Genomic DNA, 144,179 nt, shown 5'->3' with positions numbered 1-144,179 from the left:
GAGAGAGAGAGAGAGAGAGAGAGAGAGAGAGAGAGAGAGAGAGAGAGAGAGAGAGTTTAATGATGTTTTCACCCACTGTGTACATTTAGTTGAGGACATTGTCATCCCTTTGAACAACTCTTCATCTCTCCTTCATGATGTCTGTCATCGGCTCTTGCTCTGTCAGGCTCTCTCTTACCATTAAGGGCTGGAGAAACACCATCATACCTGTGAGTCTTTCTATGAGATCTTCTTCACCATAATATCATACTGTAGAATCCATTTGAGAGAACAAACCATCCATTTTATGGTTATGTGAATAATCAATTTTCTCCATGTTCATTATGTTGGCTTGAAAATGCCAATGTATTTTCTTCTGAGACTAAAATCTCCTATAAATCCTTCTTTATTATATACTTTTATACATAAATCTAAGACCTTTAAATTATAAGCAAGATCAAAACAACTTTTGTACACAATCTTCTACATGCCATGCTTTTTTTTTTTTTTTTTTCTTCCCAAAAATCTATGTTATCCAAAACATGATTCATCAGGCTTTTGTGGAACATTTATTTGTTCATCTCTCAGTCATCATTATATTTCAAAGCAATATATGTTTTCAAATACTAAGCTTTGATCATAAAACTAAGCATTAAAATATTAACCAACATAGACATTATTATGAGATACAGAAAAAAAAAAAAAAATATATATATATATATATATATATATATATATATATATATTGTGACGAGTCAGCTGCCTCCTCCCTGATTGTCACCGGCAACCCCGTCCTAAATAGCCGCCCTTCACCAGGCTCCCGACTGGAGTGGGTGTGTGAGAGGAGGGGCACTTTACGAGTCAGGGCTTGCGGCGTGTGATGGGGAGCCTCATCACCGCCACTGTTTAAAAGCCCAACGCGCCTCTCCTTGAGAGACCAGTCTCTTCCCCATGCATGCAAGCTGGTGTCCTCGTGGGTCCAGGAAGGGTGTTTGAGGGACCCCCGGCCAGTAACCAGTGCTGTGCGAGATGGGAGAGGTTGGCCGCTTGAGCTCGGGCTGGCTGCCGTGGATCGAAAACCCAATCATTGAAGAGCTGGGCAGCGCTGATTGATGAGAGCCCCATCCAGCCCTCTGTGTCTGTCTTGTGCTCCCTCCGTGCCAGTGGTGGAGAATGCGGGCAAGGCGGAGCCTAGACAGCACAGTTGGGAAACGTCTGGTGACGTTACTCCCTCTCGCTTGCAAACATTCGCGAGAACCCGGACTGGGACGAAGGAAAACCGGGGGCAGCCTCCCAGCCACAAAAGGGGTAAGTGACTTCTCTGTTATTGTCATTTTACCCTGTGGTTGGTTGAGGCTGTCACTAAAACCTGGTTTCTCTGTCCCTGTTCCGGCGTGCTGCGAGAGGGACGACCGCCCGGAGAGGAATCCCCACCCACACCGCCTGTTTGGAGCCTGGTTGAAGATGGTAGTCCCGTGTGGGCGGCGCCCTGATGAGGGGGATGTTAGTTGGGAGGGGGAATGTGACGAGTCAGCTGCCTCCTCCCTGATTGTCACCGGCACCCCGTCCTAAATCACCGCCTTTCACCAGGCTCCCGAATGGAGTGGGTGTGTGAGAGGAGGGGCGCTTGAGTCAGGGCTGGTGGCGTGTGATGGGGCACACCTGAAGGAAATGGAGCCTCATCACCACTGCTGTTTAAAAGCCCAATGCGCCTCTCCTCGAGAGACTGGTCTCTTCCCCGTGTATGCACGCTGGTGTCCTCATGGGTCCAGGAAGGGTGCGTTAAGGGACTCCCGCGCCACTGGAGACGAGATCTGCCGGACCCGCGATCCAGATGGGAACTGCACCCGTTTATACGGCCGACGGGCCAGGATGCCGGGCCATCCATCCCCTGCCAGAGTGATGCAGCCGCTAGAGGAAGCTGCCGCCCCTCTCGCCCTGGACAGAAGAGGGGAGCGCGTGCGGCCACCGGGCTCCGCCCCTTACCTGAACCCTTCCTCCATGAACACTGCCCGACCCACACGAACCCTGCAGCACGACGAGGACACCAGATTCCCTGTTATTTTTGGACACTCTTTGTCACGTTCGGTGATACAAGAAACATGGAGAGATCCAAGTGCAGGTAAGATATTTATTAAGGGGCAATCCAAAAGGGTAAACAGTCCAAGCAGGGTCAAAACCAGAGAATCCACATAAACAAGAACAGACAAAACACAAGGCAGGATCAAGAGTACGGAATGACAAGACATTAGACAAGGACTCCGTGACACATACTCAGAAGGTAATGAGGGAACTGGAGACAGGTGGGGAATAATCAATTAACCCAAACAAGGAGGAAAGTGGCCAAATAAGGGAACATACAGTTCATAAAGTGACAGACACCGTGGGAAAGGAGGACACCTAGTGGAAACCCAGGGAACACAACCCAGACACTGTGACACTCTTCCCCTTTGGCCACCTTTTATCCCGTTTTATTTGATTTCTGTTAATAAAAGCCTCTCCACGGCCTGATGCCACGCCCACTGTGTCTGTCTTGTGCTCCTCCTTTGACAATATTTATAGAATTTGCTGTTGGTACGTAGTCTGCTATATTGTTATAAAGATATAATTGATTTACATTTTACAAGCTATCAGACTTTCATCATACTTACGGGCCATATAAACTGTGAGATCAATATTCTCACTATATCATAACACAGCATATGGGCCACAAAATCTTGATTTATCAAATGTTACGCATAAATTATATATATATATATATAACCTTGTGGTGACTATTGAATGACTGATCCCATGAGGACCAAACAGCTTATAAATCATACAAAATTATACTTTTTGAATATGCAGAAAGTTTTGTGAGGGGTAGGTTTGGAGATAATGTTAGGGTAAGAGTAAATACAGTAAAGCACACTGAAGTGAAATTAATGAAAATTAATGAAAAGTGTTTATTTGCAGCATTACATTAGATTTGATTCTGCACACAATGTGTCAGGTTACTTTTCTCTTTTTTCTTACATCATGAACAAGAAAGTGCTATAATAATGTACATAAGATATTAATTTAGCAGCTTTAGTAATATAATGAGAGCCCCCGTTATATGTTCCAATAATGATTCATGTCGTTTCAAACAATACAAGTATTGTATTTTAACATGTCCTTACTACCGACAGAAAGCTCTCAGATTCCATCAACAATATCTTAATTTGTAGACTTGTAGAAATAACCCTTTAATTATCATTATAACAATACCAAGAGCAACAACTTATTTTTTGTCATAATATTGCAGCCTTATTCTCTAATGAGTTTCTTTTTTCCCCCTGTTTTATTGTATAATTTGCATACAATTTAAAACTGATATTCTGACTGACATAAGTAATTGGTTAAATTTAAGTATTTGACATAGGAGAGTCCCACAAGGCTCAATTATTGTACCACTCTTGTTTAGCTAGTATATATGATGCAACCAAATCAACCAGTAGATAACTCAGCATACTATAATCTAAAAAAAAAAAAAAAAAACATTGCAAGGATTAGATGTTTTGTTTCTAGTCAACACTTGGAGAAACTTGTTCAAACTTCTTCAAGAAGAGATCAGATGTGTTAAAACATTTAAATGCAGACTCAAAACTCATTTGTTTAGCAGCACATTTACTGAATAAAAATTGCGCAATGTCCGAACTGATTACCCTATATTTTATGTATAATAATTTTCTATTCTTAACTGTTTAAATTCATTTTTAAACCCTTTAAATTCATTTTTTAATAATTATCTTAACATCAGTTTTTAAATTCCTAGTTTTATTGTTGTGATTTATATTATTATTATTATTATTATTATTATTATTATTATTATTATTATTATTATTATTATTATTATTATTTTCTTTTATGTAAAGCACTTTGAATTACCATTGTGTATGAAATGTGCTTTATAAATAAACTTGCCTTGCCTTCAGCACAGAAAGGGAAAAAAATAAAATAAGTGTTTTAAAGATGTCATTACACTTTAGTTTCTTAGAGATTTTTTAAATGAAAAATAATAATAATAAAATAATTTTACACTTAAATCTATTAAAAGCCTCTCAATACCTAGAAGAAACTAAATGTGTTGCCTATCAATATTATATAATCAATGTCTAGTAGCCTCTAGTCCCGCGCATGTAGCCTGACCTTTTACCAAAAAGGACAAAAGTTCTGGTCCACATTTAACATTATTCAGAACCACAGCAGAGCCATTAAATTCAACAAAAACTATTTGTGTGTGGGTCAAAGTATGCATGCGATATAGCCACTAAGCTCACTTTGCATCAATGATTCCCTTGTGATTTTTCTCAATGGAATAAATAAATAAATAATAAATAAATAAATAAATAAATAAATAAATTGCATTTTTGCGAGGTCCTACGACAGCTAACTAAATAAATAGCATTACAGATATAGACAGTGAACACCACACACAATTCTCAGTCATACAGAAAACATCAGAAAAAGTTTGTCTATACACACAGATACAACTGATAAAATAGAATATACAGTGCTTATGTACGCATGTCTACTTCTCAGACTGTTTCTCGGTACCTTTCAATGTTTTGAATTAACTGAACATTCTTTTGGTAAGACTAAAAGCCTCCATCCCACATCTTCTGATCAGTACATGGAAATACAGTTTATTTATTTGTTTTCACACCTGGACTCTCAAAAATTAAATGCATGAAGTAAAATGGAACTAATTGCAACCAGTGAAAAAGTAAAATGTTACAAATTAATTTGATTCACACCACTTGACAGATTCCTGCTAAGCACATAAGTAAATGGTACTTTGGCATGCATTGCATTTAATCTTTCCTAGCTGGCACACATGTATGGTCCATTCCATCAATCAGTACTTACAGTCACCTGTTGTTTTATTCTCACCATGCTGAACTAATCAACGACATTAATTAAAAGTGCCAGCAAGTGTCAGTGGGTATTATAAGGTGCTCCTATGTGATGTATAATTTTAATATATCATCATTTATTATAATGATGTGATGATGTATTTTAAGTACATTTGTATCTTCACACTATAAAATTATCAATTCTGCCAGCTTGGTTTCAATAAAACCTGTTTTGGACAATCAAAGAAGTTTTGAGTTCAGAATTTAACTGTATTTTTTATAGTGCAATGAACTGTCAATGGATCAAGGCAGATTAGATTTCTAAAAAACATGAGATATAAAAGGCGTTCAAATTGCATATTGGTTGATTTTAAATATAAAGTTGTTTTTTATTTGCAAAAATAATAATTTACCCTTTTAAGAACTAGGCAGGTAAACGTTTTGCCACAAATATTGAGAAATTTAGTATGCAGTGGCTAGATTCCTAACAAAATGTGCACTATGTTAAAAGTTATCTACTAATAGATAAACTGTTTATGAACTCAAATGGCAGACTTCCTGCATTCTGATGTCTTTAAGGCCTTGCAAAGTTTATATTAGATTTGCAGCAATTCATGAACTTGATTTTAATACACCTCCATGCTTGATCAGACTAAATGCAGAAATAATGTGATGCAATTTTGATAGATTTTATCACCCATATTCAGAGCAGATTGTGATCTTGGGACAAGAATATTGGAATTCTGTTGATAATCTGTTTGTGAGTTTCTTAAACAGTATATTTATTAGATGTCCAGATCTTGGATGATATTTAATTTTTATTTTTTTTTATTTTACATAGATGTCACAAAAAAAGATGAATATACTGTACATGTGAGCAATAATTTGAGCAACAATATAATGTTTCAAAGTTTCATTCTTTGAAAGCGCCCAAGTGCCCAGGGGAATTTTGGCACAGGGACAGTGAGTCACTCAGTTTTTAAAAGAGTAAATCACAAACGATTCGCGTCTTTTTCAAGATGCCATTTCGTCCGTGTCCTTCTGGATGTGGTCATTTCCTGTCTTCAGATGATGGTCACAAGTGTTGTCTGCAGTGTCTGGGCATCCAACATGCTGAGGCTGCACTCGTGGATGATTCAGGCATCTATTGTGGGCGTATGAACATGGCAACACTGTGATCATGTCTCTCACTCCTCAAGGGAAGTGCAGCAGACCCCTCTGTTGCCACTCGTCCCGGTCTCTCTAGCTCAAGCAGGGGACCACCGGCTGGCGCTCTGGGAGATCTGAGGATTACAATGAGAGCTTCTCCACCAGGCCACGCCCCACAGACCTCTCACTCCTCCCGCGGCGAATGGCCCGTGCAGCTGCCTATTGATCCTGCTGTCCCCCGTGTCTTCACGAAGGTTGCAGAAGTTGGCATCTGGATCCTCAACTATCTCGACGACTGGCTCATTATGGCCTGGTCCCGAGAGGAGTTGTGCGATCACAGGGACATGGTGCTCCGGCACCTCAGTCAGTTGGGGCTTCAGGTCAACCCGAGAGAAGAGCAAGCTCTACCCTGTGCAGAGAATGTCTTATCTCGGTATGGAGTTAGACTCTGTGAATATGATGGCACGGATCACCAGCGAGCGTGCCCAGTCAGTGCTGAACTGCCTGAGTTCCTTCAGAGGTAGGACAGTGTTATCACGGAAACACTTTCAGAGGCTCCTGGAGCATATGGCATCCGCAGCCGCAGTCACGCCGCTCGGGTTGCTCCATATGAGGCCACTTCAGCACTGGTTGCCCTCCCGAGTCCCGACATTGGAATGGCGCCGCGGTAAACATCGTGTCAACCTTCACACCAATGTGTCACCACCAATTCAGCCCCTGGTCAGACCATGCCTTTCTATGGGTCGGCGTGCCCTTAGAACAAGTGTCCCGGCATGTTGTTGTCAAAACAGATGCCTCCAACATAGGCTGGGGTGTGACTTACAATGGGCAGGCAGCTTCAGGGTCCTGGACAGGACATCGACTGCTTAAGCACATCAACCCTCGTCTTATGTATCAACTCACCTGCCATCTCATCCTCTGGAGTCAGACTCGGCTCAAGTCGCTGCACGCTATCCACATCCCGGGGAAGCTCAATCATGCAGCCAACGCGCTCTCACGACAGCTCAACTTTCCCAGGGAATCACTCAGGCTAGAGCCCCCTCTTTGAGGCAGGTGTATGCTCTGAAGTGGAGTCTGTTCAAGAATAGGTGTTCTTCTCAACGAGAAGACCCCTGGAGATGCCTGGTCAGAGTCATGCTTTCTTTCATGGAAGAAAGGTTGGAGCGTTGGCTGTCACCCTCCACCCTGAAAGTGTATGTGGGTGCAAATGCAGCCCATCATGATGCAGTGGATGGCCATTCCGTGGGGAGGCATGACCTGATCATTAGGACCCTGAGGGGTGCCAGAAGGTTAAATCCTCCTAGGACACCCCCGATTCCCTCCTGGGACCTCTTTATTGTTCTGGCAGGACTTCAGAGGGGTCCCTTTGAGCCGCTGGATTCAGTCGAGCTTAAGTTCCTGTCTTTCTTGACAGCGTTCCTGGTCACGCTGACTTCCATCAAGAGGGTTTGGGACCTCCAAGCATTTTCGGTAAGTGAAGAGTGCCTTGTTTTGGGCTGGTCTACTCTCATGTTGTCCTGAGACCCCAAGTGCCCAAGCTTCCCACCACTCCCTTCCGAGACCACAAGTGCTGCCCCTGAAGGAGGCAGATCCAGCCTTGGCGTTGCTGTGTCCCGTAAGAGTGCTTCGCATATACGTGGACCACAGACAGAGCTTCAGAAGCTCTGAGCAGCTCCTGGTCTGCTTTGGAGGTCAGGAGAAGGGGAAGGCTGTGTCCAGGCAGAGGTTGGCCCACTGGATAGTGGATGCCATCGCCTTGGCATACCATTCCCAAGGAGTGCGGCCTCTTCCTATGTGCTGGCGCATGGCGCCTCTCTGGCAGACATCTGTATTTGCGCTGGGGCTTCGGGAAGATTACGACCTTAAGCATAGCTTTTGTGGCACGCCATATCTTGTCGACAATTGTAGCGCCACATGGTTGTGATGGTGTTCAGGTTGTGGCGTTTTCTATAGGACCCCATATATCGTTCGACATTATTCGTAGTGACCAACAGATAGGGAACGTCTCGGTTACGTACATAACCCTTGTTCCCTGATGGAAGGAATGTGTATATGGAATATACATATAAATATACATAGAAAAGAATATGTCGTTCGACATAACATCTCCGTTCCCTCCATCAGGTAACAAGGGTTACGTACGTAACCGAGACATTAGCATTAATGGACCATTCTTTATGTATTATTATTATTTTTGCTTGTTTTATGTATTATGTTTGTAGCACCGTGAATATAAGAAAGACACCCCACCCAGCTTTTTTATGTGATGTCTGTGTACTAAGTAATGAAACACAGGCACTCTACTTTAAAGGAAGTACTGCATAGTCCTTAGTATAGTATTAATGTTTATACATGGCTCTGGATACAGATTCACAAGACCAAACATTCTGCAATGATACATTTGACAAAGTGTAATCAGTAAAGTGTGACCTCTGCCGATCACTATTCATCAGAACTGTCCCTACTGTGCTGATTGACTATGATTTATAAGCCTGTGCCAAGGATGCCAGGCTTTAGCCGGACACCACCCTGATCAAATATTCATCCCACTGCTGAGGAGACCGCCCAAGGTCCCTGTATCTGTCCCTCCAGTCCAGATTTTCTGTTTCTTATTTACCATAAATGTTTCATGCCCAAATAAAAAATACAGATCTTGATTTGGTCCAGCAACAGCAGTGGCCCAGAGTGACTGTGGCTTAGCTGGAAGATTGCCATACCCGAGGGGCTGCTAACACAATGTAATTATGTGTGTAAATCGGACTGCATAAGGTGAGGGGAGAAATTCTTGCTTTTAATTGTGCGTGGCGAAGAAAAAAGAAGAGCCCACAGCTATAAATGCTTATGTCACTTGCTTGTGTCAGGGCTATAAATGCTTGTGTCAAAGAAAAGAGTCTGTGAAGAAAAGTTAGGCTTGAAAGGGCTTGTAAGTATTAGACCTGACATCAAAAGCCTCAAAAGTTTGTAAAGATCTGGATGCTGTCCACTGAGTGAGTGATATACACATTACAATGAATGTTGCATTGCTATGTTTGCGCATTGATTGTTTCAAATCAATACAAAATTGACACCTAAACCGGCCCCACATACTTTCCTATATTTGTTCGCTGTGAGTTTCTTGTATTTACACTCTAGTAATTAGGAATTAGAGTGTCACATCTTTCATCAGTCAGATTAATTGTCTTGTCTTGAGTAAATAATTTAATTGGCTGTCTTGAAGCGCAAGAAAGGAAAAAGTCAGAAAATGGAAAAGAGACACAACATTAATTATTGTGCAGCCAGCACAGCCGCTACACTTTGTTTTAATCATTAGGCTAAATTGATGACTTTTAAAGCTGTGCAAAGGAATCAGAAGATTGGGCAAATCATTTATTATGCATCTGTGGGATTATATGGTGATTATGTTGCACATACTTTTAGACATAAATGCACTAATAAATGCTTTAATCAACTTTGTTTGATTGCTGAACTGAAAATCTTGAATTTATACCTGAAAGCAAACTAATATAAATAAATCCTTTAAAATTGTAAAATGATATAATACAGTTAAGAAATTTTTTTAGAAAATTTGTATTATTATAATTGTTGTTGTTGTTGTTAAAACAAAAAGAAAACCTCCAGTACCTGAAATTAAATATATATTTAACTTAAATGAAATAGCATAAATATTATAAAATAAAATGAATAAAAATAAACATTTTAAAATAAACTAAAGTAAATGACAAAATATAATAATTAAAATGATATTAAAACGGAACTAAATGAGAAAGACTAAATCCAGAAGAACTGTGGCAATGTTTCCAAAACACTTAAAGAAACCTGCAAAAACAGTGCTGTGCAAAGATTAAGGCACTTGTGTAAAAATGCTGTAAAGTGAGGATGCAGTCAAAATAATGCTAAAATAATAAATAGATTACATTCATTAACTTCTATTAACTTAACTAAATTAAATCAACATTTGGTGTAACCACTCTATGCATTAAAAAAAAAAGCTTTTGTCCTAAGTGTACTTGGCACTGTTTTTTCAGGTAGCTTTGCAGGTAGGTTTCTTGAAGTGTCTATGAGGCATTGTCTCAGTTTGTTCTGTTTCTTCATGTTATTACAGACAGATTGGATGATGATGAGATCAGATCTCTGAGTAGTGGCTGTTGTCAGACTCCTTCTGCAAACAAAAATCTCACTGGAGTATTACAATTAATGGCAAAAAATATGTTAAGGAATGTAAACTGATATTTACTACTGACACACTACAAGCAAAATATTTTTTGGTGGTGAATATATTAGTATCCTAAGACTTTTGCACAGTACTGTATATATATATATATATATATATATATATATATATATATATATATATAGAGAGAGAGAGAGAGAGAGAGAGAGAGAGAGAGAGAGAGAGAGAGACGCACACACACACACACACACACACACACACACACACACACACACACACACACATATATATATGTACAGTATACACACACACAAAGAAAATATTTAGATAGAATAGAAAAAGAACATAACTCAGATGCTCGGATTGAGTTGAGCAGGTCATTCCACCAGGAGGAAACATTTAATGTAAAAGTCTGTGAAGTGATTCTGAGCCTCTTTGGGATGGCACAATAAGTGCCGTTCATTTGCAGAATGAAAGCTTCTAGGGGGCACATAAGTTTGAAGTAATGCATTTAGGTAAAGGGGTGCAGAGCCAGTGGTGGTTTTGTAGGCAAACATCAATGCCTTGAATTTATGTAATGAACAGAGGTGTGACATGCATTCATTTCAGCTCACTGAGGATTAAACTTGCTGCCGTGTTCAGGATTAATTGTAAAGGTTTGATAGAAGTGACTGGGAGACCTGCCAAGAGAGCATTGCAAAAGTCCAGACCAGACAGAACAAGAGCTTGAACAAGGAGTTGTGAAGCATGTTCTGTAAAATAGGGCCTGACCTTCTTGATCTTTTAGAAAGTAAATCTGCAGGACCGGACAGTTTTAGCAATGTGGTCTGAGAAACTCAGCTGATCATCAATCACAACTTCTGGCTGTTTTTGAATGAGTTATGGATGGTGACATTGTGATAGTGAAGTGATTGGTTTGTAGAAACCACAAGAAGTTCTGGCTTGGCAAGGTTGAGTTGAAGGCGATGGTCCTTCATCCAGCAAGAAATGTCTTACAGCCAATTGTACAATTCATAGCAAGTTATTTTTTCATATATTTATTTATTTATTTATTTATTTATTTATTACTGTACTCTACAAATTTTAACCACATTGGTGCTTGGCAAGTGTTAATTTTTAAAAGGGATTACAATTCTCAGACATAATCTTAGACAAAGGAAGCTGGTTTTCTGAAAATAATGAATGCTACATTTAAAGATTGCTATTTCCACACAACCACAAATGCAATATAAATGTCCCTTTTTTGTCAACCATCATCTTCTTTCATTTACCTCATCACAAGATTTCCTGCTGCCATTAATGACATGTATAAGATTACACAATCACAGCAGCACAGAGTCTAGTGAGGTAGGACAGGCAGCGCTAATAGCATTTGAGAGGCAGCACTGAAGGATAAGAGGAGAGGATGGTGATTAATATGCTTCTAACTGGGACTCACAAGGAAGGGCTGTTGGCTGGGACTTGGTGAAAAAATCTTATGCAATATGCAAGAAGACAACAACATACCATCAATTCATCATCAATCTCCTGCTACATGTGTATTTGTGCTCTGTGATCTGGCCTACTGGGAAAGGAGATTAGGAGCATGTATGCATGAGTAAAGAGTATCTGTCTGTCAGAGTTGTGGGAATTTACACAGCAGAGAGATGGGCCAGTCTGATAACCACTCAGCATAAAGATATATGCACGCACACATATACTTGACAGCCAGTTAAGTGTTACTGCCAATAAGTAGAACATTTGTAAAGTTGTTAGCATCCCTGACCGATCATTATGATCTAATGCAACTGTTGTCCTCCTCATTCTGGTGCCCAGTGGAACATTTTTGTTTTTTGTTTTTTAATGATTTAACTAATAAAAACATTTGAAAAATGTGCCCATCATGTGACTGTGTAAATATTTTTATTGAGTAATGACACATTGAGTTGATCAAAAGTGAGAGTATATACATTTATTAAATTGTTTTAATATTCTTTAACCCTCTGGGGTCAAGAAACATGGATACACGTTTTGTGGCATCTTCTCCTGATAACACCGAAAATAACTTAAATTAAAGTTTCAGATTTGATTGTACAGCTGACAGCAATATATAAATCAATAAATCTGTATGGTCTACTTTTATTTGTATATACACATAATAACAACAAAACTTTGCGTTTGTAAAATAAAGGAAACAAACAGGGTGTGCTGTCTGCCGCCTTGTTCTGCGTGACCTTCATTTAGAAACACATTATTAAAATGAACTGTAACTCAGAAAATACTCAACAAAGAGACATGAGAGATCTATAGAAAACAAATATTTTTTTATATATTCTTCTTCTTCTTCTTCTTCTTATTATTATTATTATTATTATTATTGTTGTTGTTGTTGTTGTTGTTATTATTCAGAATTGCTGATAATAATAATACAAAGAAAAAAAAAATCCTTAGCAGCAAATCAGTAGATTAGAATGATTTCTGATGGATCATGTGACACTGAAGACTGGAGTAATGCTGCTGAAAAAAAAAAAAACAGCTTTGCATCACAGGAATAAAGCACATTTTGAAATGGAAAAATAGTTAGTTCAAATATTAATAATATCCAACATTTGTGTACTAAGTGCAAAGTTAGTTAATCTCATTGTGCAAACGTCTCTTTGTAAAGATTAATTAAAAGCCATACTAAAATATCTGGGCATGCTGTGCATTTCTCAATATTTTACCTCTCCCATCGCTTGCTTCCCTTTGATTTCAATCCCACAATCCACCATGCATCAGAAAACTTGACTTTGAGCATGTCTGTAGCAATACCACAGAATACATCATAAAATGATCCATTGTGTAGTAGATTTTTTCCCACCATGCCACTCTATCAACTCACTATTCCGTAGTACAAATGCATTCAATTTAAACTGAAACAAAAATTACCTGCAAGGCAAGTTGCCATTCTGGAAGAAGAAAAATCGCTGCACTTTAACTAAAATGAAATAAAAAGTTACAAATAAAATGTAACAATGCAACATAAATTTATAATTTTTTTAGGAGTAACAATGCAATGCACTACTTTTAAGTTCCCCAATACTTCCCTGGGGGTACATGAAATTATGTGCGTATCATAGATAGTTTTTTTTTTTTTTTTTTTTTTTTAAGTTCTGTAAAACAGCTCTTTCCTCACATTTATCAGGTAGCTCACCACAAAGGTCAGTCTAATTAGAGTGTAGCACTAGTTCAAAAGAGCAGTTCAATTGCTCAATTAAGCCTGAATGCAATGTGAAGAAACAGAATTTAGCCTTTGTACTGGCCATAGACAATATAAAGTTTTTTTTTTTTTTTTTTTTTCTTAGCCTAAATTGATTCTCGTAGAATCTCTTGAAGTCTTCAAAGTTATGATCAGGGTTGGATATGCTAGTGCATGATCAGCATAAAAAGGGTATTTAGGGAATTTCTCATTCAGAGTGAAATTCTGTAAAAATAGATCATAGGCTAGAGGTAATGGGAGAGTTATGTAACAGTGTTGGCATCATGGTATGCAATGGCTAATGACTTTGTATGATTACTTCACACTAGACTTTAGTGTTAGATTCATGCTAATATATGAAGGCTACATTGTCAACCATCTTGCGATTATCTGTTATCTGGGGCAAGAATTGGCAGAATATATACAACATTGATATCATTTATTAATAAATGAATAACTTTTTAATCAATAATTACAATGAAAAATACTTATAAAATATTTAATAGCATTAAATATGCATTTTGGCAGTTTAGTTGTATAATTGACTAATGATTGACAAATCAAATGACAGACTCCCAAACAAAGTACAGACTGAAAGGGTTATTCTATGTATTATTTAAAGGGTAATTATGATGCATGGAAGAATTATTGTGCACATGTATATATATTGTGATGAGTTGGTTGCCTCCTCCCTAATTTTCATCGTCACCCCATCCCTTAACTGCCAGAGACGTGAGCTGCCGGAATCACACCCGTTACATAGCATTCGGGCCGGGATGCCGGGCCGTCTAGTCCTTTCAAGCGGTGTGGCCAGCGAGATGGATGCAGCTTCTGGGAGAAGCTACCGCCCCTCATGCCCCGGACTGAAGAGGGGAGCGCGTGCGGCCATTGGTCTCCGTCCCTTACCTGGACCCTTCCTTCCTGAACTACCTGGCCTGCACATACCCTGCAGCATGATGAGGGCAAAAGATTCCCTGTTATTTTGTACACTCTTCCCCTTTTGGACATTTATTTCCCAGTGCTTCCTTATTTTTCTGTTAATAAAAGCCTCTCCAAGACCTGACACCACCTCAACTGTTTCTGTCATTTGCTCCTCCCGCCAATATAGATATATATATGTGTGTGTGTGTGTGTGTGTGTGTGTGTGTGTGTGCACGCACATCTCAAAAAATTAGAATATCATGGAAAAGTTCTTTATTTTGTTTTGTAATTAAAAAAATAATAAAATCTAACTTTCTTATACTCTAGATTCATTGCACACAAACTGGAACATTTCAAGAGTTTTTTGTTTTTTGTTTGTTTTAATTCTGATGGTTATGACTTAGGTAAATAAAAAATTCATTATCTCAAAAAAAAAAAAAAATATTTGATCAGAGATCAATCAAAAAAAGATTTACAAAATAGAACTTTGGACTTGATAAAACACAATGGAGCAACACCAGCAGATGTCATGGCACCTCAAGTCATCACTGACTTCGGAAACTTCACACTGGACTTTGGATTCTGTGCTTCTCCAGTCTTCCTCCAGACTCCAGACCTTGATTTCCAAATGAAATGCTAAATTTACTTTCATTTGAAAAGAGGACTGTGGACCACTGAGCAACAGTCCAGTTATTTTTCTCCTTACTCCAAGCGAAATTCTACTGACATTTTTTTTTTTTTTTTTTTTTCTGGTTCAGGAGTGGCTTTGTTCTAGGAATGTGACAGCTGTAGCCCTTTTCTTGAAAACATGTGAGTGTGGTGACTCTTGATGCACTGACTCCGGCTTCAGTCCACTCCTTGTGAAGCTCTCCCAAGTTCTTGAATCAGATTTTCCTGACAATCTCCCCAAGGCTTCTTCTACCACACTTTTCCTACCACACTTGTTCCTTCCAGTCAACTTTCTGTGAATATATTTTGATACAGCACTCTGTGAACAGCCAGCCCTTTCAGCAATGACCTTCTGTGGCTTACCCTCATTGTGGAGGGTGTTGATGATTGTCTTCTGAGCAACTGTCAAGTCAGTAGTCTTCCCCATAATTGTTGTTGCATGTTCTAAACTAGCCCAGGATGTAATTTTAAGTATTTAAACTCAAAATTTTAAGTATTTAGCCCAGGATGTAATTTTAAGTATTTAAACTCAAAATGTATTAAATGAATCAAGCTCAAAATGGAATATTCAAATTTGATTTTTTTTTTTTTTTGTATTCCTAAGCTGTAAATTGTAACCATCAGAATGAAAAAAAATAAATAAAATAAATAAAATAAATAAATCTTGAAATATATATATATATTATATTATATATATATATATATATATATATATATATATAATATATCACAACATTTTACATGTTTTCAAAACTTTATATGTTTTACATTTATTACTTTTATTTTAGCCTGTTAGATATGTAGCCACAGCAGACCTGTACTTTTGCTGCATGAGTAATAAATGATCCCTAATTAGGATCCTACACAAAGTAATAGGAATTCTGTAGTGTGTTATCGTTCATGAGTTTATGAATATACCCATAAGAAGACCCCGACTGACATACTGTATTAGTGCAAATGCAACATTATTTGAAAACAGAATGCATTCACAAATCAACACAATGCTGTAACAGTAGAATTAATAATAATATGTAGTGGAAGAACCTCATCATCAGTTTAACCTTTGCAGAGAGGACAGCATCATTTGGAAGCCATTTTCCCCTTTATTAGAGTCATTTTGAACTCATAATAAGCACTCTGGCTTTTTGCATGAGCCCAGACATGCATGATTCTCCTTGGCCTCAGTGGTGAAGGAGAGTATTTCTTCTGTTTCTGCACTTTGCTGATTAGTTAACCTAACCCAGTACAGTATGTCGGTGTGTGTTTAATTTAGGGTCAGTATGCAGCTTCTGTTGCTTTTCTTCTTTTGTAACTAAACACCTGGAAGACCATCAATGATTTTACCCAGATTATAAAACATTGCTCATATTTACACTCTGAAAACTAAAGTAGGGAATATTTCAATATAATAAAAGTGAATGGCACCATATGAAGAAAAATTTGCCAATATAATTTATATAATAATCCAAGTTTTCTAAAACAAAAAAATATTTATTTATTTATTTATTTATTTATTTATTTATTTATTTATTTATTTTTTACAAAAAGTCTTGACTTCCACTTTATATCTCCTCTACATGTTCATGAGAGCTGTAGCAACACTGGGTTTGAATCACATGAGTTGGATGACCTTACCAATGAGCTTTTGTGATTTAGCAGGATCCATTCAGGTGTGTTCCTACACATATAATGTTTGATATGTTTTTTTTTTGTTTGTTTGTTTTTTTTTTTTTTTTTTTTTTTTTTTTGAGTGAAACATTCCTCATTACATAAGTTTTTTACACTGTTAAAGAGTTGGATTCCCATGCTAAACATGGACAAAGTTTCAAAAATTAAGTTGTACGTTTGAAGGAGTATTTCTGTTCCAAAAATACTCCTTCCGGTTTGTCACAAGTTTCGGAACGTTTTTTTTTCGAGTATGGCTCTGTGTGACGTTAGATGGAGGGGAATTTCCTTATATGGGTCCTGAGGGCACGTCTGCCGGAAGAGCGCGCGCTCCCGTATAGCAGAGCAATGAGAGCCTGAGCACATTCATTCACTGATCAGAGCGAGAGCATCGCGAAATGTCACAAAAGGAGTGTGTTTTTGGTTGCCAGGGCAAGACAACCCTGCACAGATTACCAAAGAAAAAACAGCATTAAGGGACCAGTGGATGGAGTTTATTTTTACAGAGCATCAACGGAGTTGTGCAAGTTTTTTGTGTTTGTTCCCTGCATTTCGAAAATGCTTGTTTTACAAACAAGGCCCAGTTTGACGACGGATTTGCGTATCGTTTATTTCTTTAAGGATGATGCAATCCCAACGAAAAAGGGTCACGATTGTGTGTTGGAACCACAGGCGGTGAGTAAAACTGCTTAAAATATCTCTGCCTCCTTGTTAGTGCGTCCGCCTCCCATCGGAGACCCGGGTTCGAGCCCCCCTCGGAGCGAGTCGTTGCTGCTGCTGCTCTCGTTCAGTTTCAGCCTCGGGATCTGATTCTGGAACATAAATAAACGGCTGAATCTGACTGTTAGCCATGGTTTGTTTTGGATGATGGTTTCTTCCTCACGGTAATGTCACAGCTTCCAAAAGCTCTCAACGCAAAAGCTTACTGGCGCTCGTGATTCTTTAGCTCCGCCCACACGTCACGCCTCCAGTCGGTCGTGTGTTTCCGGGAAAAATCGGTACAGACTATCCTTCTCTTGATGAATCTCTTATGAATATAATAAAACTAAAGACTTTTTGGAGTTATGAAGGATGCAGTACTACTCTTTAGGTACTCAAGATTAACAGGATATTGAGTGAAAATGAGCATTTCACCCCCCCCCCCCCCCTTAACTAATGCATACCAATAAATGGATGTTGATCATTCCACCACAAACCACTAGGAAAAATGAGAAGCATTTTCTTTAAGAAGAATGAGATTCTACATAAACAGCTCATTCTACTACATATTTAAAGCATAACATCTCTCATTTTGAAATCTTTGCATATGCAACAACACAAGGCCTCATTTAATTTTGGGACTTTCAAATTAAATTAAAATCTTGATGGAGTACTGCTGGTGGATTACATCACTTATATCCGGGCTCATGTATTCTCTGTCATCAAATATCTAAGCAGTATTTTATTAACTATTCATGGGAAGATCTTTAAATTGCTCTGAAATAAAATTTTCTGCTTCACTTACTGCCAGCCAGCCAAGACTGTGGCCACATGAAGATTCACCAGCAAGACTTTACAAAATCTGTTGTGCCGATGGTAATTTTTCCATCAAGGTGGGCGGTAGGGTAGATGGATGGATGAAAAAACCAGCAAGAGAGAACATGAATGAATTAAAGTGTAAGCTGTAAGTGAACCTACCAACCATTAATGTGATGACAATCTGCATCATGAAGGTGAATTATGAATAAGCTAATTTATGTAAATGTGTTCATTGGTCTAAGTACCGGAGCAGTGATGTATGTAATGTCTGCTGTGACTTAATAACATGTTGACAGAAGTAGAGCATGTCAGCACTTGGGGAGTTAATCCTGAATTTTTCAGCTTTATCTCTTTCTGTGAATGCTAATGATTTGTGTTGCTTTCCCTCAACTAGTCCCCCGAGGCTTCTCATACAGATAAATGAACATACGCACACACACGCAAACTAACACACTATTGTTCGCATGAGACTTCAGTCTACACTCAACCACAGAAGCTTATATTGACAGCTAAAGATGTGTGTGATGGCAGTCATCAAACATTAGCTGTCTGCTAAGTAAATATACACTCTTCAGAGAGTCCCATCAATCATGTCTTAAGGTGTTGCTTTTGCATTACAGTTTCTCTTTGTGTGTGGGTTTATGTGTGTGTGTTCTGAGGCATCACAAATAACAGCTTGGACTGTGCAGATCGCTTGCTTTAAAGGCCAACTCTCAGTAGGCATTCTGAGTTTAACACCAACTCAACCATCACTACCTCGTTTGCTCAGTGACTTCTGGAGATTACTTTATGCATCTATACACACCTGATTTGGTTTGCTGCATGTGGTTATTATTACATAATTGTCACAATGCTCTACAGGTGTCCTTAAAACCCCATAACATCTGAATCTGTAGCATGTATTCCAGTGTATATCCAGGTGCACCTAAAAAAATAGAATATCATGGAAAAAGGCCTTTATTTTTTGTATTTTGATTTTAAAAAAGCGCTAATGTTCTTACCTATCTAACCTTAATGTTCTTGCACATGAACTTAAATATTTAAAGAAATCCAAAGTCCAGTGTGAAATTTCCAAAGTCAGTGATGATTTGGGATGCCGTGACATCTGCTGGTTTTGCTATTGTGTGTTATCAAGTCGAAAGTCAATGCAGCCATCTAACAGGAGATTTTGGAGCACTTTATGCTTCAATCTGCTGACAAGCTTCATGGACATGTGGATTTCCTTTTCCAGCAGGATTTTAGCATCTGCTCACAGTGCCAAAACCACTTACAAGAGGTTTGCTGACCATGATATTACTTTACTTGATTGGCCTGCCTCATCTGACCTGAACCTCACAGAGAATCATCTTAGTTTACGAATGTAACCATAGTTCCCTGAGTAGGGAACAAGACCTCTAAGGGTCGCTATGGGGAACACCTGACCGAGACCCATGTCTAAAGCATACTTTGAAAAAAAAACACCAACAAGTTGGCCGACGACAGCTTCTGACATCACTACCGGTGTGACTATAAAATTACATTCGTAACCTGAGACGTTCCGTTTCAAGGGAACTTTGTACTGCATCCTCTAGGGGTTGCTTTGGGGAACAGTATCAAGGAGGCTCCTGCAGAAATCTCTGATCTCGGCTGCCTAATACCAGAGCATGAAGCAGGACCACTGGTGTTGACGAGTGTTTAGTAAACGCCGTAACTGAGCACTGCAAAGGAAACTCACAAAGTTTATTAGTAAATACATAAGCACCAGCAATATAATACACATAAATATACAGAAAGGGTTACATACTCACCCACCCTCCTGCACTGGAGCCCTGCTCAAGGGGCGCCTCCTTTTAGTTTGCTATGAACGTAGAACCAGCCAAAAACATAATAGGTCCAGCATAGGAGACTGTTATGAGAAAAGTTTCCACCTAACCTCGATCAGTTGGAGAGCTGGTGGTTACAGGGGAATTAGGAAGGGGAGGATAAAAGCAAAAGTTAAAAACCACCTAAGGGAATGAGTAGATACATAGGTATTGCTCCAATTCAGACGTCTGGATCACATCCCTCAGGTCATGTTTACCACCTCATGCCCACGATTCCTCTTACCCCTGCCCACAGGCGGGGGAGGAGTGCAAGCCGCGATACTAGCCTTCTGTGTCCTTCTTTGATCCTCAGATTGAGAAGGGCCAGGACCCCTATGTTGTTTTGGCTCACACCAGGACCTTCGTGGAATGAAGGATTTGAAGACAGCTGAGCACACCCTCACTTCCCTGAACTTCTTGACTACTGTCTCAACGGAGGTACCGAAAAGTTCAGAAGGCGAGACCGGAACATCGAGAAGAAAGCCCCTTTCTTTCTTCCCGATGTCTGCCAGGTTCACCCACAGATGTCTCTCCATTACCACCATGGCCACCACAGACCTGCCCATGGCGGCCACCATAGACATGCCTCATGGCCTGCTTGGTAGCACAAAGAGAGAGAGGGCTGTGGTGCGGTGCAGCTTGGTTACCTGGTCAGCTGAAAGACCCTCACCTTTATCCAGGTCCTTCAGCAGATCAGCCTGATAAGCCTGAAGCACTGCCATCGTGTGCAACGAAGCCACAGCCTGACCGACTGCTGCATATGCTGTGCCATTTAAGCGGGATGTATCCTGGAGGGGCTTAGATGGCAAAGAGGGTGATTTAGGAGAGGATGTTTCCCCCACATAGATTTAGCTAGCCAGCGTCTCTTCTACAGGGTGCATCCTCTCATAGCCGCTTTCGCGCATCGCCTTGATGTTGGCATAATTTGTATGCTGAAACCAATGGATACGAGAAGAAAACGGACTCTTCCATTATTTTTCGACTTATGCATGTAAATCAGGAAAAATGGAAGGCTCACCTGAGCTGGAGGGCTATGGTCAGACAAATAATGTTCGTCAAGGCAACCTAGCCCCATCACTTTGCTGGCACGCTTCCATGGCAAGTCCAACTTTGCCCTGGCTTGATCCATAACCTCCAACAGCTCCACATACACAGGGAAGGAGGATTTAGAAGGCTCAGCCTAAGCCTCTTCGCCACCCTCAGACATCTCCTGCTCTTCCTAGGCAGAACCCAGCAGAGCACTAACTTCAGTATCAGAAAGTGTATATGACAACACATCTACCTCCTGAAGTTCACTCTTGTTTGCCCACTGAAGAGCGCAAAAGGGAAATTCCCTCTCTAAACTCCTCATCAGCGGTGGGTCCTGAACTGTGGGAAGCAGATTGCTGTCCCTATTTCCTCGAAAAGAGAGACAGATGAGAGCGGGGCTTTTTCAAAAATGCTTACAATGCACCAGAGATGTATAGTAACGAAGTAGAACTACTTCACTACTGTACTTAAGTACTAAAAGGCGGTATCTGTACTTTACTAGAGTATTATTTTTTTCTCCTACTTCCACTTTTACTTCGGTACATATTTTCGCTGAGTTTAATACTTTTACTCCGATATTTTTTTTTATGTGCTGCATCGTTACTCGTTACAATTATAATAATGTTACGAATCATTCCATTACAAACCACTGCTAGAACTGTAGATGAGAGGTTTGATGACGCTGGCACATCATTGAGCGAATCAATGCGAGTCAGTGTACTGTTTGAGTCAATGAATTACTCCGGGATATTGGTTTGTTTTAACTCAGAGGGAGTGTCAGACACATTAAACAAGTTAACAGCTTAATTCATCTGTGGATTAATGCGTATTGGAGACGCGAACCGTTTAAAATGATTCAGTTCGATTTGGTGGACTGTTTCAAATATATCCAGTTATATCGAACGATTCGTTCGCGAACCAGATATCACAAACTGCTTTGTTTTTAACTGTCTTACAACAGACACGGAAGAGAAGACAATGCTGAATAAAGTCGTAGTTTTTGCTCAAGTATGGTTCTCTAGTACTTTATACATCTCTGCAATGCACACAGCTTGCCCCCTCAAGGACATTGCTTGCGTGCTCTTCGCCCAAACAAAAGACGCAAAGACTGTGTGTCATCAGGTGTCAAATAACGCTGACACGGATGTACACTCTATCTAAATGCCTTGCTAGTGGATGCCATGATAAAGAGAGAAATATCGCTCTTACCATGGTCATTTCTCAGATGCATGCTTCAAACAAAACAGTCAATGAATACGAAGAAGAGAATGACATGTTCTCCTGGCGCTTATTTATAGTCGCGCCATGACGAGGTGTCATGACGAGGTGTTCCCCATAGCGACCCCTAGAGGACACAGTTTGAAGTTCCCTTGAAAGGGAACAATGGGGTATTGTGAAGAGGAAGATAAGTAACATTTGACAAACGATACAGAGGATCTGTTTTGCCGCTATCAAAGCAACCTGGGGTTCAATAACTCTGCAGTGCCACAGTCTGATTGCCTCCATGCCAAGCCTCACTGAAGCTATTCTTCATACAAAAGGAGGCGCAACTGAGTATTGAGTGCATAATTAAACCTGCCTTGGAGATCTTGAACATTTCTGTATTTTTTTTTTTTTTTTTTTTTTTGATTGATCTTTGACAAAACATATAAAAAAATTGAGATACAGATTTTTATTGTACTAACATGAAAGTCATAACCATCAGAATAAAAAAAAAAACTCTTTAAATATTTCAGTTTGTGTGTAATGAATCTAAAATATAAGAAAGTTTGTATTTTTGAATTTAAATTAAAAAAAAGAATGTTTCTATGATATTCTATTTTTTTTTTTAGATGCACCTATACTTATCACACCCCATGGAGGTTTTTGTTGTGTTTTCATCACTCATGTGCTCCGTGACCTAGATTTTCCTCATGTTTGAATGTGTCATTTGGTTCAGGTGTGTCTTGTTAATTGTTCTCGTCATCCCATGTATTAAAGCCTTCTGTCTGTATTTGTCCGGTCTACTACATTCTTACGTGTGCTCTTGCCTGTTCTGTCCTGGATTTAACCTTGTGTTGATTTATTAAATACTATTTGCATTTATCTTCATCTTCTTCATATTTTTCTCACCATAGTGTGACAATACTAGTTTGATCCTAACCATTTATATATATACAGGTGCTTCTCAATAAATTAGAATTTTGTGGAAAAGTTAATTTATTTCAGCAATTCAACTTTTTTCAAAACTTGTGTATTAAATAAATTCAATGCACACTGACTGAAGTAATTTAGATATTTGGTTCTTTTAATTTTTATGATTTTGGCTCACATTTAACAAAACACCTCCACCTCAAGGTTTCCTGATCCTTCATAATGGTCACTCAGTTTGGTTCACTAGGCTACACATGTCACAGTGTCTGGTTTGTGTTCCCTGGGTAACCACTAGATGTCCTCATTCCCCACTATCCCTGTCTCCTTATTGCTCTCAGCTGTCCCTGTTCATTAATCACACAGCCAATTCCCCATTAGCATCTTAATTTCCCTATGTATATATATACTGTCTGTTTTAGTATTTGTTACAGAGTCCTTGTAGTTATCACGCCACTTCTAAGTCCTGTTCTTGCCCATTTGTTTTGTGTCTGTTTATGTTTGATTTGCCACTTTGGTTTTGACACCTGCCTGGACTGGATTACGATTTGGATTACCCTAATAAAAACTTACTGCATTTGGATCTACCTGTCCTCTGTTCTTGTGTGGGGATTGTGACAACACAATCATGGGGAAGACTGCTGATCTGACAGTTGTCCAGAAGACAATCACTGACACCCTTTAGAAGGAGGGTAAGCCACAAACATTAATTGCCAAAGAAGCTGCCTCTTCACAAGAGTGCTGTATCCAAGCATGTTAACAGAAAGTTGAGAGGAAGGAAAAAGTGTGGAAGATAAAGGTGCACAACAACTGAGAGAACTGCAAACCTTTGAGGATTTTCAAGCAAAATTGATTTCAGAATTTGAGTGAACTTCAAAACAAATGGACTGAGGCTGGGGCCAAGGCATTAAGAGCCACCACACAACTGGCTAAAGATGTTGTATTCCTCTTGTTAAGCCACTCCTGAATCACAGACTACGTCAAAGGTGTCTTACCTGGGCTAAGGAGAAGAATAACAGGACTGTTGCCCAATGGTCCAAAGTCCTCTTTTCAGATGAGAGCAAGTTTTGTATTTCACTTGAAAACCAAGATCTTAGAGTCTGGAGGAAGGGTGGAGAAGCTCATAGCCCAAGTTGCTTAAAGTCCAGTGTTAAGTTTCCACAGTCTGTGATGATTTGGGTGCAATGTCATCTGCTGGTGAAATTTTAGAGCACTTAATGCTTCCTTCTGCTGACCAGCTTTTGAAGATGCTGATTTAATTTGCCAGCAGGATTTGGCAAGTGCCCACCTGTCACGGTTGTTAAACCGTGATCTCGGGGTGTTTGCACTTTGTGGTGAAATCTGTGTTTCGCGTCTGCACTGATTAGCTTGTGGGCATCTCCGTTAATTGTCATCAACAACAGCTGTCACTCATTACTCATCCACTATATATTGGCTTGTCTCACGTCTTGTGTTTGTGAGATCGTTGTTTCATGTCGGTTACCCTGTTTGTTGGCTTTAGTGTTGTCTGCGTTGGATGTCTGTGTTTTCCCCAGAACCTCATCCACTCTCCGTACATCCACTCAGCCTTGGACACTTACCTTCGGCTCTATTCCCTGCAGTTCCTGTGCCAACCTCTCCTGCTGCCTACTCACCGCCATCATCCGGATTCCTCACCTCCTCACCACCACCACGGAGGGTTGTCTTCTCAGCCTCATTGTTTATTTGTGTCTCGCATCTGTTTCCTGACTGTCCTTCAATCCACTGTCACAGAACAAGCTCACCATCATGAAAGCAGCGAGCACCAATACCCTCATGGACTTCATGCACCACAGCGTCAAACGAATGGATCAGCAGATTCCTCAGATTCCTGCATAAGTTATCTGACCGTGTTCAGCAAGAGATCTACCTCCTCAAGCTGCCCCCACTCTTAACGGACTCATTGAGTTGGCTCTACGGGTTGACGCACAGATTAATCGTTTGGGTCGCCAACCCAGTCCTTCGAGTTCTACCATCTCCCCTACTAGGGGGCGCTTGAGTCTAGAGAAAACGGTCGGTTCTGTCGACGACCACGAGCCCATGCAGGTGGGTAGAGCTCGGGTCTCCCAGAGGGAGAGGGAACGGTGGAGGTCCCAAGGACTGTGTTTGTACTGTGGAGGCTCTAATCATAACACCTACTCATGCCCCGTAAAAGAGCCAGCCCGATAGTAAACTTGAGGCTACTATCGGGTGGGATCTCCGCTGAGAAGTCCTCATCTAAATCATTGACCCTCCTTCCGGTGAAACTGCAGTGGAAGAATCAATATCACGAATGTCACGCCCTTCTGGACTCCGGAGCCGAAGGTAATTTCATTGATTCTTCACTTGCACATCACTTGAACATTCCTGTCCTTCCTGTGTCTCTCCCCATCCATGTCACCGCACTCAACGGCCAGCAACTGCCTCACGTCACACACCATACTGAACCCATCACACTGCTCACGTCTGGAAACCATCACGAAACCATATCCTTTTTTCTCATTGACTCCCCTGTTGCTCCCATTGTTTTAGGTCACCCCTGGTTAACCAAGCATAATCCACGAGTGTAATTGGGTTCTAACACTGTCACATTGTGGAGTGAAAGATGTTATGAGTCTTGTCTGGTTTCTGCTTGCCCTTTTGTCCCTGTTTCTGTCTTTCAGTGCCCGTTGAGTATCTGGACCTGAAGGAAATGTTCAGTAAGTCCCGTGCTGCTTCTCTCCCTCCGCATCGTCCCTACGACTGTGCCATAGACTTAGTGTCAGGTAAGTCTCCGCCTAAGGGCAAGTTATACTCTCTTTCTATTCTGGAGAGGGAGGCCATGGAGATATACATTTCTGATTCTTTAGCCTCTGGGTTCATCCATCCTTCCTCTTCTCCAGTGGGGGTGGGATTCTTTTTTGTGGGTAAGAAGGATGGTTCTCTGCCACCTTGAATTGATTACCGAGAGCTGAACAACATCATGATAAAGAATACCTATCCTTTACCACTCATGTCTTCAGCTTCCTAGAGGTTGCAGGGAGCATCCATATTCACAAAACTGAATTTACACAATGCTTATCATTTGGTCCGCATCAGGAAGGGGGATGAATGGAAAACCGCTTTTAATACCCCCTAGAGGGCACTTTGAATACTAGGTGATGCCGTTTGGCCTCTCCAACTCGCCCGGGGTTTTCCAAGCACTCGTGAATGACGTGTTGAGAGATATGGTAGATCAGTTTATATATGTTTACCTGGATGACATACTGATTTTTTCTTCATCTCTCCAGGAACACGTTCAACATGTCAGACGAGTGCTCCAGAGGTTACTTGAGAATGGGCTTTTTGTCAAGGCGGAGAAATGCGTATTCCATGCACAGTCTGTTCCTTTCCTAGGGTATATCGTTAAGGCTGTGGTAGATTGGCCATCTCCAGACTCCCGTAAGGCCCTACAGCGGTTTCTGGGGTTCGCCAATTTCTATCTGCATTTCATACGTAATTTCAGCCAACTAGCTTCACCTCTGACAGCCTTGACCTCTCCCAGTACTCTGTTCAGGTGGTCGGACGCAGCTGAGGCTGCATTCACTAACCTCAAAAACCGCTTCGTTTTGGCTCCCATCCTTGTGGCCCCTGATCCCACACGGCAGTTCGTGGTGGAGGTCAACGCGTCAGAGGTGGGGGTAGGAGCAGTGTTGTCCCAACGTGCTGCTTCGGACGATAAGGTACATCCTTGCACGTTTTTCTCACATCAACTATCTCCTGCCGAACGCAATTATGACATTGGCAATAGAGAGTTGTTGGATGTCAAATTAGCATTAGAGGAATGGCGTCACTGGTTGGAGGGTTCAGGGATTCCCTTTATTGTTTGGACCAATCATAAGAATTTAGAGTACATCAGAACTGCCAAAAGACTCAATTCCAGGCAGGCTCAGTGGGCACTTTTTTGCGAACCGTTTATTTGTGCCGGAGGAGTTAAGGTCCGAAGTTGTCCAGTGGGGTCATTGTTTTAATGTGGCTTGTCACCCAGGGATAAGTAGAACTAATGGGTTGGTTAGACTACAATTCTGGTCGCCACGTATGGCTTACGACGTCCTCGACTTTGTTTTGGCTTGCTCAGTTTGTGCCAGTGGTAAGTCATCTAACCGACCTGCTGATGGGCTTCTTCAACCGCTGTCTGTCCCTTCGAGACCCTGGTCCCACATCGCATGATGGTCGTTTTGACCGAAGTGGACCGGTTCTCGAAGGCGGCACATTTCACTCCCCTGCCCAAATTACCGACAGCCAAGGAGACAGCGGTCACTGTCCTAGATCACGTCTTTCAGCTTCATGGCCTCCCGGTAGATGTGGTTTTGGACAGGGGATCTCAGTTCATATCTAAATTTTGGAAAGAGTTTTGCAAATTATTAGGAGCATCTGTTAGCTTGTCTTCAGGTTATCATCCCCAAAGCAACGGACAATCTGAGCGAGCCAACCAAGATTTAGAGAGGACGTTGCGATGTTTGGTCTCCAAGAATCCTTCTTCCTGGAGTCAACAACTCTCTATGGTGGAGTACGCCCACAATTCGTTGCCAGTGTCAGCTACAAGCCTCTCTCCGTTTCAGTGTAGTGTAGGGTACCAACCACCAGTCTTTCCCAGTCTGGAATCTGAAGTTGCGGTCCCCTCGGCCCACGCATTTGTCCTGGGGTGCCACCGCACCTGGACCAGAGCCCGCGAGACTCTGTTCCGGGTGAGGGAGCGCACTAAGGCCAAGGCCAATCGCCACCAGTCAAAGCCTCACGTTTACATCGTGGGTCAAAAGGTGTGGCTTTCTACTAGTAACATTCCTCTGCGTTCCATTTCTAATAAATTAGCTCCCAAATTTATCGGCCCGTTCACTATCACCAAGATGATTATTCCGGTGACAGTAGGATGGAAGGGACGAGGATTCCAGTATCTGGTGGACTGGAAAGGTTACGGTCCGGAGGAGAGGAGTTGGGCATCTGCTAGGGACATATTGGATCACTCTCTTATTGATGACTACAATCAGCAGGTAGGCCCTTCTGGGAACTCCAAAAGGAATTCTTGGGTGGGGAGGGTTGGGGTACTGTCACGGTTGGTAAACCATGATCTCGGGGTGTTTGCACTTTGTGGTGAAATCTGTGTGTTTCGCGTCTGCACTGATTAGCTTGTGGGCGTCTCCGTTAATTGTCATCAGCAACAGCTGTCACTCATTATTCATCCACTATATATTGGCTTGTCTCACGTCTTGTGTTTGTGAGATCGTTGTTTCATGTCGGTTACCCTGTTTTTTGGCTTTATTGTTGTCTGCGTTGGATGTCTGTGTTTTCCCCAGAACCTCATCCACTCTCCGCACATCCAGTCAGCCACGGACACTTACCTTCTGTTCTATTCCCCCCAGTTCCTGTGCCATCCTCTCCTGCTGCCTACTCACCATCATCATCCGGACTACTCACCTTCTCTCTGACCTTCATCCGGATTTCTCACCTCCTCACCACCACCACGGAGGGTCGTCTTCTTACCCTTATTGTTTATTTGTGTCTTTATATTCATCTCACCTCATTAAAACTGTTAACTCGCATCTGTTTCCTGACTTTCCTTCAATTCACCGTCATACCACCCTGCCAAAATGAATAATGGTGTTGGTGTGCTTGGCTGGCCAGCAAACTCACCAGACCTGAACCCCATAGAGAATCCATGGTGTTTTGTCAAGAGTAAAATGAGAAACAACAGACCAAAAAATGCAGATGAGCTGAAAGTCACTGTCAAAGATACCTGGGCTTCCATACCACCTCAGCAGTTCCACAAACGGATCACCTCCATGTCATACTGAATTGAGGCAGTAATTAAAGCAATATGAGCTCCTACCAAGTATTGAGTACATGTACAGTAAATATAAATACTTTCCAGAAAGCCAACAATTCACAATTTTTTTATTATTATTATTATTTTTTTATTGTTATTATTATTGGTCTTATAAATTGTTCGAATTTGTTGAGATAGTGAATTGGTGGGTTTTTGTTAAATGTGAGCCAAAATCATCACAATTAAAAGAACCATAGACTTAAACTACTTTAGTCTGTGTGCAATGAATTTATTTAATAAACGAGTTTCACAATTTGAGTTGAATTACTGAAATTAACTTTTCCATGACATTCTTATGAATTGAGATGCACCTGTATATTTAAAATGTGTTGTCTTTGTTCTGGACGAACTGACAAAAAATATTTATCACTCATGTTGGACTTCACAGGTTTTTATCCAATCAAATGCAAGTAGCATGTAATGGCCTATTGATGATCAAAAACATGTCCTGTGATGTTCCTGTTGTGATTTTCCGGCCGAAAGTTTATATGCCAATTACAAAAGTGTAAACACAAGATAAATGAAACTTAATTATATTAAGTGTAACCCACTTCTGAGGATGTACACCCTAGGTTCGTAGGAGCTGAGAAGTACAGTAATAACCAAGCAACACCAGTTTAACGTTTTGATATGTGTAACACTTTAGTTTAACAAATATAGCAAACACTTCACAACAATTGTGTACACAACACCTATGGGCCCAAAATAAATTTTGAATAAAATAAAATGTCCTTCTTGAAAATGTTCCTTGGAAGTCGTCCTTAGGAATTCCAGAGTTCAAGTCAGTAAAAAAAAAAAAGAATAGTCAAAGTCAAGGGTAAATACTTCAAAAAAAGGAAAACCTTGTTGATGCCGGTTCGGTGAACTGACACAATCCTACCACAGCTTCCAGAATCCTGTGGTAAAAAGTCACGGCTCATTGGGAAGGCTCGCCATCTATGGATCAATGGTTCACTTGATGTGATTCAAGGACTGGAGCTTCTGGATCTTCTGCTCCCCTCATAAAAAAAAACCTGACCTGTATATAGAACAGGTTCAGTCCAAAATCAATGATATCAACTGGTTCTTGAAGTGTTGTACAACATTATATCACTGTTCAGAAAATATCATAGCATAGTTCACATGAAGAAACAATAGCTATTTTAACTATCAAAGTCAGAATATACCATTTTAACCTTATGTCATTACAATGAAATGTAATTATAGGAATACATTGCACTAATGAACTTTTTCTCTCTGCTTTTAATCCCTTTTCACATAGAATTTTTTAGATGTTGGATCAAAATAAATGAATTACAGTTTTAAATTCAAAAACATTTATATGAATTGCAGCATTTGCGGATTTAACCACTTTGAATAACTTAAAATGATATTTTACATTATCCTGTATGCAACTTTAACCTTTTGTCACATATATACCACAATGTAAAAATATTACAAAAGCATATTTTCGTAATACATGCCAATTTAGTTTACATCTCTCCTTAAACCATGAAATAAATGTCTTTTATCATGTTACATTCCTTCAAAACAACAGATAATATTGAATAATCACTAATTGGAGCTAGCATGACCACCTCATGGTTTTTTTCCACTGACACAATCATTGAACACTTTAGCTTACCAAGAGAGGATTTCCAATAGAAGCCAGGACAGATAAAAACGATTTCTGGATGGCTCTCGAACTTCTAAAACAAATATACAGGCGTTTACATAACGAACTAAATCATATTTAACTGTCAGGAAAACAGACAGGTTTTTATACCTTTTCTTCACTTTTTTCTCAACTCGTGGAAGAAACCATATCAGAGCTCCATCTGATTTTGGCGGTGTTATGCGAACGGAACTATTTTAGTTCGCTACTTCCGGGTTCCCACAAAGTAAAAAGTATTTTCAAAATAAAAGCCCCATTACTCATAACGTAAAGTATGAGTAAATAATGATAATAATTAAATACAATTAATGGTTAACCCGTTTTTTAGGTGGGTTACACCCTCCCCCTCTTAATTAACATGAGTCCCTTCATGTTATTGCAAGGACAGGAGCACCTTCAAATGTTTCAACCAAAACTTTGTTAAACCCATCTAATATAGTTTGTGCGAATGAAATCAAAGGTTTACCAAGCTGTGGATAAGTAAACTTAACAGTTGGCTTTCTCAACCGTTCAGATCTGCGTATTTGGTCAGCAGTCTGGTTGTTTGGAGCATCTGAGTCTGCTAGCTCAAAAGAACTGACATCTTGTTCTGCATTGTCCATTTCAGGAGATTGTCTCTGTTCAATATTTTTGGACTGTTCGACTTTCTCAGGAGTTTCGGTATGAGAGTAATTGTCCAGTAGGTCATGTTCCATTTCGGTGAGTCCACTTTCTTGTTCATCTCCAGGTTTCAGTTCATTTTGTGTCACTTCCACTAAGTTTCCATTTTGGTTTGTCCATGGTTTTTCCACAGGTTGATCCAGGATTTCGGAAGGTAAGTCCATAGGTAAGTTTTCAGATTCCTCAACATTGGAGAGATTCTCCTGGGTATCATGCGTGTTAGAGTTCACATTGTTTGGTTGAATAACCCTTGTGGTTGTCCTGATTGTTGTGGGGTAATAGCTCTGAATGTAGTCATCATCACTGTCAAAATCAAGGGTATCTTCCTCTGGAGAGACGGAAATTTGTCTTGTTTTGGGTTTTGAGGCTTGCTTTGGCTTTGCCATTTTCTCATCCTCTTCAGATAGAAATCCGCAAGGGAGCAGTAAATCGCGGTGAAGTGTGCGCAAGGGTCCCTCCTGACCCTCAGGACAGACTACATACACAGGTATATCTCCAGCTTTCTTTTGTACAACATAAATAGTGGACTCCCACCGATCGGCGAGTTTATGTTTACCACGAAAACGGAGATTTCGCACTAGAACTCTATCACCTGTGTCAAGTGTTGACTCCCTTACTCGCATGTCAAATCTGCGTTTGTTTTTGTCAGCAATTTTCTTTGCATTAGCGGATGCTAACTGATAACTTTCTTTCAAGTATGTTTTAAGGTTTTTCACATACTGTGAGTGAGACATGCCCGGATTGTTCTTAACTGGTAACCCGAACGCAATGTCTATGGGCAGTCTAGGTTGGCGCCCGAACATTAACTCATAGGGTGAAAACCCGGTGACGTCACTCCTTGTGCAATTGTATGCATGAGTAAGGGGTCGGACGTACTCGCGCCACCTAGTTTTCTCTTTGTCCTTGAGCGTACCCAACATGCTGAGCAACGTGCGGTTATACCGCTCGACGGGGTTTCCCCGAGGATGGTAGGGGCTCGTTCTCACTTTCTTAGTACCGACCAAAACACACAACTCTTTGACGACCTGTGATTCGAAATCGCGGCCTTGGTCGCTGTGAAGACGTTCAGGGAACCCGTAATGGACAAAGAATTGTTCCCAAAGGCATTTGGCTACCGTTAGGGCTTTTTGGTCTCGAGTTGGGATAGCAGTTGCATATTTTGTATAGTGGTCAGTTATGACCAGAATGTCCTTGTAATTATGACTGTCAGGTTCAATGGACAAAAAATCCATACAGACCAGTTCCATCGGCCGACTTGCCTGTATATTGACTAAAGGTGCGGCTTTGTCGGGTTGGCTCTTCCTTTTAACGCACCTTGGACAGCTTTTAATCTTAGATTCAACATCGAAAGACATTTTTGGCCAATAAAACCGAGATCTAGTTAGCTCAAGAGTTCTTTCGGCTCCTAAATGGCCCATTTCATCATGTAAGCTGTAGAGCACGGGGGTTCTCAATGTTTTGGGTAAAACAAGCTGGTAGATGGTTTTGTTGTCACACTGTCTCTTCCGATACAACAGACTGTCTCTTATTTCAAATCGACTCATTTCTTTGAGCATGAGCTGGAGTTCAGGACAGTTATTACCATCAGGGACAGGTTCTGCTGACTCACATGACTTTATGATTACACTGATTACCGGATCAGCTCGTTGCAACTCAGCTATCTCAGCCTCATTGTACTTAGGGATGGTTGAAAGACCACTAAGATTTTCATCATCAGAAAATGCTGAGGGAATAGCATCTGGATGCACGGCAAGTGACTCAATGTAACATGGAGACAGTTCAGGATCATTTTGAAAAATTGTGTGGAGTTGACATGTGGCTTGGACAACGTTCACAGGTGCAAGATGGTATGAGGTAAAGTCATGTATTCTTTGACTCTCTTCTTGAGATGCACTGTCACTGATTAGTTCACCATGTGGCCTCCTTGACAGGCCATCGGCGTCTTGATTTTGCTTGCCGGCGCGATATTTGATGTCAAAAGTAAACGTAGACAAGGCTGCTAACCATCGATAACTAGTAGCATCTAGTTTGGCTTTAGTTAGAACATACTGCAAAGGGTTGTTATCAGTAATGACTGTGAACACGTTGCCATATAAATAGTCATGGAATTTTTCGGTAATGGCCCACTTTAAAGCTAAAAATTCCAGCTTGTGGGCTGGATAGCGGGCTTCACACTGCGAGAGACCCCGACTCGCATACGCAATGACGCGGGTCTGGCCATCCTGTTCTTGATATAATGCTGCGCCCAGACCTGTTGTGCTCGCGTCAGTATGAACAACATAAGGTAATCTCGGATTTGCATAACCCAAGACAGGCGCGGATGTTAACTTTTCAATGATCTGATCAAAAGCGTCTTGGCAAGATTGGGTCCACCTTTCTCCAAAAGGTTCTTTGGGATTATGGTACTTGGTGGCTACGTTGGTTATCTTGGCGCCTTTACGCACGGGAGGGTAGCCAACTGTGAGGTTGGTTAAGGGCTTCACTAATTTAGAATACCCCTCCACGAACCTTCTATAGTACCCGGAGAACCCAAGAAAGGACCTAAGGTCTTTTAAAGTCTGAGGTCTTGGCCAGGTCTTAAGTGCTTCTGTCTTTTGAGGGTCGGTTTCAACTCCTTCGCGTGATACTATATGGCCTAAGTAACGAACCGAAGTTTGAAAGAAACGGCACTTTTCAGGAGATAACTTTAAACCGTTCTCTCGCAAGCGGGACAGGACGTTCGTGAGACGGGTTTCATGCTCCTCTAGCGTTTTGGAAAAGACAATAATATCATCTAAGAACACGAGCACCTCACGCAAATTGATGTCCCCCATGCACTTTTCCATTAAACGCTGAAAAGTGCTGGGCGCATTTGTGATCCCCTGTGGCATGCGATTCCACTCCCAAAACCCTAGAGGGCACACGAACGCTGTCTTGTCTTTGTCACTCTCAGTCATCTCAATCTGGTAATAGCCGCTTTTCAGGTCCATTACTGAAAACCACTGAGATCCGCTCAGGGCTGAGAAGGATTCCTCAAGATTCGGTAATGCATACGCATCTTTGATTGTTTGCATATTTAATTGTCGGTAGTCTACACACAATCTGACATCACCGTTCTTCTTTTTGACTACGACTATTGGAGATGCAAAAGGAGACTGTGATTCGCGAATGATCCCTGCTTCAAGGAGAGACTGCAGGTGACGCTTCACTGCGTCAAAATCCTGAGGATGAATAGGACGTGGGCGTTGCTTGAAAGGTGTCTCATCCTTGAGTTTAATTGAATGTTTCACTTTTGTTGCATGTCCGTAGTCGAGATCGTGATGAGAGAAAATGTCTGAGAATGTGTTCAACTTGTTTGTCATTCGAGCTTTCCACTCCTCGGGAAGTGATTCTCCAAAGTCGAAGGTTAGGTTTGAACTTGGCTGCTTGTTTGTTTGGCTAGTGGAATGCTGGTGGCTACTACAACTAGTGGTGTTCTGAGTCGTAACAATCTCCTTAACAGCACTAAGTTCACCAATTATACACCTAACAGGAAGGCAAATGTTTCGATCAGTTTCATTCCTTACCACTACAGGTATTTTGTATGGGGTGTCTCTTGGGACATTAAGGAGACAACATTCAACAAAAATTCCCCCAGGTAAGGATGACACGGTAGGTTGCTCAAGTAAGACACATCTTTCATTGTTTACATTGTGAATATTTGCATATCCCTCTAGCACTATCTTTTCACCAGCATAGATTACACTTGGCTCGTTATTTCTCAAGCTGACGAGACCTAATCTGCCATTTAAACTATGCTTGTGTCTAATTTGTAAAGTTCTCAGGACCTGGTGGTAGCCACAGTAAGCACTCTTTCGAAATGTATTATCATCACAAAACTGCTCGTACAGGGGATCGAGAGTGTTAGTTCCAATTAACAACGGGGTGAGACTGTTGGACCTAACATCTGGCACTACGAGAGCAAGTGTCTCTAATTCAGGCTGACTAGCAATGAACTCTTTGGGAAACTGGAGTGTAACTTTAACATACCCCAGGTAGGGCACTGACTGACCGTTCGCCCCTTCAATCTCTAGTAAGTCAGCTACTGGGTGCATGGTCTGATCAGAAAGGTAACGGTTGTAAAACGACACTGACATAGTTGTTACCTGAGACCCAGTATCAAGTAGTGAATTGCACTCAAGCCCATTAACTTTAACGTTAGCGGTGCTCTTGCTACCAACTAGCCCTTTTGGTAAGGTCCTGGTTTCTGTCACTTTGTGCTCTTTTAACTTAACTTCCGATTTGGTTTTTGATTCAATTATGGGACTTTCAGGTTGATTTGTTTCCATTTGTCCCTCAATAGAAACACTGTTCAGTTTAAATGTTTATCAGGGATTGGATGATCTTTTTCCCAAGCTTGTTGTTTCTCTTTTAACAGAGTTCTTTTTGCAGACACTAAAGTGGGGTTGGGAGGATCATCACAGTTTGTGGCAATATGCCCATCCTCGCCACAACTGAAACAGTACCATGGCCTTGGCTTTGATCTAACTGTTGTGGATGTGGCTTCTGAAGTCAGTTTTGATGTTGATGTCTTTTTATTAACAGGTTTCTCTTGTCGTTTCTCCTTTTCCTTTTTCTTTACAGATTTGTTTGTAGGTGACGTCTGTAGTTTGGAACTTGATAAAGCAGCAATTTGAGCCTGCAGTTCGACAATTTGTTTTTGAAGTCTTTTCATAGCTGGTTGTTCGGAAGAGAAAGACTGAGGCGGATCGTATGTATCTCCCATATATGCCTCATGCACTTGCACTGCAACTTGAGCTTTTGGTTTTTGAAATCCCAGATGTTGCTTCATCCTGTTTGCTTTTGCAGTTTGTTTGTCCTCTTCTGTGCGTAAAAGGAGTAAAAACTCTGGAAAAGTGGGCGGATTCTTTTTGCGTTGCTCAAGCTGAAGGTTATTAATCAGCACATTGCTCCAGCAGCCCCTACAGAACTGCTTTAAGAGCTGCTTGTCTGAATCTTGAGGCAAAATGGTTTTCATTTTCACAATTCTATTCAAAAGGGTCTGCAATCTCTGGAGATAGTTTGAAGGTTTTTCGCCTGAGTTCTGGTTAACATTTAAAAACTGTGCGAAAAGTTCGTCCCCATCTTCCACTGTAGCATAAGCTGAGTCAAGCAGATCAAGGAAAGCTTTTGGATTTGCTTGGTAACCAAGCGACTTGACAACCGAAACGGCAGGAGGAAGCAAACTATCAACAATGCGTCTTACTAGCTGTGCACTGGAAACAGTAGGATCAGCCAAGTGACATTCAATACTGTTCCTCCAAGTCTCATAATCGACTTCAAAGTTCGGGCAAGGAACCTTGCCGGAAAAAGGTCTAACTTTTACTGATGCGTGTATTTGCGAAGAGAGGTCAGAACTTTTGACGATGTGTTCAACCACTACACGCTGCACCTCAGGTGGAGTAAATTGTTCAGCAGTTTGCAAGAGGGAAGATACTGGCAATTGAATGGGCATAGCATTTGCCATAGGTCTGAAAGGAGGGCTAAGGGGGTCAAGAGGACGTTGCTCATCATTGACTGAATCCATTTGAGTGTCATCAGGGGAAACGGAATCTGTGGCTGTTTCAGCAGGTGCCACGACTGTACCCTGAGGTCTGCCAGACTCATCTCGCTCTTTCAGTAATCCAGTAATTCGTGCTAACTCGTCATGTAGCAGATTTTCAAAAGATTTTCCACTTAGTTTTGCAATATTTTGGAGGTCAGACAGAAATGTTTTGGTAAGATCGGTACCTTTTTCACTTGAGTATACACTGGATAAAGCTTCAACGTGGAAGACAACATTGTCATCTGTATCACTGGTTCTATCAAGAGGTAAATCCTTCTCAAGTGTCTCCACAGCAGCACCAGATGCATATTCTACAAAGGCTTTACCATAGAACTCAGAGGTTTTGTCTAAAACCTTGACAATTCTGTTAACAGACCCAAATTGCTTTAAATCTTCATAAATCTCTTCGTCTAAATCAGTATTTGTCAGACCTGATACAATGACGGCATTGGGGACCTTAATACCTTCATTCTTAATCACATCCATTTTCGAAAAACAAAAAAAATAATATTTACACCTGGTTATTACTTACTCAAAGCTCCTGGCTGCTGGCTCGCCAAGTTTTACCGTGTAACCCACTTCTGAGGATGTACACCCTAGGTTCGTAGGAGCTGAGAAGTACAGTAATAACCAAGCAACACCAGTTTAACGTTTTGATATGTGTAACACTTTAGTTTAACAAATATAGCAAACACTTCACAACAATTGTGTACACAACACCTATGGGCCCAAAATAAATTTTGAATAAAATAAAATGTCCTTCTTGAAAATGTTCCTTGGAAGTCGTCCTTAGGAATTCCAGAGTTCAAGTCAGTAAAAAAAAAAAAGAATAGTCAAAGTCAAGGGTAAATACTTCAAAAAAAGGAAAACCTTGTTGATGCCGGTTCGGTGAACTGACACAATCCTACCACAGCTTCCAGAATCCTGTGGTAAAAAGTCACGGCTCATTGGGAAGGCTCGCCATCTATGGATCAATGGTTCACTTGATGTGATTCAAGGACTGGAGCTTCTGGATCTTCTGCTCCCCTCATAAAAAAAAACCTGACCTGTATATAGAACAGGTTCAGTCCAAAATCAATGATATCAACTGGTTCTTGAAGTGTTGTACAACATTATATCACTGTTCAGAAAATATCATAGCATAGTTCACATGAAGAAACAATAGCTATTTTAACTATCAAAGTCAGAATATACCATTTTAACCTTATGTCATTACAATGAAATGTAATTATAGGAATACATTGCACTAATGAACTTTTTCTCTCTGCTTTTAATCCCTTTTCACATAGAATTTTTTAGATGTTGGATCAAAATAAATGAATTACAGTTTTAAATTCAAAAACATTTATATGAATTGCAGCATTTGCGGATTTAACCACTTTGAATAACTTAAAATGATATTTTACATTATCCTGTATGCAACTTTAACCTTTTGTCACATATATACCACAATGTAAAAATATTACAAAAGCATATTTTCGTAATACATGCCAATTTAGTTTACATCTCTCCTTAAACCATGAAATAAATGTCTTTTATCATGTTACATTCCTTCAAAACAACAGATAATATTGAATAATCACTAATTGGAGCTAGCATGACCACCTCGTGGTTTTTTTCCACTGACACAATCATTGAACACTTTAGCTTACCAAGAGAGGATTTCCAATAGAAGCCAGGACAGATAAAAACGATTTCTGGATGGCTCTCGAACTTCTAAAACAAATATACAGGCGTTTACATAACGAACTAAATCATATTTAACTGTCAGGAAAACAGACAGGTTTTTATACCTTTTCTTCACTTTTTTCTCAACTCGTGGAAGAAACCATATCAGAGCTCCATCTGATTTTGGCGGTGTTATGCGAACGGAACTATTTTAGTTCGCTACTTCCGGGTTCCCACAAAGTAAAAAGTATTTTCAAAATAAAAGCCCCATTACTCATAACGTAAAGTATGAGTAAATAATGATAATAATTAAATACAATTAATGGTTAACCCGTTTTTTAGGTGGGTTACACCAGCACTCACATATGTTCCTTAAAAGGGATGGTTCACCCAAAAACTAAAATTGTCATCACCCATTTGCTCACCCTCATGTCTTGTCCAAGCCCATTTTCCATTGTTCATCTTCAAAACACAAATTAAGATAATGAAACTTGAGAGATTTCTAATAGAAAGTTCCTAGTTTTATAAAGGGACAAATCACACGATATAGGGTTTTTGTTGTTGTTGTTGTTGTTGTTTTACATCATCAGTAATAGTAAGGTCAAACATACTTGGTTGATTAGGTTCTGTTGACCATTTGTGATATGCCCGATCAATGTTTATTTTGCAAATACAAGCTCTAGGTTCTACCACCTTTAATAACAACATCTTATGTAATTGATATTTGTCAGCAGAAGTTGAAAAAAATGTACAATTATTTTTAAGTGGTAATATGTCAAAGGAAACATTAAAATATTCAACAAATATTTGTTATATTATAAAAATAATAATAATAAAAAATCCAAGGCTTTTTATGAATGGCTTTGAGTCATCGCTCTCCCTCCAAAGCATGACACTAGTAACTAAAGTCCTGTGACTCCAATTTGTACAAAACTAGTCCAGATGGTCAGAGAGACTGAGGACCACAGTTTGGAGAAAGTTGAACCAGTAGCCTAATGGAAAAAGGCAGAAGCAATCACCAGAACTGACAAACAAGTACTCTTAGCAGCACCTCTATATATAATGTTCAGAGGAGACCAACCAAACTAAAAACAGGGTCTCTGAAAAGAAAGAGTGCGGTGTAAATGGAAAAAGTTTAAAGGTCGATAGCACAGCATAAAATCGCTCCTTGTAAATGCTGGCAGCGGTGGACAGGATGGGTGCTGATGTGCAGATATATTTGAGAGTGTGTGTGTGTGTGTGCACATATTCGTTTGAGTCCATTGCTGGTCATAATAAAGGTCCCAACATGGACAGCATCCAGAATCACGCACACACACACACACACACACACACACAATGATGGGTAGTGCTTCACTGAGATTGGCCATCAGGGCAGTGGGAGAAAGCCAACTCACTTACTGAGGACTCAAGAGAGAAGTGATTTTATCGACCACAATCACCATACCACTCTTTCTTTTCTTTCTCTTTTTCAGGTCAAATTGTGACTGCTTTGTGTGTGTGAGAAAGAGGGGAGAGAGACAAAGAGAGACTGAAATAAAGGAATGAGAGAAAAGAAACAAGCTCAGCCAAAGCTTTATTAAAATTTAAACAAAATATCCGGGGTCGTCACCAAGACAGTAAAAATTACTGATGAATCCTTATGTGTCAGTGGACTTGACATAAATTGAATGGACTTAATTGATATGAGCAAGCACTTGATATGGATAATTTGCCCGCGATTCATCTCCAAAGTTGTACTAATACGACCGACTCACAACTTTACATGAGATCTGCTACCCGCTGGAAGAGGCTAGATATTCAACAAGAACCAAAGCATCCACGAACAACTGGTAACTTCACCTTTCACCTGCACCCCCCATTATGGGACTCTACCTAACTTATAAATGTTATAAACAGTTTCCTACTTCCAGTGTGTTACAAAAATAATTTGGGTGTCTTTGGAAAGAAGACCCTTTGGGCTTTACTTTTTATCAACCAGATTTGATAATGCTCAAAAATATTAAAAGTTATAGACACTGAAGTGCATTGATTTTTTTTTTACCACACTTAAATATTTTTAGATATATATATATATATATATATATATATGTATATATATATAAAAATATATGAAATGAGTCCTGGAGTAATCTAGAAAAGTAATGGGCTAAAAGCCTCATGTCTCATGAGTTTCTATTTCAAATCTGAATAAGATATCATGAAAAATGAGACTCCTGCAAATATTGTTATGTCTAGACCCCCCACCCCCCAAATATACAAAAATATATTTCCCAATAATATTGAAGGCTTCTACAAACTATTTAGTCAGTAAACATACCACTGCATAGTTTTTTTTTTTTTTTTTTCAATTATAAAACACTAGACAGAAACTTAGACATTGTATAAGTGCTTTATTTGAGCACTAGAAAAATACAATAAGAATAATTTGAATAATAAGAATAATAAGAAAAAGAAAAAAAGATTTTACTTTGTTTGCCAATTACAGAAAATCCTGAGATTGCTAGAAATGCAGCATTTACAATGAATTGCGATGCAAATAAGTGCTGATGTGCTGATGGCCACTTATACAGATGGTAATAACACAAATGCGCCATAAACAAAATAATCCACACTCTCTTTTCATATATACACATTCACTTTGATAGCCGTGATCATGCAGTAATAGCGAGCTGATTTGCATTCAAACAGATGGTAATCATGCAGATACATTCACATTCAAAATAAAACTCACTCTCACATACATAAAAACTGTTGAAAAATAAAATAAACAAAGAAAAAGGCAATCGCTATAAGTTCCACCTCCATCAGCTGACAAGTGCATCAGATCTTTCATTCATTCTTTTTCGGGTGGATCGTCTCATTCTGTTTGTGACACTATACACTGCAAAACCATGCCGTTTTTTACTACAAAGACGCAGTTTCTGACCGTGAGTTATTCCATAAGAGTGTTTATGACTCGTTATTACGACGGATCTGGTATGTAGAGCATTGCCATTGCTCATGTTTTTATGTGTACTGCTTACACAAATGTAGCAAATACAGTCTTTATAAGCTTTCCATTGAAAAACAGTGATCTGTAGTCGATGCTTGAGGTTTATATAATATATTAATGATACATAGATTGTCAAGATTAAATTTGTCCTGTTCCATTTAATCTATTCATAAACACTGACACGTGCAAGTTGAGGGGCGTTCAGGACAAGGGCGTTGGGGTGCTAGCTAACAGGTTAATTAATCTCTGGTTGTCTTCACAAAGCTATGAAAAGCTCTTTCATTTTATTGCCTAGTGCTATTTTGGTGAACATGCTTCAGACATTGCTTATTGTACAAATCTAATTGTTCAGTTATGTTGCGAGGCATTCTATCATATTACCACACCGGTAACATTACCAGTTAAATATATCCATGAGCCCCGTTAATCTGTGGTCAAGGCTGTTGACATTAACGGGCTGCTGCTTCAGGCTCATCTATTGGGGAAGCTTTCATTAAACTCTTCCGACTACTCCAACACACTGGGTTAAATCAGTGATGTGCTGTTGCTCAAACTGTTGTGTGCACCAGATCAAACGGTTAAGGCTTATACTCTTCACATTCGCCATCGTACAGGGTCATACGGGTGCTTGAAATCGTTGAAAATGCTGGAAATTTAATGCAGTGTTTTCAAGGTTAATTAAAATACGGTTGCATTTAGATAAGTGCTTGGAAATGCATGCATTGGGTTAATATTTGCTTCTTCACTGGATGGTTAGCCATGGTTTCATTGTATAAGCAGCTCTGCTTGATTATTATTGGCATTATAATAAGTCACACATGCCGTTGAAAGCTACAGTTGTGTTCAGATCATGCGTTCACTGGACTGGACTCTCTCAGTCATAAACAGCGAAACAACGTAAACAATAATTCATTTTTGGGCATAATCTGCAAGATGCATTGGAATCATCAGTCATTAATCAGTAATGTTTGTTGCACGGTCTGTACGCTAAAGCCCGAATGGATTAACCATCTTGTTTATGCTACTTAAATCACAAATTGAAGGATGTATGAATATGATGTGTCATTCCCCCACAAAACATTAATCCTCATTGTGACAAATCTAAGGACATCAAATAAATGTAAGGACATTCATATACACCGTTGTACCAGTCCAAATGCGTCACCTGTTGGCAATTTGATGATTTTGTTTAGAACAATGAAAATTGTTAATGCACCTCAAAATCCAAACGTAAAGGTGTCCATGGGGTATCTGTGCGTATGCTTAACTAAGATAAGAGTATGTATGCCAAAAGGTAATTTACCCAGTCGTAAATGCTGGAAATTGAAATGTCTTTGGAAGTGTTTAGATTTTACTTGAAGGCGTAAGAACCCTGGTATACCATTCTCTGAACAACAGGGGGCGACGAGGACTAACCATCCTCTAAAACCATCGGGAATCACTAGTGGGAAGTACTGGCTGCATCCGATTCTTTAGGCAGCTGACTCACTGAGTATCAGGCATTAGGTGTGTTCGACTTCACACAGCACTGTGCAGAGAGATCGCAATCTGACTTGATGCAGTGCATACTGGTTAGAAATATTGTCTGACTTGAGACTGCGCAGACGCACATGACCGTCACTTGTGGCATCAAAGTACCGTTAGAGTGTTTCGAGAGCAGCCGGCTGACTCAGTTTCTTCAGAGTGACTGCAGGAGTGGAGGAGGAGAAGAAGGAAATGGAGAAGGAGATGGAGGATGAGAAGAATGAGAGGGAGGACGAGAAGGAAATGGAGAAGGAGATGGAGGATGAAAAGTATGAGGAAGAGGATGAGAAGATGGAAATGGAGAAGGAGATGGAGGATGATAAGAATGAGGAGGAGGATAAGAAGGAAATGGTGAATCAGATGGAGGATGAGAAGAATGAGGGGGAAGATGAGAAGAATGAGGAGGAGGATGAGAAGAAGGAGATGAAGAAGGAGATGGAGAAGATGGAGTTGGAGAAGGAGAAGATGAAAGAGAAGGAGACAGAAAAAAAAATCATTTAACCCTTGCTGCTAACTACAGGGGACTGCTATTCTATTCCTCAAGCGAGGGACGAACACCCCCAAAAAGAAAAAGGGATTGCTGTTTTCTCCAGCTGGAGAGAACACCCTTGCTGCAATGAAGAAAAAAAAGGGACTGCTGTTTTGTGCGGCCAGGGAAATCACCCTTTGCTGCTTTAACTGTAGGGGACTGCTGTTCTATCCCTCAAGCAAGGGACGAACACCCCTCAAAGAAAGGGACTGATGTTTTCTCCAGCTGGAGAAAACACCCTTTTGCTGCATAGCTGCAGGGGACTTCTGTTCATCCTTCAGCGGGGGGTGAACACACCTGCTACTTAAATTAAAAGGGGACTGCTATTCTCTCCCTCACGTTTAGAGGGGAGAATACCCCTCTCACAGCCATAGGCTGCATTAAGGACATCTCAATAACATTATCTTTCTCTTTTGCAGGAATGGAATAAGGACAATTTCGAGGGGTCTTCAAGCTACTCACATACCACTCGCAACCCTCCCTCCCTCCCCATTATAAGCATGAGCATATTACCATGCAGCTTCTGCTTGTCGTCTTCTTTGTTTCTCAATAGCATTATCTTTCTCTTTTGCAGGAATGGAACAATTACAATTTTGAGGGGTCTTCATGCTACTCTCATACCACTCGCAACCCTCCCTCCCACTAAGGCTTTCAAATCTTGGCGGGCATGGAACTCACTGCTGAGAGACACTCATCTTCATAAGCAAGCTACAAGATAGACATCCCACTGCCACATCTACATGATTATCACTGTTTGCTTTAAAGACATTATCAAGAGTCTTAACTGTCATGTATTTCTAAGCTGATTGTTCCGGGGGTTAATGTTTAGAGCTCTTGTATGTTCATATATTTCGGGCCAAAGATAAATTGTGTTCAATAACTTCAAGTAACTTGCCAAAGTGGTTCTTGTCTGAAATATAGTTGTTGCCGTCATGTCTGTAGTGCTGCTATGAAATACAGGAACAAATGACCATACAACTTCACATGAGAAAACTGACTTTGATTGCACAAGAGACCCTTTTAATCGAAATACTGTTGCAGTCTTCAGAGACAAGAACCAGTGTTCACCAAACCTTCAATTGGAATCCGTGTCAAGTCTCAAATCAACAGCTAACACTTTTTAAGCAGTATTTTCACTACTTCACTAAAAATTATATGATAGAATTAATAGACTGGATTTATTCATTTCCAGCGGAGAGTTGCATGGGCACTGTGTGGAGTGATGACCAGTCATAAGTGTGAAGTAAAAATTATCGACATAAGGGTAAGTGAAATCAGAAGAGAATTAAAATTTTTGGTTTAACTAACGGTCTAAAACAAAAAAGGTAGCCCTATCCCAAACCCAAATCATTGGTCAAGCCAAAAGTTAATTTGACCGATAAGCATTTGGACCAATCAGAGGCAATTATTCATAGATTTAACAACTAATCAAACAGACCCCCTCACCCAACAATGGCTGTGTTTCCACCGTCGGGCCAAAAGCGGCATGCTAGTGCGTGCCAGGGCCAGTTGCATTTCCACTGTCATTTCCGGTGCTTGATTGTGCCTCGTCAATGCTTCCTCTGCATTTTTTTGGCCCGATGAAAACCTTGTGCCAAAGCGGGCCAGCTGAGGCTAGAGGAGTGGTTGTCAAAAAAGGCAGAGTTTCTACGCGTCTGGAGAGCATCACCGCCACAGATCATTTCATAAAGCTTACAGGTATAACGGTCGCCATGATTTTGCCAAGCAAGACATGTTCCTGGATCAAAATCTTTTGATGATCCTATATCAACATTATTGTCCAAAAATATAAACTTAAGCCCAGGGGCGGACTGGGACCAAAAAGTGGCCCTGGACTTTCTGGCCCACAGCAGCCCACCACATCATAATGCAAACGCCCCTATTTTGATGTAATTTGTTAATTTAATATTTAAGTATACAGTTTGGGGATTTTAACCAATAGGGCAACTGATCCTATGTTGAAAGAAAAAAAAAAAAAAACCTGCGTGCAGCAGCTGTTCATTTAGCAACTCCTAATGAGAGATACATGCTCATCATGAAACAAACATTCTCCTAGAACTCACACTTTGCATTCAGTTAACAGATCAATATGAATCATGCATGAAATAGAAGTTTATAAACTCAAATGATAGCTTTATGTGCTTCACAGATGAACTTGAAGTCTTGATTTATTCTTTATTCGAGATGTTCAAGAATAGATCATCTTTGACTCGATAATACAAGTTCATGATCCGATTTGTGAACAGATGATTCTTTTGAATGAATCTTTTAAAATAATCATTTATTTTGTTTAACGAAACCAGTGTAGAAACCAGTGGTTCACAAACTGGATAGATCTGAGTTGTAGGGCTCGCAAAATCGTATATTTTAAATTCTGATAAAATTCATTAATTATGATCAATGTATCACTTATTCTAATAAAACAGTGATACATTTGGATTTAAATATTTAACAAAGCATGCAAACAAATGACCGCTTTTATTGTGATTGCGCTAGTTCCAATGACTTATTTCTTATTCATTTTCTGTGACGTTGTTCCTGAGAGGTGTGTAAAGGGTGGGTTTTAGTGAAGTGCAGCGGAGCTTCTGGCCCGACGGTGGAAACACAGCTCTATTCTGGCCTCGGTGCTACAGGTCCAAGGCTATTAGCCCTGCCTGGCCCGTTTAAAGCACTGGCTCGACAGTGGAAAAGTGGCTATTGAGACTGGATGCCGGAATGTCCATGAATGACCCCCAGGCCCCTGGGTGCCATGGTAGCCAAGACACCTCAGCCAGACAGGATAAACGTTATGACTTGAAAGTAGGTAGAGAGAATATCTTTCCCTTTTAGACAGACACATACTGCTATTGGAAATTACTTATTTCATTAATTCATAGACAAACCTTCCTATGACCTTCCTAACACTGTACCCCCAGGTCATTGTGTATGTTATAATTATTATTGTATTGTCTTTTTTATTGTATACTGTTTTATGCATGGATATGATAGAATTCTTATATAATATAACCTCACCTATGGCATTTTTGGTATCTATGAATTTGTATTTTGATCTATATGCAAGCATATGTGTTGATACCTATTAAATCTATTAGTGTTTTGCATCAACACCCAATCCAGTTGCATATGCAAAATACCATTTCCTCCAAAGGTATCATTCCTCATTGGCTCAATCAAATCCTGAGTGTGCGACACTCTGACACTTTAAAGATAACTGATCACAAAATCAGGGCAGTTCTCTTAGGCTCTTTAGCCTTTTAGCTCTTCTCTCATCACCTTCCCGTTTTCTGGTTGCTAAGTCCCAGGGTCTGGACATGCTCTCCCGATCACTACCGGAAGAACTGAATCACAACTCCAGCACCATCGAACTTTATCCAAAACTGCATCCAGACACTCGTTCTATGGCCAAGGAAATGCAATTATCATACATTTAACTAAACAAAACAGAGTTTTAGTATAAGCTGTCGACCACTTTGTAAAATGTCGCTGATGGTTTCACTCAGGTGGTTAACAGACTCATTTTCCATAGATGCATTCTCTGGTCTCTCTAAAGGTTTCATTCAATTACACTGAATGTTCACTGGACAAACATTTTAGCTGAGGGTAATATTAATTCAGTAGTACAGTTACTACTGGCAGCTGATATAAATAATTGCAATTAATAATAATTAATTGAAATCATTTATATACATTTACCTTTTGAGCTAATTTGCTACAGATATAGAATATAATAAACTAATTGGCTTACATGCTCAGGCTGCAGTCAGACACGGTTATATTTGTGTGTGTGTGTGTGTGTGTGTGTGTGTGTGTGTATAGAGCTGTCACAGAAAGAAGTGTGATTGCTCACAGCTCTTATTTCAGTGATATCTGTCAGATAGTTGGAACATTTTATGTGTGCTATTTCAAAACAATTGTTTGCCACACCATAGAGATGTTACTGACAGTAAAGTGTCTATGGGAGTAGCTGTAATGTGTTTCAGACAACAACAATTACTGTATACATTTAAATGTGAAGAGCATGTTCATAAATATATAGCTTGCCAACTGTGAGAGCTACAGAACCTGTAAAGAGTCTATCATGAAAAGGAATATTTTAAACTTTTAAGCTTTGCTGAAGTGCTTGATGGCCTGAATTCAAAATTGCACTGCAGGGAATTTAAGGCCCTTGTCAGAGAGAGAAAATAAAGAAATGTACTTTTCTTTTCAGCTGTTGTAGGCTGAATTCTATCTCAAGAGCCACATGTCCCAAGTTTCTGAATTTCTTACATAATGGAAGAGAAATTACAAGATCCTGCCCAGATCTCTTCCTAAATTATTCCCCATACAAACACTGAATGTTAAAAGCTCCCAACTCAATAAACTTGAGGCAAGAACGATGATTGAGTTAAAACAGAAAGAAAAAAAAAACATAGCTGAATGCATTTATAGACAAAGCTCTTAAGCATTTATGCTTAATTAAATGTTCACAATGTCGGTATGTGGCACAAAATCACTTTCACAGGCTTCTACCTTAAATTATCCATGCTGTTGTGATGACCTTCCCAACTTGATCCAAGCAGCTGGGTCTTTAGCCATCTCCAAGAAAAAGACATCTCTTTTTCTGGAAGACACATCTCTTCCATCTACACTTGACCCTCTAACTCCAGCAGCTCTATTCTTTCTATTGTTTTCTATTCTATATGATTGTTTTCTTTTGAATTTTTATAAAAAATAAGTTGCTCTGGATAATCTTGTCTGCTTAATATTTAAGTTATGTGAAGGTGTGTGTATATACATATACACACTCACCTAAAGGATTATTAGGAACACCATACTAATATTGTGTTTGACCCCCTTTCACCTTCAGAACGGCCTTAATTCTACGTGGCATTGATTCAACAAGGTGCTGAAAGCATTCTTTAGAAATGTTGGCCCATATTGATATGATAGCATCTTGCAGTTGATGGAGATTTGTGGGATGCACATCCAGGGCATGAAGCTCCCGTTCCACCACATCCCAAAGATGTTCTATTGGGTTGAGATCTGGTGACTGTGGGGGCCATTTTAGTACAATGAACTCATTGTCATGTTCAACAGTTCAAGAAACCAATTTTAAATTATTTGAGCTTTGTGACATGGTGCATTATCCTGCTGGAAGTAGCCATCAGAGGATGGGTACATGGTGGTCGTAAAGGGATGGACATAGTCAGAAACAATGCTCAGATAGGCCGTGATATTTAAACGATGCCCAATTGGCACTAAGGGGCCCAACGTGTGCCAAGAAAACATCACCCACACCATTACACCAACACCACCAGCCTGCACAGTGGTAACAAGGCATGATGGATCCATGTTCTCATTCTGTTTACGCCAAATAATGACTATACCTGTTTTGGAATATCATTATATCCTGGAGAGCTCTCAATAACAATAACACACTGAAACCGAGTGTGCTTAGAACTGACTTCTTTACTGTTCAATGTTCAAGGACACATGGCTTTACAGCACCATCTACAGCAAGAAAACAACTGCACGATAACCCAGTTATCAACACTAAATACATAACACTACCATCTGAATGTCTCAACAGAAATCGAAACTCATCAGACCAGGCAACATTTTTTTCAGTCTTCAACTGTCCAATTTTGGTGAGCTCGTGCAAATTGTAGCCTCTTTTTCCTATTTGTAGAGGAGATGAGTGGTACCCGGTGGGGTCTTCTGCTGTTTTAACCCATCCGTCTCAAGGTTGTGCGTGTTGTGGCTTCACAAATGCTTTGCTGCATACCTCGGTTGTAATGAGTGGTTATTTCAGTCAAAGTTGCTCTTCTATCAGCTTGAACCAGTCGGCCCATTCTCCTCTGCCCTCTAGCATCAGCAAGGCATTTTCGCCCACAGGACTGCCGCATACTGGATGTTTTTCCGCTTTCACATTCATTATTTGTAAACACTAGAAAAGGTTGTGCATGAAAATCCCAGTAACCAAGCAGATTGTGAAATACACAGACCGTCTGGCACCAACAACCAACCACGCTCAAAATTGCTTCAATCACCTTTCTTTCCCATTCTGACATTCAGTTTGGAGTTCAGGAGATTGTCTTGACCAGGATGCTCCTAAATGCATTGAAGCAACTGCCATGTGATTGGTTGATTAGATAATTCCATTAATGAGAAATTGATCAGGTGTTCCTAAAAATCTAATAATTTTAATTCACAGTAACAATGTGTGTGTGTGTGTGTGTGTGTGTGTGTGTGTGTGTGTGTGTGTGTGTGTGTGTGTGTGTATTAGGTCTGAAACAATTCCTCGAGTAGCTCGAGTAACTCGATTACAAAAAAAATAATTTATTTTAAAACTCACATCAGGTCCTTAAAACAGAAATGCAAATTACTATATATATATATATATATATATATATATATATATATATATATATATATATATATATATATATATATATATATATATATATATAGTGATTTTTCTTCATAGAAATCACTAGCAGAAACTCAAAGGCCTGTGTTTTGTGTTTTTTTATGGATGCTCAAATCGGCGAGACCGAGAAACCACATGGAGCTTTTATCGTGTATGATAACGATTCCATAAAAAAGTGGAAAGATTTGTTTAAAGTGTTTGCATGCAAACCAATTGTTATTTCACTTCATATGGTGGTACTTTTTAAATGACAAAAGTGCACAATACACTACTTTTGAATTCATTGTTGAATTACATGCATAACAATGGGATTAATCATGATTAATCACAGAAAAATCATGTGATTAATCGCAATTAAAAATCATTGTTGAAAAAAAAAATCATCATTGATATGAATTCATCAAAGCATCGTGGGAGCTAAAGAGAGCAGATGGCTTTGGATGCTTTGAATTGTTCTCGGAGTACTTTGACATGATACAGTATATCATGATTCAAGTCGAACACACCTATACATTTCACCCTCTGTTGGAATAAATGCGGTAATTTCTCCCCACCACCTCTTAGATATAGATAGATTCTGTGACAAACCAATTGATTTTTAAATCGTTTCATTGCGATAGTTAGGTTAATTGATTTTTTTTTATCCCACCCCTAGTAAGCAGTGGCTTGTGCATGTTGATACTAAGCCTAAATAATTTTATCGGAGCGCTCATGTGAGCATTGCTGCAGTCTTAGGCCCACCCCAAATGCTCTCATTGGTTGAGATGCGTGATGACTCCAATCCCAAGCCAAGGATCAACAACCCACCCCTCCTGTGACCCATGGTTTATTTATGTGTATTAAAGCATATGAAACACACACACTCACACACACAAACACACACACACACAGATATATATTATTCTTATATATCTAATTAACTTTATCTTATTAAAGTTAATTAGTCGAATCCAGTTAAGAGATTTTCTCTATTTTTTTTTTTTTTTTTTTTTTTAATAAACAAATGACAGACAGCAGGACAATTAGGCTGCTGACACTTTAAGAGCTGACAGGATGTTTGTGTTTTCTTTCTCCGCTGTTTGCTTTCACTTGAGACCTAAATTACTGTGTTCACAAGGATACTTGAAAAGACGGGCATTTTGTGTATTTAACCATTCAAGGCCTATAAAGTGGAAAAAATAACTCAGTTCAATACTCTCGCAGATGAAAATATTCAAATCAGTGTTATAATATTCTAGATGAAAATCTACTGGCATAATCACAACCCATACCAAATAACAAATGGGTTTTACCAAACCAACCTAATTAAGAAAAAAACACAAGTCACACAATTGACTGATACATTCAGGTGGGTAAAGCCAGTATTTAATTATTTTATTTTTTGAACCATGTTGCCATGACTCTGCTGCACCTCTGTTTCTTACTCCACTCCATCCCTCTCCTCCTCTTTTTCTCTACCGCTTTTGGCTCTCTTAGTGTGTGGACTGTGTTCTAAAAAATAGGCGATTTGAGAGTGACAGCCAACAGTGAAGCCTCATTGCTTTTTTTTATCATTTGTGTTTCAACTTCAGAACAATCCCATAGTGCAGGGATACTAAACGGACCGCATTAAGACAACATTTGAAAATATAGCAAAACCAATCTCCCATATAACTTAGTTTTTTTCCTCTCCATTTAAAGCAACAAATACCCCCATTTGTACATGGGTTTAATATTCATCTGATCACTAGTGGGAAGTGATAAATACAGTATTTAAATTAAGTTTAGCAATCTAGCCCTCAGAGTGATTCAACTAAATCCATCCTGACAACAATGAAGGCCTGCCCTAACAAAAGGAAAATATATTTACCAATATATTTCTTAATATAATATTATTTTCCCTTTTTATTTCTAATATTTTATATATTTGAATACATTTAATAATATATTGATGACACATATATTATATAATATATTGCAAAATATACAAATGATTGCCGCTTTCAATATATAACAATATATTGGAAAAAAAAATATATATATATATATAAGAATATATGCCTAATATATTACATGATAGTTTCATAAGGGTGTCTAATTTCTAAATCAACAATTGGGCTAAAACAAGGTTTTAAAAATAAAAATTCAAGCATGGTACTGTAATACACTGGACTGGATTCAGTTACTGCCTCAATTCGGTGTGGCATGGAGGTGATCAGTTTGTGGCACTGCTGAGGTGGCTCAGCTCATCTGCATTTTTCTGGTCACTTGTTTCATATTTTCCTCTTGACAATACCCCATAGATTATCTATGGGGTTCAGGTCTGTTTTGTTTGTTTTGTTTTTTTTGAGTTTGCTGGCCAGTCAAGCACACCAACATGTAAGGGAAACAGGTCAATTTAGCGCAAAGGGAATAATTTAAGATTTTAAAGGGAATTTGGACAGAATCACTGTTTCACGGCTGATCACTGATATGGCCGCCGATTCACTCAACGAGCCATTTAACATCAGATCTGCACTGTGTAATATCTAAAGTATAGTGGAAACACTATTAATTAGCACAGTAACAAGATAGGCAGGTTAAGACATTAACTAGTGAGCAGAAAACACAAGATACTTCTCTTTTCAATATGAATAAGGCTTTATTAGATAAATCTAACGCATAAGCACATGCTAAAGAAAGTTAAGGATGAATGAGTTTAAGAGAACGAAAATGTGAAATCCCAAGTTTACAGCAAAACGTGAAATTGCATAGACATGAACAGCCATCAGTCACTTAATTAACCCTCACATTGTGCTCCTCAATGAGGTTAAAATTAAATTAGATTCACCAGTACAAAAGTGAGTCTGGAGGAGTTACTTGCGTCTCCTGTGTAAAGGGGGTTCCCTTTGTTGATGTTGAAAGGGGGTTCCTCGAGGTTGCTGATTGGGTGGAAGTTCAGTAGTCGCTGAAGTGATGTCTTGGGAAGCCCATGGTTGGGTGTTGGCTGAAGATGCGGAGTTGTATGGGCTGGTTGAAGTTAAACGGGCAGTCGAGGTCAGACTCAGAGACACAGCATTACAAAACTTAACTCAGAACACGAAACTCTCGAACGGAAATGAAAAGTAACTAAAGTAAAAGAAACTAAAGTAAAAGAACAGAAGTAACGTTTGACGAGACTAGGTGGTGTTTCTTCTCATCGTGGCTAAGTAGCAGCAGGCATGCAGGCTCAAAGAACGCTAACAGTGATGACTAAAAACACAATGGACAAACACAAGCAGATGCACCCCAAATCATCACAGACTGTGGAAACTTAACACTGGACTTCAAGCAACTTGGGCAATGACCTTCTCCACCCTTCCAGACTCTAGGACCATTGTTTCCAAATGAAACACAAAACTTGCTCTCATCTGTGTGACAAATCAGCTCAAAGGGGAAATATGAATAATCAATCATAACTACAGTAGTTATGATTAATTATAAATATTTAGATATGCTGTAAGTATTTACTTGAGATCTCAGTGTTAACTGTCTATCAGTTCTAAGAATGTTACTTTCCTGTTTAAGGAAAACAACTTTCTTACTGTACAAATCTACTCAGGGCATGTAGCAAAAATCTGCATGATTAGGGTCTCCAGTTATGAATAAACAATTAACAACCTCAAGTGTGATACAAAAAAAGACTTTATAAACTACTTAAACACTTCAATTAGTGTAACACACACACACACACACACTCACGCACATACAGTTGGCATAGGAAAAATGGTTAAAGCTTATAGAAATTTATTTATTGATTATTTAGGAATAAAAAACATGAAGCTATCATACAATTTGATATTCATCAGATCTGCAGCCTGAAGGAAACATCAGTCTCTTAGTTCAAACACACCTTTGTAAAAGGTGCATATGATACTTAATGTATCAATTAATAAGACTAAGTTTGATACTTGCATGTCTCGCTTGTTTGAAAAAGAGTCCTGGTGCACTTTGAGGCTTCAGTAGGTCTCTGCTGAAGTGAGTTAATGAGAAAGAGCAGTTTGAATCAGAGGATTTTGATGAATGGAAAGTCAAGGCCGAATGGCCTGGTGCAAGCTTAGGGTGGGTTTTAAAGCTCTTAGCTCAGCATTTTCTCCTGGAATTCCTGAATCTAAAAAACACCCTGATCTGGTGATAAGTGATCTATATAGGGTGACGATGTCACACCCTTAGGAACTGAGTAAGCCAATGGGGAATGGTACCTTTTGGAGGGAAGTTTTACAACTCTTTGTCACTAGTATGGTGTCTTGCATATGAAATTAGACTGGGGGGTTCAAGAGAAGAATCTTTAAGATTCTTACAAAACTAATGTGTTGCATAGGTATAAACATATAATATACACTCTCATTTAGATCATAAAACATACAAACTCATAGATATTAAACATCATATTGATGAGGTTATATTAACTAGTGATCCATCATAAGCATGCATAAAAAATACAAAATACACAAAAGACAATATACAAGAACAGTAAAACAGCATACACAATGCCCTAAAGTATATTTGAATTAATTTGAAGAAAGGTTTTTCTATGAATTAATTAGAGAAGAACCCCTTTTATGTGCATTATGTGTCTGTTTTTGAGATACTTGAGTTAAGAGTTGCTTTGCAATATTCCTGGGAGCTGTAGTTTTATTAGGTATTGTGCCTTTGGTTGCTATGGAACCAGAGGCCTGTTTTCCCTTTTTTGAGATGGTTGCATTTTGGGGGACGGGTCCAAAGACCCTTTGATTAGATGAGGGGGCATTATATATTATTTGTTAAATATAAAAAAAAATAGTTGTGTGTTTTATTGGTCCATATGCTACATCTGAAATGAGGACTTTTATGCCACTGGGCACACTGAGCCTAGGTAAGACACCACTGACGTTGTCTGAGGTTTAACAAATTCCTTGACACGTCTGTGTGTGGTGATGCCTTGATGCAAGCCTCAGTCCATTCCTTGTGAAGATTCTTGAATCGATTTTGCTTGACAATCCTCATAAGGCTGTGGTTCTCTAAGTTGCTTGTGCATCTTTTCCTTCCACACTTTTTCCTTCCACTCAACTTTCTGTTAATGTGCTTGGATACAGCACTCTGTGAACAGCCAGCTTCTTTAGCAATAAATGTTTGTGGCTTACCCTCCTTTTGAAGGGTGTCAATGATTGTCTTCTGGACAACTGTCAGATCATGGGTCTTCCCCATTATTGTGTAGCATAGTGAACCAAATTAATAGACCATTTTGAAGGCTCAGGAAAACTTTGCATGTTTTTTTGAGTTGATTAGCTGATTGGCATGTCACCATATTCTAATTTGTTGAGATTGGTGGGTTTTTGTTAAATGTGAGCCAAAATCATCACAATTAAAAGAACCAAAGACTTAAGCTACTTCAGTCTGTGTGCATTGAATTTATTTAATATACAAAGTTTCACAATTTGAGTTGAATTACTTAAATAAATTAAACTTTTCCACAACATTCTAATTTATTGAGATGCACCTATATACGCACAGTATATCCAACAATGGCAAAGTATTTAAAATGTAATGTCATTAGATTCTGTGTTGGTGTAATGGTCAGGTGTCCCAATATGTTGTCCATATAGTGTATATTATACTTTAGTATTACTTTATATTATACTTATGTATATATCTTTAATGCTCCTGATACACATCACAACTGATCATGTCAAAAAATCTGTTTTTAATTTAAATTGTTGCAATAATGTATGAATAAAAAAATGCTAGATTGCCAGGACATAAAGAAGACATTTAGTGTTTATTTGAAGGAAGACTAACAATAATGAGGTCCAAGATTAAGAATATACACTAAAAGCAGTAGCCCCTCACTGCAGAACACAAGAACCAGGAGGTGTGGTTGGATCCACATCAAGAAGATGTAGATTGGTAGGTTTAGGGGTGGAGATGGATAGTTTGAGGGAGCAGGGGGTGGAGACGGGTAGGTTTAGGTATACTGTATGTAAGGTGGGAGGAGTTGGATCTGGATCCAACCATGCTCCCTGTATCTCGTGTTCTGCAGTGGTAACAATCTTGCTAAAGGTTAGCATTGTAAAGCAGAAATAAAGTAAAATACTTTAATGAAAATTTTAAATTATGCGTTGGCAACAAACTGAAACTAAATAAGTTTAAAACTGAGTAAAAAACTCAATAAAAACTGAAATAAAATCAAACTGAATAAAAATAAATAATAGTTAAGGGAAAACATAGCAAAATTGCTAAAACTAAGTAAAATAAAAATTAAACCTGCTAATGTAAAACAATAATAGCTAATTCCACAGAATATAAATAATACTAAACACTGAATGCAGTCAATGTCAGGTCATTTTGAAATAGCAGAATGGACAGTCATCACATATATGCTAAAACAACTATTACTGTGATATAATTATACTCTCTTGTCACATTTTACTGGTGTCCTAAATCACCTTTTAGTCATCCGGATGGTTTTTCCCTCCAAAAACTCTAACACAGAAAATTATACCTGAATTGTAAAAAGGGCACCTTGTTCCAAGGCCTATTCCATTTAATTCAAGCTTGATATCATTCTGTTGCATTTCCTTTCAGCTTTCATTGGATTATAATTAAATTATTTTTCATTCTGTTTATCAGAAAGAGGTTCTCTTTCTGTTTGCTAGACTCTGTTCAGGCAAGGTTGCAAGTAATGCATTAGTGTTTATGTTTTTCTCATGCCAAGAGAGATCTTCATTTCAGTTGCCTACCTATAGTGGATCTGAAAGGACTGTGTGTGTTAAGCCCATGTTTTATTCTTGATATCTCAAATAAATATGATATCTTACTGTTGCTCCAATTTAGGTAGGCCATAATCTCACAGGAGACTCCTGCTTCCTGTGTAAATGACGACAACAAATTCTCATCAGAACTCTGCATGGAAGAGAGAACCATATCTATTCTCTAATATCTGCTGGCTTTTATAGCAAGAGCAGTTGTGTAGCGGGAGGTGAAAGACACTCTGCTGCTAGTTCAATTAGCACTTGTGCTAGAAGTCACAAAGAGCTGTGAATTAGAGTTTGAATGAAGGATGAAAACACTCTTAATCTCTGAAGGTCATTCAGAATGTTCTAGATGAAGAAAAAAATAAACAAAAAATCCCAAAAGGCATTCCAAAAGAAATCCAATTTACCAAAAGGAGGATGTGTCTTGAAGGAATAGTAAATTAAACATTAAAGGGGTCATCAGATGCAAAATTATCTTTTGCATGTTGTTTGAACATACATGTGTGTTGGCACAGTTTGTACACATATATAATTGCTGGATATATAGCTGCCCACTGTTTGTGTTGAAGTTGGCCGCATGCTCTCGGTGCTGGAGGTGTGTGTGGTACCAATTCTGAGTAAGGGTTACCATACTTGGCAAATCTCATGACATAAAGTCAGTGAGAGGTCTAACTGTGACATATCTAACCCCCCAAAACTTGCACGTTTTGTAACTAGATACATATTGCAACCTTTGGAACATGAAATATTCACCTTTTTGAAGAATTGCAGTAAAAAAAATTTCTCTAAACATATGTGTACTGTACATTCTGTAATAAAGGTATTGGCAAAATTTTACCTGTAATAAATCAGTCTTCTACAAACTACAACATTCGAAACATTAAGAAAAAAAATACAGAGCCTATATTTTCATGAAAATATTTGTGTACTGTGCAGACAATAAGGGAGATGTTGGAAGTATTGTCTAAGGCGAGACATTGGTAACATATATTTAGTCAGTTTGCCCAAAAAGCATTTACTACAGTCCTTTTGAACATTGATTTGAATGAATTATTGTACTTTGTTTTGTACTGTGAGGTAAATTTGCAGATCGTCCCTAAAGCAGCCTATTCAAATAAGAAATAGCAGAATAGACTTTCAAACATTGTCAGTTTATTTGCTATAGTTTATAAAATGGTAATAAAATATTACAAGAACTCAGAGTTAAACTGTCACAACAAATTCATCTTGATAATATCAGATAACATTGATGCAAGACTGACTACATGTTATATTTTGCCAATACCTCAGTGGCATTGTTTACATTCTGTGCCTCCAAAATGGCCGACTTCCGGATTGATGAAGCGTCGTGAAATCCCTCTATTACACAATGCGTGCAATACACGTCTGATTCGTGAACTAATGATTCATTTGAACCGATTCAATTTAATGAATGGTTTAATTTCACAAGTAGAGCTGCACGATATCAGGAAAAAATGACATTGTGATATTTTATTTTTCTGCAATATATATTGCTATATGAAATCTAATCAAATTTTTTCTTACAAACAAAAATAGGGTGAGCACACTTACATTCTCATTTTAAATGATTTAAACATCAGAGTATTATTTGAATTAGAGTAAATTATGTGTTTGTAACTTTAGAATATGGTTTGAATTGTTAACATATGAACTAACATGAATTTACCACGAGCAATACTTTTGTTACTATATTTATAAATCTTTGTTTATATTAGTTTATAAAAACACAGCTGTTCATTGTTTGGTAATGTCACTTCACAGTGCACAGTGCTATGTTAACAAATACTGTACAACTTTTGATTTCAACAATGAAGGCTATAGCCTAAATGTTGAAATTATCAATATAGTAGAAGTGCAGTTTAGTAATAGTAAATGTTAAATAATGTAGTTAAATAGTTGAATAAATAGAACATTATTTTAAAGTGTTACAGATTTTTTTTGTACACTGAATTGTACAATTCAGACATCTCGTGAGTTCAGTGTTGGACAGGTCAGTTGTTTAACCTGTTAGCCTGCACCAGAACACCAGATAAACTCGCACGTATAGAATGAAACAGGACAAATTTAATCTTGACAAACTATATATCATTGTAAAGATCTAAGCCTCCAGCATCAACGAAAGGTCACTGTTTTTCAATGGAAAGCTTATAAAGACTGTATTTGCTACATTTGTTTTAGCAGTGACCCATCAAAACAAGAACAATGGAAACGCAGTACCTACCAGATTTGTCGTAATAACGCGTTAAAACACATCCACTGCTGTAAATCCTGGTTTAGTTAGAAGGGTAAGGGTCCACTGAACGACATCTTATGGAGCACGTTTGGTCCAACGAAGCAATAACGTTGTAATATGGATCATTATTCCTTTGTTTACATTTCAGTTCTTCAGGGACAGAACTGTTTGTGTCCATTATGTATAACTCAGGCTAGGAAACTGCATCTTGGTATTAAAAAATCTGCATGGTTTTGCAGCGTACAGTGTCACAAACAGAATGAGATGATCCACCAAAAAATAAAAGAATGAATGAAAGATAGGCGAAAGATAGTATATTTGAATTCTGCCGCTCTCTTGTGACAGCTCGTGAAGCACCTGTCAGCTGAGGCGGAACTTATACTGATTGCCTTTTTTCTTTGTTTGTTTTATTTTTCAACAGTTTTTATATATGTAAGAGTGTGTTTTCTGTTGAATGTGAATGTATCTGCATGGTGGCCATCTGTTTGAGTGCAAATCAGAGCAATTCAGCTCGCTATTACTGTATGATCACAGCTATCAAAGTGAACACGTCTATATGAATAGAGAGAGTGGATTATTTACTTTATGGTGCATTTGTGTTATTACCTGTTGTGGCCATCAGCACATCAGCACTTATTTGCATTGTAATTAATCGTAAATGCTGCATTTCTAGCAATCTCAGATTTTCTGTAATTGGCATAAAGTAAAATCTTTTTTTTATTTTTCTTATTCTTATTTTTATTAATCAAATTATTCTTATTGTATTTTTCTAGTGCTCAAATAAATCACTTATATGATGTCTAAATTTCTGTCTAGTGTTTTATAATTGAAAAAAAAAACTATGCAGTGGTATGTTTACTGACTAAATGGTTTGTAGAGGCCTTTAATACAGTTGGTAAATATTATATATATATATATATATATATATATATATATATATATATATATATATATATATATATTAGTGGTGGGCCGTTATCGCCGTTAACGTGCTGCGTTAACACGAGACTCTTATCGGGCGATAAAAAAAATATCGCCATTAATCTATTCTCAAAGTTGGGTTGGGAGCTGGGTCTATACTAAGCAAGCTATGATGACTTTCAGCTTGATATTTTATATAACCGACTGGCTGAGGCCAGCTTAACGGACAGCGACACTGAACCGAGCTCTCTTCTGCGAAGTTGCGAAGTTTTCAAGTGTTTTGATCAAAACACTTGAACATCGAATTTGCTTACTTTTGCTCTAGTGCCGAAATAGTACGAAAACATACGAAATATGTCAAAATATCCACCTTGGAAATTATGCTCGAAAAAACTGTTAGTTATTTCTTAAGTGAAAGTAAACAGTTGAGGAAAATAATGGGATGTGTATTATATTGGATGCGTTCATCGTCTCTTAAAGTGACCGCGCCTAATTTAGCCACTGGCTGCTGTAATGTTAATCCAAGAAAATGAAAATGAAAATCACTCACTGCTCTTGACTACTTTGTAGTTTTAACAGTCAAACCAAAAATTATTCAGACACCAGATATATTTTTTTGATATATATAGCAAAACTGTAATAATGTGAGAAATGTTGAAGGTGTCTGAATAAATGCAGGTTTCATAGTATATTTCATTTTTACATTGAAGACTATCCAGTGCTTTTTTTTTACATTTAATTATTTAGTTTCTGTACCTTGACACCTAAAAACTTAAACATTGTGTAAATAGCACAAATAAATAAAAATAAATGAACATACAAATTAGACAATTTCAAACAGGGACCACTGGTACAACCTTCACCGGGTCCCCGCTTGTGCAATGTGGAATTAGTTTACAGCTTTTTCAAGCAGTTTGTGATGCATTTTGGAAACAGGAGATGTACATTTCTAATGCAACATCTAGCCTGATAAACCCCTTCTCAAAGACTTACTGTTTGTCAATTTTATTTGGGTAACACACATATTCTGAATGCCGAATGAGCCATTTTAATCTAGAATAATCTAGATTGATCTAGATTAATTTCAAGATCATAGTGAGATTAATCGGTAACACTTTAGAATACTGTTTCTTACTTACTACATAACTTATAAGGAATTATTGAAGAACTAACAGGTGATTATTCATTAACACTTAACTCACTACTGTTAACTACTAAGGAAGATGTGTTAATTAATCAGTATGTAATATAATTTTATGATTATGTTAAGTAACAGTTAGCTAATCAATAACTAATGTATTCTGTCATACTTCCTGAAGAACTACTATTGATTATCTACTACTTAGTGTTCTAGAAAAATAACTATGAAGTAACTACTAATGGACAGTTTTACACAATTACATTGAATTGTGACCCTTTCATATAAATGCTATTAGCAATAATAGCAGTAGTATGAAAATGCAATATTAATAAATGCAATACATTTTATAGAGGTTTTGCCTATTTAGTAAATTGTTTTGTGAGTGTGTTTTGTAAGAAATCACCTTGTAGTAGGAACCCCACTCCAGTGCCTTGTGATAACTTACCTTAGTTTTTATATTTTATATACAGTACTGTATGTGTGCCTCCTCAGCATATACCACATTATATATATATATATATATATATATATATATATATATAATATATATATATATATATATATATATATATATATATATATATATATATATATATATATATATATATATATATATATATATATATATATATATATATATATATATAGATAGATAGATAGATAGATATATAGATAGATAGATAGATAGATAGATAGATAGATAGATAGATATAGATATACCAGGAAAAGTGAAAATACAGGTACCCAATTTGTAAATAATAAAGAATTATAAAATAATTATGCAGGACTTATTTTGAACCTGAAACATTAGGCCTATTCTAAAGTGAAAATATTGGGAACCCATTAGTAATTAACAAAGAATTATCAGATAATTCCTGAAGAATTGCTTAGAATCTGAAACAGTATTCTAAAGTGAAAACATAGGCAACCCATTATAAATTAATAATTAATTATCAAATAATTCTGCAGGACTTATTTTGAACCTGAAACATTAAACCTATTCTAAAGTGGAAATGTTGGGAAACCATTAGTAATTAATAAATAATTATTAGATAATTCCTCAAGAATTACTTAGAATCTGAAACAGTATTCTAAAGTGAAAACATAGGGAACCCATTAGTAATTAATAATTAATGATCAAATAATTCTGAATGACTTATTTTGAACCTGAAACATTTTGCAATATTTTGCTGTGCGATTTTTCTCCTATCCAATGAGTGGCATTACAACCATAGATACACAAAAGCACAGCATGAAATTACAAATCACATCCATTTTATTTGTTTGCTGTACTCCATATCTTTAGAATCCAGAAGTTTGCAAGGAACATATCCAAATTCGGCCCTTTATCAATCGATCTTCATCTTCATTCTCAGTAACAGCGACCATCACATAGTCAAAGCCCGCGCTCGTTATTTGATTTGAATGTGAAAATAGCGCCAGTGCGCCACCCTCGAGAAACGTTACGACACGGTTTACGGCACTGATATCGAACTCTCATTGGTTCTCACCTAATTCGTCACAGATTGCGACATGCCTTGTTTCAGTTGATAGACATTTGAAATCAGTACTGCGCCAGTGCGCCTTCACCGAGAGAAGACAGATTCATAATTTCACGGATTAATAAATTAAATTCGGCTCTGTACTTTATAAAAACTATTACCTCCAGAGAGGACTGCGACTGGAACTCATTATCATTTGAACTACTTTTGGTACCACTTTTGATCTTTTCGCAAAAAAATAAATGATTAATGTTAAGTTTGTTTGTCTGTTATTTGTTTATTTATAACAGTAACGTTATGTAGTTTTAAGAAATGGTTATTGGTAGGTTTAGGAGTAGGTGTAGAATTAACGTTAGTGGCTCAAAATAACGTTTTAATGTTACATTTTTACTAAAATTGTGTTTTATTATGTTTTATTCTTTTAACATTCTGTATAAATTGGGTAGGTTTAGGTTCGGGTGGGGTTACGCATTTTTCTATGGATAACTGACTGGTCAGAGAACACGTTCTATCTGTACGTATTTTAGGTTGTTTTTATGTAAATTTAGTTACATATCGAACCTGTAATTACGTCCAGATAATACGTAAACAACACTGTAAATATGTAAAGGCACATACGTATTGGACAGTTTTAATTTACGTCTAAATATGTACGTTTTGATTGTGAGATCAGGCTGAATTATTAGATAATTCCTCAAGAATTACTTCGAATCTGAAACAGTATTCTAAAGTGAAAACATAGGGAACCGATTAGTAATTAATAATTAATTATCAAATAATTCCTGAAGAATTAATTAGAATCTGAAACAGTATTCTAAAGTGAAAACATAGGGAACCGATTAGTAATTAATAATTAATTATCAAATAATTCCTGAAGAATTAATTAGAATCTGAAACAGTATTCTAAAGTGAAAACATAGGGAACCGATTAGTAATTAATGATTAATTATCAAATAATTCCTGAAAAATTACTTAGAATCTGAAACAGTATTCTAAAGTGAAAACATAGGGAACCCATTAGTAATTAATAAAGAATTATCAGATAATTTTGCAGAACTTACAGAATTCTAAAGTGAACCTAGTAAATAATAAACTACATCATTTTGACTAAGAACAACCTATAAAAGTAATCATAAACTTTGTAAAATACTCTCATCTGTTTATTTCAGATGAGAACATTTCTTAATACAGCATATTTTATTCCATTTTAACATGTATACTGCCCACATTTTAATTAATGTAACAAACATTTCATAATCAAAAGTTAAACATTTATAAGTAAACTAAATCCATATTTCATCTCCATTATAGGCTAATAATTGGGCTGTAACAAAGTTGCTACTGTAGTAGTTCTTTGTACTTGTCCTTTTCAAGTAATTTTGAAAATTAACAAGCCTACTTATAATTTTACTGGAGTAATATTTTATTGGGGTATCTGTACTTTTACTCAAGTACTTGATTTGTGGGACACAGCCTGATTAATATAGTGTTTTTTTTTTGTTTTTTTTTTGTTTTTTTTGCGTATAACTGTTCAGAAGTAGTTATTTCATAGTTATTTTTCTTGAACCTTAACTAGTAGATAATTAATAGTAGTTATTCAGGAGGTATCACAGAATATATTAGTTACTGATTAGCTAACTGTTACTTAACACAATCATAAAATTATATTACATACTGATTAGTTAACACATCTTTCTTAGTAGTTAACAGTAGTGAGTTAAGTGTTAATGAATAATCACCTGTTAGTTCTTCAATAATTCCTAATTAGTTATGTAGTAAGTAAGAAACAGTATTCTAAAGTGTTACCGATTAATCTATATTAAAAAAAAAAAAAATCTATGCCCACCTCTAATATATATATATATATATATATATATATATATATATATATATATATATATATATATATATATATATATATATACAGTATTGTTCAAAATAATAGCAGTACAATGTGACTAATCAGAATAATCAAGGTTTTTAGTATAGTTTTTATTGCTACGTGGCAAACAAGTTACCAGTAGGTTCAGTAGATTGTCAGAAAACAAACAAGACCCAGCATTCATGATATGCACGCTCTTAAGGCTGTGCAATTGGGCAATTAGTTGAAAGGGGTGTGTTCAAAAAAATAGCAGTGTCTACCTTTGACTGTACAAACTTAAAACTATTTTGTACAAACATTTTTTTTTTCTGGGATTTAGCAATCCTGTGAATCACTAAACTAATATTTAGTTGTATGACCACAGTTTTTTAAAACTGCTTGACATCTGTGTGGCATGGAGTCAACCAACTTGTGGCACCTCTCAGCTGTTATTCCACTCCATGATTCTTTAACAACATTCCACAATTCATTCACATTTCTTGGTTTTGCTTCAGAAACAGCATTTTTGATATCACCCCACAAGTTCTCAATTGGATTAAGGTCTGGAGATTGGGCTGGCCACTCCATTACATTAATTTTGTTGGTTTGGAACCAAGACTTTGCCCGTTTACTAGTGTGTTTTGGGTCATTGTCTTGTTGAAACAACCATTTCAAGGGCATGTCCTCTTCAGCATAGGGCAACATGACCTCTTCAAGTATTTTAACATATGCAAACTGATCCATGATCCCTGGTATGCGATAAATAGGCCCAACACCATAGTAGGAGAAACATGCCCATATCATGATGCTTGCACCTCCATGCTTCACTGTCTTCACTGTGTACTGTGGCTTGAATTCAGAGTTTGGGGGTCGTCTCACAAACTGCCTGTGGCCCTTGGACCCAAAAAGAACAATTTTACTCTCATCAGTCCACATAATGTTCCTCCATTTCTCTTTAGGCCAGTTGATGTGTTCTTTGGCAAACTGTAACCTCTTCTGCACATGCCTTTTTTTTAACAGAGGGACTTTGCGGGGGATTCTTGAAAATAGATTAGCTTCACACAGACGTCTTCTAACTGTCACAGTACTTACAGGTAACTCCAGACTGTCTTTGATCATCCTGGAGGTGATCATTGGCTGAGCCTTTGCCATTCTGGTTATTCTTCTATCCATTTTGATGGTTGTCTTCCGTTTTCTTCCACGTCTCTCTGGTTTTGCTCTCCATTTTAAGGCATTGGAGATCATTTTAGCTGAACAGCCTATCATTTTTTGCACCTCTTTATAGGTTTTCCCCTCTCTAATCAACTTTTTAATCAAAGTACGCTGTTCTTCTGAACAATGTCTTGAACGACCCATTTTCCTCAGCTTTCAAATGCATGTTCAACAAGTGTTGGCTTCATCCTTAAATAGGGGCCACCTGATTCACACCTGTTTCTTCACAAAATTGATGACCTCAGTGATTGAATGCCACACTGCTATTTTTTTGAACACACCCCTTTCAACTAATTCAACTAATTGCCCAGTTGCACAGCCTTAAGAGCGTGCATATCATGAATGCTGGGTCTTGTTTGTTTTCTGACAATCTACTGAACCTACTGGTAACTTGTTTGCCACGTAGCAATAAAAACTATACTAAAAACCTTGATTATTCTGATTAGTCACATTGTACTGCTATTATTTTGAACAATACTGTATATATATATATATATATATATATATATATATATATATATATATTAGGAAACTGTTACAATTTTAAGTTAGGTGGAGCACTTTCAGCTGTGAGTCCCTTAATGGGGGGTCAGGTTAACAGGTTAATAACTGCCAGCTTGAATGGTTTTGGGATGTGACCTAAAGATAACAACGAGTTCATAATATTTATAAGCGGTTCTTCTGCTGCAGGTAGCTTTCAGTAATTTAGTGGGTACAGGATCTAATAAACATGTTGTTGGTTTAGATGCAGTGATAAGTGTCCTATAGTTGTAAAACACTGCAGTTTATCTTTGGGTGCTAGGGATGAAACTGAAGTATTAAACACTGTAGAATCTACACTTGTTACTGTATTTCTGATGTTATCTATTTTATCAGTGAATAAATTAATAAAGTCATTATTATTAAACATTGATATATTTCAATTGGGTGGCGTCTGGTTATTTGTTAATCTAGCCACTGTGCTAAATAAAAACCTTGGATTGTTTTGGTTATTTTTAATGAGTTTGTGGATATGCTCGGCCCTGGCAGTTTTTAGAGTCTGTCTATAGCTGGACATACTGTTTTTCCACACAATTCTAAAAACTTCCAAGTTAGTTTTTCTCCATTTCCACTCAAGACTATGAGTTTCTTTCTTGAGAGAGTGAGTATTACTGTTATACCATGGCACAGTATGTTTTTCTCTAAACTTTTTCAATCTGATGGGGGCAACAGCTTCTAATGTATTAGAGAAAATAGTGCCCATGTTGCCAGTCGTTTTGTCTAGTTCATGTGTACATTTGGTTACACATAGCAGTATACAGCAGGTAGGTTATTTGCAAATTTGTCTTTGGTAGCTTGCACAATAGTTCTGCCCAGACTGTAACGCTGAGCCATATAGTTAATAGCATTGATATGCAGCATGCACAATACATGGAAATGATCATTAACATCATCACTTTGAGGTACAATATCTAAATCAGTAAGATCGATTCCATGCAATATAATTAAATGTAGTGTATGATCAAAACGATGAGTGGGCCCGGGGACAAGGGGTACTGCACAAGATCCCGGGCCCTATGCATAGGCAGTCCAAATGTAATGTTAAATATAATCTTTTTATTTTATTTTTTTACAGTTACAAAGACCACATGACTAAAGGCACTAAATTCCAAATCTATTGATTTCCATGACAAATCAATTATGAGACACAAGAACCAATAACATTTGGCTTCACTGATGTCAGATCTGATGGTACACATTTTGATATGATTTCAGAACTGTTGGAGTAAAAAAAAAATATTAATTACAAATTAAATCTGGGTAAATTTTGACCATGAAGGCTTGGAATATATTAATTAGCTGCATTTTCTATGCTTACATGGTGCTTTTGGTGACAGTTTAATATCCCTGATTCACCATTCACTTTTTAATTCTGAAAAAGACAGTATGAACATTCTGCCTAACATCTCCTGCTGTGGTAAGAAAAAAGTAATATGGGTTTGATGACATGATGGTGAGAAAAGGATCACGGGCCTTTCATTTTAAATTAATTATTCTTCTCTCATCTTTCTTTCTACAAGTCTTCCGTTTGCAACCTGTAGCTACTTGGATGTCAGTATTGTGATTAAAAACCACTTAAGATGCCAGATTCTCATGCAACATTAGCTCCATATGGACTTATACACACAAGCATTGCGGTGTTCTCCCTAAAGCCCTTAGCCACTAGAGAGAGAGAACGAATGAGTGCAGAAAATTCCTCCATCATCAAACAGATGGTTTGAGGCATCATTAACATGTTAATATGAATGTCTCTCTCCCCCTTGCTGTCTGCTTTTCTCACACACATACTTTCAGTCCCAGTACAGTTGTTAAGTTTTGAGACATATCTTAAGTTATAATATATTTTAAATAAATTCAAAAATAATATATAAATAGATGCATTCTTAGATTTTACATTGGACATCAAGGTGCAACTCAACACAACAAACCTGTAAATCATATTAAATGTTGCATTTTCTTTGTCTAGTGTTCCTATGTCTAGTTTTATCATGGTTTTTAATGATTGCATAGCATGCATTCGGTTGTATAATGATAAAAACTTCATAATCTCGGAAAGAAGGAGGCGGGAACTGGCAGAAAATCAAACTGAAACTTTAATTACAAAATAAACACAAAACAGTGCGACAGCCCCTCGCGGACGACTGTCGCGCACAAATAAAAATCAAAACATTAAAATAAATCCAGGCCTGGTCCTCTCTCATCCTTCACAGTCGTCGTTCCTGTTTTATGTCCTTCCATCTCCTCCGTGGGACTCGAGACCGGTGCCGAGCAGGTGTCGCTCATTTCTTAATCACTCCACTGCCCCACTCGTCACAGGTTGGTAACTGACAATTTGGCAGAAAATAATTTGCACTAAATCTTATAGTTTAACCAGATGCACAATCAAAAGATGGAAAGCATCGTCTCCTCCCTTTTAAAAGTTGATAAGCCTAACTATCCACAATTATTATAATTATAAGTTCTTGAATTCCCTGAAAATCAAACCCGTGACTTCTGCATTGCTAACACCATGCTGTAATGATTGAGCTACAGGACTGTTGTACGGTTACAAAATACATTCTCCTGTTTTTCCTATTTGTATAATCAGCTCCAAATTATCTGTTGAGGATTTTTTTAAACTAACGATTAAGAAATATAGCCTATACATTATTTGAAACACAAATAAAAAGAATTGGTGGTACCCGGTAGCTGAAAATTCAACATTTCATCATCTAAATATTCTCACGTTGCTTTATTTATTTATTTTTTCCCTGTGGAACAAGTAAGAGCTGTTCTTACCATACCATAAAAAACACGATCTCGATGAATTATTATTATTATTATTTATTTTTTTCTCACACCTGTAATCATAACTTTTCTTGCCTAGGGCACATAGTAAGACTGGATGGTATCTGCTCAAAATAGTACAGTTGAAACAAAAATTCTAGAAAATTCTAAAATGTTAGCCTTAAAGCCTTTCTGTGATTCTCTGTTTTTATGTTTTTCACTATGCACATTCCCAAGAAATGTGTACAACATTAAAAAGATATCCCATCAGATTAGATAAGAGGGCCTTTGAATATTGTCTTGGACAAAAAGGCAACTTAAATTCAAAACACTGAGAACCACTGACATGCTATGTTTGAATGTGATAGCCACAAACCATTTCATAATAGTAATTATGGATAACGATTAAAATAAATATTAATAACGGCCGATGTTCTTATTATGATAATCTATACAAAGAAGGTATGCATTGCTATTTATCCAAATTAGATACTTAAAAAACATAACATTCCTCATCTCACAAGAGACAACTTCTACATCTGTTTTTCATGTATGAATTAATTATACTCCATAAATAACCTCCCTGGTTGTATTGAACATGAAAACATATTTAAAAAAAAAAAAAATTATAATAAAAAAAAAAAAAACATTTTAGCCCATCAAGCTTTCCTGGTCTCATAGCACTAGACTCTTGGAGTGATGGTCATTTCTGCTCGATCTGTATTTTTTTTCTTTATTTATAGCCTACTACAGTGTCCTGTCAAGCCTCAAAACAGATGCCAGGAAGCTTACAGGTTTGTTTTCCTGTTAAGCCATGGTGAACCTGTCTACGTTTCAGACACTACTGTCGGATTTCAAAAATGTCACCGCTCTTCCTGTAGTTTATTTGGAGGATTCTTGCAGCAGGAAGCAAAGCCACTTCAGAAAAGTGTGTAGGTGTCAGAATAAATAAAAGCAGTGGTGAGACACGACGGGGATCCATATAATTCGGTTATTTTGTGTCAAGGAACAAAATGAGTTTCCACTATGCATGGACTTGCTGTCAGAAGAGACACAGAAAACTAAATGATATTGCTAACTCGGTAAGCCTTTGGCATGATATTTATTATTCAATATTTTGCCACATTATTCACAGTTAATTTGTGATGGATATTGAGGATTACAAATGTAATTATATTATAATATTGTTTAGGTTTCAGGTTTAATTTTGATTTAAGAAGATAGGTTGTAAAAACAGTTGTGTTATTTTGTGGATGTAAAGTTTTTAAGGAATGTAACTTTTCTTGATTGCTTGTTATTTTGAGCACTTTCTCTGCACCTCAGTCTATGTGGTTTTTTGCCTGTTCACACTTTTCACTGGAGCTATTTGTGTTTGTTGAGATGTATGTACTGTAGCTCCCTAAGGGCAAACCGCCTCAAAGACCCTAAGCTTCTTAAGTTATTGTGATGTTAGAGTTTTGTTATTCTTTTTCTTCTTCTATTGCTCTTTTGTAACCTGCATTCAGAAAGACAAGGGTGCAGGTCACAACAAGATGTTCTCAGAAGTGGAGGTTTTATGTGAGCCAAAAACAAGGAAAGTCAGCTAACAGCACTAAATAGTCTCTTTGTGAAGTGCATCAGCAAAGTATAATCAGAATATTCATGGAATGTGTAAAAAAAAAAAAAAAAAAAAAAAAAACCATAGCACTACATGTGGTAAAACCAATTTAGCTGTTACGTTCTGTATCTGGAGGAGAAAAGTGGATGCAGAACATATAATGTACCACTACCATCATGTGAAATGGCTTCCCTCTCAGCAGACCTTGATAAACTTATCACATGATAAACTTGGAGTGAGAAATAAACACAATGAAGGTTGGGCTGCTAACATGTGCAATCAAGACTAATTAAGGTGGGTTATTTGTTTGAGCATTAATTAGCACTTCGATCATCTTGCTCTTGTTCAGGCTTGTAGACTAAAAACAAATTGATCTACATTGTACATTTAACAAGCACAGAAACACAAAGTGAACAATGATTTTAAACTTCAATAATGTAAAAGAGAGTTATCTAATTTATTGTCTTATTTCCAGCAATTATATAAGAGTGTTTGTAAGTTTATGTGTGTGTGGGTGTAGTGCAGTGAACTTGAATATATACATCTATTAAAGGCAACAATCAAAATGAGACAATATTATGAGGGAAAATATAGCCATCAAAACTGACAACCTAAATAGCCAAACAAATCACTGTGCTGATAAGCCTTGTAATCCAACGTTTTATCTGTCAGGCTTACTAAATGTCTGTGACATACAAAGCTTCCAAAATGTTGTTTTTATGTGTAAATTGGAACCAGACATGCTAGTGGATGGAGTTTCAATAATTATATTTCTGAAACCAGTCAGTAATCTCAAAAAAAAGAAAAGAAAAGAAAATGCAAGAGATTGATCTGACTCTGCACTAGACCTCGTGAACAATGAAAATAGCAAATTCTGAATAATCATCCAAAAGCATAACATCTCTTCATCTACTCAAAAGAAACAAACAGTATAATACAGGTTCCACTTTATAGAAGTAAAGGTCATCTAATATTTAGTTACTTACATCAAGTACCTAAACACTATTGATTTAATTGTGCTGTTTCTGGAAATTTCCCTCATTTACTGCTAATGAGTTTGAAGTATCGTTAAAACAGTTTAGGGTTACAGTTTGGGCTAAAGTTAACTGCGTAGCTACAAATTTTGTTTAAATGCAATTACATATGATTTTTAAAAGATGTGTATTTATGTGTATATATATATATATATATTAGGGGTGTAACGGTACGCAAAAATCACGGTTCGGTTTTAAAGTCACGGTTCGGTTCATTTTCATTACAGTGTAAGGGAAAGAAATGCAAACATTAAACTTCAGGTTGTTTATTACTATAAACTTTTTTTCTTTTTTTACAATTTGTTCACAGTTTTTTTAAATACTTTTTAATAAAATAAATAATACAATATAATTTATAATAAAATAGAAAAAAGAATAAGAAATAAAATACTGCTGCAAAGTTCTCCACTTAATAAAATACTCTCAGTCTCAAACCAATATAATATAATAAAATATAATGAAAAATATAAATAAATAACGTCTCGGTTACGTAAGTAACCCTCGTTCCCTGATGGAGGGAACGGAGACGTTATGTCGACCGACAAATGGGGTCTCACTTGGGAGGCCAATCATCTCTGATTTTAAGAGAAAACGCCAATGAAATTGGCAAGTGGATTAACACACCTGAGCCACTCCCCGTGCCAACGGGTATAAATAGGGCGAGGGGTGCATCCACTCATTAGGTTTTACGCTGAGGAGCCGAGAACGTGTCCCGGCAACAGCGAATGGTTCAAGGTTGTGGCATGGGGACATAACGTCTCCGTTCCATCCATCAGGGAACGAGGGTTACGTACGTAACCGAGACGTTCCCTATCTGTCGGTCTCTACGAGTTATGTCGACCGACAAATGGGGTCCTATGGAAAACGCCATAACCTGAACCTCGTCACAACCCTGAGGCGCTGCAATTGTTGACAAGCCTTGGCGTGCCACAAAAGCTACGCTTAAGGTCGTAACCTTCCCAAAGCCCCAGCGCAAATTCACTGACCTTGGTACCAAAGGGGCCAAAGGGTGAGTACATCGCTGCTGGAGAAGGCCATGCTGCTGTTCCGCCCACATAAAGTAAATGGAAGGGATTTCAACCTTCAGTGAAAGATTGCTTCAAATCTTCCCTATTTGTTCTTTCTGCTGGCAAGACAATGGGGAAGCGAGCCTTTAGGAAAAGGTCGCTACGGAGACCACATCCTACCCGTAGGGAGGTGACATGTGGATATACCGATATGGACTGACCCAGGGTGCAGTACTACATATGGAAGGGTCTCTGAGGCAGGTCCTACCTTGGAGTAGGGATGGAACGGCTGCCAGAAGAGACTGACAGAATGATCTGTCAAGGGAAGACACGGGTTTGCCAAGAGGGAAACCTTACCGTGGAAGAATACACATATGGGATTACCCGTAGGGAACCCAGCCATATGGACACCTAGCCCAGTACAGGGGCTGACCGGCTCCGGGCATGCTAACACCAGTACTGGGCCTGCCGACAGACTGCTCCGCCAAGTCTGACGCCGAGGGTGCTGGAGGATGCTCGACCAGGGTACGCCAACCGGGGAACTCTACTGGGAGAAGAAGGCGCTCACATCCCCGTGTTAGGGGGAATGGCGCAGCAAGCGAGACACCCAGCCAGCCCTTCCCGCCAATTACCTGTTACCCAACACACGGGAAGAAACTGGCTCTACACGGAGGTTGTAAAACCTCGCAAAGGTGTTAGGTGTCGCCCAGCCCGCAGCTCGACAGATGTCTGCCAGAGAGGCGCCGTGCGCCAACGCATAGGAGGAGGCCACACTCCGTGTGGAGTGGGCCCTCACCCCCAGGGGGCACGGCTCGCCTTGGGAATGGTAAGCCAAGGCGATGGCGTCCACTATCCAGTGGGCCAACCTCTGCTTAGAGACAGCCTTCCCCTTCTGCTGACCTCCAAAGCAGACCAGGAGCTGCTCAGAGCTTCTGAAGCTCTGGGTGCGGTCCACGTATATGCGAAGCGCTCTTACGGGACACAGCAACGACAAGGCTGGGTCTGCCTCCTCCAGGGGCAGCGCTTGCAGGTTCACCACCTGGTCTCGGAAGGGAGTGGTGGGAACCTTGGGCACGTATCCAGGCCGGGGTCTCAGGACAACGTGAGAGTAGGCCGGCCCGAACACAAGGCACTCTTCACTTACCGAAAATGCTTGGAGGTCCCCGACCCTCTTGATGGAAGTGAGCGCGATCAGGAGCGCTGTCTTGAGAGACAGGAACTTCAGCTCAACCGAATCCAGCGGCTCAAAGGGACCCCTCTGAAGTCCCGCCAGGACAATAGAGAGGTCCCAGGAGGGAATCAGGGGTGTCCTAGGAGGATGTAACCTTCTGGCACCCCTCAGGAACCTAACGATCAGGTCATGCCTCCCCAGGGACCGGCCGTCCACTGCATCGTGATGGGCTGGAATGGCAGCCACATACACCTTCAGGGTGGAGGGTGACAGCCCATGCTCCAGCCTTTCTTGCAGGAAAGAAAGCACGACTCTGACCGGGCATCTCCGGGGGTCTTCTAGGTGAGAAGAACACCAATTCGTGAACAGACTCCACTTCAGAGCATAGGCCTGCCTCGTAGAAGGGGCTCTAGCCTGAGTGATAGTGTCTACCACCGCTGGGGGCAGATCACTTAGGTCTGCCGCGTCCCGTCTAGAGCCACACATGGAGGTTCCAGAGATCTGGACGCGGGTGCCAATGGTGCCAAGCCCCTGAGAGAGAAGGTCTCTCCTCAGGGGGATGCGCCAGGGAGGGGCTGTCACGAGGAGCATGAATTCCGAAAACCAGGTCCGGGTGGGCCAGTAAGGCGCAACCAACAGGACCTGTTCCTCGTCCTCCCTGACCTTGCACAGAGTCTGTGCGAGCAGGCTCACTGGGGGAAACGCATACTTGCGTAAAGCCCGAGGCCAGCTGTGTGCCAGTGCATCTGTGCCCAGGGGGGCCTGGACAGGGAATAGTACAGCTGGCAGTGGGAGGACTCGCGGGAAGCAAACAGGTCTACCTGGCTTCCCCGAATCGACTCCAGATCAGCTGGACCGTCTGGGGATGGAGTCACCATTCCCCGGGGAAAGTGAGCTGTCGTGAGAGCGCGTCGGCTGCACGATTGAGCTCCCCCGGGATGTGGACAGCGCGCAGCGACTTGAGCCACGTCTGACTCCAGAGGAGGAGATGGCGGGCGAGTTGAGACATGCGACGTGATCCTAGACCGCCCTGTCGGTTGATGTACGAAACAGCCGCAGGGTTGTCCGTGCGGACCAACACGTGCTTGTCCAGCACTAGCGGACGAAACCGTCGCAAAGCTAGATGCACTGCCAGCAACTCCAGGCAGTTGATGTGCCAAAGCAGTCGAGGTCCTGTCCAGGACCCTGAAGCTGCCTGCCCGTTGCATGTCGCGCCCCAGCCCGAGTTGGAGGCATCTGTTGTGACAACAACGTGCCGGGACACTTGTTCTAAGGGCACGCCGGCCCGTAGAAAAGCAAGGTCGACCAGGGACTGAATAGGCGGCGACACATCAGTGTGATGGTGACACGATGTGTACCGCGGCGCCATGCCCATCTCGGGACTCGGGAGTATAACCAGTGCTGAAGTGGTCTCATATGAAGCAACCCGAGCGGCGTGACTGCGGCTGCGGATGCCATATGCCCCAGGAGCCTCTGAAAGTGTTTCAGTGGTACCAATGTCCTGCCTCTGAGGGAACTCAGGCAGTTCAGCACTGACTGGGCACGCTCGCTGGTGAGACGTGCCGTCATACTCACCGAGTCTAACTCCATACCGAGATAAGAGATTCTCTGCACAGGGGAGAGCTTGCTCTTCTCCCGGTTGACCTGAAGCCCCAACTGACTGAGGTGCCAAAGCACGAAGTCCCTGTGATCGCACAACTCTTCTCGGGACCGGGCCATAATGAGCCAGTCGTCGAGATAGTTGAGGATCCTGATGCCCACTTCCCAGAGTGGGGCAAGGGCGCCCTCCGCGACCTTCGTGAAGACACGGGGGGACAGGGAGAGCCCGAAGGGGAGGACCTTGTACTGCCATGCCTGACCCTCGAAAGCAAAGCGCAGGAACGGTCTGTGACGAGGGAGGATAGAGACATGAAAGTACGCGTCTTTCAGGTCGATCGCTGCAAACCAGTCCTGGGGCTGGACGCATTTGATAATGCGTTTCTGCATCAACATCCTGAATGGGAGCTTGTGTAGGGCCCGATTCAAGACTCGCAGATCCAGGATAGGTCGAAGGCCACCGCTTTTCTTGGGCACGATGAAGTAAGGGCTGTAAAACCCCGTCCTCATCTCGGCTGGAGGGACCGGCTCGATTGCATCCTTCGCCAGAAGGACAGCAATCTCCTTGCGCAAGACAGGGGCGTCCTGGACTGCCACCGAAGTCTCGAGCACGCCATTGAATTTGGGGGGTCGCCGGGCGAACTGAATCGCATAGCCGAGTCGGACCGTCCGGATGAGCCAGCGTGACGGGTTGGGCAGCGCAAGCCACGCTCCCAGATACCGTACAAGTGGCACCAAAGGGACAGTCGACATACCCGCAGTGGTGCAGCGATGGGGAGTCGTGCCGGAAGGCCCAGAAGGCACTGCGTCCTGGGTCATCGCAACCACACTCCCCATGTTCCCGGAGGAACTGGCCAGAGACGCGTGGAGAGGCGTTGTGTCTCCGAACCGCGACCTCTTGGCCACTGGCGAAAGGGGGCGTCGTGGGTGAGAATGAGGAAGCTGTGCGTCGCTCATTGTCAGCCCACGAGCCTTGCAACTCGGAGGAAGGAGAAATTGCTCTTTCAATGAAAATGTGGGTGCCACTGGCCGTTTGACCAGCGGCGGAACAGAACCAGAAGATTCTCCACCCGGCCCTCCTCCGGGGGAAGGAGTGGCGCTGTCTTCGCCATCTCCTGAAGAGCAGTTCTCCGCATCTCCGAGTTGCCCGTGTCAGGGCCGCTTAGTCGACTTCCTCGAGGACTTTGCAGCCGGGAGTGACACGGGGGGGCGCCGCTCTCCTGCGCGGGGCTCGACGCGCCGGCCTCGAAGAACTCTCAGCACGGGGCGGAGCTGGTGTGGAGGACGCAGGGGGGCGCCCTCGGCGACGAGCAGGCTGAGGCACTGCCTTCGACGGAATGGTGGCAACCGGAGGATCACGTCGTGGCAAGATGTGCTGTATGGCCTCAGTCTGCTGTTGTTCTGTCAGGAACTACTGGGCACAGCCCCTGACAGCGTCGCCACACAGGACAGCCTGGGACATGGGAGCATCGAGAAAATGCACTTTGTCAATGTCTCTCATACAGACCAGGCTGAACCTGAAACGGCACTACTGGACCACCAGAGTGGACATCGCCTACCCGAGGGACTGCGTTGTGACTTCCGTCACCGAGAAGGGGGAGGTCAGTCGCCATGCGCAGCTCCTGCATCAACCTCGGGTTGGTCCTACCCTCGTGCATTTGTTAAAGCCTTGGCTTGTTGGGTTTGCAGGATAGCCATGGCATGCAAAGCAGAGACAGCTTGGCCCGCAGCACTGTAAGCCTTGGTAGCGAGCGCGGCCGACAGCTTACAGGCCTTGGGTGAGAGGCGCGGACTATCCCTCCCAGTGGCGGCGTTTTGCGGACACAAGTGCACCGCAATCGCACTCTCCTGCTGGGGAATGTCAACACACCCCTAGCTGCCCCGCCATCGAGGGTAGTGAGGACGGAGGAACGAAATGAGCTGCTTCCGGCCATAAAAGGGGCCATCCACGACTACATCACTTCCCCATGCACATCCGGGAAGAAAGGAACCAGAGCAAAACGCGGTTGTGAGTCGCGCTCCACACCGAGAACCAATCAAACAGCCATGAGCACTCAGGGCTGGGCGGTGCATTCACCTCCATCCTGATGCTCACAGCTGCCCGGGCAAGCACGGCTGTCAACTCTGGGTCCAATTCGGCAGTGGCGACAACACCCGAGGGGGGCAGCCCCGCCGAATCTTCATCCACAGAGGTCAACAGCCCATCCCCGATGCTGCAATCGACATCTGATCTCCGGCGGCAAACTGAATGACCCGTTGGGACTGCCATAAGACAGCCCAGCAAAATCACCCAGCAGCCGCACAGGACAAACACTGCGGAAGGGGTAAGAGGTCCGTGGGGCGTGGCCCGGCGGAGAAGCTCTCACTGTCACCTTCAAATCTCCCAGAGCACTAGCCGGCGGTCCTCTGCTCGAGACAGAGAAACCAGAACGGGTAGTGACAGAGGGGTCTGCTCCCTTCCCTTTAAGAAAGGGGAGACGCGATCACAGCGTTGCCATGGTCACACACGCAGTGCGTGCATGAACCATCCACGAACGCACCTTCAGCGTGCTGAATGCCCAGACACGGAAGAGAGCGAACGTGGCCGTTGTCAGAGAACAGGAAACGACCGCATCCAGAAGGTCGCGGACGAAACGGCGTCTTGAAAAAGACGCGAATCGTCCGCGATTTGCTCTTTTAGGAAATCTGCTCTCTTAGTTGAAGAGCCCAGGGGAATCGCTGAAAGGGACACCGCTGTTAGCGCTGTACCGCCAACCAGAACAGCTTCCCGACACAGCAGATGAATGGCTTTGTGGAGTATAACAGCTTTCATACAACCACTCGGCTCCGAAGCAAAAATCTAATGAGTGGATGCACCCCTCGCCCTATTTATACCCGTTGGCACGGGGAGTGGCTCAGGTGTGTTAATCCACTTGCCAATTTCATTGGCGTTTTCTCTTAAAATCAGAGATGATTGGCCTCCCAAGTGAGACCCCATTTGTCGGTCGACATAACTCGTAGTGACCGTCAGATAGGGAACTATGATTACAGTGCAGCATTACCAATCCCAGCTTGTAGGCCTGCTCATATTTAAAAAATATATATATAACTTTTCCAAAGTGTAAAGTGCAGCATCAACAGTTTCAGTTTTTAGACCTGCTCAGATTTCATTATTGCGTTGGACCAATCGCAAAGGTCTGTTTAAATGCCGACGGGAGCTGCGTTTGAAATAAAATATTTTTTTTCCTAGTTGTAGTGATGTTCACACTCACGTGATGCCTTTTGAAAACCTTAGGCCGGTGACACACTGGCATATTGCACCTGTCAAACATAGTCTATTTTGCCGTCAATACTGTTGACGTTGTCCTTTTTCAGTAGGCTTTATATTTATGCTCAACATGAAGTTTAGATATTGATGTCGTGAAGACAAGATCCTGGTCTGTCGGCGGTCTCCCTCTATGTCACCTAAAAGCTCTTGGTGCATAAAGATATTCTTTATAAAATATGTTTATTAGTGTTGTTGAATTAGTGTTGAAGCAGCCATGTCAGAGAGATGCTGTTTTGTATCTAGGCAAAAGCAAAAGCACTTTATTTGGCCTATAAAAAGTAGAATCTTTAAGATTACAACAGAACAGCAACACATTTTATGGACAACCGTTTCATGAACCTAGGAGAGGAGGTAATTCTGAGTACTGAACAATCTGGCACTTATTTGAATCATCTACTGTAAGTAAGTTTTGTTATTAAGTATTTGCTATTGAATGTTCAAATGCGGAGTTTGGCGCATCGCGCACGTGTGTGAGTGACAGGGTCACACAGTGGAGTCAGCTGTCTTAACCGTCCGTGGCTTGTGCACTGCAGACACATATGAGCTTCATAGCTGTGTCTGTCATGTGACTCTGTTCCCCTTTCGGGCTTAAACTGTTGGTACGAGGACATTAGGAAATTATTAACTGATTTTACATTTATTTTTAAAGATGAAGCTCGTGATTATGGAAAGGGGCGTTACATTTCCGATAAGTGCTTGCAGTGTTCGGCCAATCACGTTGCACTGAGTCAGCTGGCCAATCAGAGCAGACTGCACTTGGCAGGGGGGCAGGGTTTCATATTTTATTAAAGCTTCCCCAGGCACCGCCATTGATTAGCAGACCCCCACCTGCTGTTAGCATTCCATTGATTCCCATTCATTTTGGCGTCACTTTGACAGTGAATAACTTTACATCTGAGGCTTTAAAGACTCCATTTGTCCATTAATTATTTCTAAAGAAACAATGTATAATGTATAAAAGGCTCCATTACCTTGTGTCTTACGTTATGGCCCCGTAGAAGCAGTTTTTGTAAAAATAGGCTAACGATTGCGAAAGAAATTACCTTATGGACTGAACGAGAAGCTTGCAGTCAATCTTTTACTGTCTATGAGGAAATTTGGGGGCTTGGAGGTATAAAGTCAAGGGAGAAGTCCATAGAGAGTCCATAAAAGCAACGGGACAAAATTGTTCAACAACGTTTTGAGGAATTGGAAATAATTCGGTATGTGGCAGGTGTGAAGTATTCACTACATATGAAGTAACATTTATCCACAAACTTTAAATAATGTATGTACTTCATTAAATAATCAAGTATGGGTAACGGGGTATCTATATTAACAGGGATGGGGAAATTATCATGAAATTAAACACGTTAAGGAAGAAAAAAAAACCATCTCAATGTCAGTCGCCGTTAACGTTATTCCTTTATTTATTTGCAGATATAGGATACACTTGAAGATGAATGTGATCCCTTTCATCCTGGTTGGAAGCCATCTAAAACATGTCCTATCCTACATAACCTAATATGAAATAAAGAAAACTGTTTCATTTCAAGTGTTTTTTGACCATGATTTATTAGCCAAAACTACATGATTTAACACCTAGCTCACAATTTTTTATACATTGGAATATTATATGGTCAAATGTTTTACATGAAGAGATGAAATCATGTAGAACAATGAGCAATTTTTGCCTAGTGTGTTATCTGGTTATCTCGTTACATTTGCCTATTGGGTAACTTATGAATTCATATCACAAGTTGAATATCATTTTACAAAACTTTTTAATTTTATGCATTAACTTAATATGGCGTACTGGCATTACATTTTTAAATAAATAAATAATATGCAGAAATAATTAATAAGAATACTTATCGCAAGTCCTTGAACATCATAACTTCTTAATATTATGCATTAACTTAATATGGCGTACTTGCGTTAAAAATTTTAATAAGTAAATACTATGCAAAATGACAAATTAATTAATCAGAATACTTACCAAAATTTGCTCCTTTTCACGCTTGCCGTCTCTGCGGTGAGGTGACAACTTTTCCAAAAGGTGGGTGATTCAGATCGCTCTTGCCAAAGCTATTAGAAGACTTACAACTGTCAGACAAGTTGCTCACGTGACATCTACGTCATCAAGCTCAGTTTGAGTCTCCGCCGTACGCTCAACCCCCAGTAAGTGCGTGCTTCTAATCAGAGATGTATAGTAACGAAGTAGAACTACTTCACTACTGTACTTAAGTACTAAAAGGCGGTATCTGTACTTTACTAGAGTATTATGTTTTTCTCCTACTTCCACTATTACTTCGGTACATATTTTCGCTGAGTTTAATACTTTTACTCCGATATTTTTTTTATGTGCTGCATCGTTACTCGTTACAATTATAATAATGTTACGAATCATTCCATTACAAACCACTGCCAGAACTGTAGATGGCAGATTTGATGAAGCTGGCACATCATTGAGCGAATCAAGCGATTAAGAAGATGCGTGCTGACTGAACTGCTGTGAAGAGAAAAATGAACACCGAGCCGAGCCAGATAATGACTCGTTCACGAGTCAAGAACCGGTTGCATCGGTTCTCGGATGACCAGTAACGTTAGTTCTTTCTGACAGTTTGATTCAATAAACCAGTTGAAGAAAACAGTTCACCGATTCTTTTGCGCTCAATGCAATGGCGTCATTGGCGTTGACTGCACCTGGGCTCATAACATTAACACAGTATCAGTACAGAATCAATCACCAAAAGAATCAGTTCGGTCCATACGCTCTGTGTGTCGGTTTGCTTCACGCTAAATCACACATGCGCAGTATCATCACCTCCTCGGTTCATGAATCGGACGCGTCTGACAGAAACGGTTCTTGACTCCTGAACGAGTCATCATCTGGCTCGGCTCGGTGTTCATCTTCAGTTCTCTCTTCACAGCAGTTCAGTCAGTGTACTGTTTGAGTCAATGAATTACTCCGGGATATTGGTTTGTTTTAACTCAGAGGGAGTGTCAGACACATTAAACAAGTTAACAGCTTAATTCATCTGTGGATTAATGCGTATTGGAGACGCGAACTGTTTAAAACGATTCAATTCGATTTGGTGGACTGTTTCAAAAAGATCCGGTTACATCGAATGATTCGTTCGCGAACCGGATATCACAAACTGCTTTGTTTTTAACTGTCTTACAACAGACACGGAAGAGAAGACAATGCTGAATAAAGTCGTCGTTTTTGCTATTTTTGGACCAAAATGTATTTTCGATGTTTCAAAAAATTATAAATGACCCTCTGATGTCTTACTGGTTTGAAACAACATGAGGGTAAGTTATTAATGACATCATTTTGCAAATTGGGCTAACCCTAGTAACCGTTTTTTGTTTACAAGAAGTTACAGTCAAAGGAATTGTGATTGTCCTTTAGGTTAATCATTTGAAATAGTAAAAACAATATGTTCAAACTTTTGACTACTTTCTTTAAAGGGGAGGTGAAATGCTATTTCATGCATACTGAGTTTTTTACACTGTTAAAGAGTTGGATTCCCATGCTAAACATGGACAAAGTTTAAAAAATTAAGTTGTAGCTACGTTTGAAAGAGTATTTCTGTTCCAAAAATACTCCTTCCGGTTTGTCACAAGTTTCGGAAAGTTTTTTTCGAGTATGGCTCTGTGTGACGTTAGATGGAGCGGAATTTCCTTATAAGGGCACTTCTGCCGGAAGAGCGCGCGCTCTCGTATAGCACATAGACATAGCAGAGCACTGAGAGCACAGGCATTCACTGATCAGAGCGAGAGCGCCGTGAAATGTCACAAAAGGAGTGTGTTTTTGGTTGCCAGGGCAAGATAACCCTGCACAGATTACCAAAGAAAAAACAGCATTAAGGGACCAGTGGATGGAGTTTATTTTTACAGAGCATCAACGGAGTTGTGCAAGTGTTTGTGTTTGTTCCCTGCATTTCGAAGATGCTTGTTTTACAAACAAGGCCCAGTTTGACGTTGGATTTGCACATCATTTATTTCTTAAGGATAATGCAGTCCCAACGAAAAAGGGTCACGATCGTGTGTTGGAACCGCAGGCGGTGAGTAAAACTGCTTAAAATATCTCTGCCTCCTTGTTAGTGCGTCCCCCTCCCATCGGAGACCCGGGTTCGAGCCCCACTCGGAGCGAGTCGTTGCTGCTACTGCTCTCGTTCAGTTTCAGCCTTCACAGCTGTCACAGCTTCCAAACGCTCTCAACGCAAAAGCCTAATGGCGCTCGTGATTCTTTAGCTCCGCCCACACGTCACGCCTCCAGCCTGTCGTGTTTTTCCGGGAAAAATCGGTACAGACTATCTTTCTCTTATAAATATAATAAAACTAAAGACTTTTTGGCGTTATGAAGGATGCAGTACTACTCTATAGGTACTCAAGATTAACAGGATATTGAGTGAAAACGAGCATTTCACCCCCCCCCCCCCCCCTTAATAGCTACATAACACAATACTTCTACTTTTACTTTCAGTACTTGAGTAGTAAATTTTAAAATAGACTACTTGCAATACTTAAGTACAAAAAATGTTGAATACTTTAGTACTTCTACTTAAGTGTGGTGCTTAAAGAGCACTTCAACTTCTACTCAAGTCACTTTTTTGATAGAGCACTTGTACTTTTACTCAAGTATGGGTCTCTAGTACTTTATATATCTCTGCTTCTAATTGACTTCACTTGTTTCCGTTGAATCCAATGGGGTCATTGTGTCCATTTCTTTTATATGACCTACAATAAGGATTTTGAACATTAAAGCATTTCAACATATTCTGTTACACTAAATACAGAAAATCTTACTTCTTAAACCTCTTCATCCCACATGGGACATAAGGCCGCAACTAACTCTCTCCATCTGGTTCTGTCCTAGGATTTGTACTGTGCTTCCGCCCCATGAGAGCCCCATTTTTTTCAGCTCTGTCTCCACTTTACGTCGCCATGTTAAATACACAAAGAATGATCTTTAAAAAAGCATCATATGACCCCTTTAAATCTCAAAATTTATGACATACTGTAGGATCTTTGCCTCCCCTGGTTTCAATATTTTCTCATCTTCTGCTGTTATATTTAGTGTTTCAACATTGCAACTTGATACAAAATCTTTTTTGCATGCTGATAAACTGAATATAAACTATCCTGTTCTAATATCATCGGATACTGTACATCAGTGAGCGAGCTGACTCACAATGTCATTTTGATAAGTCACCGCCAGTGACAGTGTAACTGTCGAAAGGTCAACTCTAAAAACAAGGACAAGACGGTCACAGTCATCTAGAGAAATCAGCAGTTTAACAGATTTTTTTTTTTTTCACCTTCAAGTATATGAAATAAAAACAGCGCATTTCTGACCGCAATAGCATCTAGGAGCACTTAACTCACCTGAATAATTCATTTTATAACATGTACATAGCCACATTTGTGACTTCTTGTGTCATGTTGCACAGGTTTGCAGAAGGAAATGAACTGTATCAGCAGAAACTTTTCCTAACCTAGGTCACTCAACCAGTAAATATAAACCTATGTTCCTGAAAGTCTCTGTGTGGGTCGACTTCAATCACATGTGATGTTGTTTTTTCTAACTTAGGGATGTGCTTCAAGGATTTCTTTCTATAAATCTCCAGTCTTTCGTTGGATGGGCATGATCTAAAAGCCATTTGAAAATCAGCACACGCTTGTGTTCTTTAGAAAATGGGATAGAAATCTCAGTTTGAGGAGATTTCTCAAATACATTGTTTAGATGTACCTTAACATATTCCAGCCATTGGACAAGCACCGGTTTCCATGTTTACCCAATACCTGATGTTAAAGGACTTGTTCCCATTGATCTCTCAATGATCTTGTCCTCCAGCTCTAAGATATAGTCCCTCTTACAGCGACTGTAGATTACCATTCACTGACCCTGGATCTGTGATCAAAGCTTCTTATTCTATCTGTGATCTCCACTGATGGAGGCTCAGTCTGTGTCCAGACCTCTAGAATTCTCTCTCCTTTTCTCTCGGTGTGTGATAGGGATCTTAAACACTTCACCAGTGTTCTGCTTTTATCTGGAGCGAGCGCTAATGTGCCTCATTACTTGCCTAGCCTGTTCCTCATGCACTGTGGAAGAGCGATGGATGGAAGGAGCAGAAGGAAGGGAGAGGGGGCAGAAAACTAAGGGGGAGAACCACTGTGAGCCTTAGAGTAAGACAACGCTCCTTTGGGGTTTGTGCGAGAAGCCTTAGATTGGCGAACTCAGCAAGGAGTGAAGCATGCACATTTTTCTCCTGTTACTGTAGTGTTTTAAATGTGTGCAACATTTAAGAAAAGAAAAGAAAGTTTTAAAAAATCACCTAAAAGAGTGCTTTATTCTGGTCAACTGACTATAAATAGATTGCATCAGATTGATAGATTGCTATAAACACACACATTGCATTGCATTTATTTTAAACTGGGTCTATCAAAGGAACTTTAATAAGACACAGAAACTATTTGTGTACTGTGTATTTTTTTTTTTTTTTTTTTTTTTTTTAGAAGAAGAACAACAACAACAACAACATAACTGTGTGCCACAGTCGGCCCTGAGGAGTTCCAAACATCTTCTTCAGTGACTATATGCAAGAGGGAGAGTTTTAGCAACTGCATCCGCATGGTTCATGCCATCAAGAGAGGCAGGAGAAAGGGGGAGGGGTTGAAGTTTCGACAGGTGTGAGAGCTTGTTTCACACTAGAGCGCACAGCAAATAAACATACTGGAATTGGTGTGTGTGTGTTCACGCAAGGCTGGTTCACAGCTGGTTATGAGAGAGAAATGCAGTTCGGTTTTCCTCTTTGACAGTATGAAATAAGAGATGGGAGTGTGGAATACAATATTTATCAGGAGAGACAGCTCCAGTATTTTTTATTTTTTTTATAAACACACACATTTATATTTGCGTAGTGTGTTCACACAGGTAGCCTCCAAATGGAGATTCTTAAAAAGATAAACTTATCAATTTAAAACTTGTTTAAAACATGTTTTTGAATATTTTTTTTTCTTGGTAAAATGTCATTTTTGCAAATAGTATATCATTTTAATTCATTAATATTGTTACATTATTTTACAACATGAACTAGCCTTGTCAAATTGTCCGATATGTTAAAACATTTATCAAGCATGGTATATAATTAAATAAACTAGGATATAATTTTCTCTTTCTACTTGATGGATTGAAAATACGACTTGGTCGCAGCACATGACTTTGATTTGCTGGGCAAACATTTTCTAAATATTCATAGAGAGTGAAGAAGTCTCAGTAAAATATATTTTTTTCATTCTTTTAATGAGACATTTTTTTATGTCAGGACAGTCAGTTCTTTAACTTATTTTACAATTATTTTTAATACAGAAATTAAAATCAAAAACATTCCCATCAAAGAAGAAGTGTACAAGTCAATGTATGCATATTTTCAACTTAAAAACGTCATGAGCTTTCATAATGTCAAAGAAAAAAGTCTAATTAAAAAAAGACGGGAAAAACACATTACGTAGTTTGCCATGATCTTTCATTATTTTTGTGTATTTTTATATTGTGCCTTTTTTATGTATTTGTGAATAAATCAGTGGACAAGATTATATAAATAAGCTGATAAATACATTAAAAAAAAATAATAATCATGTCATTGACTCATGCAAGCCTCCATAGTCTCAGATAATGATCTGCTGATTTGCTGATGGTTGGTTTAATGTTCATTTCAATTGCAAAGGCTGTCAAAAAGATGTTATACACTTTCGCAGTTAAGCCAGCTGAAGCGACTCAGTCATGTCATTCTCAGCTCAAGATTCTTTGATTTGGACAAATCACAGAGGATCTGTTTTTAAAATCATGCGCCAACAAGAAAAGATGGTGTAGAACCACTGCTCCCCCACATGGCAATCGCTTGTAACTTCTCCCTCAAGTCCATGTTTACAGCCTTGAGAAGAAGAGAAGTCTCTATTGACGAGTCGTGTCTCTTTTCTTTTACACACACACACACACACACACAGACAGTGTTAAAAGAGCCTTTTGGTGTGCACTACGGAGGCCTTCCAGACAGGATGCTTCTGAAAAGCCAAATGTCAAACGCTGAAGTTGTGGACAGGAAGGTGACTGAGGTAAAGATCAGTCAGGTGTGCACAGGGGCATTTTCAGACTATAAAGAAGACTGAAAATTACACAAAATGGTACACCTGCAGGGACAAGGTAGCATGAATCTCAATAACTGCCATTTCGTTGACTTAGTGCATAATGTGCAGAGCCCTTTTTACAGCTTGTTATATACCAACTGGGATTGTTGCTGTAGGTGACAATTAGCATTTCATGCTTAAGAGGGTGATGATCTTCCCTTACCCTTGTCCTGAGAATAATGACCAACGCCAAGCATGTACAAAGATTATAATGAAAATATGTTGATGACACCTCATTAGCATAGTCCTTAGATGTGACCTTCAACGTGATATGGGGTATAAAGCCTCACGGTGTATGTGTGTCTTTTTATAGCAAGATTCAATAAAAGCTGCCCTCAGTTGGATTTATCTTACGAGCCCTATGATAACAATCAGGCTGGTGTACAAAAGCATCGAGGGTGCTGGTCTTTGAGCTACAGATGGACGGAATCAGTTTGATAAATGTCCTGAGCCCTGCTAAGAAAAAGAGTGTCGTTCAATGGCTGTCAAATCTATCATTGTGTAGTTAGAGTTCAAATGAGAGCGTGATATTGTTTTTGTGAAGGCTGAAGCGGCACATTTGCAGATATACTCGCTGTGTCATAAGCGGTTACATAAAAATGTTTTTCATTGAGAAAAGAAGGGAAATGCATTTTGGCAAAGGCATGAGGGCTGATGATGTACTTGTTACCAGGGCAACTTGAAAAAAAAAAAGAAAAACACACACATTTTATGTTTGGTTATTTGTGAACAAAGAACCAAGTGTCTCTCTTGACACTGAAAATTCATTTGTACTTCTGCTTTATATTCATTGGTTCGTGGCTTGCTCTCATAATGTGTGCTAGCATTGCAGAGACCAAGGTTATTAAAGGCTAATAGTTTAAAGGGTTAGTTTCCCCAAAAATGAAAATTAGCCTGTGTTTTACTTACTCTCGAGGCATCCTAGGCTAATATGACTTTCTTCTTCTCAGACGAATCCAGTCAGAGGTATATTAAAAAATTGTCCTGGCTATTGCAAGCATTATTATTGCATTGGAGGATGTTTCTATTCGACAGTCCAAAACACATCAAATAAAGCATGCGCATCTTTAATAAAACGTGCCTCCGGGCAGTGAATATATGCCTCCTGTAGCTATTCCATGTTTTTGTAAGAAAAACATCCATATTATAAATGTAATGAACACTTATTTTTTTCTCACTTAAGCTATGTCCTTAGGGTGGCCCTTATTTATTTTTATTTATTTATTTGTGGAAAAATTAACCTCTCACCCCCTTATTTGTTTCTCCATTAGAAGTTGGTAATGTATGTTCCAATGTAAGTTCCATCCTGATCATTTGTTGTTTAGGGTGTGCTCAAAGAATGTATATTTTTATCAACAGGTACTCCAAAGGCTGGATTTGCTTTACAGTAAGGTTTAATTTTAACATATGGTAACTACATCAGTTATATACATCAGTTATTTCTCTATTTCTCAAAACTCTAAACATAAAACAACAAAACACACACAACATATACAACACACACACACACACACGCATATATATATATATATATATATATATATATATATATATATATATATATATATATATATACTGAGGGACAGTGGCCCTCAGAGTTGCCTATCCCTACTATAGGGTAACAACTACAAGTGTGAAAGCCATGTCTTAAAGTTAGAGGGCAATGTCTCCCAAGCATAAAGGTCACTAGTAAGAAGACTTGTTTTAAATGGATCATTTCACAAAATCCATCTCAAGAGGCTCCAAATCTGTAGTGTGAATTCTGATAACCATCTCTATGGATACTTTAGAGGGCATTGATTTGAGTGACACAGTTACTCTTCCTGTTCTCTAAGTGAAACATTAGGATGCTTTACCGTGCTCTCTTCTGTCTCTCTTTTCCTCTCTCTCTCCTTTCCTTTTCCTATTTTAGGAGGAATGTTCATAAATAGACTTAAAGTGACAAGCTACAGTTTTTTCAAACCTCTATGAGATTATTTCCATAGAAGTCAATGGGGTCCAGGAACTGTTTGGTTATGAACATTCTTAAAAATATATTATCTTATATTCAGCAGGATAAGAAGAAAAAAAAAACATAAAGGGTTGGAACAACATAAGGGTGAGTAAATGATGACATGATTTACATTTTTGAATTAAATATCCTTTTAAGCAGTGATACACCTTAAAGCTCCCACATAGCATTAACTATTCCAGGAAAAGCAGATATCAGTGACATTATGCACTGCAAATCAGTTCATGTCAGGGGCAAATCAATTTTTTTTTTTTTCAAGGAAAGTCCAACTTTAATCTTCAAATTAATGTGAAGATATTATTTACAGCTGTGTGAAGATGTATCATTTAAATGTTTATGTGAACCATTTATCTCAAGGCCCTTTCATTTTTATTAATTAAAATCATGTATAATAAAGTTTGCAGTTAAGTGTTTGTTTTATTATTCAACCACAATTGAAAATAAGTGTCTAAAATAGAATATTTTATAATATATGTAATCTTGAAAAAGACAAAGAAAACTTGTCTTTTCATTTTAAATGGATGGCAGTTTATTTAATCATGTCTAGCAACTTGAAAATATGATTTATGGGGTCTATTAAAATGTTTATTGTTATTCAGTCAGTGCACCATACTTATACAAATTAACTGAATCTATGCATTTATTTACATTCAAAGAGATGGCAACTGATAGAAAAATAAATGAAAAAATGTTCCTTATCCTGTGACCTTCTAGTAAGATTCTGTCTCTCTATAGTGGGCATCGTTAATATATCTTCATCTTTTAGTTTAAATGGCTGTTAGTTTAGAATTTACATCATAAATTCATTAGAATAAATTCACCTTAATAACAAAATATTAATATCCAGGGCACCAAGACACTGTCTATTAAACACTGAACACATTCTAATGTCCTTAAACTCGTTAGATTAGATCTAACATGTACATAAAGTGTTCATTAGGCTACTTAGTTGATATATAAATCACAGGTTTAGTTCATCAAGTTCTTAACAGACGTAGGAAGGTATGTAGGCTTTATGGAAGTCCAGAACACAAGCAACCATACAGTAACCACCTAACCTGCAAGCTTTTCTTTAATTTTAAGAAAAGACCTTTTCAATTAGCTAACATTATTTTATTTTTTTTCTTTCAAAAATGTCAGTCTAGTTTAGATTAGATTTCTTACTAAACAAATAATATTAGATATTTTGTCGAATGTCAAATATATCCATGGTAAAGTGAGGCACTCTCTGAGAATCTGTGCCACAAATATTCAGGACATGATGCAAATCAAAATATGAGAAGCATTGTGGAAAATGATATTGTATCTATAATAATGGAGCACCAGTCCATTTGTTTGTGAATTGGGCTACTGCCACACTGCTTGTGCTGTGTGTTTCTGACTCAAAAAGAAGCCTTTCGTAAAAGTAATGAAGTTGACTACACACTACACAGCACAAACAGCTGTGTTTTCTTGCCATTTTTTCACAATACATCTATTTATGGCATCACATTAAAGCACAGCTGCTAAAATTCGGTACAAAAAAATACTGCTTCCATTTATATTTTATCCTGGGATAAATCTGGGGTGCCACCCCAGTAGATCTGCCACTGCTTCATGTCATTTTCTTCAGTTAGGATAATAGTTAGGAAAAAAAAACTTCAGCACTAATTCTATAAAAATGAGATTTATAAATGCATTGATGGAAATTTCGGATTAAAGTTTGTGGTATGATTAATTACAGGCCAAGTTATCTTTACATATAGATTTATCGTAGGCATATTTTAGGTTTGTGGTATTATTATGTGTTAGGACTGATGTTTGGATTTAATTGAAAAAAATAGAATAATATTTTTTGTTTCTTTTTTAAAAGTCTTTTACATAAAAGAGCACAAATAATTGAAACCTAACACCATTCATGGCCTTGAGTTGGTGTGCTTTTAAACAATCTATTGAATTTTTCAACTCCATTCAAAGATCAATGAAAGTATCAAACTTGCAATGTCAAAGAGCCTTGGGCAATACAGAATGTTGCCAGCTTTTAATCAAAGTCAACGTCATTGTTTGCATGTCTAAAGCGGCATTCAGTGATTTTTAAATATGTGTACAGAAAAATGTCAACCTTTAATTTTGTAGAACTTTTCATGTATTCATTTTTTATTTTATCTTTTTGTTTTATGTCTTTATTTGTGTGTGTGCGTGGGTGCATGTGTGTGTGTGTGGGTGGGTGGGTGTATTACTTCATAAGTAGCATATGAAGTAATGCTAACAATGCTAACAATTCAGGTGTTGGGCTTGACACAGAGATGACCTTGATTTTAAAAAGCACAATATTGAGCTGTTGTTTTAATCATAATTATCAAAAAAGCTGGCACATTTTCCCAAACCTTCTTGCTGTTTGATGCATGCATTTTTGTGTAGCAATCACTTAGTGTTACTACCATAAATGTAACAGATAATTTGTTAATAATTCCATATTAAGAATGTTCAGTGTCAGCATTGCATTTTGTATTTGCATGTATTAAATGACCACCTGATTGTAAATGTATTAAAAGATTTGTTCTGTGTAAACAGAAAAAAATGTAAATTACAAACAGTAGAGTTAAACCAAATAATCCAAACTCTATTGGCTGAGTGATTTTCCTCTGACCTGTCCTTGAAACTGATGTTTCCATATAATGAAACCGTTGCTTAATCCCAAATTCAAATCTTCCATCTATTAATGTGCAAGTTGCTTTGTGTCTAACCCACTGGAAATAATCCTGTATGTAAACATTACGGAAACTAAAGCGCTCTGGAAAATGAACAGTGGGATTTGACAGATGTATGGAGAAAACTCTGGTAAGACTTATTAGATGTAAACAGAGGCTCATCAAAAGGAGTGAGAATGATGAATGGATAATTCACACTGAAAGAGCAAAGAATACATTTGCTAGCAGCAGACAGACATTTAAAGATATAAATATGCTTAAGCTTGATGAAACCTGCTATGAAAACTATGTCTCTATGGATCTCTGCAGAGCACCAGCAATTGAAACGCATCAAAACCAAAGAAGGTTTTGTTCAGTTCCAAATATGGCTGGAAATGGATTTGACTAATGTAGCTCATTAGAGCCGGAACGAGGTTTGATGACACTAAGCTCCAAAGGTGGAGAGCTGCAAACGCTGAGGAATATTAACATTTTGGATCTTTAAGATCTTCCCCATAATTTTTTAACGTGTGCAATGGGTTCCCTCATGTTTCAAAGCTACATTTGGAAGAAATTTATTTATTTGTCCTCCTAAATTTCCTGAACCAAGATACAATCAATCCAAATGACTAAGAGTACTTAAGAGTTTATAAAGTGCATTGCAAAAGAGTGCATTTAAAGTAGTGCTGTCAAACAATTAATTACATACAAATTAAAAGTTTTTGTTTGCATAATATATGTGTGTGTTTTGTGTATATTTATTATGTATATATAAATGCACACACATACAGATGGTATTTTGATGTATTTAAAGGTATATATTTAAATTTATATAATTTCTATTATAAATAAATTATTATTTAATTATTTATAATATAAATAATTGTTATTTAACAGATAAGACCTGCATTATAGAAAGAATGTGCAAAATTTATTTTATAAATCAGTTGCGTAATGTAACAAAGTAATAATACTTTGTTACAGTACTTAAGTATTTTTGGGAGTATCTGTATTTTACTTGAGTTCCATGTGTACTTTATAAACCACCGTCAGAAGTCTTGGCTGCTTTAATACATGTTTATTTATCAAGACTAATTTCCAGGGATGAGCAAGACAACACTTTACCCACCCTTCTCACCAGATGGGCTCTGTCTGACAAGCACAGCTGAAAACAGATCATCCGAATTTCTGAAATACATTCCAGTTTATTTTTGGAATCAAAGATTAATATTTGATCAGGTCAAATACTTCAGACAAGACAACAGAAATATGCAATGGAGCTCAGTGTTTGTGTTATGCATAATTCATTATTTTCAGCTCTCATTTATGGAGGAATGGGAGAAAAGGAAGGCTGGAAAATAAACAGAGAGGTTCAAATGATGTGGTGTGTGTTCTGTCTTATGAAATGATTTAAAACTAGAGTAAATATTTGGTGCCTAGTCAGGACTAACTATATCTAGTCTTGTGTTTCCTTCAGACTGAAGGTCTGGAATCTATGGCAGCTTTCATTGGCCAAAGCACATCCATGAGACCGTTTGACCGACATGTCAAACAACCAATCACAGTTAGTTTTGTTCATCATCACGTTTTGAGGCATTGAAATTTCGCCACAATAACAGCCCATTGTGTAATAATCTCTGACATATTTTAAAGATTCTATTTAGCAAACTTTAAATATTTTGCATACTTTTGAAGATCCAGCGTTTAATTGATCCTGCGCTCGTCGTAATAGCTGTAAACACGGCAGCATCAGACGTTAAGGCAATGGTCAGTTGGGCATGATGTCTGAGGCTGAGACTAAACTATCTCTGACTATTTAACAACAGTCTTTCACAGAAATGTCCTTATACTGCATGCAAAATTGCTAAATGCACCATTTGGTACACTATAAAAAATAAATAAATAAAAATAAAAAGTAAAGACTAATGTGTTCTTGACTGGGCAACTTAGCCTCGATTACAACTCCACTGCAAAAAAATGAGTTAGACTCAGTTCATTAAGTCACCACAATGTAATGTAATAGAGCAAATCTAACAAATAATTTAGAAAGTGACAAAGTTTATTTGATGTCATCATTTTTTTTTTTTTTATAGTTTTTTTTTTTTTTTTTGTCTTGAAACAGCATACATAGGGCCAGATTTACTAACAGCTTGCATCAGCGCAATCCATCTTTTGGTGTTGAAATAGTACTGCAAGTATTTACTTAAGACGTGTAGTGAAAAATTGGCTGAAAAGACATGGACACAGTTATTTTTGTGCCTGACCTTACTGAATATGCACATCAAATTACTGGTATTTGCACCATTATAATTATTTACTTATTATTTACTATAAATTCTCAAGCACATTGGCGCTGTTTTGGATCATTGCACTTTTGTACTAATTTGCCCAGTTTTGTAAAGCTGGCCCATAAACTTGTGGTCTATTATAAGCAATAAAAAAATAAATCTATATTTAATAAATAAAAAGGACATCTTAATAGACAGGATTTTATGTAAACACCACAATGAGACATGCCACGTGGCCCTCTTTCCTATGTTTACAGTCTGAAAACAGAATATTTTTAACACTGTAGACTGAAATATTGTGTTCCAAATGGCATAAATTAAGCATACACTTAAGAGGAGAAAGCAGCTATGATGAAGTGTTGATTATGCCCCTTTTTACAATATGTAATATAAGTCTCAGGTGCCCCAGAATGTATCTGTGAACTTTCAGGTCAAAATACCACACAGAACTTTTATTGTATCATTTTGAAAAAAAACATTTTACAACCCCAATTCCAGAAAAGTTGGGACACAAGAATCTGTGATTTGTTCAATCTCTTTTTCATTAACAAACATATTTCCAAAGGTTTATATGACCAACATAAATGCAATTCAGAAATATATACAATTATATACAGACTGCAATCTCTCAAAAAATTTGGATAGTGGCAAAATTAAAGTGAAATGGTTATAGAATATCCTCCCATAGACACTAAATCTATATTTTCAAAATTACATTTACGTTGGAAATGTTTTATTTACTTTTGTCAATTAAATAAAAGTTAATGATCAATGAAAAAATCACAGATTCTTGATTTCATTGCATTTTTACAAAACAACCCAACTTCTCTTTATTTGGGATTGTGGAAGCAGAAACATGCTGTATTAAAGCATGTCTCTTTAAGTGCAAATAAGCTGCTGCTCCCTGCCCCCTTTTCCAGAATAGAGCTGCGCCATTACAATAAGTACCTGTTAAAAAAAAAAAACACATACGTTTTGGTACTGATTATAATTTTAATCACACTGAAATCATGCGCTTTACCATATTAATTTAAACTTCTTATACAGTTTTCTGAGTATCTGAAGCACACATACAGAAAGCGGCTGTCACAGCATGTGAGTACTAAATTAAGTTCTCATCCACACACAAGTTTATGTTTAATACACACATAAGTTACAAAAACATGTCTGTGAAGGTAAACAGCTGGGAAATAAACCAAAAGTTTATTTTAGATATAATTAAGAGCAACAATATACTTTTAATAAATCAAGAGATCCACTCCTCTGTTGTCTCCTCTGAGGCTGGGACTCTAAATAGTGTTTTGTGCTGGTCTGTGTATAGCCAAAGGCAGAAGAGTTAGCAAGTTTTATTCAAACATTCACCATGGCATTACAGCTGGTACATCGTTGTCGTTTGTGAAATCAGAATGATGGTGCCAGGGGTGGAAATTTACAGATTAAGGGGCGGTAATATTATAATGAGATCCCTTTGCAACGTCACTCGGGAGCGAACAACTAGCTTGTTTTCCAGACACTTGCAGAAAAAGGTTTACCAAAACAGTGTTACTGGATTAATCTTTTTCATGTTTCCTTGATTGGTAGATGCACCGGGGACCTGATTATATCACTTAAAACCTGGAAAAGTCTGACTTTCATGATATGTCACCTTTAAGACACACTTAAAAATAATCACATTAAAGGTCATTCAAAAAATGAATTTTCTTTCTTGGGTTCAATTGGACACTTTGAACCCTATATTTTTGTGGTGCTCCAAAAGTTCTTAGTCACAACAAGGGATAGTTCACCCAAAATGAATATTCTGTTATTAATTACTCACCCTCATGCTGTTCCAATCCCAGACCTTCATCTTCAGAACACAAATTTAGATATTTTGGATGAAATCCGAGAGCTGTCAGATCCTCGCATAGACAGCAAGGTTCACAGAACTTTCAAAGTCCAGAAAGGAAAACACAAGCAGTCATGCACCCTCAAATTAATAGGACATAAGCATGATCGCTTCTGAATGTATCACACAGCCAGAGTTAGTCTGAGCAATCACACAGCACAGCAGAGAAGATGAGGTCAGAGGGTGAAAAAAATAATGCACAGCTGCGAGCAATAAATGTCCATTTACCGCTCAGCCCCATGGCTGAGAATGCTGCACAGTTCCTGACCTGACCTGAAAACAGAGTTGGAAGAATGGGGACCTTTACTGAATAAATAATAACAGAAAAGCTGGAACAATAGCACATAATTGTTTTGTGTGGCCTTGTGGCCGACCTTGTGATCGTGCCTCACATGTGAGACATGCGAGTTCAAAAATAGCTGCTCGATTGCAGCGCTGAAAGTGAAAGGACACATGGGCAGAATTAATTATTTTTTTTCTTCTTTTTTTATTGTCCATTTGAAAGAGATTTCCAGCTGTTCTGTTCCAACTTCATGTCCATTTGCATTTTCAGAAAGCCTGGCTGAATCGTCACTGATCAACTGAATGAATGAGTATTTCAAACAGTACCTCAGATGAATGTCATCATTTGTGTACAATGCTATAGCAATAGATTCATGGCACATTAAAACAATAATTGCTGGCTTTTTCAATGTACCTTCACTGAAAACAATTCAGTAGCAATTGTTTAAAAACACTTTAAGTGTGATCATAATTTTTGTATGTTCTATTTAAAGTATTTTAGCTCGATTTCATGACTCATATTTTTGTCAGCTGTTCCAGTTTAAGGTATCTGTTTATAGACAGTTGCAATTCACAGTGTAAAATCCATCTCAGATTCAAACATCAGACTCGCTGAAAAGTTGCCACTGCACAAAATATGGAAACACATGTACTAGTCTCTAAGTTTCAACTTCTGGTTTGCATGTCTTTTTCTGGTTCCATCAGACTTTATGGAACCTATTCACATTTCAGATTCTCAGCATTGCAAGTCATCATAGTTGGGTAAACAAACTAAAATAAATAATATATTTGTAAAAAAAATAAATCACAATATTCCCGGAGGGGGTTGTCTTCTTTCTCTCTTCTGATTGTAAAATTTCCCATCAGACCCTTAACTAAATTAGAAACACTCATGCAGCAGCGTTAACTAGTTTTCAGAAATTGAATGGCAAGGTAATAAAATTAAAAATATAGTGTTATATGAGAAATGCCATGAGAATCCTGTTTCAGTCTCTTTCAATATAAAAGTCTTTACTGCTAAATCAATCACAAAAACTTGTTTCCATCTAATGGCAGAGCAATGTAACTAAAATCACCATCACGAACACACACACATGCAATACTGCTATTGTTTATGTAAAATATCATTTATTTAATAATAATGTTTAATAAATAACAATAACATTCATCATAAAATTTGCAAGGCAATTCAGTCAAAGGCGCTTATAAACAGCAATAAAGTTATAACGTGATGAGATTTTGCCCTCAGACAAAACGATGTGCTCTGGAACAAATAATAGATTAAAGAGACCAAAGACTGCATGTAAGATTCACCCTCAATGAATTCTATCTCATATTTAACCACTTTAGAGACAGGGCCAGGTAAGGCTGCTCACAACAGGTTCATGAACGCTGAATGGCTGCTGACATCCTGGAGCCATCTCCGAAAAAATAGAAGGACATTTTTTTAATAGACAGTATATTTATTTACAAATCACATATTTGAAGTCTAAACAAGCACAAACTTGAAAAAAAAAAAAAAAAAAAACTCTTAAACCTACAAAAAACAGTATTATTTATAAATTATAGTGGATTTAGGCGTCTGCTATGATACTCACTTAAAGAAATACTGCAAGCGGAGTAATACAAACAGTGAAACGGTTGGAGCTCTTTCATCACTATAGCGTACTACTCTCAGCCAATCAGATTCAAAGGCCAGAAAGAAGTGTTGCATTAAAATGTATATTGCATTAATAACTGTGGAAAAGTGTCATCACAGTCTAAAAAGTGTCTAGTAGTGTGCAAATAATCAGTTTTCTCCTGGGTGCAAGTAGTTCCCCTGAAATATTTTTTTTCTAAATGGCACGTATAAAGTATCACTGAATTTCAGTTGACTAAACTAAATACAGGATTATTCTAATATTCGCCAATTCAAAATATATCCTAAAGGTACAGCTGCATTAAAATGGGACAACTTGAAGCAGTGAGGAAGTACAACACAGGGATCTATTTAGAAAAGCGTGTGTTTAAAGGCATTTTCATTGAGAAGGCAGTGAGAATTTATAAATATAAATGTGAATGTGCAAAAGATAAGTGCCCAGTAATGCTCTAAACTGGCTACATTGCCTGTATATACATGGTTACATGGCTTAAATGTTCCTGTTTAATGAGGTCAGATAAATTCCTCTCCTTAAATCTTTGTATATAAATTTGTTTTTGGAAGCTGACCCTCCTCTACACCTGTTGTTCAGAGTCGAAGAAAGCAGAACCAACTTTTATTTGGTTTATCCTTTGCCAGAAAAAGATTGAGTTCAGGCTTGACCCAGGCTTAAATTTGATACTGATTTCTCCACACAATCCACAGCATCCGCTATGAGACTCCCAATTACAATCTCTCCCTTCCTCTTTCTTTCTTTCCCACTTCTCGGAGATATCCAATTTTCCTCCCCTTAATGGTCCATCCTCGCTTTATCTTCTAGGACACACTGCGATCTTACAGATTGTTGGAGGCCTGCTGTACCTCTATGGCTGATGTCTGTGCAAGCAGATGCTTCAGATGACACATTGAACAATACCCTGTGCCTGTAATCTCACTAGGATGATACTATAATATATTATATTTCCTGGTTTTTGGTGGGATACTGTCTGTAAGAAATATTACTCTTTTCTTTTCTAATGTACAGGATATATGGTCATGTAGCTCAAATGGTAGATAAAGGGGTCTTTCAGAATTAGAATTAGAATTTAAATTGGAATGGCAGAAAGAAAACCAATACTATATTAAATGTACTTAATTGTAACTCAAAGTTATTATAAAGATGCTTGCTTTTAATAAATATAATACACACTGAATGTGCTATAATTGCATACTTTGTTTTTTTTTTTACAGTGTACTTCAAACACTGTACCATATCTGCAACTACAGTATCTACAATACTGTATTTTATGAAATATATAAACTAAATAAAAATATTCTAGTATTTTCAGCATATACACCTATCCATCCATCATTTTCTCTGTCTGCTAGGTTTCCAGATCTTTAAACTCTGATGAAAATTGTTTGATTCAATTTTTTTTACTTTTAAAAAGGGCTTTTCAAGCCAACATTTCTCATAAAAAATAAATAAATAAAAACTTTTATAGGAATTATAGGAATGTCTTTGAATTTAAATTAAAATTAAAATGAATTCTAAAGAAGTATACTTCCTTAGACTGAAAAAATTCTGCATCCTGTTTGCTGCCTCCATTGAAATTAATTCCAAATTTAACAAGTGCACTGTAATTTAAATTAAATTTCTCGAGTTACAGCTCTCAGGCGAATGAATGAAAATGTAAGTCATTTTTGGTAAAAGCTTGTACCAAGTGCATACAAGTGAAGATGCACATTCTATTTAATAAAATCAAAATGTGTGTTTTGTAGTAGAAAATCAGTTGTACTAAACCTTTGAATCTACTTAAGAATGTCAAAACATACTATTAAGTGCAGCACTCCTTATTCCAAAATGTGTCAAAATGCATGAAATTTAAAAAGGGACTTCACTGATAACAGATCAGTGTACATCAGCCCTGTTCATACACTTTTGAAATATTACACCCAATGCATCACCTTCTCATCATCGTGTTCCTGTCACACACTATCATCTCTTCTTTCTTTTATTTTTTTTTCTCTGCAGAGGCCAGTCATTCTTCTATTTTGTCCTCCCTCTCTCTCTCTCTCTCTCTCTCTCTCTCTCTCTCTCTCTCTCTCTATCCCCACTCTTCCATATTTCCTTTCATCCTCTCTGCCCCTTGAGTAGGCTTTCGACTCTATCTAAAGGGACCATTTGATCTTAGGGGCAGATTTTCACTATCTACAGTATGTGACCTTGCCCTGACTTTGTCAGCGACTGTGTGAAAACAAGCACCTTAAAGACCAGTTTATCCATCTGCTGGATGAGAATTAATACCCATATGATAGGTATTAGCTAGGAAAGTTTAATTAGCTGTGATTAAGCATGACACAGAGTATTAAAAAAGTATAATTTTTATTGAGGCACAGGCAGAGACAGCTTATTTTCTGCAGACGTATATCTCTGAGAAGCTTTTCAGGATTAAGAATTTGCTCTTATTAACTTGATGCTGGCAAAAATGTATATTGCTTCTTGAGAAAGATATGGGAAGATCACAGAGAGAAACTGTTACTTTAGGGACTCCGTTCATTCAGATTACCTCAAAGTGAAATCTATTGCCACATTGCTAAAGAAACATATGTAAAGAACCCCTGTTGTAAACAACTGACAGTAATGACAGCTATGCAGATATTCAGACCAACATGTACAAATTTGAGTGCAATATTGTTTTTTAGGTAACAGTTCAATGAACATGTTAATTGACTTGTGTAGCAGAATTAACTTGTGTGTCTCAATAGCAAAAAAATAATGATGTTTGTGAATGAAACTGTTTTTGAAAGTGGTTGAATGAATGATTCAATGACTCATTTATAAAGCCAGTGGAAGAATCAACCTATGCATATTTCATGTTGTATAACTGGTGAAAAACAGTATGTGAAAAGAGTGATGATGTCCAAATTCATAGTATTCATAAAACAGTGGGCAAAATGTAGCCATATGACCTGGTATTGTACTCCCAGCGAGATTCTTAAGTGTGAATGATGGACACTTTACCTTCCTGTGGGCCCATGGGAGAGGATTTGTGCATGAAAGTAAAAAGAAAAGAAGAACTTAATGCCCTTTGGACATAGCCATTCACTTGTTTCATATTTAAATGAATCAGTCCTTTGAATGAATCAGCTGAGAAAAAAAAAAAAAAATATTCAGTTGGTGTTTCTCAGTCTAAAGAAAAAAAAAAGGATAGAAATAATCCTATGAAATGGTCTTGGAACTCCCCATGACAACAAGGGCATTTCTGTTTCTGCAAAAAATAGTGTTCATTATTTACAACAAAAAATATGCATTCATCTCCAAAAACATTTTGTACTGCATTTCATAATAAAATTGGACAAATCAGTGTAGACTCATTTTCCGACCGTTCTATTTTTGTGATTTTAAATGTGTGTCAAGGATTGTGGGTGATTGGAGGATGCAAAGAATACACTAAATGTATTCTTCAAAATACTCCAAATTAAGGATACAAAATGAAGGATCCTTCAGACTGAGTCGGCCTTTGATTGATCTTGATGTGGCAGGCAAGGTATGCAGCCTTACTAAGATGCATCCTATTAGTTTCCACCTACTGGTGTTATGATGCAACCTCCTAAAATAAAAAATCCTCACCACAAAGGTACACAAACAGACAGCATATGTGGAGCAAAAACAAGACAAGCAGAGTGATACAACAGTATAAACTCCCATTGCTGATGTACTGTATATCTGTATTCTTTATATTTAGATTTACCAGTAAAGAATGGAATGTATTGTTTGTATTAAATACAGTCGTACACATACTATTGTTACTATGAAAAGGATTTCAAACACATGTTGTTCAAATTTGAACGATCTTGAAATGTGATTGTCAACATCAGGAAGTGTTTGCTGTCCCTTTTTGTTACTTCTCACACATTCATTCTAATCTGTGTTTTTAACCTGGAAAACACACATGGAGATATGCTAACAGTCACACACACTTGCCAGTTTTATTATTCTCTCCTGAGCAATAATTTGTATTCAGCATATTATATTAGGGCTGTGCGACATGACGATATAGGCTATATCGAATGGACGAAATGAAAAGTCTATTGTTTCATATTATGATCGTTTTATTTCAAGGTGTCACAAAATACATTTGGATGACTGCGATCATTACACGCCACCACGGGGCATGAAGGGAAGACAGAACCAGGTGGAGAAAGAAATTTTGTCACTTTATTTGCTTTGAAGGATTACATTCTATGCGTCAGAATACCCATCTTTGCAAGTAAATAAACACAGTAATTTAGGTCATAAAAGAGAGTAAACAGCTGAAAAAGAAAACGTGTATCAGTATATTGGATCCGGACTTCTGTCTTGAAGGCGAAGCTACCCAATATTCATCCTGTCTGCCATTCATATCAATTGAACAACAGTGAGAGAAAAATTCTCACTGCTCTCGACTAAATTACTTTTTTTACTTTAATAAAAAAAAAAATAATAATAATTATATTTATACAACACAGGTTTCAGTTAGCTTAACACAGTACAAGTAGCAAGGGCTTTTAAATAATATAATAAATAAAAAGAAAACAGCTAGAATAGAAAAAGCAATAGAGCAAGGTAGTGTTAGAGGTATATATATATATATATATATATATATATATATATATATATATATATATATATATATATATATATATACACACACACACACACACACCCATTTGCATAATAAATGAAAAGAAAGCAGAATACAAAAAGTAAAAAAATAAAATAAAATAAGAATAGATTTAGAAAAAGTTAGAGGGTCAAATAAAGATGGAAGAGTTGGGTTTTAAGCCGATTCTTGAAGATGGCTAAGGACTCAGCTGCTCGGATTGAGTTGGGGAGGTCATTCCACCAGGAGGGAACATTTAATTTAAAAGTTTGTAAAAGTGACTTTGTGCTTCTTTGGGATGGCACAATCAAACGATGTTCACTTGCAGAACGCAAGCTTCTAGACGGCACATAAGTCTGAAGTATTACATTTAGGTAAATGGGTGCAGAGCAAGTGGTAGTTTTGTAGGCAAACATCAATGTCTTGAATTTTATGCGAGCTGCTATTGGTAGCCAGTGCAAAATGAGAAACATAGGTGTGACGTGTATTCTTTTTGGCTCATTAAAAATTAATCTTGCTGCCGTGTTCTGGATTAGTTGTAAAGGTTTGATATAACTGACTGGAAGACCTGCCAAGAGAGCATTGCAATATTCCAGCCTGGACAGAACAAGAGCTTGAACAAGGAGTTGTGCAGCATGTTCCGAAAGAAAGGGCCTGATCTTCTTGATGTTGAATAAAGCAAATCTGCAGGATCGGACAGTTTTAGCAATGTGGTCTGAGAAAGTCAACTGATCATCAATCATAACTCCAAAGCTTCTGGCTGTTTTTGATGGGAGTTATGGTTGATGTGTCTAGCTTGATGGTGAAATTGTGATGAAATGATGGGTTTGCTGGAATCACACTGTCTAGGCAAGGTTGAGTTGAAGGTGATGTTCCATCATCCAGAAAGAAATGTCTGTTAAACAAGCTGAGATGCAAGTAGCTACCGCCGGATCATCAGGATGGAATTAGAGGTAGAGTTGAGTGTCCACAGCATAGCAGCGGTATGAAAAGCCATGTTTCTGAATGACAGAACTTAATGTTGCCATGTAGACAGAGAAGAGAAGTGGTTCAAGAACTGAGCCCTGAGGCACCCCAGTAGTTAGATGTTGTGACTTGGACACCTTATCTCTCCAAGATACTTTGAAGGACCTATATGAATAGGTAAGACTCAAACCACTGAAGAGTGGTTCCTGAGATGCCCTTTGCCAGTAGGGTTGATAGTAGGATCTGGTTGTTAACCCTGTCAAAAGCAGCGGACAGATCAAGCAGGATAAGTACTGAAGATTTGGATTCCGTTCTTGTCAATCTTAGGGCTTCAACAACTGAGAGCAAGGCAGTCTCAGTTGAATGTCCACTTCTGAATCAAGATTGGTTGCTGTCAAGGAGGTTGTTCTGTGTGACAAATGCAGAGGCTTGGTTGAACACAGCTTGTTCAAGTGTTTTTGCAATGAAATGAAGAAGGGAAACTGGCCTGTAGTTCTCTAAAAGAGATGGGTTGAGGGTGGGTTTCTTTAGTAGTGTTAAACTAGCCTGTCTAAATGATGAAGGATAAACAACAGTGTGGATAATAATACATAATACACGTTAATTATATCCATAAATAGACAGATAGAATTAACACAGTGAAGACTAATTTAGACAATATATGTAGCGTGTCTTATTTATTTTATTTTATTTTTCTATTGGGTTGAGTTTCTTATCCTTATTTCATCACTGAATGTTTATTTATCTTCAGTGAGTTTGTGATTTATTTATTTTTAGGCTTGTTTGATATTGACATTGGTGATAATGATTATGGAAATTATATTATATCAAAGATTTGAATATCATGAAAACCTTTTTAAAAGAAAAAAAAATGAAATTGTTTTATAAAGCTATGAAATTAGTCGTACCGTGATATAATATTTGGGTCTCCCACCCCTATATTCCATGTAACCGTAAACAGAAGTAAAGGAGCAAGAAATGTGTGCTGACACCTAAATAAGCAGCCACAGCGATGGCAGAATGAGCATTGTTTTGGGTCTGTGAGAAATAAGTGCTGACTTAAGAATGTACTGGAGGAATTACACTCTAGGGACTCAACATAAAAAACAAAAAGCAGTCTGACTACATATGGGGGAATGCCCACAAGCATTTAAAGTTTGAAAGGCATCATTACAGATACAGATTAAAATTAAAACTATTTCAATGTGCAGAACTTCCCCCGAGTCTACGCAGTAATGAATTAAACATTTGAAATGTTGCTACTGTAGCTTAACTACATTTTAGTAGTTCAGATATTCGTAATAGAGCTTTTGTGCTTTCTAAGCTGAGAAAATAGCACAAATTAGATATTCTACTGAATCAATTCATCTTTAGTGGTCTCACAGAATGGGCAAGTCTGAATCTGCTTAAAAGTTATACTATACATAGAACCAACAAATCAATACCATCTCACTCATACACACACAATCTAATTTTCAAAATAAAATGACAAACAATGTATCAATAATATCATAATATCAATATAGAGACAAAGATAATGTAACCATACAGGCAAGTAACAGTAGCCCTAATCAGTACAGTGCTTAGTTATTGGAAAGTCTGCTTCATTTATTGAACTGATATTCATCCAAATGGTTATTTTTATATGCAAATGAAGGTATTTTACTGTTCAAATTCAAATATATGATTCTAATTAAAGGGATAGTTCACCCAAAAATGAAAATGATGCCCCTCAAGTTGTTCCACACTTGTATGACCTTTCTTCTGTGGAACACAAAGTAAGATATTCTGAATAATGTTGAATGAATATAACTGTATGAACCCTAATTTCTCAAAATATTTTATTTTGTGTTCTACAAATGATAGAAAGTCATACAGTTTTGATGCAACATCATTGTGTGTAAACAGAATTACCTTACATTTATAATTTTTAACTATCTCTTTAAATTATTAATTACATTACTAGGTGGTTATATATATTTTTTTCTTTATTAAACATATTACACCCTTAAATAACTTTGGTGAATTTAGATAGGCCTATTTGTTTGTTCAGAGCTTGTTGTGTGAAACTATTTTCAAAACAATAGCTTTGCAATGTACATTTTCAAAGCAGTTTATTCTAAACAGCACCATTCTGAAATCTAAAATGATAAATGGGACTGCAGCCTTGTGGACTTCAAGAACACATGAGTCAAATGAGACCACAAGTCCACATTAAGTGCGGCAACTGCCTGGGACAAGGCCTAGGATGAGTGTACCCACACACACAACCTCTAGCACCTTACATGTTTGTGAAGTGATTTTGAGCAATGAAGAGGTGATCCAGACAGGGCAGGAACAATTAAACCACAAAGGCCCTCTCAGTCTTAGCCAAGGTTATGCTGCTTAATAACTAATGAGATGTCTTTGTCTCAGGGGCTTCACTGAATAATACGCTACATCAACTGTTTATTCACTGTAAATTCTAGTTAGTAAACCTTACTTAAATGTGCCATAGAATGCATTGAAACAATATTTTAAATTGTTCTCTGATATCTACATAGAGGGTATGTGGCTTAAGTAAGGGTAAAAATTATCCAGAAGCGTTTTTAGATGTCCATTTACAACCAGAGGATTTGTCATAATCACCACGAGACACTGGTGGAGTGAACGAGACTTGAGAGGGAGTTGTGAGTGAAGGCGCAGATGCAGCTGCTTTCTTTGATTCTTCAGTTTTCTTCAGATCCAAGTGTTATAAGTGTTTTTGGACTTGACTTTTCTACTTCTTTGACACTTTGGAGAGTTAATAAAGTAGGATGCTGGTGTTTAGGGTCAGCGATATCTTATCTTAATTGCAAAATATTTGAAATAATTTTGGTTTATTTTTATTTATTTATTTAAGATTACCAAAACAAACTATTTTTTTAACTTGCACGGTTTAATTATTCACATCAAGACTAGCAATATGCTCTACTAAAGTAAATAGGGTAAATTCTGATTTCATGTGGATTATAAAGGTAAAATAATGTCTAGTAACAAATCAGTATGGGATGCGATTTGTCCCATTATTTACAAAGGCCAACACAAAGTTAAATTAACAAATAAGTATTTTGCACCGTTTATAACACTAATAGAAATTACAATTAAATACATTTCATAAAAAGGATTTTAGAAGCTCATTTGGCAATGATTGCATTTTGGTGTCTTTTTTTCCATAGTGATGGAGTCTTCAGAACATGTGCCGTTAAAGCACTTTCACACAAGCTCACACTCTAAAAATGCTGGGTTGATTCAACCCAACTTTTGGGTTAAAAATTCAATATAAAAAAAATAAATCTGATGTTTGGATAAGTCCATATTTTACCCATAGTTGGGTTGAAACAACCCAGCATTTTTTAGAGTGCAATGAATGGGTGTCCCTTATTTTGAAACATTCATTACAAATGAATTACAACAATGTTCTATTCATCACATGCATACAATTACACACACATTTAAGGTAGTGACAGTCATTAAAGGGTAATGTTTTTTCAAATCAGTTTTTCCTTGAATAACAAACATACTGAAACAAAGCAAAAGCAATTTGATTTATTAATCTAGATTAATCTAGAATAAAATGGCTCATTCGAATTGCCGTAGCTGGGGTCAGCGGGGACCCGGTGAAGGTTGTGGGCCCTGTCTGAAATCGTTTAATTTGTATGTTCATTTATTTTTATTTATTTGTGCTATTTACACAATGTTTACATTTTTTTCAAGTTTGTAAGTGTCAAGGTACAGAATCCAAATAATTAAATGTAAAGTAGCACTGGATAGTCTTCAATGTAAAAATTAAATATAAAATCAAACCTACATATATAAAACTAAATATATCAAAAATGATATCTGGTGTCTGAATAATTTTTGGTTTGACTGTTAAAACTACAAAGTAATTCATTCAAGAGCAGTGAGTGATTTTCTTTCATTTTCTTGGATTAACATTACAGCAGCCAGTGTCTAAATTAGGCGTGGTCACTTTAAGAGACGATGAACGCATCCAATATAATACACATCCCATTTTTCCTAAACTGTTTACTTTCCCTTAAGAAATAACTGACAGTTTATTCGAGCATAATTTCCAAGGTGGATATTTTGAAATATTTTATATGTATTTGTCGGCAAAAGAGCAAAAATAAGCAAATTAGATTTTCAAGTCTTTTGAGACGTCTTTCTACGTGAGCCCTGAACACCAGAACACCGCGAGTACTGAATTGGGCTCTTTCGCATCTTTTTGTTTGTTCAAACTGCGATTTGTATTTGTTCGTTCAGGTGCAGGAGGGACTTCGAGGAGAACTTTGCAGAAGAGAGCTCGGTTCAGTGTCGCTGTCCATGATACGCGTCTCTCTCTCTCTTCGCACCGAACACAGCGTGCAAGTGACCAGTTACTCTGTTCAGCTTTTCCGCGTCTTGTTTTTGGATGCTTTAATGTTTAAATTGACAAGCGTGAAAAAGATAAGCTTTCATGACGATATATATATATATATTCCAGTTGAATATGTTAAACAAATGTTTCTTATTTATCTCTCTATGTCTCTCGCTCTCTCTTTCTCTAGACTTGAAGGCTACAGCCATTATATCCATGCAGCAACTGATGGAAAAAGGGTTCACTTTCAATCTAAGCCAACAGGGTACTAGAACTGCGGTCCTGAAACTGCAGCAATCGCTATATCGTCCATTACGGTAGGTGGCGCTGTCACGAAAAACTAGGGTCCTAGAACTGCGGGCCAGATCTGCGGTCCTGAATCTGCAGCCTCCGGTTGTACAGGAACATACTATTGGGGTCAAGGCAGCAAAGATTTGCAGAAGTACTTCATCTTCAGGGATAGTCAGCAACTCAACAGATACTAGTGCCCAAACTGCATCAACATCAAACACCTGTATAAAACCAAATTAATGTAATAATAGTAGAGAAAGGATGATCAATTTTCAGTGTTATCTGTCCTACCTACACTGCCATGCCATTGGGTTAGTCTGGATTTCTGCATGATTTTTAAGCTCACATTTAAAAAAAATTTAAGAACTGCACAAATAAAATGAATACCATATGAGCAGGGTATTCAATGTCTGTAGTACCATATTAACCTGTAAAATGACTGTAAAAAGCAAAATTTACAGTTTTCACAAAAACAAAAAATTTTAAACTTTACATTTCAGCTTTTAGACCATTTTTAAGAAAATTGACAAGTCGAAAATATTAAGCATTATACTAATTTAAACAATTACTATCAATAAATAATTATATAAATTAAATAACAAATTAGTGACAAAATGAAAAAAATAATATATCAATATTTTCTGGGATTTTATCAATAATGTTAATTAAACGATATTTTGCTGAGTGTGTTATTGTGCTGGTATTTTAAAGGGGTTATATGATGTTGCAAAATTTATTTTCCACATTCTGCACATTATTGTTTCTCCTCTATGCCCCGCCTTTCTGAAACATGTCGATATTTACAAAGCTCATCGGTCTAAAAAGCGAGGTGTGCTCTGATTGGCCAGCTATCCAGTGTGTTGTGATATTACGGCCCTTGCACATACTCTGATGCCATGTCCCGGTCAGAAAACAATAAAACCCATTACAAACTAGCCATTTGTTGCATCCAGTGGGGACATAATTACTGATTACAATGGCTTATACTGTCACTCCGCACCGAGTAAACATAAAACCATGTCTGCATTTGTGAACGGAGAAACGATAAGAAAAAAGGGCTACTCCACACTGCTGAACATTCGCCTTTGAAACATCAGTGGCAAATTCTTTACATATGTACAGTTGATGTACTTACAGACTGTGAGTCAAAACTTTTTATTTGTTTTGAAATTTTTTAAAGTCTAAGTCTCACTGTAATCAGCACAAACTGGACTATAATTACATGTGAGCAGCATGTATGTACATGATTGTGTTTTTGAGGAAAATAAAATGTTATGCGTGTTTAGTGAAAAACTATGTTAAATCACTTAAAAAAAACATTAAACACATAAAGAGCATTGGTTCCCGGGACTTTTGAGAACTGGAGCTTTTAGCCTAGAATTTTTCTTTCTAAATTATGTGAAAATCATCTTTGTTTACTCACTCACAGAAAACTATATATTGATTTAAATTTTCTAAGACACTCTTTGTTGGTAAAAGTCATATGCGAGTAGGCATCAACTATCATGAATATCATTGTGATTTACACCTGAGAAGACAAAGAGCTGCATAATGAGCCTTTCAGTCAGGTTTGTTATCTTTATTTTATAAGTGCACAAAGTTTTGTTGTTATTATGTCTGTATTCAAAAAAAAAAAAAAAAAAAAAAAAAAAAATATATATATATATATATATATATATATATATATATATATATATATATATATATATATATATATATATATATATCGACTCCAGAGGGTTAAACATTACATCCTTTAAAAAAAAAAAAAAAAAAAATATTACAGAAATTACTACTGTTATTGAAATTATATAACTTGGTAAAAAAAAAAAATATATATATATATATATATATATATAAAACTACATTTTAAAGCTTAACATTTACTGCATGACAGCACGACCCCTTATAGTGCTTTAGAAAGAGACTGACCTCTTTAGACTTGAAACAGATTGATGCGACAAGCCAACAGATCTATAGAAAATACCGATTTTTCACAGTCGCATCTCCATGGCTCATGCACATAAACTGACTGAGCTCTTTACCTGTATGTTCTGGATTTGTGTTTTCACACAGCTTTGTAAGGAATTCAGCTACAGCTTTTCCAGTAATGTAAGGAGTCAGAGGTTTGGAGCTGTGATGCCAGGATATGACTTCATGCTTGAACTGAGGTAAACACAGCTCTCTGACATCATTTTTGATCGAACGAAAAACGATTCAGCAGGTTGTTGAAATTAACCCCAGAAGGGGCTTTTTGAAACCTTTTTTTAAATTTATTTCTTCTTCTTTTCTGCCATGCATAATTTAAATCAGCAGCTGTCTCGATAAGATATCCTACTCAGCTGTTTCTTTCACGTAACTTATATTCACCTCATTTCAAATCAAATCAAATTTCAAAATGGTGTTAGAATATTGCAACAGATAGCACAGAGGCTGGATCAAAATGACCCTGCACTGTAACTCCTTATCACACACTTTTTTTTTTTTTGCTGCGGTTTTCATTCTATCATATTTGTTTCCCTTTTACCAGTGCAATTTTAAATAAAATGCATTTGTAAAATAATTAAAGATCTTTGTGGGTGTCCAGTTTCTTCAGATTGACATCATGAAGGCTCTTTAGTTGCCATGGAAAATCAGTCTTAAGTAAGACATTGTTTTTACAGTGGAAGCAGATCACATCAAAGTCTTTATTGCTGAAGAGAGTGGGTGTTTTTTCTGTCCTGTTATTTTTTTAGAAATGTATTTAATCTCACATTTATCATACAAACAAAACATAAAATGAAGGCAGAAAATAAAAAAAAGACAGTTATATATATATATATATATATATATATATATATATATATATATATATATATATATATATATATATATATATATATATAAATTGAATTAACATTGTAAAACATTTTATTCCATTTATTCTGTAGAACATCAAAGAAGAATTTTAAAATAATGTATTGGTCACTTATATTCATCAGTTACGATTAATGGGGACCAGAGATTCAATAAGTAGGACATGCACCATATAGTATCAAAAGGTATAATATAATTTTTACATTAAGCTCTATTTAGCACAAAATACACTCGCTGTAGCAAAATCCCAATCATTAACAAATAGTTTGCTTGAGTCTGTCCCTTTCAGTCAATCTATTCATTTGGCCTAAATGATTCATTCACAAATCATACTCATACAATCATACTGATGTGGTTCTTAAATGTCATCTAATTGAATCACTGAATGAATTGTTTACTGAACTAAATAATAATATTGGTCTGTTCCTAGCATAAACCTGTCAAAGACTTGGTTTACAGACCTGAAGTCATTTTAGGATAGAATTTCATGATAATTTATATATTTCATTATATATATATGTGTGTGTGTGTGTGTGTGTGTGTGTGTGTGTGTGTGTGTGTGTGTGTGTATATATATATATATATATATATATATATATATATATATATATATATATATCCTTTTGAAGCTTGGAAGCCCCCCAAGCTTTGCTTCCATTATGGTTCTTACACAGTGTTCACTGCTTCCTACTCCCTGAACACAGTTAGGGATTACACAATGCTTAAAATGCACTTGATAAAATGTGTTCATATAGAGCAACCTTCATTGTCATCAGAAAAACAGAGTAGACACCACTGGAGTTGTGCATATTAGAAGAGAAATTATAATGTAATACTTATATGAATAAATATAAATTATCTTACTTTAATTTATTATGTAATACATATTTATAAAATATATGTGAATTATAAATTCATTGGGTCAAATTTGAAGCGCTTATCTGAATGATAAATATGTGCTGCAATATTTAATATGGAAATAAATGTAACATTTAAAAAGAACTGTGTAAGTAATTCACTTAATACCTATAAACAGTTCACAAACCACATTTGTGAATAATTACATAATTAAATATAAACCTTGAAGCCTCAACATAAGTTCACTGAGTTGTAGTCAAGCATATTGCAATACTGAGTTAATGCACTTTGGCAGGTGGGTACATTTCTCTCACCACTTTTAACACACCTCCTGGCTTGCATTTTTTGTAATTTTTATTACAACACGAATAATTTTTTTTTTTTTTTTTTGGGGGGGGGGGTGTCATCATATGATGCGATTAAAATTTTTCCCTTTTCTTTGGAGTGTTACAAGCTCTTAGTGCGTGAAGAAGATCTGTAAAGTTGCAAAGATTCAAAACTCAAATCCAAAGAGATATTCTTTAAAAGTTAACAATATTTAAGTCGCTTTGTATAAAAGCGTCTGCCAAATGCATAAATGTAAAAATGTTATGTAAACGTGTATATATTTCAGGTCCAAAGAGGGAACAAAATCTCTTTATAACAAATCAGTGCAGTGAAGCACAAACTCCACTGATAATTTCCTTTTGTATTGCAGTCATTTTATGTAAGAGAGTTGATTAGTTAATGTTGCATTCTTGTTTAATTGGCCTCTGTGAGTATTAAGCACTCTTTCCAGTGCTAAGAGTAAAACATGTGTATGAAGATGTAAATTGATGTGAGATACCGACAGTGCTGAAGAAACACCTTGACCATGAAGTAACTTCATGCATGCTCTCCAAAACTCATTCGTTTCACACGTACATGAAACCGATTTCCTTTTTTATATTCAGCTGTGGAGATCTACAGGAAAGAACTGGCACCAGCAGAGTGAGGTTTGAATGGTCTGAAGATAGTGCCAGTCTGATGCTATAATGTGTCACCTCCTCAGTGCTACTTGTGAAACCGCAGCATGATATGAAACGGTAGACTTTTTTTTTCTCTCTCTCTCTTTCTGTTGAAGGAAATTATTTCCATGATGTGCACAAACCTCTGAGGGCTTCTGATAATCTTGACACACCGCTTGGAGCGGATATCAGACTTCATCCATTTTGATGAAATATCCTTGGAATGGAACGTTGAGTGGATTTTCCTTTTTCTTATTTTTCCTGCTTTACCTCAGTGGTTCGGCCAACAGATTGTGTAATTACGGTATGATGTTGAGGGAAAAATGGCTTTCACTGAGGTTGTTAATTATGCAAACACAACAAATGAGCATCTGTCCTTTGGTTTTCCTCAAGGGAAGAGATTCTCCCGCCCAATGCCCACTGGTTAGCCAATGAACGCCTCCATGTTTCAATAACACACTCAAAGACGCACAAGAACAGCATGGTGTCCAGCTTCACCTCCAGGGAAGATCTCATTAAGGTATTCAAGCCTGAGGTCAATGGACAATGATTTATCTCTCAACTAGCAGAGTAATGCCCACAACCCAAAGGGAACTTGCCTATTCAATTAGACACATCATAAGTATCGTCACTGGACCGAGTTATTGCTGTAGAAAATTGCTGCAGAGTTAATTAATTAATTCCCATCTGAAATAAAGAACAAATTTCACTGGCGCTTCAGTAGTCCATTTACCATAATGATATATTTTTGGCCTTCTTTTTCTTGTTTATGTGTAAATTATATTTTTATTCAAACATTTTTTTTTTTTTTATGTCTGGGTGATATATTAAAGCATAGCCTTTTATTGCTATTATTATCTATTAGAGAAAAATAAATAAACAAAACAGTTTTACTGCTAATTCATATTTGAAAAAGCTTTTGTTTGTCAAATCAAAATTATGTGCTCCAAGTGTCTTGTGTGATGATCATGTTGAAAAAATAAAAAAATAAATGGCGGGGATGTATAAAATTGAATAATGTCAGGTCAAGACAATTTTAAATATTAGATACTTTGACCCTTTATTTGCATCCATTTTGAAAAATGTTTAAAGGGGTCATAGGATGCTACATGCACTTTTAAGTTGTATGAACTGAAATGTGTGTTGGCAATGTGTGTACACAACCATCCTATAATGATAAAAATCCATCTTGTATTGTTTTGTTTTTTTATCTCGTTAAATGTTTTCCTCTTTCTCAAAACGAGCCGATCTCAGATGCCTGTCTGTGTGACGTCACACAGACAGGCCCCTCCCACGACAGTTTGATTGACAGTAGCGTTTCAGCACAGACGGGACTGGCGTCTTACCTTTGACCTGCCCTGAATGAGCTGTCATCAGTCCACCATTGTTCCAGATGTAGACAAGAATGACGTCCAAGTGATTGAGGTGTTCTGTTGTTGGATATAATAATGAACATAGCAGTCATCATTTACTCCCGACATCTGAGCTGCTGAACACACAGTGTATTTTTTAAAAAAAAATTTGTTATAGTTATTATATATATTTTTTATATATATATACTTTATTTTAAAATCAGTCAGCATAAGAAGGAAAGAAAAAAAAAAACTTTCCGACTTCATGTTTTTGGACAGTAGGTTATATAAAATCTTTTTGGCAGTAAACACACTTGTGTACAGAGAATAGGTGTAAGAAAAATATGTTCATTTTTAAAGCAAAGATCCCACTTTATTTTTCCTCCTTTATCGCAGACACTCTTATAAATCATGTACCCTTGTAACCTACTAGTCCTCTGTCTGTCCATTCTCCTGATGTATTAAGACTGTATTGTTTTTAAAGGTGCTCTTGGCCAGCTGCTTCATGTCTCTCTATGCTGGACTGAAGCCAGTGGAGTTCCAAGGGCAGGTAATGGTGTCTTGCAACCGACTCTCTTGGCTCCAGTACTTTATGTGGCTCTGCTGAGAGATGCTGTTTAGTTTAGGACTGTTTGGATTTATTTAGATGAATGAGCAGACCAGCTCTTTGGTTCTGCTTGTCCTCTCCACTGACAGAGGCCTGATAAAACTACATTAGCAGCCAAATGCTGTGGTATTTTCAGCCAAAGCAATTTGGTGAAGTTCAAGCATGTAGTCGTGGGAAAACATCAAGTTGTTCTATTTTTTTAAAAGGATGAAGACTATTAGACTCGACAGAATTCATATTTTGCTCACAGAGGTTAAGTATTTATGTTTTGTAATGCTCTCTATTAATTAAGTTAAAATGAATGCTTTAAAATCTGTTAAACACATTTAACTCTGTTGGATGAATGGCAATTTAAAACCAAGTCACCTGCAAGAATTCTTTGGCCTTCACTGTGGAATTATAAGGTTCTATCTGACATTTTTGTCAAAATTTAGTTATTCACATATTATTTACATTATGTGATGTTTATTTTGCAATCAGTGTACATTTGGGGCCTTTTTTAGAAAACAAAAAGTCTATGGAAAGCAAAAATGTTGATGCTCAGTATCTCAGAACTGCTCAGCATGCAGATAGAACCTTATAATTCCAAGGCAACAAATTGTTATGAACACATAAAATAAAAATACTAACATAAAGTCTTAGGTTATTCCCAAGAGGACAGACTTACAGATTGTAACAGCGTTAACAGGATCAATGTGGCACTCTAGAGAGAAAAGCTATATGCACATAGGCAACCTTTCTGTCATTACAAATTATCACAAATACACGTCCTTCTCTGTACACCCTTATCCTTCCTTTTTGCTTTATTTCTACAAAACATATAGTGTGCCTTTTGACTGGATTTTAAGTTTATCTCAGACAGAAAGGCATACTTCATTGTAACGCAGTTTGCTGAGACTTAAAGGCCAATAAAACAATATATTGACTACTTAACCTGTTTACCTGCACCCAGACGCAGGCGTCCTCAACTCCCTGTGTTCGCTCATGTCAATATTTACGAATAGATTGAAACGGGACAAATGTAATCTTGACAAACTATATATCATTATAAAGATCTAAGCCTCGAGCATTGACGACAAATCGCTGTTTTTCAATGGAAAGCTTATAAAGACTATTTTCTACATTTGTGAAAGCAGTACACATCAAAACATGAAGAATGAAAACGCAGTACATACCAGATTACAGCTACTGTTTGCAATATCTATCCGGTAGTGTTTGAAATAATATCTATCCATTTACTCAAATGACAAAAATGTCTTAAATTATATTTTTTGTGGGCTTTTCTCAGCAAATATTGATATAGAGTATGTTATTAATTTTCTAATAAGCGTGTGCAAATAATTAGATTTTTTTTTAATGACATTTCTAATGTTTTGACAAATAGGTGACTTTTCAAAAGTTTGGGATCAGTAAGATTTTAATTTTTTCTTGTTTTTTAAAAACACATTTTTATTCAGGAAGAATACATTAAACTGATAAAGTGATTCACGATGTTACAATAGATTTTTGATTTCAAATAAATGCTGTTCTTTTGCAGTTTCTTTTCATTAAATATTTGAAGCAGCACAGCTGTTTCAACATTGATAGTAATAAGAAATATTTCTTAATCAGAAAATCAGCATATTAGAATGATTTCTGAAGGATAATGTGACACTGGAGAGTGAAGTTATGGTTGTTGAAAATTTATTTATTTAGGAAATAAATAGCATTTTACAATATATTAAAATACAAATCAGTTTTAAACTGTAAAAAAATTCTCAATATTGCTTTTTTTATTATTGTATTTTGACACATAAATGATGACTTGATGAACATAAGAGAATATAAAAAAAATAAAAAACTCTTATCAACGGCAAACCTTTGAATGGCAGTGTATATACAATTTAAAAAAATAATAATATTTTTAATTTAATAATTTTTATAATTCCTGTTCTTCCTGTGGTACGCACAATCATAGTGTCACATTTTAGCAGTCCTCTGGATATTTTTTCAGCTCATAAAGGCATAAGTAATCTTCATCTCAGACTGGCCAACATGAGCATTACAGAATTTATATATATATATATATATATACATATATATATATCACATTTAGCACATTTCTAATAATATAATATTATTTCTAATATATAAATAATTGAAACATTTAAGATATATACAGTATCTGCTTCCAAACTGTTGATATGTCATAACCTGACATGTTTTGAAATGTCATCAGTTTTCCACCCTCGTTTCTCCAAAGACAACATCCACATGAACCAATCTCTGTTTCCTCCCTTATTACCCAGACTCACAGCACTGGAACAGAAGGGGATACCAGGATGCTGTTGACTTTTTAAAGAAAGAAAGATGGATGAATTTTCTGGCCTGAAATTCTTACCCAAGCTATTTTAACCTTGAATGTCTAAAATGTGAAACATTGAAACCACTTTCTTCTGTGGCATGCAGTATTTGCTGTTTAGTGTAATCATTTTAGGTTATGATATAGGTTATGTTTTGCTTCCTGTATGTTTCTAGCTTGTGTTTTGAATCTGAGATCTGTCAAGTGAATAATTTTTTGTCTATTTTTTTTTTTCACCGAATGCAGCTCGAATGCGTCCTCACCTGCACCCAAAGCATGTCGAAGCAAATCCGCAAACTGTTGGAGAAGCAGGCCCATGTAAGTATACATGCATGCCGCTAACTCTCCCACCACCTCTACTCCATGTGGTTACCCAGGACACGATCTTCCCAGATGTCCTTCACTCTGCCGTTGTAACACCAAAGATCCTGGTTGCACACACAGCAGCAGACGCAAGTCAGGCACTGGGCGACAACCTCTCCCACTCCTGTCTTCTAGATCTCAACCTGGAATGCTTCACTCCCCTCTGCGAGACAGAACACGACGCTGTGATCATCAGAGACTCCATCATCCGGCACGTCCGTGCTATGTCAGTCGAAGGTAAAGTTCACACTCACTATTTCCCTGGTGCATGTGTTCTCAGTGTTTCTGTGCAGACATCCGTGATCCTGAAGAGCGACGAGAGCATCGGAGCAGTCGGGCTTCACAAGGGGGTTAACGACACCAAGCTGCAGCAGACAGAGACACTGAAGAGGGACTTCACGAAGACACAAAAGGTTCGGTAGATTTTTTTGCTTTTAAATGAATGGCTATTGTCATGGCGTAAAAAAATTATAATAATACAGAAACTGCTCTTTGTTAACAACTGGAATCTTTTCTGGGAGCCACCTAGGCTTTTTCGCGCTGATGACGGTAAAGACTCCTGTCTGACAACATCTCCAGGATACTACGCTCCATATGTAGAGGCAGAGAAGTATTTTAACTCTGCTGTAAAAGTACTTTTTCAAGTGTCTGTACTTTATCAGAGTGTTTTTCTTAAAAAAAAAAAAAAAAAAAACTTTGCTACACAACATTCCAAAGGAAAATGTTGTTCTTTTTGCTATACTACGTTTCATATTAAATATAATTTAAAGGGGTGGTTCATTTTTTTTTTCCTATGCTTGATCGTGTTTATAGGGGTGCACTCTAACATGTGTTCATGCTTTGTTTTGTTTTTTTAAACACATTATTTTTCATATAATTTACCTTTATGTCCCTTCTCAGACAAGCATCTCGGTTTATTTCCTGTTATTATCTTCCTCTTCTCTAAAGCAGCACAAAATGGCCTCGCCCCCTTTGTTGTGTGTTCCTGGGGGCAGGGTTTATCTGGGTTCATGATGTAACAGACCTGGGAAGAAGCTTGTTGTAGTATTAAATGTAAAACAAACAAAAACATTTATTTATGAAATGAAGTGCAGTAAAAAGTACGACATTATACTTTGGAATGTAGTGAAATAAAGTTGTAAAAACAGAAAAACACTCTGATAAACTACAGATACTTTTTAAATGTAAAGTAAAAATACTTCACTTCTGTCCGCCTCTGTCCAAATGAATATTCTCAAATAACTGCTATGATGGCTTTTGTTCTACCCACTTAATTGCTAAAGTACTTCTGCTGTCAAATCTCTAAAGGCTATAATCTCTGTTCCCCAAATAATGAGGTCAAAATATACATTTAATCCAGGCTCTAGAAAAAATCTGATCGTGGTTAAACCAGGAGAAAAACCACCTTGAATAAATGCTGTTTATAGTGTCCATAGTCTGTTTGATTGTCTATTAGAATGTTGTGGAAAGTTCATTTATTTCAGTAATTCAACTCAAATTGTATTAAATATATTAAATGTATTAAATAAATTCAGTGCACACAGACTGAAGTAGTTTAAGTCTTAGGTTATTTTAATTGAGATGATCTTAGCTTACATTTAACAAAAACCCACCAATCTCAACAAATTAGAATACTTCATAATAAATAAAAAAATATATATTTAGTGAATTGTTGGCCTTCTGGAAATTATGTTCATTTACTGTACATTTACTGTACTCATTCAATAATTGGTAGAAGCTCCTTTTTGCTTTATTGACTGCCTCAATTCAGTGTGGCATGGAGGTGATCGGTTTGTGGCACTGCTGAGGTGATATGGATGCTTTTACAGTGGCCTTCAGCTCATCCACATTTTTTTGGTCTTTTGTTTCTCATTTTCCTCTTGACAATAGATTCTCTATGGGGTTTAGGTCTGGTGAGTTTGCTGGCCAGTCAAGCAAACCAACACCATGGTCATTTAACCAACTTTTGCCAAATTCTACTGGAATATGAAATCAGCATCTTCAAAAGGCTGGTCAGCAGAGGAAAGCATGAAGTAAACGGGTGAAGTGACTTTGGCTTTCAAAAAACACAATGGACCAACACCAGCATATGACATTGCACCCCAAATCATCACAGACTTGACACTGGACTTCAAGCAACTTGGGCTATGAGCTTTTCCACTGTTCCTCCAGATTCTAGGACCTTGGTTTTCAAATGAAATACAAAACTTCTCTCATCTGAAAAGAGGACTTTGGACAACTGGGCAACACTCCAGTTCTTTTTCTCTTTAGCCCAGGAAAGACGCCTCTGCAGTAGTCACATCTGTGTGTGGTGGCTCTTGATGCCTTGACCCCAGCCTCAGTCCATTCCTTGTGAAGTCCACTCAAATTCTTGAATCGATTTTGCTTGACAATCCTCATAAGGCCGCGGTTCTCTCGGTTGGTTGGGCATTTTTTTCTTCCACACTAACATGCTTGGATACAGCACTCTGTGAACAGCCAGCTTCTTTGGCAATGAATGTTTGTGGCTTACCCTCCTCGTGAAGGGTGTCAATGATTGTCTTCTGGACAACTGTCAGATCAGCAGTCTTCCCCATGATTGTGTAGCGTAGTGAACCAAACTGAGAGACCATTTTGAAGACTCGGGAAACCTTTGTAGGTGTTTTGAGTTGATTAGCTGTTTGTCATGTCACCATATTCTAATTTATTGAAATAGTATATTGGTTTGTTTTTGTTAAATCTGAGCCAAAATCATCAGAATTAAAGGAACCAAAGACTTAAACTACTTCAGTCTGTGTGCACTGTTTCACAATTTGAGTTAAATTACTGAAAAAAAAATAACTTTTCCACGACATTCCAATTTATTGAGATGCACCTGTACATTTAATGACATAGTCCACAATTAAATTGACACACAGTCCAACTGAATTAATTTTGCTTTGATTCACCGTCTAATTTTATTCTAAAGACATAAAAGCACAGTAAAATGCATCATGTATTTTAGGAGATTGAATAATAGTGTCATATACAGTAATTTTCTATTGAACATCCTTAAAATAACTCTTGTTCTCGGGGCACTTACAATACACAAGGTGTTCCTTTATCAAGTCTTTAAATATTTTTAAAACTCCTTTTGTTGGAATCTGTTTATAATGGTCTTTAACCCTCAGTCAATACCAAGAACAACAAATCACCTTTTGCTAAAATTTGCTGCACATATCAATGCAAGGTTTCTGTAGGCCCTTGAGGACAACCATGGAGAACAAGCTTTTGAAGTAAAGCCACAGGAGAGCTCGTTTGAACTCCATGAGCCTTCTCACCTCACAGTACAATTTCTTTGACTGCACTTGATTCCACGAGAGAGTTATGATCATTTTTCTGTCTGTGAGAATAACGTCTCCCTGGGGAAGGTTTGAGGATTAGCAAAGGCTTGTGGGTGTGTGTTATGTGGAGGCATAGAGAGAAACTGGGCTGACGCAACTGCGAGTTATCCAATCATGTGGAAAAAAATCTAACATTTTTGCAATCAAGTAGCAAATTTATTGATTTTGAGCAGTTAGAGTTGTCAAAAGTTAAAGGATAATAAGAATTGCTTATGTGAAAATCATCAATTGTAATTGGTATTCATTAGAAGGAAGAGGAATGTTATAAACTGAGCAACATTAGCTTGATAAAGATGGATTGTTTAGCGCATCACTTGGCGGCTGCATGGGACATTTACATCCATCTTTAAATGTACGATGCACACATTTGTATGTGCAGGGTTGATCTGTGAACAGCAGGTCGAATCTTATGGAAGTTATCAGAGAGACAGTATTCTCATACCTCAAGTGTGTGATGTCATGTTCAATGTACATTTTCAGAAATATTGTTTAGTTTTGGTGCAGTGCAGCAATGTGCATAGAACCAATAACATTTTTATATTTTCTTTATTAAAAATGGATATACCGTAAGGATATATATACATTCAAAGACGCATCTCTCACATACATACACACATATATGTATATATATAAATATATAAATTAATGTACAAAGCAAGTTATTTTATATAATACATTTACATGATATAATTTGATGTGGCATTGCAATCCACTTTGTCCTAGTGAAAGTGTGTGAATTAATTTGTGCAATTAAGCTCCGGAGAGATGCGTCTTTGAATGGCTGCTTTAATAATGTAATTAGAATCTGTCTTCACATTGTTAGAGAGTGAATCTGACCTCTCACAAAGACCCTCTGAGGAGAAAGTCATGACTCTGGGATTTGCATTATTTCCTTTTGATAAATCAAGTCTGTATTAATTTGCATTGTTAAGCTCTTTTTTTTATATAATAGTTGACATTAGAGGCATACACGAGAAACTGAATATTAATATTATTCAAATAGCTGACTTTTTTGCCAAGTCAACTTTCTGATAACATCAAACAAGAAATAGTAAAAATGCTGGACAAACCTAAAATATTCAAGAACTAAAACATAAAATAGAATATAAAAGTGCTGTCTGTACAGAGTACTCAGATAGGACAGAGACATTGATTCAACCTTGTAAAAGTCAACATCAGTCAATCAATCAATTTTCAATGTACTATTTGTTGATTTTTCTGAATGTTAAATGCAGGAAAATAAAACATCCATTCAACATTTAAATGCTCACTCATCTTTTTATCAACATGTACCACCAATCCATTTGGTCAAAATCATAGCATTCTATGTTGAAACATGGTCTGATGTTAGAGACAGGTTGCTGGAGGGAAGTGAATATTGCCAATCCCTTGCAGAGATGCACACAACCTTGTAAAAGAACAGACCTATATTTAGGAGTGAGGGTAAGCGAAAATGTTTGTGTGTGTGTGTGTGTGTTTAAGATTACAATGACGCATATGCATTGGAATAATTAAATAAATACTATGATATTCTATACTGCAAATGCAGCCATTAAATACTTCTCTGTGTTCATCTGTTGCACAAATCCATCGACTATATTTTGTTTTTTGGAAAAATCAAAAGAATGGCACGTCTGCACTTTGAAAAAAAAAAAAAAAAACATTAATCATTTCAGTATTTTAAGCACAGGTGAAACCTGCATTCATATAGGATAATTGCGCTGCCACAACATTAAGCTGCAGGTAAAACAAATCTGCAATCAAATGAACTAGCAGAACAGGCCTTAATTGTTAATTACAAAAAAAAAAAAACAAAAAAAAAAAAAAAACATTGCAACTCAATTATGTAGTGACTGTCAAAATAAGCCATTTCAAAATACATCTTTCATTCAGCAGTGAGCCCAAAAGAATAAAATAAAAAATAACCGGTCTCAGTGCAGAAGCAGACGGCGCTTTATGGATGCAAAAGAGAATATGTTCTTAGATTGGAAATGAGATCAAAGTTTATGTTCAAATATTCTTGGAATCACATCTGCCAGAGGAAACGATCAGAGTAAATCAGACAGCTGGACAGAGGCAAAAACAACTTAGATGCCAACTGCCATAAGAATCTATTGTTAAAATGAGTTTGGAGTCCAGACACCCTGCCCTCTCCTCATCTCTCCATTAATACATATTTACATAGCCTATGGACTTACCAGATTTCAAATTGGCTGTTTTCACAATTTTTTATTCTTCATTACACAAAATGTCAAACCAAGTCTGGTATTACATCTGTCGCCTTGCTATAAGCATAGTTTTACATGTTTCTCCTCATTCATATTCCTCTAGTGGGTGAATATCAGAGGTCCCGTGTGACAACAACATACCAAGAATGAGCGGTACAGGTTGTGTGATGCCAGGTGCAGTGAATAAGGCGACTCTTTATGGTCCACGTGGACACTGACCTTGTCAGACAGCGTGGTGTTAATGATAATTTTGGGCTAAACTGCCAGAGGCTGAAAGTCTTTCAGGAAAAACACATAAAAACAAAGGAGCCCCGTGCTAATTAAAGCCTGACTCAAATTAACAGCAGTTAACGTCAAAGCAGAGGACAGAGCTGACTATATCTGCTTGATCACTCAGATAAACAGTGAATCTGACTGTCTGAGTAATGCACATTGGCAGTGTATATCAGAAACACGTCAATAAGGAATCAAAGGGTAAAAACTGTGGAGGTACTTCTCTACCCTTGTGAAAAACAAGTGTATTAAAAGCAGTGTTGGGAAGGTTACTTTGGAAATGTAAAGATAACAGGTTACCATATTTAAAATGTAATAATAACTATTTCAATAACTTTATTAATGTATCTGATTACATTTTATTACTTTTTGATTACTCTAAATTTCTGTTAATAATTTCCAAACATTTAAAACAGGCAAGGTTATCTTTACAGTTGACCTGTTTACTGACTTTGAAAATCCTTAAATCACTTGAATTAAGTGATTTAATTTTAAACCACAGCCCGCACAAAATCAGACTTTAGCAAATCTTTGTAGGGTCGCCTTATTCACTGCACCTGGCACCACGCAACCTTTACGGTTCATTCTAGGTATGTCGTTTTCACAAAGGACCACTGATATGCACACATTAAAGGGATTTGAATGAGGAGAAACAGGTAAAACTATATCCTTATAGCAAGGGTACACAAGTAATACCAGACTTGGTTTGACATTCTTTGTCTCTTTAGCAGAGAGAATGGAAGAGAGACACATTTCAAGTTTCTCATGAAATTTTGAAGGATTGTTTAGTTAATTGCCAGCAATTTATTAAGAACGTTAGGTTATTATATTTTTACAATCTTATCTCAAGCAATGCTGGTAGACCTAACATGTTATTTTGCAATGTTAATAGGGTATTAAATCCTATTATATATTAATTTCCAAAAAAAAAAAAAGGTTTTTGTTTTTTATTAATGTTTCAAAATATTTGCATGATTGAAATTATTTGCATCCATTTCAATCCTGCTACATTATCTAGTTTTGAGCCTGTCTATTTAATCTTATGGACATTATTTGTCTTATGAAACCTCCATCCTGCTCCCTAGATCCCACATCTTTAACTGTGGAAATATTATACCCTTCAAAATATATACCCTATATCAAAACTTTTCAAATGTAGAAGGTTATTATTATTCAACTCTCCTCCCTAAAGCACAGTGAAATATTGAACAAGCTTTAGTCTGGAATCAGAGCTCAATTTAATACAGAATCAGAATACAGCTACTGACTCTGAAAAGTGGACTTTTGTTTCTTCTGGATCTAAGATTGTCTTTCGATATTATCAATCATTCTATCTTTTTGAGACAAGTGGAGGAGCATGATGGAATTAGAGGAACAGCTTTAAATGAGTAGTTCACTTCCAGAACTAAAAAAATATAAAATTATGGTTTTTGAGCAAAACAGATTAGGATTTCTCTCTATATAATGAACTTCTATGTTGTTCTGACTGTGAACCTCCAAAATGCAGTTTAAATGCAGAATCAAAGGATTCCTGTGGTTCAGTGGTAAAGCATTAGCATTACCATTAGCAGTGCAAAAAATCATAGGTTCAATCCAGAGGGAACACACATACTTGTAAAAAAAAAGAGTGCACTGTAAGTCACTTTGGTTAAAAGCATCTGATAAATGTAAATCAAAGGGCTCTAAACAATCCCAGCCAAAGAGGAACGTTCTTATCTAGCCAAATGATCGGTTATTTTCCAAAAAATGTATATATATAGTAAGGGTATGTCGAAAATCACTGTTTTACAGTGTTTTTTTTTTTTTTTTTTTTTTTTTTTTAATGCATTTGACCTTTGCATGTTGACTTTGTAAACACTGCGTCAGGTACTTCTACAGCAATGTAGAATTATTTTGAAGTTGGAGAAGAAAATGAGACAGGAGTTTTTTAAATATACCCTAACTGTCATAAACCAAGAAAAAAAATATATAATTTTTTCTCGAAGTGAACTACTCCTTTAAAGTTGATTTTCTTCCTATTTTAAGGGGAAATCTTTTCTGAAGTTTTTGATAATTTTACCTCTGTCAATGCTGCATTTACAAAATAGCCACTAAAATGGAACCCTGTGGTACCCCAGGGTTCCATTTTAGGCCCTATTTTGTTCTCCCTCTATCATCTGCCTTTAGCTAGATCTTTCATGAGAATCAGATCTCATACCATATTTATGCAGATTATATACAGCTTTGTCTTCCAATGAAAAAACAGATGAGAATAAATTTCTCCAGTCTCTGATTTATTGTACCCAAAACTTTACTCAGGTAAAAGTACTTATAAAAATATTTACTCAAGTAAAAACTAAAAGTAATAGTTTAAATATTTACTTGAGTATAATAAAAAAAAAAAACTAAAGTAGTTAGTAACTAGTTCCTCTTCAGGAACTCGAGCTGCGTCAAAAGCGCTTTGGGGAACGCGCCCAGCGTGCGCGACTCTGAATATCGTGTGAAATCAGACCAATGGAAGAGCGTGACGTCACCGGCGGAGTGACGTAAGCGACCAGGAAGCTATAAAAGCACGTGCCACGCAGCTGGCGTCAGCTTCGCGTCTCTCAGCAAGCGCTCTGTGTGTGATTGTCAAACTGTTTGTCTGTGAGTCTTATTTACTGTTGTCTGTCCAATTTAAGAGCTCCTAGACAATGCCCAAAAGCAAGGCGAAAGTTAAGCATTCTGGCGATTCCAAATCGCGTTTTAGGCTGTGTGTTCCTCCCTGCCCGAGATATATAATGGGTGGGGATACACACAACCTTTGCGTGGTTTGCCTGGGTTCGAAGCACGCTGAGTCGGCTCTCGCACTGTGTGCGGATGTCGGTGCGTATGCTTCGTTCCCGGAGGGCCCTCTTCGAGGAGGGGGCCTTCACCAGCGTTCCCCGCGGTGCTGGTCCCGCTTCTGCTGAGGCAGAACGGCGGCTGCACTCGTGGGGTTCGCAAGTGGATCTGGTGGAGGGAATGGAGACGGGCCAGTCCCTATCTCCTTCCACTTCTGCCAGATCCGGCACCCAATCCCTAGAGTCGGAAGCACGCTCAGCGGTTCCTTCCACTCAGGGAGAGGGGTCGACGCTTCGCCTCTCTTCCTCCGAGGAGGAAGTTGATGTGGAGTCGCTCGACAGGGATTCGCCACCCCACTCGCAGCAGTATGAGGAGCTCTTGGAGGTGGTTACTCGCGCGGTGGCCAAGTTAAATATCGATTGGCCCACCGAGAAAGCAGCTGAACCGCAGAGAAGCAAGCTTGATGAACGCTTCCTGCGCGCGAGTCAGCCACCTCCCAGCCGGGGCCTGCCATTCTTTCCCGACCTGCACGATGAGATCTCCAGGTCGTGGAAACGCCCATTCTCGGCCCGCCTCTACATCCCCTCGTCAGACTACTATGGGAACGTAGTGGGGATGGGAGAGCGCGGTTATAGAGCGATGCCCCGGGTGGAACAGACGCTCGCGAGCTATCTGTCCCCCGGTGCGGCATCGTCTCTAAAGGCCCCGGCATTGCCCTCAAAGCCACTAAGAACAACTTCGGCTTTGGTGGGCAAAGGGTATGCGGCAGCAGGTCAGGCTGGTGCGTGTCTGCACACCATGGCGGTGTTACAGGCGTACCAAGCCCATCTGCTCAAGGAGCTAGATGAGGGAGAGGAGATCAAGTCCCATGATATCTCAGAGCTAAGAAGGACCGCTGATCTCTCCCTCCGCGCCACCAAGGAGACCGCTCGAGCGATTGGGCGGTCCATGGCAGCTATGGTGGCCGCGGAGAGGCACTTATGGTTGACCCTGTCCGATATGAAAGAGCGGGACAGGGTCTGCCTCATGGACGCCCCGATCCAGCCGACTGGCCTGTTCGGCGACGCAGTCAATTCTGTCGTCGACAGGTTTCAGGAGGCCCGCAAGCAAGCGGCGGCGTTCCATAAGTTCCTCCCTCGTCGCTCCCTCGGGGCATCTGGGCGGGAGATGCCCCAGCCGCTCCCTAGCTCCTCGTACCGCGAGGCCCAGAAGCAGAGCGTCGCCTCTCGTGCTCCTCCGCGTCGGGAACGAGAGTCTCGACGACGCTCTCGGCCGAGGACTTCCCAGCCCAAACAAGATCTCAGGGCGGTTATTGAAGCTAAGAAGTCCTCGGCCAAGAAACCCTGACGCCAACAACCCAGGGTTTCAGAGGGCAGCCTCTGCTGGGGTAGAGCGGTACACACCGCAGTACACGGTGCCCGTCTCCCCTCAGCGCCCTCTGGGGGCCGGTCTGCTAACCCTGCCAGTGATCCAGGGCGCAGCAGGTCCCAGCGAGCATCGCTCTCAGTATCTTCCGCCCGTGCGCGTAGCGGGGCTGAGACGCTCGCCGCCCCTGCGGGGGCCTCTTACACCAGAGATCAGTCTCGAGAGACTGATTCCCTTAGTAGATTATTTAGCAGCGTGGAAACTACTGCCAAATGTATCTCGATGGGTCCTGCACACAGTAGAAAAGGCTACCGCATTCAGTTCGGCTCCGTGCCGCCAGTATTCAACGGGGTCGTTCAGACAGTAGTCGGCCTCAGGCAGGGTCTGGTTATGGAACAGGAGGTGAAAACCCTATTAGAGAAGGAGGCCATCGAGGTGGTCCCTCCTCAAGACAGGGAGTCCGGATTTTACAGCCGGTATTTCATAGTTCCCAAGAAGGATGGGGGGCTGCGTCCGATTATAGACTTGAGGGTCTTAAATCGTTCAGTTATGAGACTAAAATTCAGAATGCTCACAATCAAGCAAGTTGTAGCGCAGATCAGGTCCCAGGACTGGTTTGTCACGATAGATCTCAAAGACGCATATTTTCATATATCCATCCTTCCACATCACAGGAAGTTTCTGAGGTTCGCTTTCGGGGGCGAAGCTTACCAATATCGAGTACTTCCCTTCGGCCTTGCACTCTCACCCCGCACGTTCACAAAATGTGTAGACCCGCATGTGTAGACCTGGTCCCATTCTCAACTATATCGACGATTGGTTGATCTTAGCTCAGTCAGAGCAGGCTGCGGTTCGGCATCGAGATGTCGTCCTCGCACATATGGGGGAGCTGGGTTTGAGACTGAACGCCAAGAAGAGTGTACTTTCTCCGGTTCAGAGAACCACCTATCTAGGCGTAGTATGGGATTCGACCACGATGCAGGCACGATTGTCCCCTGCTCGTATCGAGTCGATCCGCATCTCAGTCGAGAGAGTCAAACAAGGCCAGTCACTCACTGTCAAACAATTTCAGAGATTGTTGGGTCTGATGGCAGCTGCGTCCAACGTGATACCTCTTGGCCTGCTGTACATGAGGCCCCTGCAGTGGTGGCTCAAGACCAAGGGATTTTCCCCGAGGGGCAATCTACTTCGCACTATCAAGGTCACGCGGCGCTGCCTACGTGCCTTAGATGTATGGAAGAAACCTTGGTTCTTGAAACAGGGCCCGGTGCTGGGAGCTCTTTGTCGCCGTGTAACGCTAGCGACAGATGCATCCCTCACTGGTTGGGGTGCAGTCAAGAGTGGCCACCCTGCCCGTGGTCTGTGGAGCGATCGCCATCGAACATGGCATATCAATTGTCTAGAAATGCTAGCAGTTTTTCGTGCACTGAAGCACTTCCTCCTAGACCTAAGGGGTCACCATGTGTTGGTGCGCACCGACAACACATCGGTGGTCTCCTATATCAACCACCAGGGAGGTCTGCGTTCGCGCCCTTTGTACAAGCTGGCGCACCAGATCCTGGTGTGGTCCCAGAGCAAACTCCTCTCACTAAGAGCAGTATATATTCCTGGGAAACAAAATGTGGGAGCAGACATACTGTCGAGGCAGGGGCCGAGGCCCGGGGAGTGGAAACTTCACCCTCAAGTAGTGAAGCAGATATGGAGAATATTTGGCAGGGCTCAAGTAGACCTATTTGCATCTCAAGAGACGTCTCAATGCCCCCTTTGGTTCTCTCTAGTTCATCCAGCTCCTCTGGGACTGGACGCTATGGTACAGACCTGGCCGAGGCTTCGTCTGTACGCATTTCCCCCTATTGCTCTGCTCCCGGGAGTTCTGGCGAGAGTGCGCCGGGACGGGGTCCGTCTGTTGTTAGTAGCCCCGTTCTGGCCGGGCCGAGTATGGTTCTCAGATCTAGTCTCGCTCCTCGACGGCTCTCCGTGGGAGATACCGATCAGGACAGACCTCCTCTCGCAGGCGCAGGGTACGATAATTCACCCTCGCCCGGAGTTGTGGAAGCTGTGGGTGTGGCCCCTGAGGGGGCACAACTTTTAGCAGCCGGTCTCTCAACCAAGGTTGTTGAGACCCTTCTCCAATCCAGAGCTCCCTCAACGAGGAAACTGTACGCCCTGAGGTGGAAACTTTTCACCTCATGGTGCAGAGACCGCCAGCTAGACCCAGCAAACTGCCCGATTGGTACAGTTCTGGAGTTTCTACAGGCTAGGCTCTCTGCAGGGTTGACCCACTCCACGCTGAAGGTTTACGTGGCGGCTATTGCGGCCTACCACGCCCTTCTCGATGGTCAGTCTTTGGGAAGACACCCCTTAGTTACACGTTTCCTCCGCGGTGCGCTGAGGCTGAAACCTCGAGTACGGTCCCGTATTCCCCCGTGGGACCTGGTGGTGGTGTTAGAGGCAATGTGCAGACCCCCATTTGAACCTATTCAAGATATCTCAGACAGACATCTTACACTTAAAACCTCCTTTCTGTTGGCTATCACCTCTCTGCGGAGAGTAGGAGACCTTCAGGCCCTCTCTGTGGCCCCTACTTATCTTGAATTTGCACCAGGCATGACTAAAGCGTTCATATACCCTCGAGCGGGATATGTTCCTAAGGTTCCCTCTGTTACACCACAACCTGTCGTACTGCAGGCCTTCTGTCCTCCTCCCTTTCGGGAGCCCGACCAGGCGAAGCTAAATTGTATGTGTCCAGTTAGAGCGCTGGACGCATACGTCCACAGAGCTGCCCTGTGGAGAAAGACCGATCAATTGCTTGTATGCTACGGTCCCCCCAAGAGGGGTTTTCCTGCTTCTAAGCAGACTATCAGTCGTTGGATAGTCGAGGCTATCAACGCTTCCTATGAGTCCTCTGGTCGTCCCCCGCTGTCGGGAGCCAAGGCTCACTCTACCCGGGGTATGGCGGCCTCCAAGGCCTTCTTAGCAGGTGTATCCATGTTGGACATCTGCAACGCTGCGGGATGGTCCACGCCCTCCACGTTTGTCAGATTCTATGGCCTAGACATGCCAGTCACTCCAGGCGCTTCAGTCCTCCTGACCTAAGCTGTGCTCTTCGGATACACACTAGGCAGGGGTTTGGTAGTCTGGCGGCGTTGGTACTCGTTCCCCAAAGCGCTTTTGACGCAGCTCGAGTTCCTGAAGAGGAACGTCTCTAGGTTACGTATGTAACCCTAGTTCCTCGAGGGAACGAGACGCTGCGTCTCGGAGCCATACTCCCCGGCACCCCTGCCGGCGCTTGCTGGTACTCGAAGCTGACGCCAGCTGCGTGGCACGTGCTTTTATAGCTTCCTGGTCGCTTACGTCACTCCGCCGGTGACGTCACGCTCTTCCATTGGTCTGATTTCACACGATATTCAGAGTCGCGCACGCTGGGCGCGTTCCCCAAAGCGCTTTTGACGCAGCGTCTCGTTCCCTCGAGGAACTAGGGTTACAGTATTGTTCAAAATAATAGCAGTACAATGTGACTAACCAGAATAATCAAGGTTTTTAGTATATTTTTTATTGCTACGTGGCAAACAAGTTACCAGTAGGTTCAGTAGATTGTCAGAAAACAAACAAGACCCAGCATTCATGATATGCACGCTCTTAAGGCTGTGCAATTGGGCAATTAGTTGAAAGGGGTGTGTTCAAAAAAATAGCAGTGTCTACCTTTGACTGTACAAACTCAAAACTATTTTGTACAAACATTTTTTTTTCTGGGATTTAGCAATCCTGTGAATCACTAAACTAATATTTAGTTGTATGACCACAGTTTTTCAAAACTGCTTGACATCTGTGTGGCATGGAGTCAACCAACTTGTGGCACCTCTCAGCTGTTATTCCATTCTTTAACAACATTCCACAATTCATTCACATTTCTTGGTTTTGCTTCAGAAACAGCATTTTTGATATCACCCCACAAGTTCTCAATTGGATTAAGGTCTGGAGATTGGGCTGGCCACTCCATAACATTAATTTTGTTGGTTTGGAACCAAGACTTTGCCCGTTTACTAGTGTGTTTTGGGTCATTGTCTTGTTGAAACAACCATTTCAAGGGCATGTCCTCTTCAGCATAGGGCAACATGACCTCTTCAAGTATTTTAACATATGCAAACTGATCCATGATCCCTGGTATGCGATAAATAGGCCCAACACCATAGTAGGAGAAACATGCCCATATCATGATGCTTGCACCTCCATGCTTCACTGTCTTCACTGTGTACTGTGGCTTGAATTCAGAGTTTGGGGGTCGTCTCACAAACTGCCTGTGGCCCTTGGACCCAAAAAGAACAATTTTACTCTCATCAGTCCACAAAATGTTCCTCCATTTCTCTTTAGGCCAGTTGATGTGTTCTTTGGCAAATTGTAACCTCTTCTGCACATGCCTTTTTTTTAACAGAGGGACTTTGCGGGGGATTCTTGAAAATAGATTAGCTTCACACAGACGTCTTCTAACTGTCACAGTACTTACAGGTAACTCCAGACTGTCTTTGATCATCCTGGAGGTGATCATTGGCTGAGCCTTTGCCATTCTGGTTATTCTTCTATCCATTTTGATGGTTGTCTTCCGTTTTCTTCCATGTCTCTCTGGTTTTGCTCTCCATTTTAAGGCATTGGAGATCATTTTAGCTGAACAGCCTATCATTTTTTGCACCTCTTTATAGGTTTTCCCCTCTCTAATCAACTTTTTAATCAAAGTACGCTGTTCTTCTGAACAATGTCTTGAACGACCCATTTTCCTCAGCTTTCAAATGCATGTTCAACAAGTGTTGGCTTCATCCTTAAATAGGGGCCACCTGATTCACACCTGTTTCTTCACAAAATTGATGACCTCAGTGATTTAATGCCACACTGCTATTTTTTTGAACACACCCCTTTCAACTAATTCAACTAATTGCCCAATTGCACAGCCTTAAGAGCGTGCATATCATGAATGCTGGGTCTCATTTGTTTTCTGAGAATCTACTGAACCTACTGGTAACTTGTTTGCCACGTAGCAATAAAAAAATATACGAAAAACCTTGATTATTCTGGTTAGTCACATTGTACTGCTATTATTTTGAACAATACTGTACATACGTAACCTAGAGACGTTACTTTGGATCATATACTGTATATCTATAGTCTATTTTTATTTAGCTATATAAATACAATTTATCAGGGCCGTTCAGAGACCTTTGGAGGGGCAGGTGCTCAGAGTATAAAAGGGGCACATGGAACAAGGCTTTAAATAGTGCGGTTCAAAATAGCAATACAGCAATATATTGTGAAGCATTCCTTGCCGATTTGCGTATCGATATGGATGATTATGTATTGATATGGCAGCAAATGCTGTGATGCAGTTTTTAAAAAGAAAAAGATTAGAAGAGACAATTTTAAGTTTAAAAGTAAAAAAATAAAAATTATTTCCACCTAATAATAGCTCTGGGATTAGAAACTTAAATGTCTTAAACTGTCCCAACCTGAAGGCTTTTTCTTCCCTGTTCTACAGAATAATTAAGAACAGCTGTTATGGTAAAAACTACAGAAAACACTCTACATTTTCCTCTTTCTCACCAGCCTCTGTCTCCTGGCTTGCTTACCTGCTCTTTCGGTCACTTGTGCGTCTACATTTGCCTCTTTTTCTTCCTCTATCTCCATCTCCTCATCTGATCTATTACTTTCCAGTCTCTGTCCATCTAAGAACAAGGCACAATCTACTATTTCGTTATCAATCTATTATTTTAACCATCACTACTATTCTTGCACCTAATCAATAAGTCCACCTTAAATATTGATACAAAACAATAAACAACCGAGTCATGCTATGAAAGCACTGTATAACTTATATAGGCTTATGTTTTATTTATTTTTCCTTTTTATTCAAAACAATTCCAAACATGCTTAACCCCGTACTAGTAACCCCCCTTTTTTGGCATGGAGACAGAAATTACATACCCAAAATAAAAAGGTTTCTGCTCATGATTCTTTCTGACTAGATACATAATCAACCTTTGTTCACAAAGCTGACACTTTAAAGTTTACTGTTCAGGAATCAGAATCACTCAGACTGTTATGATAATAGAGATATATAAGCTCAAACATAAAAACAAAAATAAAAATATTAAAAACATATTTTTTAAATGTATTAAAAAAAATTGTTGATGTAGGATATGAGTTTGAAAGCACAGTGTAGCTAAGGCCACAAGTCTTCCAAAACTTCATAAAAAATTTCATATTCGAATCTGTAAAACTGTGAATTTTGTTAAATATTTTCTAAGGCCATGTCATGTGTGTTTTTAGAGAAGGCTAATCAGATTGATTTATGGCCCTTGTCATCCCTGTAAGATCTCACATGTAAACTCTCCTGTGTATTTTGTATGTGTGTTTAGCTGTGAAAACTGCCTGATTCATTATTCTATTATTCTCACCAAACGAGTCTTTCACACCTCCGCCAGGTACGACACATTATCCACATTACTCTTTTATCATTATTCTTTTGTTTTTATTCCACCTTTATTAGCCTTTATTGTGGTTTTTCAGGCTTTACAAAGACACAAAGCAGCGATCTCACTTCAGTCTCTGTTTTTTGCATTTAGTCCTTATTTATCAAAAGTCTTACTATAAAAATACAACAAAACATTTTCTTACGACCTTACGTGAATTATTGTGACAGAAATGCATTATGAAGAAGAAATGCACCTGCTATTAGTAGCATTGTAGCTAACGTTAGCATCAAGCTACATCAGATGAAATTTATGAAATTATTAGTACACTTTTACTCAAAACTCACTTTAAACCCCGATCGAGTGTTTATAATAACTTCCTTTAGCGATCAGGGGTGGTATTTGGTCGTTTACTGTTGTAAAAATATGTTATTTGTAGCCTTTTTCATCGCTGCACAAGTTAGCATTTCCGATGTACATTTTTTTTATATATTTTATAAAATGCCCCATATCTCAAGAAAATCTCATACCAAGCTTTACTATCATAATCGCGGGTTTATTATTCGGATATTTCGTGTGTACAGAGGTGTTTCAGTGTTGTTGTGAGCAGATATGAACCAGGAAGTGTTCACGAACCATGTGACACGATCTGACGCTGTCCGGTTTTGGGACTGTCAGATTGACAAGCCGAAGGTCCAATCAGAGTCTTTCTGGGTCACAGCTCGAGTACACAGAAGCAAACACACAGAGACGGCACTGGGAGAGGCTATTTATCATCAGATCGCATAAATCAGTGGAAAATATGAAGAAATATGAAGTAAACATCAGTAAATATATCCATATATCTCCGCGGATATGCATCTTTGGTCCATAAATCCTTATTGACGCTGTTCAGTGAGTCTATGTGAACACAAATAAACCGCTGCTGACGTGACTGAATATGAATGAGTGGTGAATTTCTATTCAAAATGTGGCATAATACGGATTTATTATTTTGCACTCCTGACATAAATCACTAAATATCTGTCACTGCAACAGTTTTATCAAAATATTGGTCAAATATCGTAGCTTGAGTCTTTAAACTTCCAATTGATGCACATTTTGTCCAGATGAAGACAGACAGTGATGTTTAACGTGCTCTGAAAGTGAAACAATAATAAACTGGGGCCGTCGGCGATGTTTGCAGGTAAAGGGGTTTTAATATATCAGGAAATATCTTGATTCTCAAACGTATAAGTAAACGCGTTTTGCACCTTTATAGATTGTTATTTGATCAATAAATGGAAAGGTAGTGTAATCTATTAACTACACATAAAACCCCGACTTTTTACTTAAGCGTCATATCATGCCATAAAATATTTTTAATACTACTGAATTTGCATTTAATGTAAATTTAATAACAATATTGTAAGTTACTTATTTTAACACTTTCATTTTTCAGAGAGTAAAGAACATTTACATTATCAAATAACATTTTCATTCAGTTTAGCCAGAGTTCAGGCACTCTCAAAAACTACCATTACAATCACTGAAGCACTTTACATTACATTATGCACATCAGGGTTTTTTTTTTTAGTTTTCTCTCTCTCTCTCTCTCTCTCTGAAGAAAGAATTCGCTAAATAATTCAGTCAGCGAGCAAGTGAACAAAAACACCGCGTTTCATGATGACTCTTCTGCACGTCTCCGATTGGCCATTGCAATCGCGCAACAGAACCGTTGATTGGTTATCATGAAGCTTTGTATGAACGTATATTTGATGAAATTTTTTATTACAGAAAACGAAAATTTGAATAGTAAAGAACAATATATTATACAATTGTTTATTTTGTTAGGAAAATTCCATATACATAAGAAAAAGTGGGCTCAATGTAAACCAAATTTTGTAAATTTTATAAATGACTTCAAATTATATATAAATCTCTTGGAAAAAACAGAAAACAAAAAAGCACTGAAAACATGTAATGCTCTGAAATCATTGAAATGTATGTAACTTTTTTTCTCTCTCTCTTTTTCTCTCTCACTCTCTTTTCTCTGGCAGCTAATGTTAATTTGATTATGTGAATATGTAATACCTCATGTTCTTGTGGCATCGAATTAATAAAGCATAAAAAAAAAAAAAAAAGCTTTGTAAGAACGTCTCTGGCTCAGCACCAGCCAGCGAACACAGATTTGAATTTAGCAGCTGATTCTGAACGATCTAATCACAACAGTGTGATTATATCAAATATAAAAAAAAATATGATTCTGCTGGTTTTTTTTTTTTTTGGTCGTTTGGAAGCTGCATTTAAAATCAACTTGGCTCAGAAATCTTTGAATGGGCATGACGCCTCTGCCCTCGATGCCTGTGAAACGTTTCTCCCTCAAACAGCATGCTAACGTTACTCTACACTACAGGCTACACACCGCAATATAAACAACATATCTGCATGTTCTCACATCAGGTCGTTCTTGTAAAATAATAATAATAAGTAAATAAATATCAAAATCACTTCGCTGAGAATTTAACACCGCTTACCAGCTTCCGCGGTGTTGAAAATAATATCATCTGACAATTAAAAAATGCACGTGCAGCGTGACGATTTGTCCCGGTCAGATGAGGAGGTCGTCGTCGTCAGGTCAAAGGTCATGTTGGTCATCTTATTGACGGCTAAATTATTATTCAAAATTTTAGTAATATTTAGAATGGGCATGAGCAGGCATTCACAAAAGGAAACGTTATGACAAAAAAAAAAAAAAAAAATTAGAGGAAATTTTGCTTTGACAAAAGGGAACTTTGGGCACCAAAGGGCAAAGGGGCAGGTGCTCAAGCTTGTATTTTTAGGAGGAATAGATGTTCTGCGACGCCTGGTGGGCAACACTGATTTGACGTGCTGCTCCATACATTAAGTTTATCTTGATAACAAACTTTCTTCCCAACACACGTGTGCGTATTGTGACGCCGCTTGTTCTCCAGTGCCACCGTGATCGTTGGGTGGCTTCCACACTGTATTTCTAAATCGTTTGGTATTTGTTTTATTTTTATTTTTTCAGTATATTCATTTATCAGTTGTTGTGCTACTGATTATTTTGATTTATTTGAGTTTTTTTGTTTCTTGGTTTACTAAGTTAATTGTTTATTATGTGTGCATGGTTGGAGTGAGTGTCATTGTATATTGAAACCGGTAGTTATCTTTTATTCTCGCTATAAGAGCCGAGGCTTCTTGGCAGGCACTAGTAGACCCTTACGCGGTGGTGGAGGGCTAATCACAGAGTGCTGTGTGGTTAATTTTTTGACTTTATTGCAGTGAGTGTGCTGATGCTTGTACACGGGGTGCTGAGAGTGATATAGAAGCCTTGTGTTTACTGAGTTCGTGCATCTGCCGTCAAGCCTCGGTCTCATTTTATCTAGTGGTCTCTTTTTTTGTATTGTGAATGTGGATGACCCAGCCCTGAGATTTTTTTTTTTTTTTTATGACTGTGTATTTAAATAAAGCTTTGTATTATTTGTATCCACGTCTCTAGCCCTTTTTGACGCTCCCGTTCCTGTGTGTCTTGTGTAAAATCTTAGATCCATAATATTTCCCTGGTCAACAGGGTGGCGTAGTCATATTTAAGCAAGAGGTAGTGTGCATATAGCTGCTCTCTGTGACTAAAAGAGCGCCCCGCTACATTCTGGCATAGTCGGCAGGGTGAATTTCTCTATTGGGCGGAAGACGTGGATGCTTATTACTATCTGGGAAACTGTGAATGTGTATATTGTATAAATGCATTAGTGTTCCTGGTTGCTTTCCTTTCTTTTTTTTCTTCTCTCTTGCTTTTCAAGACTAGTGTTGGAGGCAAAGCAGCAGCGTCATTTCAGAGGATTTGGAGCATTTCAAAGGTTGTTTTCGTATCTGTGCCACCTACTTAGGTTACTCTGGTAAGTAAAAAAAAAAAAAAGTAATAAAAATGGAGGAGGAAATACGGGAATTGAGGGATCTTGTTGCTCAGCTGAAGGCAGATAATGAGAAATTGCGTCAAGATCAGAGTCGAGCTGCTCCTTCGAGTCCAATAGCTGGCCCCTCTAGGGAATCTTCAGTGCCCTCTGCTGATCAGTCAGTAAGTGGTAGTGCCACATTAACTGAGCGGCTTGTGTTTATCCCAAGGGATCGAAAATGGCCAACATTTGATGGTAGATCTGTTATCGGCATAAATGTTTGGATAGAGGAGGCGAAAGCCTGCATAAGAACACTTCATCTGTCTGTGGCTGATCAAGCATTTTTTTTTTTTTTTTTTGTTTGATCATCTAACAGGAGAGGAACGAGAGGCACAGGCGAGGCAGTCTTATGTTGCCCTACAGGAGGCATTTTTCTCTAGGAGACAGCAGGATGGGGAAACTTTGTTGGAATTTTCCCTGGCCCTGATGGGTCTCCTAGAGAGAGTCAGGCAGAAGTCCCCTACTGCCATGTCAAATGCAGAAATTTTATTGAGGGATCAATTTGTAGAATATGTGTTTGATGTTTCCCTTCGCCGTGAACTGAAACAGTTAGTTCGCCGCCAGCCCTTTTCCACGCTCTTAGAGGTACGGACTGAAGCAATCTGATGGGAGCGGGAGGGAATGCCGGGTGGAGCAAGGGGTCGAAGTCTTTCCGTCCCTATGGCACATGGGTTTCAGTACGAAGTTCAGGGAGGTGGCAGCTCGCCTAAAAATTCTGAAACGAGAAAGCTGAGAGAAATGTTAAAGTTACAACAGGAGCAGTTGAATCAACTCACCCAGAGTTTTGCCCGGTTGCAGGGTCGCCATTTTCGCGCTCAACCGTTTTGTGGTGGGCCCGTTATCTGTAGGCGGTGCCAAAAACCAGGTCACTTTGCACGGGAATGTGAGGTGGAACGTGTTATGTCTCGATCACCTTTGCGTCCTCGCGCTGATCCACCAGTTGGGGAAGGTAGCCAGCCACGAGCTAATAATGTGTCGGAAAACTAATTCCCGCCGTGCTGAAGAGTCACAGATCGGTTGGGGAAAAGGCTGGCTCCGACGGTAAGAAGTATAACTCTAGTCCAAATTTAATGTCCCCCTGTCCACATTTGGATGTTTCAATTGGGAGTGTGTTAGACCCTTGTCTAATTGATACGGGTTCAATGGTATCAACCATTACGGAAAGTTGTTTCGTTCAGCATTTTGAGTCACGGGGTCAAGAGCAATTGAGGTCATGTTCATGGTTGCAGCTAAGAGCCGCCAATGGTCTTTCCATCCCGTATATTGGATATATGGAGTTGGATGTCGAGCTCTGTGGTAGGATAGTGACCCGATGTGGGGTGCTGTTGGTCAGGGATCCTCCCGGTGGCCTGAGCTCTCGAGTCCCTGGTGTGTTGGAGATGAACGTGCTCGGGTGACGCTATCGGGAGCTCTTTGGACACCATGGCCCTGCTTTGTTTAATTTCCCCCTGGTTTGTTGTGCAACAGTTTCAGTTTTCCAAGCATTACAACACTGCCACCAAGGAAGCGAGCAATTATCCGTGGATACGACTAGGGTAAGGGTGCGCGGTCCTCGGGTATGTCGCGTCACAGGCGGTACCATTAAGTTTGTTGCGGCAACTTGTGCGGAACAGCTGGCAGGTAGTACAGTGCTATTTGAACCCTCTGAGTCAGGGTTACCTGAAGGGTTGATAGCCTCCCCTGCTTTGGTGCCAGTGATTGGAGACTCAGTTTATGTGCCAGTGGTTAATATAGGCACTTCTGATGTCCTGCTTTTCCGCCGACGAGTACTGGGTACCCTTGTTAGAGTGCATGTTGTTAGTTTGCCTACGGGTATTACGGAAGTTAGACCCATCCCAGTTAGTGCATACTCCCAAGGTACTCAAGTAGCCAGTTCTACTGTTCCAGAACAGATTGCAGCACTGAACTTATATGCATTGTCGGAGTTAGAACAGGACAAGGTCAGGACCTTACTTAGTAAGTATCAGATGGTGTTTTCTGAGCATGATGGTGATTTGGGTTGTACCAGTCTCATCTCGCACGATATTCCAGTGCTAGATGACGTCCCCGTACGGCAGCGACATCGCCGTGTACCCCCCTCTGAGTACGAGGTTGTTCGGGCCCACATTAATCAGCTGTTGGAGTCTCAGGTAATCAGGGAGAGTTGTAGTTCATATGTCTCCCCAATTGTGTTGGTTAAAAAGAAAGATGGAAGTCTTTGCCTGTGCGTGGACTACCGTCAGTTAAATGCCAAGACTAGACAAGATGCATTTCCCTTACCCCGTATTGAGGAGTCGCTGGATGCGTTGACCGGGGCCTATTGGTTCTCTACCTTGGATCTTGCTAGTGGGTACAACCAGGTCCCGGTTACAGAGGGGGACAAGCCTAAGACCGCTTTTTGCACACCATTTGGCTTGTTCGAATGGAACCGTATGCCATTTGGTTTGTGCAATGCCCCCTCTACCTTCCAGCGACTTATGGAGAGGATATTCGGGGACCAACAGTGCCAGTCGTTACTTTTATATCTGGACGATATCGTAGTGTTTTCCACCTCCATTACTCAGCATTTGGAGAGGTTGGAGGAAGTTTTAAACCGGCTGGAGCGGGGAGGTTTAAAGGCTAGGCTAGAGAAGTGTGCTTTTCTCCAACAAGAGGTGAGATATCTGGGCCATGTTATTTCATCCAGGTGTGTAGCAACTGATCCCAGCAAGATCGAGGCTATGGCCCAGTGGCCCCGTCCCTCTAGTGTCACCAGAATTACGGTCGTTCCTGGGTTTCTCCAGCTATTACCGGCGGTTTGTAGAGGGGTTTGCCAAGTTGGCTGCCCCTCTGCATAAGCTGGATGCCAGCTACCAAGGGTTGGGGGCAGTTCTCTCCCAGGAATATGAAGGTGATGTAAGACCAGTAGCATATGCCAGTCGTACTCTACGGCCCACTGAGCGCAACATGTCCAATTATAGCTCTATGAAGCTGGAGTTTGTTGCGCTCAAGTGGGCCATGACAGAGAAATTCTGTGAGTACTTGTTGGGTAACAAGTGTGTGGTTTTTACAGATAATAACCCCCTTAGTTACCTGACCTCCACAAAGCTCGGTGCAACTGAGCAGCATTGGGCCTCTCAGCTGGCAGCCTTTGATTTTGACATTGAGTTGGGTTCATTGCAAGCAGTTGATCCTGTTATTCAGGAGGTGTTACAATTCTGGAGACGAGGTACTCGCCCACGTTCTGAAGAATGGCATCGTCTGACTAGGGCAGCCCTAACGTTGCTCAAGCAATGGGACCGTCTGGTTGAGCTGGTTGAGGTGCTAAGACAGTTACATCAGCAAAACGGACATCAGGGCAGAGAGCGTACCCTTGAGTTGGTGAGACAGAGGTGCTATTGGCCAGGATTATCTGCTGATGTGGCAAGTAGGTGTCAAGAATGCGATCGGTGTCAGGAAGCCAAGGACACCCAGCTGCTTGCTCAGGGGTTTATGGGGCGGCTATTGTCATCTAGGCCAAATGACATTCTTGCTGTGGATTTCACAGTTTTGGAGCCCACACGCTCTGGCATTGAAATCGTCTTGGTTATGACCAACGTTTTTAGTAAGTATACCTTAGCGGTTCCAACCAGGGACCAGAGAGCCGAGACGGTGGCCCAAGCCCTGGTGACAGAATGGTTTTTCCGGTTTGGTGTTCCGGGCCGTCTCCATTCTGACCAGGGTCGAAACTTTGAGTCCTTGTTGATCCGTCAGTTGTGTGAGTTATATGGTGTGGAAGAGTCTTGTACGACCCCATACCACCCGGCTGGAAACGGCCAGTGTGAACGTTTTAATCGCACCTTACACAATCTGTTGCGCACACTGCCAGTTTCCAGGAAACGGGATTGGGTGGCTTGTCTCCCCCAGGTGGTGTTCAGCTATAACAGCACTCCCCATCAGGCCACTGGAGAATCACCACATTTCTTGATGTTCGGTCAAGAGCCGCGACTACCCGTGGATTTCTTGTTGGGTAGAGACCCCCAGCCCAGAGAGGGTAGTGTGCATGACTGGGTCGTGGAGCATCAAACCAAACTGCAGGTGGCCTTTGAAGGTGTACGGGAACGGTTGCGGGTGATGGCCGACAGGCGCAAGGCCCATCACGATCAGCAGGTCCGAGACGAACCACTGGTGGAGGGTCAGCGGGTGTACCTCCGTGAGTATGGGGTAAGGGGCCCTCCTAAAATCCAGGACCTGTGGAGCCCAGTGGTTTACCAAGTGGCTGGAGAGGCTGGTGTGGTATACACGATTGCACATGTAGATGACCTTACCAAGACCAGGAACGGGCACCATTCATTGGTAAAGGGTTGAGTCGGTAAGGACACTTTGGGGGTAGACCGTGGTAGTCCCTTGTATGACCCCGGTAGTGGACACAGCATCATTGGGTGAAGATGAGGAAGAGGTGGATTTGTTGGCTGTGGTACAGGAGCGGGACCATGTCACTGTTGACTCAGAACCGAGAGGGCTGGCGGCAGAGATGGAACCGGGTCCACAGGAGGGGTTGCATACTCCAGTACTGGGTCCTGTTATTGGACCAGGACAGCTGGGTCCAGAGGGAGGTATGGCCAGTGCTCCTGGACCCCAGCCTAGGGGCTTGACCGAGGCTGACGAGGTGGGTGTGCGTAGAACGAGACGTACAACTGCCGGGCAGCATCCAAATCAATATCACCTTCCACGTGCAGTGAGTGAGAGGGGCGGAGTTGCTCTGCAGCAAATACAAGGGGTAACGGGCATTTTTAGACCGTGGGATTAAGGAGTTGTGATTTGGGGACCGTCGGGGCGACGATCCAAGAGTTGGGGGGGGGGGCAGATTGTAGTGGGACGTATTGATGCTCCGTTAATGTGACCATGTAATTCAACTAATGTGTTTGGGGTAGTGCGGGTCCAATTACGAACTGGGTGAACAGTATAAAAAGAATGTGTAGTCACTACTTGCGTGTGCTTACCGGTTGAGTGTTGCGTCATTGCCCCTTGTTCCTGTAGCGCTTCCGCTTTGAGCTTCAGGATAGTTTGCGACTGTTGGCGGCTCTGGCTCTCACGTTACATGCCTCTTTTGCAGTCCGGTGTCTCATATGCTTGGAGCTGCGGGGATAGCTCGCGGTGTGAGCGTTGAGTGGTGGCTGTTTCCACCTCGCATTCCCCTTTTGCATTCCCGTGCGGCGGGGGATGTTGTGTCTCGTGTCCAGTGTATGCGTGGCGTGGAGGGGCTACGGATTTATGAATTAAAGGTACGTGAAACGTCCACTTTTTGTACAGCGCTCATTATTTTAAATATATTGCAAGTATGTTTATGCTTGTATTTTTAGGAGGAATAGATGTTCTACGACGCCTGGTGGGCAACACTGATTTGACGTGCTGCTCCATACATTAAGTTTATCTTGATAACAAACTTTCTTCCCAACACACGTGTGCGTATTGTGACGCCGCTTTTTCTCCAGTGCCACCGTGATCGTTGGGTGGCTTCCACACTGTATTTCTAAATCGTTTGGTATTTGTTTTTTTTATTTTTTTATTTATATTACATATGTGTGCATTGTTGGAGTGAGTGTCATTGTATATTGAAACCGGTAGTTATCTTTTATTCTCGCTCTAGGAGCCGAGGCTTCCTGGCAGGCACTAGTAGACTAGTAGAGATGTTGGAGGGCTCGTCACAGAGTGATGTGTGGTTAATTTTTTGACTTTATTGCAGTGAGTGTGCTGATGCTTGTACACGGGGTGCTGAGAGTGATATAGAAGCCTTGTGTTTACTGAGTTCGTGCATCTGCCGTCAAGCCTCGGTCTCCTTTTATCTCGTGGTCTCTTTTTTTGTATTGTGAATGTGTATTTTGTATTTTGACGATCCCGTTCCTGTGTGTCTTGTGTAAAATCTTAGATCCATAATATTTCCCTGGTCAACAGGGTGGCGTAGTCATATTTAAGCTAGAGGTAGTGTGCATATAGCTGCTCTCTGTGACTAAAAGAGTGCCCCGCTACACCAGCATTTATGCCAGTCTCCAATGTCACATTATCCTTCAAAATCATTCCAATATGTTGATTTACTATCAATAATGTTGTTTTTAGCTTTCTATTCATCACAGAATCCTAAACAAACTGTCACAGGTTCCAAAAAAAATTAAGCAGCAAAACTGTTTCCAGGACTGGTAATAAATCTATACGTTAGAATTATTTTTTGAAGGATCATATGATATGAAAACTGGCTTAACGGCTGATGAAAATTCTGATTTGCATCAATGAATTAAATTATATATGTATAAATAACCTCTGACACTCAGAAGAGTTAAAACTCATCACATGACAGCTAAGTTACCGAACATCTGAACATAACGAACCAAATGCACTGACAGATCTTTTTCCATCTGTTCTGCAAAATGTAAACAAATATATATTTCTGTAAGTGGAAATATTGTGGGAATATCAATATTCTGTCTAGGTGAAAGCATTCCTCTTGGAACAGAGCTAACATGGGTTTGGAGAGAAGCCTATTCATTTCATACTCTGTGACAGCTTATTTAATGTAAA

General features: G+C 38.9%; 1 protein-coding gene across 1 annotated transcript; it reads left to right on the top strand.

The window, feature by feature from the left end:
- The first annotated feature begins 43,273 nt into the window (after positions 1 to 43,273).
- On the top strand, positions 43,274 to 116,889 carry pnpla4 (patatin-like phospholipase domain containing 4). Its single transcript, XM_052546024.1, is given in 7 exon segments — positions 43,274 to 43,420; positions 109,936 to 110,030; positions 112,953 to 113,079; positions 114,396 to 114,492; positions 116,443 to 116,558; positions 116,745 to 116,828; positions 116,830 to 116,889. Coding segments are annotated over 7 exon segments (726 nt in total).
- Positions 116,890 to 144,179: the final 27,290 nt, after the last annotated feature.

This window comes from Carassius gibelio, chromosome B1 (genome assembly GCF_023724105.1).
Source record: "Carassius gibelio isolate Cgi1373 ecotype wild population from Czech Republic chromosome B1, carGib1.2-hapl.c, whole genome shotgun sequence".
NCBI lineage: Eukaryota > Metazoa > Chordata > Actinopteri > Cypriniformes > Cyprinidae > Carassius > Carassius gibelio.
The sequence above is the reverse complement of the archived record's forward strand: the minus strand, read 5'-3'. Positions and strand labels throughout refer to the sequence as shown.